The 130,872-nt window shown below is 33.2% G+C and overlaps 1 protein-coding gene across 1 annotated transcript; it reads left to right on the top strand.

Annotated features, from left to right (window-relative positions):
• The first annotated feature begins 15,265 nt into the window (after nucleotides 1-15,265).
• Nucleotides 15,266-70,039, top strand: LOC106707902 (nephrin). The gene is made up of 17 exons (XM_045681785.1): nucleotides 15,266-15,610; nucleotides 45,962-46,094; nucleotides 52,918-53,126; nucleotides 57,304-57,414; nucleotides 58,130-58,333; nucleotides 59,050-59,201; nucleotides 60,951-61,092; nucleotides 62,395-62,525; nucleotides 62,808-62,967; nucleotides 63,323-63,485; nucleotides 64,559-64,698; nucleotides 65,230-65,366; nucleotides 67,787-67,949; nucleotides 68,304-68,445; nucleotides 68,669-68,835; nucleotides 68,925-69,013; nucleotides 69,828-70,039. The coding sequence occupies exons 1-17, from the start codon at nucleotides 15,460-15,462 to the stop codon at nucleotides 69,945-69,947; spliced, it is 2,514 nt and encodes an 837-aa protein (XP_045537741.1). The 5' UTR covers nucleotides 15,266-15,459; the 3' UTR covers nucleotides 69,948-70,039.
• The last annotated feature ends 60,833 nt before the right edge of the window (nucleotides 70,040-130,872 follow it).

Genomic DNA, 130,872 nt, shown 5'->3' with positions numbered 1-130,872 from the left:
CAATTAGAGCAAATGTTTGTTGGAAGCTTTCGTTAAAGCATTGCTACGATAATGGCCACATCCGGACCGTAAACAGATCGTAATTGGTACTTGCACTAAATAGATTTGCGTCGGCAGTTGGCAATAATAATAATAATAAGTGCACTAACGTTTAGACAAAGGTGTAATTGTACATTTTTTAAAACCTTTTCACATTTATGATGATTTAAGCATTTACATAAAACTTAAATATGATTGTACAGCTGTTTTCTAGTTAAGAATTTCGTAACCAAACGAATTATTTACTTTTTAATTAATTTATATCGCATTTGAGTAGTATAGTTTTAGGAGTAGGGAGGAAAACATTTGTTTAATTGACGAGCAGTCTTTCTTTCTCCCATAGATTTAAAATTAATCAGAAAGGATCCGTATTATTTGATTACAGAAAGTAAGGTAAAATTGTTATGTTTGTTATGGTTAGCGTAAGTATGAAAGGTCCAGAATTGGTACGTGTCCGGAATGCCCGATGCTGCACATTATAACATAAAACTCGGCATTCCGAGAACGTTCCACTCAATCAGAATACTCTGAAATCACTCGTATTTACAATAAAAACAATACTGTTAAATCTTCAACATTTATGTATGTAATAACTTAAGCGAATATTTCACTGTATTTCATCGATGTGCAAATTTAAATTAAATTGTTAATTCTATACTGATAGAATTTTGTTACTATGTCTCCATATGTAATGTAAAATAATTAAAAACCAATATATAAAAACACAATTTATAGTCTAGTTTAGACGCAGTTTTTTAAAGGATGACATGCAATTTTTAGATTGTAGAAATTACTAAATATATTGATAAAATTATGCACTTTTAGATTTTGTCTAAAATCAGCGTATGTTACAAAAGTGGGTTCGTGGTCGATGGTGATTGTAGAAATTAATTTGAAATGTACCGGCTTTGATAAGGGTGTTTCATTAAGAGGGGCTCGGGGCGACGGCAGCGATGGCGGCGACCCCTATCACACATACCCGCGGACTGTGTGCACACTTCATTGTAACAAATCTCAAACATTTTAGATATTTTGTTTAATTAAAATAGCTCATGATTAGTTAGATACGTGTTTTTTAGTTTTATTTAAAAATATATTCCAGAAAGGAAATTAGAAATCATTTAAATGCTATAATCCCATGACCATTTTTTAAAGTGACAAGATCTATACAAGTTTTTTTTTTTCGTATTGTCTTTTTATATAACGGATTTACTCCTAGTTTCTTAATATGACAAGAGAGTGTTCACTAAATATCCAGTGAAGTGTTATTAATTTATCTATAATTTAAGTTCAATTTATAAAAACAATTTTACCTAATTTTAACTCCATTTATGAACTGCAAACACAAAGGTCTTTTCTGAAATAAATTATCTTTTTTTTTACGTGAAACTATTTTCTTTTCATCAAAGAACAATTTGAACACAAAGAAAAGCACCACTGAGCCGCGAAACTGTGACGTTTTTGTTGTATTGTTATCCTTCATATGTGTGTACATTCAAAGAATTAAATTCTCTTCCCACTCAGGATTGAATATTGTACTGTGAACAGTTAAAAGGGACCTTTCCAGTTCTGATAGGATTTTCTCTCAGTAGTTGACTAAACACTTTGATAAACTTTGCAACAACTTCTTGCTACTTTAAGAATCTCTTCTGGACTGTTTGTTTAGTCTCTAAACTTACCTGTAATCGCATTTAAACTACCACCCATTACGATGGCTCGATTTCCCGCCACGACCGAGTTGCGGTGGAATCGACAGCAACGACCAATATCGCGACGGTCAGAATCTAAACTATTATTTATGAAAAATAGGCCAATCCACCAATAATTATTATTAGTCAAGCCAGTGTCAAATTATATGTATATCAATATAAAGCTAACATTATAATATAGCACGTATGTATTTTGCTATTTTTTTTCGAACTGATCGCATTGATCATTAAGAGACATTTTACCGGGTAGGAAATAAATATCCTAAACTGTAAGAAGGTATATTATGTCATGTAGTGACACAATCAATCTTTATTGCTTCCAAAGTTTGTAAGTTTTACAAAGATCCGACTGTCCTGGCTACTGCTGCCTTTGTGAGTTGTATTTACTTTTGAAGCCAACAACAAAGTTTCCTTTAGGAATTCCAATTAGTTAACTTTAGGTTAGGCACTGGCTCTGGCTCTTTTATTTATAACATTTAAGATTAATTAAGATAATATATTAATATTAAAGAGTAAGTACAATAAAAAAACCAATTTTTTCTTGAAAAAGTTTTTATGTTTTTATTTTCCGCTTGCTCGTTTGCCACCTATAGCTAAAAGCGGCAAGCAGTCACCTGATTCGCCGAAATAGCGAAGCCACTGTTGCCTATAGACATCCGCAATTAAAGATGCGTTACCTACCTGTAATCGATGAACTAGAGGACGCACAGAAAGAAAATATTTCCCTTTCCTATGCGTCCTCCGTCAAATCCACTGCCTCCATTACCATCCTTTCCTTATAAGAAAAGGGTAGGAAGGGAAAGACGACAAAAATTAGGCCTCCTACGGCCTTACACATATCGGACAAAACGCAATTTTACTTCCACTTCACGCCTGTCTGTTGTATGGTCGTAATATTGCACCGGCCGAGCCGGCCTATTAGTGCCTATTAGTGCAACAAACAATTATGTTACAATTTAACAAAGAACTTGGAATTTATGAAATTGGATGTCGCAAATTGTCATATAAGTAGTTACCACAATCCTTTTCAACATCAATCTAATTAAAGCTACTTCAAATTTAAATTAAGAGGTCAAAAGTTAATTTACTGGAAAATACTCACCATTACTTTATTCTAAAGTAACATATGTTTAGTTGTTTAACAACGAAATTGTTATCAAACGGAGTTAAAGATTACAAACATATCAGTTAGCTACGAGTACATATAAGTACTTCGAAATGGAAAATTATTGAGATAAACAGTTATCTGTGGGCACAATGGGCGGGGTGGGAGGTAGGCTTCGCGTTTAATTATTTCCGTAGATGGAGATAATGGGATTCCCCGTTATGAAGCGTTCATTATTCACGAAAACGGGAATCGAGCTTTGTTTCACAAAATACAACTGCAATTGATGTATTGTTCATACTTGACAAGGGATATTTTGCACTAAAAAATGCGTACACACATATTAACAACCGAAATGAAATTCCGACACTTTTTGATAATGTAATTCCATGCAAATGTTTTATTAATCTATTTACGTAGATTATTAGATTTAAAGTAAAAGAGGAATGTGTCGTTGATTCAGTGCGTGAATTAATGTGATCTATTTATGTACATGCATGACTAATTATTTAGAATAATATAGGCCACAATAACACGATGCATACCTGCCATTACGATGTTTGCGATGGAATCGTGTCGGAATCTATCGACATTGATATCAGTTGCCGCCGCCTGTGATGATTTCACGCGTTCAAGCTTCGCACTGAATGACGGTTTCCATGTTTTGATGTACTGTAACGCAGGTTATTGCAATATTCAACCACTGTGAGATTAATGGACATCTGCAACTAACTCTTCAACAAAGATAACTGTCAACACAATAGGCTAATTGAATGTCAAATTATTAACGAAACAGCGAAAGGTGATGATGTTATTGAGTGAACTGGCATACCATTACTACAATAACAGCTCGAAGTGGCTGCAGCTGCGCCGTTGTCAAGCAAGCTCAGTATAAGTCTGTGTAAATGTGTATGCAAATAGCCAGCATTAAAGCGCGGTCTAGACGCTAACATTTTCTATCCTACAACCGCCGTCGCTTTTGTATATTAATTTATGAAAACAGTCCCGCAGTACACTGCTGTAGAATACTTGAACAGATAAATGTTTTATTCTAAGACCATCAGGCGGCTTGGTCATCTATAAAAAATGCAATTTGCAAGTTAACAAGGGTTGGTATTTATTCACACAAGCATGGGTTTAGCATATGCTATAAAGGCAAGATCAACCGAGCTTAAATCGTGCAGATGGAACCACTTTTCTCACAAACGTATTCTGTTAAAATGTGGAAAATTATGAATTAAATATGTAAGGATTCTAATTTAAAAATTAAACATTTTTTATTGTCTTGTTAACCAAATTGTATTTTCTTTCCTATGATAGTGAATAAAGCAGACAAAATATGGCTTTCAATATTTTCAGCGAGCGATAGATGGAGGATTCTCAAAGGGCGTAGAAAAAAAATTCTCGCTCCGACAGAGATCGAAAAACGAAAATACGAAGCGTATTTTACGAAATATGAGGGGCGAGGATCGTACGTCCACGTATTCACACGTGACTTTGATTGATAATGAACAAATGTCGCGTACGATTTGCGACACTCGGCTCTCGGTGAGACACTAGCGTCGCCATGGAGCACGTGCGCTAGGGCACCAATACAGCACGTGCCTCGGGCCCCAAATGGAACACGTGTCACGTCAACTACGTCAATGATCTGCTGCTAAAATTGATACAACGAACGTTACTTATCCATTGCTTTTAAGATTCATTGAACTTTATAATATGTAATATCTAATTTTATAAAATAATCACCTGATCAATTTAACATGTAGAAGATTGTAAAATGAAGAAAATATGAATAGACGACAAACCATAAAAAAACATCGACGTCGACAATAGTGGAAAAAAAAGTAATTCGAGTAAGAGTAGCCCACGCTTAGTTGCGTTGCTTGGCTGCAACACTGCCTGCGTACTTGTATAGTTGTATATGTAGTTCTAAGAGAATAAAGTCAACGCGAATAAGAAATGTTTTTTAGAATACGGACCATGCAGCAAAAATACATGTTGTATTTAATTACTTTTTTAAAAAAATGGTAAATAATGACGATAACGCGGAGTTACAGATGTCATTCAACGTAATGACGCTGGAGCTTGTACGACATGAGCTGCATGGGACTACTTTTAATTAATTTAATGTTGACTTTGGCTTGTGACCCGGTGCGCTGCGCTGACATGTCAAATATGTCACAAGTGCTGACATACTAAAGCTGTGCACTAATTAGGAGCTTAGCTAACATTAAGTATTAAAAAATTGTTACTTAAAAATGAATGCGTAAAAGTTGTGATATTAAATTGTTTATTTTTTATTAATATGACACTCTCATAGTTTTTGATATTGTTTCAATATAAACAGATTATTATATAGATTAAAAAAACTTGTGATCCGTCATGGGACGCCTGGCAGATGTGAAACATCGTGTGTGTACAAGTAATATGCATAAAATATTAAATATTATAATTAAATAAATAATAATAATAATGATAATGATGATAATAACGAAAATAATGATATAAATGATAATAATAAATATTATTAAAATAAAATATATAAATACATATATATGTATACCTCAGTATAGCGTGGCGACCCGTAGCCACGGCAAGCGTTGCCATGCCAACAATTCGGTTTACAAGTGATCCTATAGATGTTTCACATCAAAAAGCCTTTAGTATTGACAAACGTAAATCTTCGACTAAAGTCAACTGGTTACTGCATAATTTATCAACATATCAACATATAAAAAAATTGAAAGATGCGTAATGAGAGAATATTCTCGTTAATCGAGATCGAAAGCTTGAAACTTGTTGTGTGTAATTTATCGAGAGCACTCGAGCGCCGCTAGAGGGCGTACGTAGGGGAGGGTGGTCGGAGAGGGAATAAGCGATGGAGTTTCAAAAGGCATCGCGAATGCGTATCTAAAAGGAAACTGTAAATAAAATAAAGTGTATGCAATCAGACATCGAGTGCATGTTGCGTGTGACGAGAATGTTACATTTCTGACTTCACACACTTTGATCTTTTAATTATGTAGTTCCTTTTTAATGCCTTTAATTTAAATTGTTCTAATACTTAATCTATCTATATATATAAAAGAAAGTCGTGTTAGTTACACTATTTATAACTCAAGATCGGTCGAACTGATTTAGCTGAAAATTGGTGGGATAATTTCAAAACATTTGACAATGACATCGGAAATTATGTTAAAGAAAGTTCTACATATGTTTGTATATGTTTTTTTATACTCAAAAAATATTTACAAATTTATTTCTTCCTGACGCTTAGAATTGCAACTGAAGTGAACTGACTTGAGTACAGGTTACAAAATGTAAAGTATTATATCTTACTTCCTAATATTATATTTTAATACTATTAAACGATTGATTTGTTCATCGGTTGAACCGAAAAAATATGTTTAACAGCTCAGCATGGAGAGGGCTCTCAGCTCTGGGCACAGATTTATGTCTCTGCAGGAAGATATTTACAGCTCGCGCCGCGCCGGCTCGCTGCTTAGCTGATTAGTTATATTCGTTTTTTAAACTAGTTGTATTACAATTCGGAAAACTAGTTTTTATACGAGTACCACTATTTAGTATTTTAAGTTGTCGGCGCGTGGTTTATTTCAAACTGCAGTAAGACAGGGAGGTCAAAATCTTATATAAATCATGATAATCATTTAATAGATTCGCAAAGGTAAAGTAATAAGTAAAATGAATAATGTAGATAAAAACGAGGAAAAGCTCGTGTAAATAAAGCAAACACGTCGGTGACGCGTCTACAATATTAAGCACTCCCTTTCATAACGCCTAATCCGATTTGTGTAGCAGGGCCTTGAATAATAAATGGACTCGTGGAGAAGTGAGCGAATAAATTAAAAGTTAAATAAGACGCTACAAATACGTTTCTGTTATGAAGACGAGCCACGAGCACATTGCCGTTGTTATAAATAAAGGCATCCCACAATTTTTACGACAGGAAAATAAGTTTTGTTTTATGCAAACTGGACAAAAATAAACTGGCATACTAAAATTACAGATGACGCGAATTCGAATGACTATTTTTTCACTTATAAAAACAATTAAATCAACAGTTGTAGAACATTGTCCAAAAATTTACAATCGCTCTCTCCGAATTCATTTCCACAAAATGTATTTATTAATATTGACAACGGGTAATTTCTTTCTCTGTTTTAAAACGGGAAAGCTTTATTTTTATTTAATTAATACAGCAACCAAACGATACGGTTTCTCCACAGAAAGCTGCTTAAATTAATATACAAAAACTCCCGAAAAATACCTTTCGTTCGGACACTAGTCCCGCGGGAAACGGAAATCTAAATTACGCAGGAGCGGACTATTGCGAAATCCCTGAATTGTTTCAGTCGACGCGACGCGATGCGACGCGACGTGTATTCACATCTGACTTTGATTGATAACGAAGAAATATTTTCTGACGAGTTTTGACACTCGCTGAGACGAGAAAAACGTTCGAAACGTTTTATTGGACGCGACGGACGCTGAACCTTTAAATCAAACAAAAAAATGGTAATTTTATATTATCTCTGCGCAAACTAAATTGAAAAGTATGATCCCGATATTGATCCTTTCGTACTTTGTCAATCTGCGCCAGATGGTATTCGCCTTGCGGTGAAACCTTTTAGTTATTTATAAATTGTTGGAAAATATTTATACCAAAAAAATGCGATAACATGGATTAAATTGTAGATAAAAATTAAGCTTTCTCGATGTTTATATTGTTTTAAGATAATTTAATAAATGTAATATTTTACTTTCATATTTATTTTTCGCTAAGGACTTAACCTTTTATTAAAAGTAATCAATCCTTACTTTGTTTTATTTAGTCCATTTATTTAGTTTGGTATTATGTTTAAATTCCCAACCCTTAAATTAACAAAAGACCTAATCAATTGAAATAATACTTTTCTTTCCCCGGGTGTGGCGTGACGTGACGTGACGCGGCGTGACCCGCAGTGATAGAGCGTGACGCGGCAGAAAGCTTTGGGACCGTAATTGGGTCATAATTGAAACGTGTTGGGGGTCTCTTTACTTGGGCGGACATATTGAGTATTGACCGAATTAAATCAAACATTTGACTTATAAAAACGATTGCACTGACTACGATTCGTTACGCCTATGTAGTGCTTTCTGCTTTCTCTCACAAACTGCTGGCTACAGCAACCTGTCCTCGCATAGTGTCGATTACGATTACTTTATGTTAGGACTTTATGTTAAGTCAGGACTTAAGTTTATGTACTTCGAAACATTTGCTACGCAACATATCCAGCGTGCAATACAATATGGGCATTTTTCAATACAAATTGAAAATTAACAAGTCTTTTACTAACAGAACATTTAAAAACACCAATATCATTTGAAAATTTTCTTTTTTTAAAATTACAATATTACTTTTAATGTTTAACTTCCAGCTGTAGTATTTTTTTCTGGAACACAAAGGCTTGTATTCTCCAATCAATGAATGTAGCAGAACTGCACAACGTTTATGTGAGCTATGGCGAGTGGTTCGATGGTCCTCGGCCTGTTGCCGGCCATTTGTCGGATGTTTGTCGGCTGAAGAGCGATGAACGCTTTAACAAATGCGTATCGCAATGCTTTTGCCTTTTAATTCCAGCGCCTCTCTTGTTACAGGCGCTTTTTATTTAGGGAAACTTTCACAGAACTGATCGATGGCTATTAAAATGTTAAGTGGAAAAATTAGACTTTAGTACAATTTACGTGCAGTTTTGGATATGTTGTAATGTTAATAACATACACAACATATGTACGTTTTACACTTTTTTTAAAATTTAAAACGATGTCTTTGTGACGCCGATATTTGCAAATAATTACGTGTATAAAAATATTTTATAAAATTTTTGCCGAAAGTTCATAAATAAAATTATTCAACTAAAAACTAAAAAGTATTTATTTAGTTTTCAACATTATAAGTAAATTAAAGTTGCTAAACATTAATAAATAAACATAGTTTCCATATGAAAAGAAAGGATTAGAGAACGGTCGTATACAAATTCATCCGACATATTTGTTCATGTAAAAAGAGGGAGCCACAAAATGGTTTAAATTATTTATCTTCCTTATTTCTTTCAATATTCGTGCAGAATAACATTGTGACACGATTCGATGATTTTTCCAACTCACTTCTTCTTTATATCATCGTAACAAATACAATAAAACGGAAGGCTTATATACTAGGTGTAGTATTTGATAATGCAGAAACTGATAAATAAATATGTCATATATTTTACAACAATTTAATAAATAATTCGTTGCGAAAAATGATACTTTACAGTACATAGAGTATTAAATAACTTACAAACTGATATTCAATCTGTATTATATGACTACTTCATAATAGAAGACTATTAATAAATTAATTAAGAACGGCTTAACTCACGTATCATTGTCGGACCCGAAGATGGACCCCCGACGGGTCTGAAACTAGTCGGTGCCGTCAACGGACAATCATAAGTGAGTTAAGCCGTTCTTAATTAATTTATTATTATGTCTCACGAAAGTTTAAACCATTTAAAGACTATTAATGTTGCAATAATTTATTAACGTTCTGCCGTTTTTCCGTAAGTATCAATAAAATCTTAAACATGGTATTTAACTTACCTAACATATAACAGCTTTGTAAACAGTATGTTGTGTAGGGCAGCGAGCGATAGACTCGTTCAATCCATTTGATGAGTAAATATTAGCTAAGCTCTAGTACATACATACACGATTAACATCAGCTTTAGATCGCGCTAACTTGAGCAAGCACTGCGCGGAGGCGCGCCTTGTATGCTCAGTGTTACAACTAATTTTACTTCACTTAACTTGTTAACGTCGACTATCGATTGACGAGTAACTATATGTTACACATTGCTGAAATAAATAAATCTATATATATAAAAGAAAGTTGTGTTAGTTACACCATTTATAACTCAAGAACGGCTGAATCGATTTGACTGAAAATTGGTGGGCAGGTAGCTTAGAACCAGGAAAAGGACATAGGATATTTTTTATTCCGCGCGGACGGAGTCGCGGGTAAAAACTAGTGTTATATAAGTAACTATACTATGTAACTATTGTGAAAAATATCGGATTTAAAATATATAAATCGAAATTATACTCCATATTTACACTTAAACAAATAATACGTATGTAATGTACATAAAACTTATTATGTATATAAAACGTGTATACGTCATATAACTTTGCTTTCACTAATTACATAACCATGGACATCATCACCTGGTACGATTTTAATTGGCGGTTTATTCCGACTGACCATTTCCATCCGCAGTAATTTGTTTTTATGCGATGAAGCACCTACATAATTATTAAACTATGTAAGAGACTTAAAAACACAAACTATTATGATGTGTGACTTATCTTTAGAAAACTAAAGATAAGTTTTAACAAGAATTTTCTATCTATTGTCACTACATTTCTAAAAAACTTCCATCCTATTTACAACTAGAAAAATCTTTACTTAATAGACTCTAAACATTACATTAACTGAAACAGAGAAAAGAACAAGGAAGAATTTTAAATGCTATTCTTTCTGCCTTTAATAGTTTTCAGGGAATCACAGTTATGTAGTAATGTTTTCTCTTCTTTGTCGGTTTAGGACGGATAATAATTTACTTTCCGAAGCCTAGGCGCAGTTTATTTTGGGCGTACGGCGAGTACCATTCAGATTCCGCTTATTGTACAAAGCAATCGCTACTCGGAATGTAAATATTATCACAGCTAGCATTTGAAAACGTTTCCTTAACGTTATTTATGTGTCGTTTGTTTTTAGTTTGAGGATCTTTACTAACACTTCTTGTTAAATCATTTTAATTTACTCCTGTTAGTGTGTGTTTAAAGATAGTTTTGATCATAATTTAACTTATTTTTAGTAATAATATTAACAATATTTTACATAGAGGCTCAATTCATAGTGGTGATGGTGCCGGCGTGGCATCGCGGGAACGCTTAACGAATCACAAATTACAAATAGCAACAGTTTAGCTTATCTTTATGGCTCAGTAGACAGCGCTCGAGCTATCAAATACTAAGTTATATAGCTATGCTTTGTATCAGATCATTGCGCGATATAGTTAAACTTAATGATGAAGAAATACAAATTCGTGTTATGGATTTTTAAAGTTCTTTCTTAATATTTTGACACGTGCACTTAGTAGATGTGAAATGAACCATTTCCAATATTGATTTCGTTGTAATTTATGCTAGTAGCAGTTGAAGACAAACAAACACGTTATTATGTAATATGATAGACGCGAGCTACTTAAATGCTGCCTCCTTTGTTGGGAGTTATCCAAAAATCAGAATGCCTGGCGCGCGCCAAACTGTTCGTCATATGTAAATACTGATGTGACACAAAATGCGACGTTCATGTTCCGCTCAGTTGCCCACCGAGCTAGTTTTTTTATGGATTGTGTTTTGTTATCAACTTTACTGTGGTCTATATTCTTTTTCTTTTTTTTTCGTAGGAATCATCTATTCAACCAGTGGCCAACCACTACTGCATACTGGTCTCCCCTATTGATAGTCACAATTATCAGTCCTCCAGCGTTGATGAGCAATGTCGCCAGCCCATCGCCACTTAAGATCATTTATGAGAAAGTACAAAACAAAGCTTTGCTTGTTTTATTATTTATTTAAATCATAAAGGAAGACGGCGAGTGAAGCTGAAGTTATATAATTTTACAGCTTTGCCTCTAAATTACCGGCTGTTAAGATAATATTTTACTATTGCGAAATTAGCGCCGGAAATTTGTTGTCAGCGTCACTCGGATTTAATCGCCCTTTAAATTAATGTGACAAAAGTTTTTATTGCACACCTTTAAGGGATTAATACTAATAACAACAATTTACCTTATTTTATACACAAGCTAATACCCATCTTATAAAGTAAATTTTAGTAACTCGAGAGAGATACGACCACTACACTCAAAGGAGACTCTCTAAGGAATCTATCGCGATGATCTACGAAAATTGTAAAAATTTAAAGTAATATTATTTCAATTATTTATATGAAAAATCGAGTTTCATCGTAAGTTGCGATTGGAAGCCGTCGGTAGTCATTCAAAAACATTTGCTGATCTTCACTCTGGCGATGTTTTTTCAATTCCATTTGACGATTTTGTTCCTCTTCATTAAGTATACAAAGGCCAAAAGGAATATTTAATTATTTTTCTTAATTCGCAACATAAACAGGGTCAGCTGGATCTTAAGAGCTAAAATTGAATGTCAAACGAATTTCTTAAGGCTAAATTGGACGTTTTAAATTACTTAAATTGTAAGAGCCTTCATATTTTTTATTTCGATTTTGCTTTTACTTTTTATTCTCTATAATTTTATATATTTTTTTAAATAACATCTTTTTAATTCGTGAAATTATTTACATAGCTATTGTTATAAGTTAATAACTTAACGATATTTACTAAGGAAATCTTTCTAACGTAATAAGATATTTTAGCTGTTCTCTTGATTCCTACGAAGCCCATATCAAGACTCACTGTTTACTCAATTTTATAAGTAAATAAAGCCGAGATGAGTATTAAGTATATTATTTTATAAACAGAACACGTTTCATATCTCTCAAAATCATTACTCCAGCAGGGCTCGGGGATCTCAGCACACGAAAGTTGGACCTAATCTAGCCTAAGATAACATACAAAACTATTAGTAGATTTGTTCAGTTTGTATAGTACTTAAATTATAGTCATTCTTTAATATACATAATTAAAATTCGTTATTTAAAAAGAGATCTGTAAAGATTATTTTAAACTCAATAATCTAGAGAGCCACAAATCTAATTTAAAAAATCTTATTGCATTTGACAGGTCAATTATTAAGAAAGGCTATTTAACATCACGCTTCGATACTGAGGAGAGGAGGAGGAGAAAAGAAAATAACGGATAAGTGAGAATTTCGTAGCAACGTAGACGTAACCGTAGCACAGTTAGTGTTGAGTATATTTAGTTAATTTATCAGCGGCTGGTAGAAACAATAACACGTTCGCCACAACTATTGTGACAGCCGTACAAAGGGCTTTGGGGCCGTGAAATAATGTTGATACGACACCGGGTCAATGCGCTTTAGCCGACGCCTCAAAGCATTCACGATATTTGCATTTTTATTCTATTTTATTATGGTTTAAAATTGAAGTAATACAATTAAATTATTTAAAATTACGTTAAAGATCATTCTAAATTAAAACTAAAACAGCTAACACTAACGCAATTTACTCAGTGTCGGCACCGATTAGTTTCGAGCCGATTATTTATATCAGTGAAAGACGGGGCGAGCAATCGCGGTCCATCTCCCAAATAATATAAATAATACTAGTCCCAATCACCCTGAAGAATAGCCTTCAAATGGAACAAAACAAGTCGGTGCCGACACCAGATAAGTGGCATGAGTGTGGCATTTTTGACCTAATACGTTTATCATTAAACTCAGTGTAAGGCAGTTAGTATGAGAATTCATCACTAAAGGTTGTCGTTAATGAACAAATTCAAGTTCAATTATTTTACTTCAAACATTCACGGTATTGTACTGGAATGAGTAAATACAAGAAGTACGTGGCGTTTTCCGTTGGGCGGTTCGATGTTAGCTCTTTGTAGGATTCAACAAAGTTGTTGATCATTTGTATCAAGTGCAATTCATTGAAGTGTTGAGCTTAACGCGAAGTATCTTTACAAGCAATATGAAATTGATTCTACGAGAGCAATGAAGATCTGGTTTTGCTTGAAATTTTGAACGATAGATAAAACATTGAAAAATAAGGATGTAAAATGTAAGCAATCAGAAATTACTTTGATTATTATTTTTTGTAAAATAAACAAAAAATATGTAATATATTCTGTTTGTTGTCTTCAATTCGTACAAAATGCGGGATATAACAATAGCATTTCCTAAAGCTCTCTGCTATAGAATATCGTTGACTTGACCATTAAATTGGCGATATGCCAACAGAAGCTGTGGTGAAAATTGCGTTTAGATAATCCCAAATTACTAATATCACCAACTATCAGATTATATCTATGCAATTGCGGACAATTTATCTGCATATTTTTAGGCTTAAACTTAATCAAGACAATTTTCTTAATTGTGAGTTTCCACTGCTTTAACAACTGTTTCAAAACATTATTGCCTTCTCACTAATTCTCTTTGAAGTTAAAAAAGTTTTCTTATTTGCGTTACGTTATTTGAAATTCACGGAAATACTCAATTATTTTTTATATAAAAATAAACACGCTGAAATAGGTTCTGGGTATTCCTAGTTAAGGAGAATGTGGGAGGTCGACATTCGCCCATATCATCAACAGATAAGGCATATTTTTTTTATTAAACACTATTGATTCCTATGATAACGCCTATCGGATTAGGACCTATTCGTTCCATTTTAATCAAAATTCTTTCATCACCTTCAGTATTTTGATAACTGAATGAATTTCATCTCAACTGAGTTTTATTTTTGAACATTATTCGATATGCAAGCTTTCATTATACGAGTGGTACTTTGATATTTTAGTTATTAAGTAATCTTACTAATATTACATATGCGAATGTTTGGATTATCAGAACGACTCCATGGATGAGATTTGGCAGGTATGTGGAACATAGTTTGGAAGAACATATAGCCTAATTACTTTACTAGTTTTTTTTTAATTCATCTGGTTATCAGATTGGTGAAGGTTGATCTCCCACCGGCTCTTAGATTAACTTATCTATTTTAATAACTTCAGAGTATTGTATCAAGTTCATATTACATTGTCCAAAATAATTATAGGGTCCGTAGCGACAGATAATATGGTTACCTTTAATTAATACCAAACAATACATATTAAAAAAAATGTTTTTATCTTTACTTCGGTTTCCCTAATTTTATTAGGATATCTTTTAATAACCGGTCACTTATGAATTCTTTAGTAGATACCAGCAAAATAAAATCGTTAACTAATTCACAACAAAACCTAATGAAATAGTCAGGCAATGGTTTCAGAAAGTGTTAGGTTTATGATATTATTCGAGTTATGGACGATGAGATCCGAATAACCTACGTGAACAAGAAGAAATCACGATTTAAAATCATTACAAAATAGCTTATAACTGAATACTAACACCTAAATAGGTACAAACTTGAGAATGGGTTCGCGGAACCGTTACAAACATGACAATCATCGTCCGTCAGGTGCTCGTTCGTCAGGAATCACGTAACGTCCAGGGATGCTACAGTATTTCAAAATCTGCGACAGGTTCTCTTTTTCATGTATTGTTTGAGTTGGGGCTGAACGCTATCGGTTTCCGATCAGTGTGTGTCGCGCCGCCGCAACGGACGCACGTCTCCCGCTGATCCCATCTCGATTTGTTTATACACGAACACGTGTCCCGACTTCGGAATTATAAACATTCGCCGAGTGGAACATATACGTAAATGTGTTCGAACTTAAGTTGGTATAAAAATAAGTGTGTGAACAATGAGTCAAGTTATTTAAGCTAGAGATATTATGATTATTTTGCATTGATTTTAGTTAATGGTGTTATTTAGTGATCTTAATGGAGGATTAAATGAGAAATGAAATGGCGAAGTTGTTGTGTTTGTATGGATGTCGTGCGGAGTGCCGGCGCGTTGCTGTGCGGCTGGCTGTGGCTCTGCTGGTGCTGAGCACCGCACATGCTGTGGACATGGAGGAGTTTATCAGTGACTTGGATCTACCAGGTGACAATGACTTATCTCTTTAAAGAAATTAATAAACTTACGGTCTTATTCATAAAAAAAGCTTATGAAACGTTTATAACGTTCATTAGTTAAAATGCTCGATAGGCTTATATAACGTTCGATAAAATTGCTTATTCATAACAGTTTTATAAACCTTCTATAACTAACAATCGTCTATAAGCAAAAATGTTGCCATTACTACGAAGTTGGCAAACAAGTTTGACGAACATATTGAATCGACCATAGATAATATGTACAGATTGTTGCAATTACGTCTGTTCATAGACAATATGACGGCTTAAAACCATATTTTGCTGTCTACGCTAGGTACCTATACCTACGGAACGTCAATTCTGAAGTGTTTTCAAGTCGTATTTGTATGTATTTTTCGTAGTAAAATAGTTTTTTTACCTACTATAGCTACACATTCCATTAGTGAAGTGCCATCGAACGAGTATTTTAAATTAGTTAAGTACCCCTCGACCTTTTCCCGTGCAAACCATCTGAAACATTTTTTGTATCCACATTCCACACTCCTGCCCCGCCACAAGTTATAAAAATATGCTAAAGTATAAAAATATGTTACTGTTCGCAATAAATTATTCCATTAACGAGAGCAAGCGGAAACACACTCTGCACAACCCTGCGTTACCTATTAGAAAATGGCATTGAAATCGATCTCGGCTGTTAAAAGGCAGAGAAGTGAAAACTGGTTGGAGGAAGATAAAGTTAGTAGTGATACACCTAAAATTGGACAAAGGTAAGGAAACATTCTTAGACTTCCTAAACTAACGCATGCTTATCTAATTTTTATTTTTTATCATGATACATACCTATAGTAACAAATATTTATATGTGTTTTTGGTACTTCAAATAAAGTTTAGTGTAGAGAGAGATATGTAATCTCAACAATCAATTAGTAAAAAAGTACAATCTAATCAAAGTTAATTTATTATACTGATGTTGATGAAACTACTATCAATTGTTTATGATACACAAATTGTTATTTGGATGTAATTAAAACATAATAATATCTTATTTTCTATCTAGATCTACAATGGCAGTGCAGCACTGCAAATATCTGAAACAGAAATTGCTTGCAGAAAGGAACTCCACGAGATGCAGATGGCCAATGAAAGGCAAAAGTCAAAAAATTTATTTTACTTCTTAAAAGAAGTGTTAAAATGTAAACTGGATTATTGTAAAAAAAAAATTGATTGAATTGTACAGCGTTTTTTATTATGTATTTACTAAATAAATAAACTTCTTTATTGTCATCATAAGGAATACAATATTTCAGGCATTAATAACAGAAAAAAAAATGACAACAGTGGGCAGCAAGCTCAGCGTGTACCGCAAGGCATAGCCTAGTGGAGCTGGTTTTCAGCCTGTCCCGGTGGGCCATGCGCCCGTTCAGAGGTGCCCATCTGCTGGTTTACAAAGAATTTAATAATACAAACAAACAAAAATAAAATACAACTAGTAGTAGCCTATCTATATTGATAATTAAAAAAAAGAAAAGTTGGTTACTTTAAAATAAAAAAGAGCACATTAGCTTTATATTCAAAAAATAGATTAATTATAAGTTTATTTGTCTACACAATAATTTTTGCTTAAATTTTTTTTTTAAATAGCTGTACAGATACTACTACTCATTAAAATGTCTCATAATAAAAGTTTGTAAAACAGCATTAGCATTAATGCTACCCCTAGAAACTTCTCCAGACACTTCACTTTCACTGTTATTTTCCATGCTGCTCTCTACCTGCATATCTCCATGGTCAACTGCAATATTGTGAAGTACAGCTAAAGCAACTATTGTGGTCTTCACATTTGGTAAGTTGCAGGTCATGCCAAATAGAAGGCATTGAAAGCGTTGCTTCCATATTCCAAAGCAACGTTCTACAGTTATTTCTTGTAGCAATATGTGCTACATTATATTTTCGCTTACATTATATTACGCTTCCGAAAGTCTAAGTCGTCCAAAGAAAACGGATCACTCCTTGTTCTGTATACTTTTCTTCGACGCGTACTATTTTCTAGTTGTTCAATCACTTCAATGCTGTTTATAGCTTGCATTATTTTATAAAATCAGCAAAAATTATTTGATTACAAAATAACATTGACAAACAATTGGTGTGTCAATCAGCTGTTACGAGTTCGTCCATCTTGTATTTTATTCTTATAGTACTGTTATAGTAGGGTCCTGGCCTCCATAACTTTATGATAGGTTTATAGAACTCTTTGTCGTTATAATGCTGTTATGAATACAATTTTTTACCAATCTTCTTATAGCAAGCTTATAGAACACTTTAGGCGTTCTATAACTTTTTATGAATAAGACCGTTAGTGTTTAAAAATTATAGCTTTATAAAAATGCTTCATTTAATATTAATATATAAGCTTTATAATAATTGATAATTGCCAATGAATAGTTACTTGTTTGAGGACTTATAAATTGGTGATATTTTGAATTAATTTAATACATTATTTTGTTGCTGAAGAACTCTTTCAGGAACAATGATTTACTTTTAATATTTCATTATTTAGTTGAATACTTCGTTGTTCAATGCACTTACGAATAAGTAAATCTAAAGTTTGCGAACAATTTCAAATGCGCGTCAAAGAGGCGAGAGGAGATAAACGAAGTTGAACAACTGCACAAGTGGAAACACAAAACGACATTGACGTTAATACAATATTCTGGATCTTATTACGTAGCTCTCTCATTCACCGTGGATTACTTAGACCAAAATCTCCGTTTAAACATATTGTTATCTCTGTTTAGTCAAAGACAAATGACAGGGATGACGTGTTTTATGTCATTATGGTCTCAGAAACCAACGGTAATTAAAAGAGATTATACTATGATAGGAGTGGAAAGCTTTTTATATCACTTGATCCAAACTTGATCAGACTTGATTCAAATTTAAGCGATCTAATGATTATTGTAGCAATATTAAAATTTGATATTAATTTTCTTCGATTGGTCTATTTTCGTAGTCCATCTTATGCAAAGTAATCAAAATATTTTTAAGATCATTTTATCGATCGATCGAGTATTGTGTTGGACTGCAATCGGCAATCTAAGATACCTCTCTTATCTTCTACTAGTAGGTCTCTATCACTATATCCATCTCCTTTATACTGTAAGTTGATAACGCGGCGGCGACCTCTTTGATGTCGCGGTGTTAGCGACACTAACTACGTAAACTACGTAATATCTGACCTTCTCGTTTGCATAATTATGTTATGTCACACCAAATATTGCATTAACTTCTCGCTTTTCTTCACTATTACAATTTGCGTGTTCTATATAAATAGCATTTTATTATTGTATTTATTTGTTTAGTTAATTAAGTACATATATTAGGTGTGATTATAAATGTAAGTAGAAAATAACTTCCTTCAGGAAAAGTACAACAAAATCAGAAGAAGCAAAGTGTGAATCTCTTACTGAAATTGGGAAAAACAAGGTTCCCACCAAGGTTCAGACATCTAAAGGTTAAGGTATAAGTTGCGACTAGATCTAAATTGATTTTTGATTTGGTTGGATTTTCGTCAAATCGCCATTTAGTGGACTCTAAGTTGACGAAATGGCAATCAATGTTCAGTCACAGTTTAGTTTTCGCGAATATTCCTGCCTTGCGCGGCTGCGTTGTGGTACGGCGGACAACGGAAGCGGTCTGTCCTCGGCGGTATTTCCAAACCCATATGACTTACTGTCCTTCAAGAAGCGAGTTTACCATCTCCTTAAAGGCCGGCAACGCATCTACAATTTTTCTAATGTTCCAGCAGATGTCCATGGGTGTCGTTATCGTTATTACTGCGGTGTTCCCGCCGCTCGTCCTTCTTCGCTAGCTCTTCTTTTATAAAAAAAAGTCTTTTCATAAAGTAGGCATTGAAAAAGACTGCACTTTAAATGTTAAATATGTTCTCCAGCAAATGTTCTATAAATTATAGAATTTAATATATAAACAGAAGGTTAAAATATAAACATGTTAATAAACGTGTTCACGTTACAGTCTAACCACAGATAACGAATGTTACAAATAATTTTAATGAACATATTTCCAGTAGCTCTTTGTTCGTAATTACTTTAATCAGAGCGTGGGCGGGAAATTGTCTCGTTTATGTATGTTATGATTGTTTCTGTAATATAGAACCTGCGATCAACATTTCTCTCATTTAAACAGTTACTTTATTATATTTGTATATATTATGTGCCATGTAACATCAAAAAGTACCACTTTTTAATATGTATATATCACGTAAGCTTTTAATATATCTATAATATGTATACGTACGACGACGTAGACTTACCTAGACTTTACTACTTATAGCTTTAAAGTTGAATTATATTTTTTGAAGAAATGATCTTTTCCAAATTTACCTAAACAAGATTTCATGTACGTTATTGTCTCAGATTTTTATTTAGGAGCAAAATCTAAATCTATTCCATATTCAAATCAACAGAACGTATACTTGTAAATATGCGTAAGTCATTTATTTAATTTGAATTAGCAATTTGATATTGTATGGATTATTACCTTATCCACACTTACTGTGTTCAAATAATAATATCAATGTTGAATATAATCACAATAGTTAGCATTATTGGCTGTATTGTTTAATTAGAACGCTTTGTTAACTATTTGTTTGGTGGAAAGCACAATAAAGTAATTTAGTATATTATTGTACTGTTACTAGTTATTCAGTTTCCAACAGACCTGAAGTAAATACAATATTAGTTATTTACCTCATATACTAAATGTACCTATTTCAATGTAACACTTGACACATCTATTGAACGAAAGTGTTAAATGACAAGTATGATTAAAATCTTAATATATATAAATCTCGTGTCACAATGTTTGTCATCAATGGACTCCTAAACCACTTAACCGATTATAATAAAATTCGCACACCATGTGCAGTTCGATCCAACATGAGAGATAGGATAGTTTAAATCTCAAATTATAGTCGCAATTTTAATTTATTGCTAATTATTTGTCTGTTATTATTTGACAGTCACAATTATCTGTTAACTCCAAATGATTCTAACAGATGTCGATATCTTTCGACTGGGTTGAGTAAGTAATCAATAGATGGCGCTGCTATGGTAAATCTACGAACGTGTCATATAAGCTACATTTATTTTTATCTATTTTTTATACCCCAATTAAGTTTTTTTTAACTGCGCGCGGACGGAGTCGCGAGCGACAGCTAGTAATATTATATAATACAAGATTATATCCTTTATATATTTAAGTTAAGCTTGTATGAGTGTATGAAACATCTTACCGTTTGCTTTGATAGACATTGGATATATTGTTGTTTTATTATTCTCTGATGAAACTAGGATGAAAATGTTTTTGTATCTCTTAAGCCCTTCGTACACAAGGTAGAGTAAATCTTTGAAACCCGTCGAGTTCAATTGATAAGCGACTTATGTAATACAACTTCATAGAGGTTCGTACACGGCGGAGCAAATCTTTACATTCGACATATAGTTGCTATGCCTGTATTGACCGAATAGAAGACTTCGACGAACAGAAGTTTCGACGATTTACAATGTCTTATGTCCGAAGGGACTAACTGTGTTCGATGATGTACTTTATTTGTTAATTCCTATATAATATTTGAAAATGAATCTGAGTAAAATTAAACGAATACCGTTCTGTACGTTAGCGTAGATTAAAATAATTACACTAAAACAAATTTGACACATTGAACATAAAAGTTTGTGTCGGTCCGGTTCCCGCTGTCGGTCCGGTTTCGTTATAACAATCATCGTTTTATTCACAGAAGAGCCATTACGTCGCAATCGCTTCGAATTAAAAACTGTAACAGGGATATTCGCACGGCCAGTGAAATGTCCGCCGCCCGCCCCAACTCTCCACTATGTATATATCAGATAGCTTTTAAAGTTTGATGACATTTTAAATTTAGTATACGCTAACAAAGTTATATGAAGTTTAAATTTTTTTAGCTACATTCAATTAAATTTATTACTTTCACGGATATTTTTATATAGATTTGATTTATTTTAATAAGCCAATTATTTCGCAAAACAAATTTTCATTATATCAGATATTTTGGATGAGTTTATTTATAGCCAGAGAACGCTGAGCCGATTATTATCCAGTCTCTGTTAGCGCGTGTTTTTGTAAGCTACTTGTTTTTAACAAGCATGATTCTATGAAACTTGTATTAATTCCTCAATACTGTTATTAGTATTAAAATCAAATTATAGAATTTCGGTTATCTATGTATATATATTTTATAATTAACTTGGTATTTTACTGGCTCGTAAATAAATAATGCATTAATGTGGTCACTAATACCTAAGAGTTCAATATAAATACTGTGTGATGTAGTTAACGTATAGATAAGCAATCACAAATACACGTAATGTGTTTATTACACGTGTATAGTTTACACAATGTTCAGCGTAAATCTGTCTTCGATGGTATAAACACGCATGTACGTTTCCACTGAAGAAACATGTTTTCATCCCATAACATTCACTTTAAAAAAAGTATTGTTAGAATTATATTTTTGGACAGTTTTTGTTTCGTTACAAAGTGCATTTACAATCACACAAGTTACAATCATCACATTGTATTTGGTGTTAACATCTGATGTATCCACGCTACAAACAAGTTTGGTATAATTTTATTTATCTGAAGGCTTCTCACATCTTTAGATATAAAATTTCTATCATTTTTAAAAGATACTCAACGATAGTAAAAATCCGTTAATTAACCATACGCAAAATTTATTAATTTTCATTATGTTATTTAATAGCAAGAAATGTGACGTCGAGTTCCTAACATGGGCTTGTAACTTAAGATTTTAGCTAACAAAGAAGATCTCATATACGTTAATAACTTCATTACAGCACGTTAACCTAACGTTTCAAATTATTGACAGACCATATGTTTCTGAGGCTAAAATCTGTGTATAAAACATATCGTTTCCCTTGTCTTTATCTTAAAAAACAGAAATGACAAAATTTAGTTTTAAACTGATGTTTAGGTCTCAGATTCACGGATAGTTGATTAAATTTCCACCTGATTTAGTCATAAGTTGCTTGTAAGGCCAATGGGTACGGTTAGTGTATGGATTAGGAAAGAGGAAGGATAGAATATTTGAGACAATTAATATATATATAACGGCCGGGGTGGCTCGCTATCAGAATTATTCTTGATTGAGATCACTTGTGGGCGGCTGTGGGTAATATCGGATTCAAGGAATACACTGCTTATCACTTCTCAACTCGTTATAATTGATTCACAGGCTCGTGTACAACAAACAATTCGATGGGTAGTTGGAATAATGTCGCAATGGATATTGCGACAGTCTTCGGGTTAAGTCAGATTCGGTATCTACGGACCTAAATACACCTTATATATTTTTTTTACTTAATTCTGATGAAAAATGACAAAAATAGAAAAATCACTTTGTACATTAATTGTTTGTTCCTGGTAAACGTTTAGAAAAATATTACTGGAACAATACGGTTATGTTGAAAGTGAAATTTTTGTTTCAATTTTAGACCAGCAATTGTAATTACGGCTTTCTTCCAGGGAATAAAACATGTAAACATTAAACGCACTATACATTACTGTACCTACTTTGATGTTAACAGATTCGCACTAAACATTGCTGTACCTACTAAACTATCGTTGAGTCGTTACTCAATGGCAGCAAATATTAAATCACGCACAAGACTACCAAACTATAGTTATTTTATTTGTATTACTGAAGATAATAATCTACAATAATTATTTTACAATTTTATAGTCATCTGTTCATGATTCGAATTAATGTACCTGTGTCAAAATTTTTGTTTTCTGATATTTTACAAATGACATGTACTTAAATCATCATCATCATCAACCTGCCCTTATCCCTATGGAGGGTCGGCACAGTATGTACTACTCCTCCATACATCTCTATCAGACGTCATATCTGAATTTACCCCCTTCTTACGCATATCCTCTTTCACACAATCCATCCATACTTTCTTTGGTCTTCCTCTACCTTTATAGCCATCCACATTCAATCTCATTACTTTTTTGTTTATATGATTATCATCCCTCCGCATAACATGTCCAAACCACGCTAACCTTCTGCTCCTCAATTTCTCGATAACTGGCGCTACTTTCAAACTTCCTCTGATATGCACATTCTTAACTTTATCTTTTCTTGTCACACCACACATCCATCTTAGCATACGCATCTCAGCTACATGCAATCTTCTTTCATCCGAAACCTTGGTGGCCCAACATTCAGATCCGTACAATAAGACAGGTCTTACGATTGACTTGTAGATCTGTCCCTTAAGCTTGGGTGGCATTCTTGGATCACAAGTCACACCGGTGACCTGTCGCCATTTCATCCAACCTGCATTTATTCGGCTTTTCACATCCCGGTCAACACCACCATCGTATTGGACGAGTGAACCGAGGTACTTAAAATCGGAGCAGGTTGGTAGGTCAACACCATTTAAAGCGATTGGAGAAAAGCTGGTCGGACCACCAAAATCGCAGAACAAATGTTCAGTTTTGGTTCTGCTGATTTTAAGACCAGCTCTCTCCAATTTATCTCGCCATTTTTCCAACCTGCTCTGCACCTCGCATTCATCCTCCCCGACAAGCACGATGTCATCAGCATAAAGCATACACCAGGGTGCTTCCTCCTGTATGTCTGATGTTAGCGCATCCATTACCAGGAGGAAGAGATACGGACTTAAAGCCGAACCCTGGTGTAGGCCTACCAAGACACCAAACCTGTCACTATCGCCAACAGCGGACTGGATGTGTGTATTGGCTCGACAATACATAGCACGTATAAGTTGCAGGTATTTCCCAGGCACTCCTTTCACTTTCAAAGCCCACCACAAAACCTTCCTCGGAACCCTATCGTATGCTTTTTCGAGGTCTACAAACACCATGTGCAGGTTTTTATGCACACGCCTATATTTCTCGCAAAGTTGGCGAATAGCAAAAATGGCATCCGTAGTCCCCCGTCCTGGTGTAAACCCAAATTGGTTCCGAGTTACCTCACTCTCCTCTCTTATTCTTCCGTCCACCACTCTCTCCCAAGCTTTCATACTGTGTGACATGAGCTTTATTCCTGTATAGTTGTTACAGATTTGTACATCACCCTTGTTTTTAAAAATTGGCACCAGCGAACTCCTACACCACTCATCTGGAATCACCTCTTCCTGTAACAACTTGTTGAAGAATAGAGTCAGCCACACCAATCCGTCCGCCTTTAGGAGCTTCCATACCTCCACTGGTATTCCGTCTGGCCCAACTGCTTTTCCGTTCTTCATACCTTGCACCGCTTTCTTTACTTCATCCACGCTAATCTCTTTCACCATACCAATATTAACCGGCACTTTTTCCAACACTCCACTCCAAATATTCTCTTCGTTCATCAATTTTTCAAAATAATCCTTCCTACGCTTGTTTAATATCATTATCATCCGCCAATACATTTCCTTCATCGTCTTTAATACACTTGATGTGGTTTACATCTCTTGCATTCCTTTCTCTCTCTCTTGCTATACGGAACAGGCGTTTTTGTCCCGGCGGGCTGTTCAGGGATTCATATAATTTATCTTGTGCCTGTGCCTTAGCAGTTGCGATGGCTTTCTTAGTAAATGACATGTACTTAAATGTCGCAGATAATATATATTTATTAACGCCGAAATACGAGTAAAACATAATGGTGACATTTTAGAGAAATTTACACGTTTAGACGTTGTTTCTACGTATTCTACAGCTGAATCTGCAACTCTTCCTGAATTACAAGGAGCTTACAACGAACCGGTTCCTGTGTCGAAAGCTCTGTACTCTGATCTACTGAGTCTTTGTAACAGTCATGATATTCCACAATATTATCACGATTTCTATAAATCTTTGGCACGTGGAACCCACGAAGCTGCTGAGGTACAGGATCCGCTACAGGAGTCAAGTCTTTAGACGTGATTTTGCTTTAAATATTTTGGTACCCAATTTTTTTATTATGTTAAGATAATACGAATGTTGGTTTAGATGAGTTTATTTCCTACAGTTCCTAATAAACTAGTCTTAGTTTATTATAATTAGAGTAGGTACATTTTATAAAATAATTTAATTTAAATAGCACAAGTTTTAAAGTTAAGCATAAGTACCTTTTTTATTAGGAATTCTTAATTTTCATGGATAATATAAGTAAAAAAGTCTTATAAAGTCACGAATTTGTCATTTTAATTATGCTACTTTGATTCAATAAAAGATTGTTTAATAATAACATAATGCTCTTTTTTCTACCACTTTAAATGATCCATTCTTATATTTCTAGTAAAAAAATAATAATAATAAAAGCACTGTCAATAAAAATAAGATATTCACGCAAAGATAAAAGATTTAAAAAAAACATACAACGATGAATATACAGTAAAATATGAATACCGTTCACAAAACGCTCATCAAGTTCAAGGAATAAGAACACAAACTATGGTTACTGTATCCATCGTGTATCCTATAATACACTGAAAAAAGCTGTAACATATTATTACTGTATCAACATTCATTTTTTTTTTCGTGGAACAAAGCTGTAAGTGGCTATTATGGGAACAACCTTTCGACATAAATAGTAGCAATATGATCTTTACCGATTTTTTCCTATTTGAATAAAATATACAATCTTGTAACTGCAACAGTACTTTAGGCAAAAAATAACGAACAAGGTGACATATAATTTATTTTAAGATATTCAGTGGTTTTATAGTTATTCCATAATTTCATTAAATATTTTTTCCTGAACATTTTCATTTTTACGATTGCGGCTTTATTCCCGGTACCCATCGAATTCTTTAGCTACGATCCATATTTCCCGAATGACCAATGTCAGACGCGCATCGTACAAGAAGTCTCTTCGAACACAGCTCGTGTTCTAATTTCGATTTATTAAAGTTGATTTCTTCTTCTGATTGCGACATATATGTTTGTAAATTAATTCCAAAATAAGAAATAAAATCATAAATATTAAAAGATAAATTCTTCAAGCTTTTTGTCTGTAATAGTAAAATATCTTTCTTAGCTCTATTTCAAATAGGCAGCATTTCTTTTCTTGTAATTAAAATCCTTCTTCCCGCCTTTGAAATAGTCTGTAACTAGTGATGTAAAGTGCAAGTATTGTTTAAGATTTGCCATTTACTTTTTCTGTTGTTTCGATTCTCTGAGCGTTTATTACAAGTCCTACTTCTTTAACTGTTCTAAATACGAAATTTAATATTTGCATTGGGGTAAAAAAATAACGGCTAGATTATTAATTACAAATAATAAAGTTTTCCCTTCACTAATAATTGCTATAATCCTAGAATGTACTAAAGTCAAAACTTAAATGTTTACAAGTAGACCATTGGAGGTTATTTACTTTGAAACTTATCCTTTGAATAGTTTCATAAAGTAATATAATTAGTTACAAAAGGGAAAGCTTATCAGATTTGCGAGCGCTTACCATCAAAACATAAATGTACGAGGTGTAATCTTGGCTTCCCGTCAGTTTTGCATAAGTGTCGTTTCACAGCGCATAAGTTAAATCAACTGTGACGGCGGCGGGCGATTGTAGCGACGCGATGCGGACGGGACATAAAACAATTTGTATAAAAATTAAAGTTTGTCCTACGAGCGACTGACCGGCTGTATGTGCAGTCCCACTATACATCACATTAACAATTTAACTTTGTTTTATTGCAGTTATTTAAGTTTGTTATACATTATTTCATATTTTAATTTCGAATGGTGTACTTTTTGAATCTGGGTTTATAATCACAGCTTATTATAGTTGTTCACATTATCTTGAATGTGTAACCGTTAGTTTCTGAGACAAAAATCTCTGTATAAAATATATTGTAATCCCTGTCATTATCTTAGACAATACAGAGATAACAAATATGCTTTTAACGAAAATTTTGGTTTCAGAAATTTAGGGTAGGAAACTTACTAAGCTTTCTGTTAAATCAAATGTAATTCTATTACATTTTACATTTATATAACATCCAAAAAATAAGTAACATTTGATTAGACTACAGGCGAGAAAATCTTTACAAAGTGCCTCCTTATTTGCAGACTAAATCTAATTTGGCTATTTTGATGATCTTTTGCTAAAACGATATCATTATCTAAGCTCTCATTTAATAATGCAAATAACTTAAAACTACTATCTTTATAGCGGATTGAAAGTTACTTACTTTCGTAGAAAATACATTATTGCCAAAAATAAAAGCTAAGATTTATTTTTACATCAGTTATCACCCGCGACTCCGGAATTAAAATAAAAACTTAATAAGTAGCCTATGTGTTCTTCGAGACTATGTTCTACATCTGTGCCAAATGTCATCAAGATCCATTGAGCCGTTCCGAAGATACCTTCAAACAAACATCCATCCATCCATCTAAACATTCGCATTTATAATATTAGTAAGATAAATTTCAATGTTATGTCCTTCAATTCATTGCTGCCTAAATAATGTTTATGTAGTACCTAATTACTGTAAGATTTTGACATTTAACTTCAAACTCATAGGCTTTATAAGAATATACCACAAAATTTAATTAAAGAAAATAGAACCTGAGTAAATTAAATTAGTATTAAATATTCACTCATAAAGTATTGTTTCATAAAGTTGCTGGAGAGCTTGTAGTTTCGAAATGACGAAGGGAATACGTAGCGGCCTCGACAAGGCGAGTGTAATCACCCGGCCGCTGCGCTCCGGCTGCTGCGCCGTAGACATCCAGCCATCATATGTGAAGACCTAAACACTATATAAACAAAAGTTATTACAAATATAAAGCGTATCTACTTGTCTGGGATCATTAAAATTAGCTAAATGTATTTATAAATATTGAGTTGGAGATGTAAAAAATTTATAAATTTCATTTTATTAGTAACGATACATTTGATAATTTAAAATGAAATTGTACTGCAGTTAGTTTTGTATCCATCGATGTTATAACAGACTTCACAAACATTAGTGTTTGCCAATACTACGAGAATAACCGAGTTTTGTTTTTTATACGTCATAGAAATAGGATTGGGTCTTGTTTAAACAGTTATTTTTTTATTAATTCAACTTGGTTTTTTAGTTAGTACAGTTTGTTAAAAAATCAAAAAGATATTTCATTAAATTGATGGATAAAATAAATATAAACTACAACGCACATTATGAACTGCAGTATAACAAGCTGCTTTCATGCAACAAGTAACAATTTAAACCTTAAAATATACCGAATAAGTACTCTTTTGGTTCGGCGATTAAATACGTGGTCCTGTTTGCTTTAGATGATTAAAAAGTCAATTGTTTTTCTCTTTTTAAACGAAAATTGATAGCTAATGTATAATTTGAAGAAGATCGAAAAATGTTTTTGTAACAATGTTAAGATTTTCTTCGAACGAGTGATTTACCAAATATAGACATTTCCTTCATTCGTCCCCTCAAACATTCATTCACTCTCGTGAAGACTTACATCGCAGTCTAACAACTATGACGGAATCTCATCGCAAGTTCTTTTACTAGAACACAGAAAATGATATTTTCCCGCCTTAACGAAGAACAAATTCTAATCTGTGTTGTTACTTACAATGTTGTCTGCAATGTATAGATGGCCGTTTGCTCGGAAAATGCCAACACACAGCACCTGCAGTTCCTCTGTTGTTACTGATGTCCTTGGGTGTCGTTGATCACCTCGGTGTTCCCGCTGCTCGTTTGCCCCCTTCTCTTATAAAAAACAACGTTTTACAGTACTTATAAATTGCAAATAAATTTAATAAATCTGTTGTACTAAAATTTCATATGAAAATGTAATCTTTACTCTTTATTCTCTTAAAGTATGCAGTAGCAACTTATGACAATCTTTATAAACTTTGTTGCTTTTAGAATCCTAAGCTTTGCTTTTAACAATTTAAACATCAAAAATACAAAGCTCTTTGAAGAAACTTACATTTAAACATAGAAAATACACCAATATACACGAAATAATTATCATTGAAACCAAAAATATAGTTCAAAATATTTTTATTTCATACAGAGTAAATAATTCTCTTTTAACTTTTGCCCGTGTACAGCAGAAATGCTGTTTTTCCTACCAAAAATGTTAGTCAACAATAATTGGTCATATTTTGTGAAATTTAAAAAAATATTACTGTATGCGACCACAATTAAAACAAGAAAATAACGAAATAGCCAACGCACAATGGAAACATAAAACAAGCAGCGTGCATCTGTGATTACATGAGCCGTTCCTCTGCAACTCTACTATTATGACGTTCATTACCATTATAACAAAGAATTATAAGCAAAGTTAATAAATAAAAACATTCCGTTGATTTAAACCGTAGTACTGCAATAAAGCTGAATCTGTGGTAGGTATTCGTTTGCTCTGTGGCACGGTAAATGACGTACGATCCGCGACCCGGGCCCCGTGCCAGAAGAATAAGCATATTCCCACAGATAATATGTAAATGTGGAATGTTTTATTTCCTTATGTTGTTAAATCACGCACACAAATATTAGCTGATTTTTTGGAACATTTAGATTTATGGACGACTTTTTGTAACTTTAACGGGACCGAGTCTGATTCTGTTTTTTGCTTTATTTAAACTCAACAATTTTGTTTTATACAATGTTTACATTACTAAGTGCCGCTCGCAACTCCGTCTGCGCGGAATTAAAAAAAAGTTAAGTAGCCTATGTTCTTCCAGGCTATGTTCTGTGCAAATGTCATCCATCCATCCATCTAAACTTTCACATTCATAATATTAGTAGGATTATCTAAATATGTACACTTTTGAAAACCGATAAAACTTTGTATCGCGTTAAATGAATTCTTTTCATTTTATTACCGAACCTGCGATAAAAATGTCATGACAAAGTTCATACTTTTAGGGATCATAAAATTTAAATAGCTTAGGTTCAAAGGTTTATCTTTAGGTTCAAACGTCTAGACATAGACGACATTAAAATTACTCATAAGCGAGATGAAAGAAAAAACACAACCGACATTTTGATATTATTCAAGATTGGATTTACCCAAGTTATAAAGATACCACGGTGACTCGTTTTGTGAATAAATGATGGTTGTAAGGACTGCGCTACTTTCGGCTGGGGGCAGGAGGATAAAACTGCACAATTACTGTTCTAGTTGCCATTAATATTTGATCAGGTGCCGGATATCCGGGCGGGCAAGTCTAGAGAAGTGCAATTAGCGCGCCCTCTGCATTAATCATTGCTCATTATGCACGTGCCACACTCGAGCGAAATCCTTTTTCTAGATATTATTTAACAGGAGCAGCAAGTGACAACTACGCCTGTTGTAGATATAAATATTTTTAATTAGCTATCAATTTCACATACAGATATAACATCCAATAATAACATAACTAATTTCAACAAATTAATGTTATTTTCATCCAACTATTGATTTTTTTTCTAGCCATCAAAGAATTTCAATATTAATTCATTTTCATTTTCCACATTATTACGATTTTCTGTTTATAGTTTTACCTAATCTTAATAATATTATAAACTAGCTTTTACCCGCGACTCCGTCCGCGCGGAATAAAAAATAGAAAACGGGGTAAAAATTATCCTATGTCCGTTTCCTGGTTCTAAGCTACCTGCCCACCAATTTTCAGTCAAATCGATTCAGCCGTTCTTGAGTTATAAATGGTGTAACTAACACAACTTTCTTTTATATATATAGATGCGAATGTTAAGATGGTTCAATGCTTGTTTGCTTGAAGTTATCTCCAGAACGACCACGGATCTCGATGAAATTTTATATAGAGGTTGAGCATAGTCTGGAAGAACACATTGGCTACTAATTAAGTTATTTTCAATTCTGCGTGACGGAGTCGCGGGCGACAACTAGTAACATAATAATTGGAACACATGTTTGATAGACGAAGGCTCACGTTATTTAATTTAAACGTAAAGGACGTTTTACGTCATGGCCATTTTGGGAAAGTAGAGTGAGTAGCTTCCGGTAGAGTGGTTACTGCCATGTGTATATTAAAACAAATTCAATTAATGTTTTTATAAAGTTCATTTTCCTACTTATAACATAACTTTGGTCGAGTTAAATCTCAAAGTTGACTGGGATTTGTTTGAAATTTTCCAGGCTCATTAAAGTTTTATTGTGTGCGTCTTTTTTAATTATTTTAATCTTTTAAATTAAACACATCATTGCTGATATTATTATTGCTAAGTTTTGGTGTAATTACCAATCAGTACTTTTTTTATATCATAAGGTGGCAAACGAGCAAACGGTCACCTGGATTCGCCGAAATAGCGAGGCGACCGTTGCCCATAGACATCCGCAAATGCAGATGTGTTGCCTACCTTTAATTAACGGAGAAGGGGACGCACAGAAAGAGGATATTTCTCTTTCCTATGCGTCCCCTTTTCCGCCAAATCCAATTTCCCTTCCTATCCTTTCCTAATAAGAAAAGGGTGGGAAGGGAAAGAGGACTAAAATTAGGCCTCCGGTACCACACTCATCAGACGAAACGCGGAATTGCTTCCATTTGGTCGTGGTATTGCACCAGTCGACCCGGCCAATTCGTGCACCCAACAAATATTGTTGTTGCGGGATCAACCATTGTTACCACTTGTTTGTTACTTCTTTCCTATAAAAATATTACATACTAATTATAATTATGACACTCCGGGAAATGATATGAATCACATGACACCTCATTCATCAAAATCTGTTCAGTCTTTTAATTTACAAGTGGTCAAAATAGAAATTATATACAATTCCGCATACATAAAATATATATACGCGAAAAAATTACCCTCTTGATTCAGACGGATACAAATTCTGAGCGCTATTAACTTTGACTGTAATTGTAGGTCTTAAATTGTAAGCGTCAAGTAACAAATGAGAATTAAGTCCTCGACCCTGAGTGACGGCGCACAACAATACGATCGCTCTACTTATTAAGAGCCAAATTAAAACTTGAAGTTTATTACTAAATATAAAAACTGATTTATTTTTCATGTTATTTTACAATTAAGTTTGTAACCTTATTTATTATAATAATTTTGTGCTTAATAAAAAACCTAGGAGTGAAGAAATGCGATAAAATATATGTATATAAAAGTCAAGAGGGCATCCGTAGAATATTGAAAAATAATAGAAAGATATAGAAAATAATCCATCTAGAATATCCTAGGATTGTTGTTTGATTTATCGTAAATATACTTAGAACAAAGCTGGCTGTATGAAAATAGGGTGAACAATAGTTACAGAAGATGTATTGAGTATAAAGTATTAAATAAACATAACCATCGCCCGTATGTGGAGTGGGCGGATTACTATTCGGCGCAAAGCTACTCTCCCACTTTTGAGTGAAATGTTTGAAAATAACAAATATAGCAACAATATTTTAAAATAGAGAAATTAAGTAGTAAAGATAATATCAGTTGATTTTCGGAAAATATTATTAATAAATGAAATATCATGATATTGAAATTGAATACATCGAAAAGAGATAAAAAGTTTTGGTGAATAGAGCGAGTGTTACTTTGAACTAACTTAATTTGTGGAATAAAATAACGTGTTGATACAATGAATATGTGAAATATTGTTTATAAATATCTCAATAGACGCGGAATATATCAATATTCCAATTAATAAACATAATTATGTGTCTATTAAGATACATAAGAATACTTTAAGATATTATTATTATGAAAACAGTTGGTAATTAGTTTGCAAGAAGTTGATTTGTAAGTTTGTACAGATTTGTATCTTTTAGTAATTTCATTTTTTTTTAAATAAAATTAAGTATTAAGTAAAATTAAGAAATTCTAGGTAAGTAGTCAAAGATCAGCAAAATTGCAAGCCATTGTGCATTGACGGCAGTTCTCACCAGGGCAATATCGTTGTAACGACTTGCCTCCCAACTGCCTCCCCCTCATTGCCACTAGCTGTTTAACTATGTAGTAATAGTCTCAGAAGCTCACCTTGGTGTCAGCGGGAATCTTCGACTCAAACTTGTCGGTGAAGTTGAGTCTAATGTTCCAGCGGAAACTGGATAGTCGACTCAACGAATTTTTGTCGTAAACTTCTAAAGTCACTTTGTTAAAACTTTTAAAAACTATCACATTTTGTATGTTCGCTGTTCTTTTTTCTTGGGAATTCTTCAACGTCACGGTTGGAACACAGTTGTAAAATGTTCTATATCAAGCATATTTTTCATATTCTTGGAGAAAGTTTTAGTTTCATTATATTTTACAGTAGAGGCACTATTCGCAAATAAATGTCAAAAAGGTATTCATGTATCTTAAAAGTTAATGTTTGCTTTACAACGTAATAGGCCAGTGGCACCGAGCTCGCTGACAGTCGCGCTCCACACTCGCTCGGAAGCTCGCCAGCTCATTAAGTCCGCCTCGTCTAATCACGGCGTGAATTCTTCTGTTTGTTATAACTAAAGCGACTTTAACTGCTATGCACTGTATTCGCGTAAAACTCGTTAACGCACCACTATGACGTTTTTATCCGCCGCTTCCTTAATAAAACGTTTTGGGTTTTTGATGTTAATTACTGTCGCTGTTTTATATCAGCGTTTGAATGCACTGGAATACTGGGTACTAGTTTACGTATTTTTGTTTCTTATACGGCGACGTAATATGAATTGTCACATTTAATATTTTAATATGTGACATGACAGAGAAAATTAATTCTATTATAAATAATAATATTATGTTGTATTCATTTATATTAATTAATTAAAATGATAGTCACTTGTTTTATATAATTAACGTGCAATATTGAAGCGAGTATAAATATCTTATTGAAGTGTTGTTGAGTAGAAAAAGAATAAGTTATTCACTACCACGGCTCTATTAATTATTAACTTATAACTGTAATAACTTTTACCTCGATCAATTTAAATAAGTTAGAACTGAATTCAGATATCAGATGAATGTAAATTGTGACTTCGTAATTAAAACATATCGATTTTATTTTAGTTTCCAATCAGTGTCATTGAGCGAAGTGATTCAAAGGCTTCTACAACACAATAACCAACTCCATTGAAATTTGCCAATGAATTGTAATACGATATTTCGTATGAAAATTAATGCCGTCGAAACACGAACATTTTTTAATTAAAATTGTAACAATAACAACGATAATACATTTTTTATAATTGAATGGAGTACATTCTTTTCACTTCTTTACTAATTCTGCCAACACGTTAGTGTTAATTTTATTGAGCATTGTTATTATTCTTCTCCAACTATGAATGTCTGTACATAACGCTGTATTGTTATATAGTTCTATTACCAAGTGGCTACAAAATGTACGTACAATACGTTAAAATTTTGGAACGTTTATCTGTTATTTTTTTTTACTTTGTGATCCGATTCGGACAGGCTTTTTACAAAAATAAACATGGCTTTTTGTAGTGCAACGTATAGTTTTTATTTCCATTCGTTCAAATAGAAAACATTCGTATTCAGAAGTTTGATAAATTTATTAAATGGCCAAGCGAGGGAAAACACATTTCAGTGGTTTTCGAGTTGTGTTCATTGAAATAGTAAAAGTGCAACCAATTTATTTTATGATTAGCTGTCTCCCGTGACTCCGTTCGCGCGGAAAAAACTAAAGAGTAGCCCTTGTGTTCTTCCAGAGTATGTTCTACATCTAGCTCAAATTTCGTCAAAATCGTTGAGCCGTTTCGGAGATATCTTCTAACTAACCTCCATCCATCCACCCATCCATCAAAACATTCGCATTTATAGTATTAGTATTACTGTGAGAACGAACCTAATGTGTGTGTGTTCAGTGATTTTAATTAATTTGGAATGATTGAAACATAAAATAGATAAAGCTTTCAATATATATGAAGTTAGCTCAAGGGAATGTTATTTTTCCATCGGACCTAAGCTTTTATTCGCCGTCGTTTGTTTCACTCAATTTTGTCAGTACTGAATAATATATAAGTTATAATTTTGTCTACGAACCGTCGTCTTATCTCCGTCTATGCAACATTAATAATGAATATAAAGCGGTGGTACTCTCCCAGTAATTGTTATTAGCTAAAGTAGAATGACGTCACACCATAAACAGATGGACTCCGTAAATAATTCATTAGTGGAACGTTTATACGACATTGTGTACTACTCCACACTATTTGAATTGGTGTGAAAGATTTCGTTAAACCTCCTGATATGTTAATGAGTGAAACAAAATAGAGACAAACACTATAGTATGTATTCATATTTCATATATTTAATTGTAACTTTCTCTTACTTCTAGTATGTAATCTAATCCAATCTTAACAATAAAAAAAAAATATGAAAAGAATTAGGTCCTAGGTTCGAATCCCGCCATGTACTAATGTGTTTTTCGGTTTATATATCTAATTTAATCGAACCGCTGATTGTGCAATCGGGTTCCGTAAGTGTGAGGGCGGGGGTTTGTGTGAGGTTTTTGCATGCGAGCCGAGTGCGCTGCTTCCGGTCTTTAATTAGCAATCAGTCACTCCACCCGCGCGCCGTTTCTTCTCAATTCGGAAACTTCCCTCGTGCGATACCTCTAATGAATTTTAAACTGTTGTTTTCTTGTTCTTTTCTGAAACGTTAACGCCCCTCGTTGGTTACATTGTACATACGAGTTAACTTATTGTTTGTTGAATAGGTTACACAGTTTTAACTAGTTCGGGAGACAGAGCCCCACTAATTTTGTGAAAAATGGCTTATAGTTAAATAAAGAAATTTATTATTAGTTTTTAAAAATATACTTTACATATTAGATTTTATTATACAGCAGTCTATAAAGTAAATGTCAGCGGCCAATGATTCAATTACCGCTGGTTAATAATATTCTGAAATCAACATTTATAGATGCGTTTTGGTTTGAATTTGAAGCCACAATTTGAACAGCTTTTTGATATTATTTTGCGACAAAATTTATTAATGTGATGTAAAGCCTTTAAATTACTTCAATGGTTGATATCAACGCTAAATTAATTTCGTTGGTGCCGTTCATTTTGATGCAAATTACGATACCTGTGAAAATTTGTTTAGTCATAAATAAAATGGCAAAGTAATTTATGTTAAAGCCAATATCAACACTGAAATTGTCCATTCACAAGTCCGGTAATGTATTCCCGCGCGGTGGCCCGCGCTGTGCTGTGCTGCGCTGCCGCCCGCCGCCCGCCGCCCACCGACCGCACTGTAAACAGTTTATAAAACATTGCCTTAATTTAAGTACTTAAGCGGACAATCTATTAGAGCACTAGCTGTCGACCGCGACTCTGTCCGCGTGGAAATATAAAAAAACGTAATAAGTAGCCTATGTGTTCTTTCAGACTATGTTCTACATTTGTGCCTAATTTCATCGAGATCCGTTGAGCCGTTCTAGAGGTACCTTAAATCAAATATCCATCTAAGCATTCGCATTTATAACGTTAGTATGATAACATTGAGTAGATACTATGTAAACACCTCGTTTGTTCATTTTCATGAAATGAAAGAGATGACAAACGGTTGTATTCTGAGACCAAAAACCCTGTTTAAACAATATCGTCATCCCGGTCATTGTCAAAGACAAAACAAACATGACAATATGTTTTAAACAAGCATTTTGGTCTCAGAAATCCACCGTAAATCTGTCAATTAATTTCATCAATAATTTGATTCATAGGCAGTCGTCATTATCGAACTGTATGTTTAGGTGATGTTACAAATTTTATGACATGACTCTAGGAGCTTCCATTGTTAGAAAGCACATCCGATGCAGTTTAAGTTTTGGTTACAGAGAGGGGGCTGTAACAACACGCTTTTACTTGTACCCTACGGTTATTGCTGCTAAGATAAACAAAGTGTTTGAGGTGCATTTCTTCTAAGCACAGTTGGAGGCGATCGGTGCCACTATTTGTTTTGTGCCCGACGTCCCAAACATCCAGTGATCGAACGCAGCCGGACCGGGATTCGGTGGACAGGGGCGCGGGGGTTTTGCGGCGTGCGGGGTAGGGGAGGAGGCACTGAAATAGATCGCAGGATTGATTGCTCTCATTGAACTTGGAGGTTTCATTAAACACTTCGTTGGAAAGCGCCATTTGCTTTTAAACGGAACGAATTAACGGTTTCCGGAACCGAGCTGCATTTGATTTTCAACTGTGTACTCTGATCGTTTGAACTTCACGGTTTGATGTTGTTCAACTAGTTACTCATTTAAAAATAACCAGAATAACTTTATAAATACATAACTAAACTAGAAATAGAATTGTATAATTGTACCTATAATATTAAAGAAATAAAGGAGCTAGTTTATAAAACTTGCTAAGATCTATTAGGAGCTTGTTAAATCAAACTAGACTAGGCTAATCATTCTCAACCATTTGTTAGGTCTGAAAATTTTGTATATCTTGAAGTAAATGACGTCACAGTTTATCATTTACGTTCTACATAAAACATTTAGAAGTATTCGTGTAAAAGACAAAGTTGGTGAATATTTGTAAGCTAGAGCTGTGACATATTAAAATCAAGTCCCGCGGGAAAGTTTGCGCCTCGTAAATTTTAAGATAAACAGATGATGGCGCAGAGACGTTATTTATTATTCATGTTGGCTCTGTTAAAATAACAATGTTGAAAATCATGTTTCTGTTAATTTTGTTGATCAGTTAATGGTGATGAAGAAAAATGTTTTGAAAATAAAATTAGTTTTATAAAATATTTGTAATATTTAGAAATACATATTTACAGCACACGGATTGAGTCGAGATTGATTTATAATATGTTGTAAGAACTAGGAATTTTGTAGGCTAAGTAGTAATACAGGTAAGAAAGAAAAATTGCGGTTTGTTTTATTTTTAGCCGACTTCAAAAAGAAGGAGGTTATCAATTCGACTGTATTTTTTTTTTTTTTTATGTGTGTTACCGCGAAACTCCGCCCCTGGTGGTCCGATTTTGATGAAAAATATTTTAATCGAAAGGAAGTGCTTGCAGGTGGGTCCCATTTTTTTGTTTTTTTTTTAAATAACTAGAAGACTAGTAGATTTTGAATATAGCTTCAAAATTTGTTGCGAAAATTAGGGACATTTTTTCTTTCAGCGCTTACGTAGGCTAAACTATAGGACCTACATAAAAATGATGTATGGCGAATTGTAGCTCTTTAAATGTGCTAAATAAAAGTCAGCGATAGCATATATCTATCTTTTATAGTTTTCTCACAATAACCATTTTTTTTCTTCAGAAACATCAATTAAATTCATGCCCTATTTCCGACGCTATTATTCGAGTTCAGTATTAACCCTTATGTAAATAAACATGTTCATTATCAAGAGAATTTAATGTAGATTATATTTGCAATTGAAACTATATCATTCTGTCTAATAGTTTAGGAGATATCGTAAGAATAAAATTACGCGGAAACGAAAAATGCTACACGAAAAGCACAATTTTGCTTTCTGGGCTTACGTAGGTCAAACTATATGACTTACATAAAAATGATGTATGGAGTAATTATAGATCCTTAAATTTGCTAAATAACAGTCTTCGGTGGCATATATCTATCATCTATGGATGTCTCACAAAAACCATGTTATTGTGAACAAACTTCGATTAAAATGCACACGAAAAACAGCGTCGTAAGCTTACGGCGCTATTATATTATATTCGATATGAATCCTTATCCAAATTAATATGTTTGATGGCTAGAGTATTAAATGCAGATTACATTAGCCTTTAAACTATGTAATTCTGATCAATAGTTTGGGAGATATTAAATAATTAAAAACTACGCGCATTCGAAAAATGCTACTGCGGCGCGCGGCTGGACAAAATTATAGGCACGCTACGATGTATTAGTTCGTTAATTTTCAATTTGTATACCGATTTTGATAATTATTTCATTGTTTAAAGGATAAGTGGTTATCTGCTGCAATCTAAATTAGTTTTTGAATTGAATTACAAACATATCAAATAGGAAAGTCCTTTTCTTGATTTGTCTTATTTATGTCTTTATACGTATTAACGAAATTTGTAATTGAACTTTAAATTCACTAAAAATTTTGAAATAAAACAAAAATTTTAAGAAAAAAAAATAGCCGACTTCAAAAAAAAACAATCTCAAACAAAATGCACTCAAAAGTAACCTAAAAAAACGAATTTCAAACAAAATGCACTCAAAAGTAACCTAATAAAACCAATTTCAAACAAAATGCACTCAAAAGTAACATAAAAAAACAATTTTAAACAAAATGCATTCAAAAGTACCATAAAAAACAATCTCAAACAAAATGCACTAAAAAGAAACAAAATAATGACATGAAAACTTCTTTCTTTCTTTCTTCTCTCTTTCAAAAACCCTCTAAACTCTAAAGAAAGTTCTCTTCTTTCTTGTAACATGTCTATATTGTATAATTATTGTTATTTTGGAGTCGGTTTCGGCCTAAGTAGGGACATAAACGTAAGTATGTCTCATACATCTCAAATATAAAATGTCACCTATTTACTTCGGCCGACACCGACTGCGAAATAACAATAATTATACAATATAGACATGTTACAAGAAAGAAGAGAACTTTCTTTAGAGTTTAGAGGGTTTTTGAAAGAGAGAAGAAAGAAAGAAAGAAGTTTTCATGTCATTATTTTGTTTCTTTTTAGTGCATTTTGTTTTTTAACATCATCTTTTTAGCCGACTTCAAAAAGAAGGAGGTTATCAATTCGACTGTATTTTTTTTTTTTTTTATGTGTGTTACCGCGAAACTCCGCCCCTGGTGGTCCGATTTTGATGAAAAATATTTTAATCGAAAGGAAGTGCTTGCAGGTGGGTCCCATTTTTTTGTTTTTTTTTTTAAATAACTGGAAGACTAGTAGATTTTAAATATAGCTTCAAAATTTGTTGCCAAAATTAGGGACATTTTTGCTTTCAGCGCTTACGTAGGCTAAACTATAGGACCTACATAAAAATGATGTATGGCGAATTGTAGCTCTTTAAATGTGCTAAATAAAAGTCAGCGATAGCATATATCTATCTTTTATAGTTTTCTCACAATAACCATTTTTTTCTTCAGAAACATCAATTAAATTCATGCCCTATTTCCGACGCTATTATTCGAGTTCAGTATTAACCCTTATATAAATAAACATGTTCATTATCAAGAGAATTTAATGTAGATTATATTTGCAATTGAAACTATGTCATTCTGTCTAATAGTTTAGGAGATATCGTAAGAATTAAATTACGCGGAAACGAAAAATGCTACACGAAAAGCACAATTTTGCTTTCTGGACTTACGTAGGTCAAACTATATGACTTACATAAAAATGATGTATGGAGTAATTATAGATCCTTAAATTTGCTAAATAACAGTCTTCGGTGGCATATATGTATCATCTATGGATGTCTCACAAAAAACATGTTATTGTGAACAAACTTCGATTAAAATGCACACGAAAAACAGCGTCGTAAGCTTACGGCGCTATTATATTACATTCGATATGAATCCTTATCCAAATAAATATGTTTGATGGCTAGAGTATTAAATGCAGATTACATTAGCCTTTAAACTATTTAATTCTGATCAATAGTTTGGGAGATATTAAATAATTAAAAACTACGCGCATTCGAAAAATGCTAGTGCGGCGCGCGGCTGGACAAAATTAAAGGCACGCTACGATGTATTAGTTCGTTAATTTTCAATTTGTATACCGATTTTGTTAATTATTTCATTGTTTAAAGGATAAGTGGTTATCTGCTGCATTCTAAATTAGTTTTTGAATTGAAGTACACACATATCAAATAGGAAAGTCCTTTTCTTTATTTGTCTTATTTATGTCTTTATATGTATTAAGGAAATTTGTAATTGAACTTCAAATTCACTAAAAATTGTGAAATAAAACAAAAATTTTAAGGAAAAAAAATAGCCGACTTCAAAAAAAACCAATCTCAAACAAAATGCACTCAAAAGTAACCTAAAAAAACCAATTTCAAACAAAATGCACTCAAAAGGAACCTAAAAAAACCAATTTCAAACAAAATGCACTCAAAAGTTACATAAAAAAACAATTTTAAACAAAATGCATTCAAAAGTACCATAAAAAACAATCTCAAACAAAATGCACTAAAAAGAAACAAAATAATGACATGAAAACTTCATTCTTTCTTTCTTCTCTCTTTCAAAAACCCTCTAAACTCTAAAGAAAGTTCTCTTCTTTCTTGTAACATGTCTATATTGTATAATTATTGTTATTTTGGAGTCGGTTTCGGCCTAAGTAGGACATAAACGTAAGTATGTCTCGTACATCTCAAATATAAAATGTATAATATTATATTTACTTCGGCCGACACCGACTGCGAAATAACAATAATTATACAATATAGACATGTTACAAGAAAGAAGAGAACTTTCTTTAGAGTTTAGAGGGTTTTTACTCATTCATTATTGCCACAAAAGAAAAATTAATTAATTACTTAAACTTTAACACAGACAATTATAATATTAACACTAAAGTAAACAAAGCTTTCATAAGACTAAAACTTGGGATAAGATCCAAACGACTTTTAAAAGCTTTGCGTTTTAAATAAATAAATTGATGAATTTAAACAAAGCTTTTCGGTATTATTAATACAAACTAAATTCATTTGTTTCTCGACAACTGACAAAGTGAATTCAGGAGTATGAAAATCCTCACGACAAAGATGAACTTTTAAAAATAAAAAAATCCTAAATGGGCCTTATTTACAGACACGTCCTAAATTTTATAAAAGTCTTATTGATTCTTTTTGTTTCTCAATGCATCTTTGTTGAGTTTATCTTTGTTCTGTTAGAACCAAAACATATAAAAAGATGGCGGGATATATCGCACGAGGCTCGCGTAATCTCCGTTTCATTAAGGAAAGAGTAAATTACATTCTAGTCCCGGAGCGCGTTTTTTTACTAACACTAGTTCCGCTAAGTCAAGAATAACGAGCCTGTGTTTAAAGTAATTATAAAACTCACTGGTATAAATATTTTTCTCGAAACTATAATTTTACGACCTGAAATTTTGTATTAAATGTAGAAATATTTTAATTCAGTATTGACTTGTGAATTGTGATCGATTGTGATTGATTGAATTGTGTCAATGCAAAATCCGAATAAATTTTTTTGTGAGATAAGTTTTAATAATCTGTACAATAAACTATTGTGATATATTGACGTGTTCTGACAGGGAAGTAAAAGATATTGCCGTGTTCGGATCCCATCAGGACATGTTGTAATAAACAAAGGCATCAAGCACAGCGATCCGGTGATCGAACATCGCTTCCTCCGACAGTTAACGGACTGTTTGTTTATGCGAGCACACTGACATGACACGTCTGTCCGCGACTCAGTCTCGCGATCAAATGACCGATTAACTATCTGCACTATAAATATACACCAGAAAAATATTATTATATTGAAATTTACGAGTAACATAGATGATATCTGTTTACTGAAATTTGCTTTGATTTCAAATTTTATTACGTTATAATAAATTATTAAAAGATGATATGTTAATTTTTAAATCGCGTTTGCTCTTTTCGTTGATATTAAAAATTTATTAGAAACGACCTAGTTTACTTCTCTTTGTAAATGATTAAAAACATATGAATATATACGCCGGCATTCTGTTCACGGACTGCTCTTTCTGAAACAAGAAAAAACCGTAACGCCTTTTTGTGTTCGCTTTAGTTTTTAAACTGACTTCAAAAAGACAAGAAGATTTTTTTTATAACGATGGCCGTTTCGATTGCATATTTTATGTACAACTTCAATTTTACTTGACCTAGTTAGCTGTAGCACTATATTATATTTTTTGTTGAGCTTTTTGGCGCGTATTTTATTCAAGCTTTTGTTTAACATAAGGTGGCAAACGGGCGAGCCGCCACAAGAATTCGCAGAAATAGTGAAGTGACGGCCGCCCATACACATACGCAATTGCAGATGTGTTGTCTACCTCTAATCGACGGAGGAAGGGAAGCACAAAATGAAAATATTTCCCATACATATGTATCGCCTACTTCGATAAATCCATTTCCCCTTCCAATCCTATCCTTATAAGGGAAGGGTGAGAAGGAAAAAGAACTAAAATCGAGCTTCCGCACCACACTCACCAGACGTTCAACAATTGTTGTCTCGGCTTAAACCCAGTGAATGATATTAGTGTAGCTATTCCCTGACTCGACATTTTTGAATGTTTAGGAGTAATGTTGTATATACGTATTTGTAAGATAAACATATAAACGAAATACATTTGATACCCTTACCCGACGTCGATCTGTACAATTTACGTAAAAATGACGCACCCTTTGTAATTTGTATACGAGATACAACCGGATTATTCAGTTTGTGGTATATTTGTCCGGCAAAATTCATCAAAATTATTATTATAAATGAAATTCACAGCTGTTACGAAATACCGCAGCTTAGGCCATTGTTTAATAAAACTCTGAAGCTACGAAACACCTACCTTATAATTCGAATGAATGTCTAAATAATTCAAAAATACTAAGGAAAAATTTGTCTAAGTTTTGATGGTGTAAACATTAAAATCGTAAATCTATTTAAACATATCCCGTCCTCGTGGCAACAAAGTAAAATATCTTGAAGCTTCATCATATAACATTTTAAAAGAACATGAAATAAAAATTATTTAAGTGTTATGAAAACAGGTGCAAATTCCAATTAACCAAAAAAATAACGCGGAACAAAAGGAACGCGACCCAGCTTCCCATCAAACAAAATAAATCACCTCGAAACGCCATTCATCAATTTTCTGCGATTGAAGTAGCACAGAGCAGGTCAGCTTCCCGGACACATAATTATTCCAATTAGGAATTTTGTTAATTGAGGTCTAACATCGGTATTACTAACGTTCTCGTTAAATTCTTTGATTCGATCCGCCTCGCGTTCAATTAACGTAATTGTATTAATTCTTTGAGTTCGCAGCGTTATAAGGCAATTACCTCCCGCCTCGGATTACCTTGGACCCACAGGCGTCTTCAAATTGGTAGCGAGAAACTTTTATTCTGTTTTATAAAACTGTGAGGTTTCAGTTACGGCTATTATTCTCAGAAATAAAATAAAAATTTTCTCTACTCGATACGATTTATATTTCATCTTTATTTAGAAGTCACAGTCTAGACATAACAGACTGCGTGGATATGCGATTTGATATGAAATTTATACGTTTTTTCTAGACTGAATATCGCAGCTATTCAGTTTACATCAAGTATTTGATGGTTGGTACTAGCTGGAATTCTTAGAGTAATATAACACTTATTAACAAAGGTCATGAAACATTGGGGCTAAAAAATATGCGGCTCCTCGGATATCCATATAAGTCCACCAGAATTGATTGGCTCTATAATTTATCCACAGACTATTTCAAAAAGCATTTATTTACTTGGATTAAATGAAATGCGATAAAATGAAAACTTTTTTTTAATATTAAAGCATATATATATATAATAATATAAGTTGGTAGTAGGTAGGTAATAGTAGAGGCGGTTGGCGGAGCGCGACGACTCCGACACGACACACGACACCGTGCGAGCGGCACGCCTCGCTGCCCGACACGCTCCATCGCTTGAGTCTTCGACAGCTCAACATTTTCTTTTAATAATAGTTTTATTGACGAGCTTATAATTTTAGCAATTTTTCATAATTGTTTATAATAGACAATCTATTATAGTTGCAAAATTATTTAGGAACATAATGAAAAAACAAAGTTACTTTATAAAATATAGTGTGGTACATAATTAATTTTTGTTTAAATTTAATGCAAAAATCTTTTCATTAACATTAATGACATTTTATAATTAGCTCCAGTCTGATAAAATTTCACTGAATTATAATGAAGGGGCGCGATGAGAGAGTATTTAATTACTTTTCAACAATTACATGATCCGAATACAATCACAAGCTTTCCACTCCGGTGCGATACGAACTATATTACTGTGATAATTAGTAATACAACTTCTGGTGCTGCTAGCACAGGGTGTACTTAAATTAGTAAATTCAAACTCAAAAACATCTATTTGCAACTGAGTGTATACAAGGTGTTACAAATTTTCATATATAACACAAGACTTTGGCCTTTTTCAGGCGTTTTAAATATACTCATTATATATTTTTATATATTACATTTTTAAAAATGTAGTAGTAATTATGTTGTTATAAATATAAATATTATGTAGTACATAATATAATCTTAAATGGAACTAGAAAAATTGCATATAAATAACTGTATTATACTGAATCTATTCATAGTTTTAGATGATGACTTACATTGTGGTTTGTCCGCAGTGCCCACTGTGCACGTACAGGGCGTAGTGGGCAAGAAAGCTTCCCTACCGTGCGATACGCAGCCACTCTCCTCGGAAGACCAGGTCGCCATGGTGCTATGGTTCAAGGAATCTGATGGGGAACCACTCTACAGGTAAATAAACTACTTATGTCAAGAAAAACTCCAATTCATTGCACAGTGAACACTTTTATTCCATTTTCAACATTACTAACGGTCAATTCTACTAGACGACTGTCTTTCCACTAGACGACTTATCACATCGACGGATATCCAACGACTGCCCGAGCTCCTGACTCAATAATCAAACGCTGTTTCAACCCCACCACTCTCAATCCATTCGCCGGAAGTTGTCACAAAAGAGTGGCGGGGTCGAACAGTGCTGCCATCTAAGAATACTAAAACTACCTTTTATAAAATTATTACATTCGGCCATCCTACGAAATGTGTAGCCTCCTGGCACACTAAAACATCAGGAACTCTGCCAATTAATTACTTACTAACTTAAGTTACTTATTATAATTTTAAAACCAATATAATAAAATCTTAATTTAATTTAAGAATATAACTATAATACAATATTATAAAACGGTATAAAAGTATCTATTTTCCTCATAAAAGTATTCAACCTACGTAATAATTATTAGAGACTCAAGTAGAAGCTCTTATGAAAGATTTAAAATCGCAAGTCGATCAATCTAACCAAGAGCTTGATAAAAGTCTAGACTTCCTAACGGACCAATTAAAAAACATTGAAGGTAAGTTATCTACGTTAGCTGAGGAGGCGATCTGGAAAAACGGACATCGCTACTTGAAGAGCGATTAGATACTTTGGAACGTTTTCCTCTAAAAACAGCCGTTGAAATAAGAAACGTCCCTGGTAAACAAGCAGAATCCAAATCCAATCTCCTACAAACTTTTGAGCGCCTAACTAATACTTTGGATGTTCAAATTGAGAAGAATGAGCCGACTCCACAACGTCTATAGTCGTTGTCGAATTTACCAATACTTGGACTGAAATGGATGTGCTAGCGTCTGTCAAAAGCACAGAAAAAACAGAACTGACGAACTAAACTCCAAGCAACTTCCTTTCGTCGGAGAAGTCATTCCAGTTTACATGTTATATAGATTAAAAGAGATTAACAAAAATTAGAAGAGTACATTTTCTCGCCAGAGAATTAGCAAAGGCAGAAAAATACGCTCACAGCTGGGTTAAAAATGGTAAAATACTTTTACGAAAAACAGAAGGGGCATTGTCATTAAAAACGAAGATCAACTACATTCATTACGGACACAAAATAAAATATTCTACGTAGTACAATATTTAAACACATTTGTATAACATATACCGTCCATAATGTTATCTTGCTTGTTCATTTTATAAATGTAATATGTAGACACGTTTTACTAAAACATAAAAATCAACACTCCCAAAATAATACAATTAACTGCCAACAATCAACTTACTCTTATCACATATACTACCACCGCATCATAGAAGTGTACAATGCCAGACATACTTATAAAATTCACCTTAGTTCCCCAATTTGTTTATCATACAAGTATGCTAACCTTGAAATTAATGTTCCATATTACGGTTGCTTAATTTGTAAATACTGGTACTGTGTAAACATCAACACACTGTACGGCCTATTACTACTACCATTCGAGAACATTATATATTACTCATGTACACTAAATTTATGAAAAGTTACAATAAAAGTTGCAATATACGTGTCATATTACTAATCTACAATATCTTATATATACAATGATATAAATATCAATTTCACACTATCAACTAACATTATTAAAACTCATGACAATAAAAATACAACATCATTCCTCCAATAGTGTCAACTTCATGAAAACTGTTATTGTTACTTAATAACGAAGCACGAATTTTGTTTACAAAATCAAAACATACGTTTTATCAATTTAAACCTCTATTAATATGTCGTATTATGTATACACATACTAAGGCACTCTGATGTTTTACAAAACAAACAGCCCTAAACGTAGTACTTATATCCATTCATTTTTTTGGTAGGAGTACTAATGTACCCTTAATTATATCCGACATACAAATAATGTACCACACAATCTCAATAATTAATGATAACATCGACAACATTGTACCATCTAAGTCACAAACCTGCACATCTGAAGAATTCAACTCGTTAATAAAATCACCAACACATAAACTAAAGATTCTAACACAGAATATAAACAGTATATTATGCAATTTTAACGGTTTCCTATTACTTCTTTCTAGAATAGCAATAAGTCCTGGCACCATTATTTTATTAGAATGCTGGCTTAACAATTCTTTATGTATCCCTTAAATAAAGGGGTACAATACTAGTAGTCTAGAATTTTAAAAAAAACCAAAACGATGGCATAATGATATACACTAAAAACTATTTACACTGTGATTCCTTTGAACATAAACTTTCAGATGCTACCTGTATTATAACAAATAAAAAAATGGTATTATCCTAAAGTCCATTAACAGATCGCAATCATTTCATAATGTAATACCATTCCTTAAATCATTAGAAGAACTAATAATCTCATGTAAGAATTATAAAAAAAAACATCGTAATAACAGGTGATATGAACATAATGTTCAAAATGCTCTCACCGACCACGATACCATATTCCTTCCTAGTCATGGATACTAACCAAACAAAACCCTTTTTCACTATCACTGTTACCAAGACTAATTACAAAGAAGTTTCTGAAACAATCAAAGCATCAGACCTCTCAAAAATATTTATTACTGCTGATTGTAACTTGGCCACAAACTATCTTTTAGATAATATATCTAAACCAATTACCAGACACTAAAAAAAACTCTGGATCTTGACAGGACTATTAAGGTGCATGAAAAATAGAGATCGAATGCATATGAAATTACGAAATCAACCTGTTAATGTTATTTTTATTGAGACATATAAACGTTATAGAAATCACTGTAAAACCCTTCTTAGAAATGCAAAAGCCAATTATGAAATAGAACGTCTGAGGAAAGCTAGTAAAGCGAAAAATATGAAAATAACGTGGCGAATCATAAACGAAATTACACATTTTAAAATAATTCCCAAGGTATCACAAGATCTTCTAGAAAATAACCAACTATAAAAAAAAAGCAGTCAACGATGTGAATAGTTATTTTGTTAATATAGGTAAAGCTCTCGCAGAAAATATTGCTCCCGACACTGATATAAGTAATAGTCTACAGCCAACTAATACAACACTAAATTCCGTAATCCTAACAGATGCCGATATACCTGAAATTCTGAACACCATTAAAGCGTTAAAAATCGATAGCTCCATGGGCTGGGACAATATTCCCTCCGCTGTATTACGCCAAAATAGTTACTTACTTGCACCAGTCATAACACACATTGTTAATCTTTCCCTACAGTCAAGAGTCTTTCCTAAATCTCTTAAACATGGCAAAAATACATATGCACAAAAGTGATGATAAAATGATTGTTGGTAACTACAGGCCCAATTCCATATTAACATATTTATCGAAGGTTTTTGAAAAGATAATTAACAATAGATTGGTCAGTTATCTAGAACACAACAACATGTTATCTAAAAATCCATTTGGCTTCCGAAGAAATAGGTCGACTTCAAATGCTGTACTAACATTAACAGAATATGTCGCCAAAAACTATCAAAAAGAAGAGTATTGTTCTATTTCTAAATCTTGCAAAGGCCTCTGACACTGTGCCAATACCACTACTTTCAAACAAGTTAGAAGGTCTTAAAAACAAGGAATCAAAAATGTTCAACTTAACCTTTTCAAAGACTACCTCTCGGATAGAACACAGAGCATAAAGATACCTCATATAAGTGACCCCTTAACTGTTAGCTTTCCGCAGGACAGTATACTAGGGCCTACCCTCTTTCTAGATGCACACACCTCATCTACCTGCCAAAACAGGTTCCCGAATATCATGTGTAAATGCCAGACCATACAAAAAGTTACCTCAATTAGATATCTTAGCGTAATCAATTAACTCAGCGAATCAGAAAATTAACTGCAGTTTTCAAAACATCAGGGTTTGTGCATATAAAAGACATCATTAAAATGTTATATTACTCCCTATGTCAGTCTGTGCTAAGTTATTGTATTTCGTCTTGGGGAGGTTCAAATAAAATAAATCTTTTTCCACTCGAGAGAGCCCAACGCGGTATACTAAAATGCATCACAAACCGCCCATACAGATATCCAACAGCCAACCTGTACAGGGAATGTAAAGTTCTTACAGTAAGGCAACTATATATACCGGCTCTTATTCTTCATCATCACTCATCAATTACATACAATCACGAGCTAATCTTCATTCAACGCTCCGCACATAATATATGTGAAGTGCCAAGAGTTCATACTACGTTTTCCGGAAAATTTTCATACTTCTTAAGCCCAATCTTACCTCTTTCAAATGCAAAAGATATTATTTCATATTATACTCATTGATTTAATTGTATAGAATCTTTTAATCCTTGATACAAACATAGAACTTTACTTTTATAAACGTACATAAACAAATCAATCAATACACATTCATCCTAACAAGCGTCCTTACATACACACATTTACTTTTATTCTCACTTGACGACGTTGAAGTAGATGACGTCGAAGGAGATCTTTTCCTCTTTACTTTCCTCCGTTTTGCGTACTTACGCTTCCTTGGTGAAGTTGTAGGTAGCGTACCTCCAACATAGTCATCGTCTGACGTCATATCTAAATGTATTAAATCCCTGGAATCATGTCTCAATCTCTCTTATTTACATCAAAGTTCAGTCTCAGTCAAATTTAAAGTCATTCGTTTCCTACGGTCCAGCGAGCATCATTGCTCACTCAATCATTAAGTTCAGTCGTTTCTTACAGTCCAGCGAGCATCATTGCTCACTCAATCATTAAGTTCAGTCGTTTCTTATAGTCCAGCGAGCATCATTGTTCACTCAGTCATTAAGTTCAGTCGATTCTTACAGTCCAGCGAGCATCATTGCCCGCTCAGTATCCAGCGTACATCATTGTTCGCTCAATCATTATCCAGCGAACATTCATTGTTCGCTCAATCATTATCCAGCGTACATCATTGTTCGCTCAATCATTATCCAGCGAACATTCATTGTTCGCTCAATCGGTATCCCAAAAACATGATATTTCTCCACTGTTTAATCGTTCGAAGCGAGTAATTTCAATAGACATAAATACAAAAAAAATAAAAAGTAAGTAAATGATTCACACACAAATAAAGTTTCATACATAATAAAATAGAAACCTCTACTATTTATTTCCCTGTTGGGGGGTCTCGCTTGTATAACTATGAAATCATTACCCATATTCAATTTCCAAATATCCCGTAAAACGTTTAAAATTCTAAAGAATTCAAAATAGGTAGCATAAATATAAATAAAGAAAAGTGAAAATACGAGTTAAAATCACATTCATTACTTATAAATCAATAAGTCATTAAATAAATATTTTTAATAATGACGTAAATAATGATCTCAATAAAAAGTCTTTGTAACACTAGCTTTTATCCGCGACTCCGTCCGCGCGGAATAAAAAATAGAAAACGGGGTAAAAATTATCCTATGTCCTTTTCCTGGTTCTAAGCTACCTGCCCACCAATTTTCAGTCAAATCGATTCAGCCGTTCTTGAGTTATAAATGGTGTAACTAACACAACTTTTTTTTTATATATATAGACTAGCTTTTACCCGCGACCCCGTCCGCGCGGAATAAAAAATAGAAAACGGGGTAAAAATTATCCTATGTCCTTTTCCTGGTTCTAAGCTACCTGCCCACCATTTTCGTCAGATTCAGTCAAATCGATTCAGCCGTTCTTGAGTTATAAATAGTGTAACTAACACGACTTTCTTTTATATATATAGATATAGAAGATATGCATAATTTGTATTTTTGGAAAATAGCCGTGATCAAATGCAGTATGACAGTGTCATATTTGTGCAGTATCGAAAGTAAAATAAAAAAATAAAAATAAAAAAAATTAACAAGCGTTATAGCTACTTTGTACTTTAAAGTAATTTTTTTTTTTTTAAATTAGTATTTAAAATTCTGAGGGCGTTCATACCTGGATTTTTATATCCCGCTTCTGAAATGTCAAGAAAAACTCCAATTCATTGCACAGTGAACACTTTTATTCCATTTTCAACATTACTAACGGTCAATTCTACTAGACGACTGTCTTTCCACTAGACGACTTATCACATCGACGGATATCCAACGACTGCCCGAGCTCCTGACTCAATAATCAAACGCTGTTTCAACCCCACCACTCTCAATCCATTCGCCGGAAGTTGTCACAAAAGAGTGGCGGGGTCGAACAGTGCTGCCATCTAAGAATACTAAAACTACCTTTTATAAAATTATTACACTTACTATAAAAGCAGATTTTTTTATTTCTTCTGCTCATTTTAGGAAAATAATAAGTAATTTCTAAAGGAAAACTTCAATTTAATTTCGTTTAGTCAAACAACAACGTTAACTTCATAAAGTTTTTAATATTGTTTCGCAGAATGTAGCTCGAGTGGTATAGTTTTGATGAACAAGTTCGTATCTCTTACACAATTGAAATTTTACTGTATAATGTATTATGTAATGTATTGAATGTAATAAGCTTCGTCGAGGATATTTTGTACAGAAGTAACAACAGTAGCAATTAAAGTAAGATTTAATAAAAATGTTATTCCGTTTAGAATTCTTTCTATCGCTAGATATTAGAAAATCAGTTCTTTATAAATTATGCTTTTAACGAGCCATTTAGTGTATACAAACGTCACGTAAAACATCGACCCCACCATGTAACCTCCTTGAATGATTAGGTGCAATATATTTTATATCTTTCCCGCAGTGCAACTCTACGGTTAATGGTAAAACAAAGCAAGCTCCAGTAGTATTATTTGTCCAGCTACGACGTGCGAGGACGGGCACTTACGCAGCCCAAGCTGTGGTCGTCGCCGTCCGGCTTCGGGGCGCGCGCCTTCTTCCGTGCGGCCGCTGTCCCTGCAACACTGCTGCTGGATAACGTGTTCACCAGCGACGCCGGCGTCTACCGCTGCAGGGTGGACTTTACGAATTCGCCCACTAGAAACTTAAGGCTTAATTTTACTGTTATCAGTAAGTTACTCTAATTTCTATGGCAAATTCAATAATAGAGTTGTTGGAAATATAATTTGGAAGTTCCGTTCACTCTTCGCTTCAAACCTCTGACCAAAATTATATTGGAAAACCATATCGAGTTAGTTTTAAGAAAAATAATCATCTGTGTTATTTTTCTTTGATATTGAAACAGTGACGTATTTTCATCGCTAACATGAATTTTATTAAAAATATGAGCCGTTCCAATAAACGACAGTATAAAAACTAACAGAAAATTACTGGCAATATTCGATAATATTCGATGTGAAAATTAAGTTATTAACAGCATATTGTAGCAATAATTGAAGCGTGTTGGAGAGTCTATTATGTTGTAAATATACAAGGGTGTTCAGTTTCTCAACAGTCATTCGGTAACAATTAATAACAGAAATTGAAAAGCGCGATGATATAGCTCATCTAATTTATGTACAACAATTTATTAGTACATAAAGGAAAAGTAACGCAAGTATAAAGTATACGTTTTTTAAAAGATATTTTTATAAAAAGATAATTCCAAATTAATTGTAGATTTTTTTTAAAACAAATAAACGTTATCCGAGAATTATTGTAAATTATATAACGACCGTTAAAATGATTGCTACAAAACTTTATCAGAATATAAAAATCATTGAAAAGAGAACAGAGAGCAAGTCACAAACTAGGTTAATTAAATAATGATAAAATATATTTTATTATTTGAATTGCTGCATTTTGTAACATTTTAAATTCACATTGACTGTGTTTCTTGAATTAGGTTTCAACAGACTGTAAGGAAATTAAAATTAAATTTAACAAACTACCGAAATATAGATCTTAGGATTAGATTGTTATAAACAAGTCGGAGCCGACACCAGACAAATGCGTGAATGTGATCCATTTAAACTTTAAATATTAGTTTATAATAAGGTTTCAAGGAAGTATAAATAAGTTTAATTAAGTTATAGAATTTAAAAGTAACTAAATATTTTCAAATTAAAATAAATTATCATGTGAGTTTTTTTATTATTGATATTGAGTTGTATTAATTAATATTCATTTAAGTTAATTATAAATAAAACTATACCAAACTTAATAAGAAAACAAACAAAGAGTATAATCAATGTGATAAAGCTTTTGATATCAGACAGCGAAATGAAATAATCGCCGGCGATGCAATGAACATTACAAACGCTCGTTTCCAATAATATTCCAAGGAAATTACTTTCCCAAGTGTTTCTTCGGCCAATAGGAACGTCCAAGAAAAGGGAATGATAAAAAAAATAGCCGACTTCAAAACAAAAAAAAAACTATCTCAAACAAAATGCGCTCAAAAGTAACTTAAAAAAAACAATTTCAAACAAAATGCACTCAAAAGTAACGTAAAAAAACAATTTCAAACAAAATGCACTCAAAAGTAACCTAAAAAAACAATTTCAAACAAAATTCACTCAAAAGTAACATAAAAAAACAATTTCAAACAAAATGCATTCAAAAGTACCATAAAAAACAATCTCAAACAAAATACACTAAAAAGAAACAAAATAATGTCATGAAAACTTCTTTCTTTCTTTCTTCTCTCTTTCAAAAACCCTCTAAACTCTAAAGAAAGTTCTCTTCTTTCTTGTAACATGTCTATATTGTATAATTATTGTTATTTCGCAGTCGGTGTCGGCCGAAGTAAATAGATGAAATTTTATATTTGAGATGTATTAGACATACTTACGTTTATGTCCCTACTTAGGCCGAAACCGACTCCAAAATAACAATAATTATACAATATAGACATGTTACAAGAAAGAAGAGAACTTTCTTTAGAGTTTAGAGGGTTTTTGAAAGAGAGAAGAAAGAAAGAAAGAAGTTTTCATGACATTATTTTGTTTCTTTTTAGTGTATTTTGTTTGAGATTGTTTTTTATGGTACTTTTGAATGCATTTTGTTTGAAATTGTTTTTTTATGTTACTTTTGAGTGAATTTTGTTTGAAATTGTTTTTTTAGGTTACTTTTGAGTGCATTTTGTTTGAAATTGTTTTTTTACGTTACTTTTGAGTGCATTTTGTTTGAAATTGTTTTTTTTAAGTTACTTTTGAGCGCATTTTGTTTGAGATAGTTTTTTTTTTGTTTTGAAGTCGGCTATTTTTTTTTCTTAAAATGTTTGTTTTATTTCTCAATTTTTAGTGAATTTGAAGTTTAATTACAAATTTCCTTAATACGTATAAGGACATAAATAAGACAAATAAAGAAAAGGACTTTCCTATTTAATATGTGTGTACTTCAATTCAAAAACTAATTTAGAATACACCAGATAACCACTTATCCTTTAAACAATGAAATAATTATCAAAATCGGTATACAAATTGAAAATTAACGAACTAATACATCGTAGCGTGCGTTTAATTTTGTCCAGCCGCGCGCCGCAGTAGCATTTTTCGAATGCGCGTAGTTTTTAATAATTTAATATCTTCCAAACTATTGATCAGAATTACATAGTTTAAAGGCTAATGTAATCTGCATTTAATACTCTAGCCATCAAACATATTTATTTGGATAAGGATTCATATCGAATATAATATAATAGCGCCGTAAGCTTACGACGCTGTTTTTCGTGTGCAATTTAATCGAAGTTTGTTCATAATAACATGGTTTTTGTGAGACATCCATAGATGATAGATATATGCCACCTGAGACTTTTATTTAGCAAATTTAACGATCTATAATTACTCGATACATCATTTTAATGTAGGTCATATAGTTTGACCTACGTAAGCCCAGAAAGCAAATTTGTGCTATTCATTGTAACGCGATGTAGCATTTTTCGTTTCCGCGTAATTTTATTCTTACGATATCTCCTAAACTATTAGACAGAATGATATAGTTTCAATTGCAAATATAATCTACATTAAATTCTCTTGATAATGAACATATTTATTTACATAAGGGTTAATACTGAACTTGAATAATAGCGTCGGAAATAGGGCATGAATTTAATTAATGTTTCTAAAGAAAAAAATGGTTATTGTGAGAAAACTATAAAAGATAGATATATGCTATCGCGGACTTTTATTTAGCACATTTAAAGAGCTACAATTCGCCATACATCATTTTTATGTAGGTCCTATAGTTTAGCCTACGTAAGCGCTGAAAGCAAAAATGTCCCTAATTTCCGCAACAAATTTTGAAGCTATATTCAAAATCTACTAGTCTTCTAGTTATTTAAAAAAAAAAAACAAAAAAATGGGACCCACCTGCAAGCACTTCCTTTCGATTAAAATAATTTTTATCAAAATCGGACCACCAGGGGCCGAGTTTCGCGGTAACACACATAAAAAAAAAAAAAAAAAAAAATACAGTCGAATTGATAACCTCCTTCTTTTTGAAGTCGGCTAATAAATGTAAAGTCTCCGACAATGCCAGTTCACTTTTATTATCTTTGTTAATTTGTGGTTGTTTTGAATGCGGATTGCTTTTGATTACATCATATTTTATACAGTCTCAAATAATTTATACTTTCTTAGTTCAATTTATGTTATGTTGAATATTTGTTACATTAATATTTTTAATTATTATTTTATTTACATTTTATTATTACTTATTATTAATAATGAAACATTCTAAATATTTCATTATTAATTCTTTTTTTCAAATTAATTCTTCGTGATAGCAAATGAACTTAACAAAAACGATGTTTTAAAATACGCAACGTTAACTGTATGTTGATTTAATAGCAAAGATTTTGTGTGAAAGTTTGGGACAGCTGAAGTTAGTGTGGGAACTTCAACAATATTGGGGACCTCCGGTCGCTGACAAAGCAAATAGCAAAAGCCCCCTTTTCCTCGACTCGGAAGGCATTGTCGTCTTACAAAATAAATTAACCATTTCTCTGGTCAGTATTCTTTTATAAATCTACGTGTAACTGTTACTCAGCAAAGTGTAGTTAATCTTTAAAATTGTACTTATAGCAATATTAACAAAAGAAAGTATATTTATTATAGGCTTAATAAAGCCGATTAAGAGCGCGATAATCGAGAATATTTTGTAAAAATTTACCGATATATGGAAGATTTATAAGAATTACTTAGCTAAAATTCAACATGATCATCCATTTTTTATTAATGTAAGAAAATGGAAGAGTGTAATACACAACGCGAGATCTTAGTTTAACAATTGTGAGTGTTCTCAGCACCGCCGGAACGCCCGGTCATCATCGACGCTAAGACCAGAGACCAGACGCGTCTCCTGGAGCCCTACGACGAGGGGGACACGCTGGAGCTAATCTGTGAAGTGCGCGGAGGTAAGGACATGCTAGACAAATATCGAATAATGATATGGTAAATCCATTACACTTCTAGCATGTTTAGCAACCCATAAACATAAAACCTGAAAAGTATTTTGTAGAAAAAGGCTAAATAGGTCTCGTGTGAAAATATATTTTTGTACCATATGTAAACTTTTAAAATATATTTTTATAAACTTATTTAGTCATAGTACCAAAAGAAAGGCACAACTTTAGCGAACAGCTTTTCGGAGCGGACGAAGCTTAATATTATATAAGGACAAAATAATTTTTACGAAGTTTGAAATTTTTTCGTATCTTGTTTGAAATATCGGCCCGCGTAATGAGATAAGGAGCCTCACTTTTATAAAGTTTGTTAAATCTTTATTCATTGCTTTACAAAAGGCATGAAGCTGAATGTTTAAAGTCTCTCTCTCCTGCGCATTGCGTACATTTTTTAATGTGTCACAGCTAATTAATATCATTTCGAGGGACAGTTTGCTACTTTTCATGGAATAAAATCTACTCAAATTCAAAAATTAATTAACTTTACTTACCATGATTAGTTAAAAAATTATTATTATTTTTAATAATACCCATTTCTCAATCTCTGCTTTTGTTTACGTCCGTCTTCTGTGAGGTTCTGGTATTACACCTGTCATGTCAACTGATAAAAAAACCATTAATATTATAAATTGCGATGTCTACATTTAACTATAAAATCTGCTGACAGGTGATCCGAAGCCACGTTTGACTTGGTACTTGGAGAACACAGTGATCGACGACTCGTACGAGCTTCAGAGAGACGGCGTGACTATGAACACGCTGACCTTTCCCAGCATCGGCCGACAGCACCTGAACGCGCGGCTCATCTGTCAGGCCTCCAACACCAATCTAGCTCCGCCGCAGACAAAGCTGCTCATCTTGGAGATCAATTGTAAGTTATTACTAAACAATGGAAAAGGCTAGTTCGTATTGGGAAACATTTTATCAAATCAGAATATGGGTATGACGTAGTGTGCATAGTAGTATTTATTATTTGTTTGTGAATTACCTCAATACAAAAAACAATAAGAAAAATTCAGTACTTTAAAAATCTGCGTCTCCTGGGTCGATATGACGAGCGATTTTGGCTTAGCGGATAATCGAGTTATACGGTGGTGTACACAAAGAAATTTAGCAAGACGTAATAAGAATTACTTACGTTGGTGCGGGCACATTTCCCAATTACACTCCCTAATTGCTCATAGTTCTCAGAAACATATAGATTTGAGTACCTCCGTTTGGGATCGCGCCCGAGGCATGGCCTGTGGACTATTTGTTTCTCAGTCTGTAATTACTGCGTAGAAACATGATTACTGTGGACGCGAGCTCAACATTAATTACTCTGATCGATCAAGTTTCATATCTAGTTTCAAGTAAATGTCCTTTACGTAATTATGTTCAATACAGATTAATATCACATACTATGTTTTTGTTATAAGTATATATATCGGCTAATACTAAAATACTAAGAAAAAATCGTCCAAGACTAATATGTTGTCTATAATTTCATGTTAAAAAATCGATTAACAACTCAGACATCTTAAATATTTACTTCCTTTGTACATGTGTTTTATTTTGTATGAAGTAGTACCTATTATGTTGTATCAGTAAGGCCTTTGACGGTGCAAATCCTGAACAAGAGCCAACAGCTATCAGCGGACAGGAGCTACGAGGTGGAGTGCAAGGCGACCGGCTCGCGGCCCGCAGCCCAAGTCACCTGGTGGAAAGGAACGCGCCAGCTCAGGAGAAAGTCTAAAACGGTTTGGATTTATATTAAATTATTGTACACTGTAGATTTCATTTATAAAGTATGGTAGTTTTTCATACGCTGTTTAAGTACATTTTATTAATTAAATAATAACGTAACGTCCAATATGTACGAAAGGGGTTTTCTGGTCATAAGGTTTCTCAAGCGTTAAATTACTTAAAGGCTAAAAACAAGGCTTAAATTGACTCATGATGATACTATCTTTTATAATCCCGTTCATGCAATCCTTTGAGTTTTTTTTAAATGAATTACGGATAAAGTTAAAAGAAAATAACGAGCTATTTTAAGCGAGTGATTAAAATAAAACGGTGGGGCTTAATAAATATCAATATCGTGTATTAAAGTGCATTGTTATGTTTAAATGACATTTCCCTCGAAGCCTTCATTAATTTCCATTTCTGATGATAAAATAAAAAAGGATAGCGTAGCATCGCTGTATGAAAGGCAATTAAGATTTCAATGGGGACGTGTATAAAAAACATCGGCGGTATAAAAAAGCAATTGTGGATTTACCTGTTAAAAGTAAACCCCAGTTGTTACGTTATTAAAATAAAAAAAGAAGTTTAGTTTCCATTTTTATTTTCATAACCAGCAGTAGTTTTCACAAGGTAAAAAATTCCATGTATTGAAAAAATCTTATATAAATTTAATTATGTAAAAGTACGTCAATTAAGATGCGGAAATGCACATTGTCTTTTAACCTTAACGTTATTTGTTTCAGTAAAAATTGATTAAATGTTTTTATCAGATACATTTCTACACGTAATTTGGTCTTGTTATTTCGAACGTCAATTCAATATCAGTGTCGCCGAAAAACTGTTCAATTTAACATGAAATTTGATGGTTACTTTTAATTTTACCCTAAAGGTTAACGAATATGTGGTTAACCTTTTTACTAATGAATATTGAAATAACTTTACGTAGTATATCAAAGATTTAATTTTAATTTCATCAAATGAATAACTATGCCGTCTTGAAAATTTAATAGAAATCATAATGATTACTTTATCGTGTGCATATTATGCATATTAATTGAAATTATGTATTCATCAAAGTTATCTTGTTCGTTATTATGAAATGGAATAACCTTACATCGATGCGGGCACTTAAATTTGGTAATTATTAACATCGTTGACACGTCGCTCTGCAGGCGCGCGCTCGCCGCATATCAATCGTCCTGGGAACTGGGAACTGCGAACTCGGAACTGGGAAGTGGGAACTCTCTCTACTGACGCTCGTCTTTCGCGTTCGCTCAATGTGGATTTAATTTTACATTCTTTGAACTAAAATTATTCATTTTACTGTACATATAAAAACGAATTTGTCATAGTAAAAAAAAGACTCTTTTAATAGACTATTGATTTCTATGACGTCGTTAATCAGAATATTAATTTAACTTAGATTAGTATTACTTTATAAATGCAGTTAATATAAAAGAAAAAAAAGAAAGATATTAATAAAAAATATAACTTAACACAAAAACTACTCAATTAAGCAATCATAGTAATATTATAAGTGTGAATGTTTGGATGGATGGATGTATCGATGGATGTTACTACAAGGTATGTCCAGAACGGCTTAACGGATGGTTAAAATTTGGAATTGATAAAGAACATAGTCTGGAATAAAACGTAGGCTACTAATTAAGTTTTAATTCCGCGCGGACGGAGTCGCGGGCGACAGCTAGTAATGTATAATGCATTGTATTGAAGTATTAACAAGATGTGTTTTGTTGTGTTAGTTCTCCGACACGAACGCGACGTTGAGCGTGCTGACTTTTACCCCGGAGGCGGAGGACCACGAGCGCAGCCTGGTCTGCCGCGCTGAGAACCCGCGCCTCTCCGCCGCACTGCTCGAAGACTCTTGGAAGCTTAATGTTCATTGTAAGTCGTACTTTCAATGATTCACTATGATATCTGAGATACATCAAAATTGTAATTATAAGAAAATTTATTTTACTTGTATAAAGTGCGTTTTTTTTAATTATTCTCGATACTTTATTTTAGAGTTTTAATGATAACGTATTTTAATAGCCGCACGCTAATGTGAAGGCAATATAAAATGATTATCACATTTTTTTTGTCCCCAATAAAATAAGCAAAGTTTCCTCAAAAAACTGCTTTCCTCGTATGGCAAAACAGAGAGATATCTGTTGTTAAATCCTTAACTGTTTGAGACATCTTGAGTATTGTATTTAAATTAATTGAACAATAAATTATCTAACTAATATTATTGTAATGGAAACGAATAAAATAAACATAATCATTTGCGTTGGCTGATAAATTGTTGAAGCACAATTATGTTAATGTGAGGCAATACTGTTAAGTGGCTGTAATGTTGGGCGTTTGTCAATGTGTTGGCGGAGAGCGTCATCTAGCGCCTTGCGATAATTCTGCAGATTCCAGTTCCCGATATAATCGCCGTCGTTAATTTATGAAACGACGCCGACCAATGGATCTTTTCTGCAGTAATAGATACCAATTTTATTGCGTACCATTGATTTAGTTATGACTCGAATCAAAGGTTAAAATAGTTCCTCTATATCAGTGATGTAAGTGTGGGAATAATAGAAGAAATCAAGGAATTTACTAATTGAAAAATAATGTTGCTGTGATTTTCATTTCATACATGAAAATTATTAAACTTTTTCTGTTTTTTTAGTCGACTACTGATTAGGATTTTATATTTATCGCAGCTGTAGAATAATATAAGAAAACATCCAATTTACCTCTTGATAATTGGTTCCGCAACTAGCTTCACCCCGAACACCGCGGGGATTACCGGCGCTTCAATGCTCCCTCCGCCCTCGTTTTGTAACCCCAACTCGGGAATTTTATCGAATGCACAATAGCTGAAATAAATGTAAAAGAATTTTCACGCTTTTACACATCGACCATTTCTTTGTGTTATATGTTACATAGTTATTTAACTCGTTTCAACGATCATATATATTAGGACGTGAATTATATTACTTGTATGGAGAATTTCAGAATTGCACACGAATACAGTTATTGTTAAAAAAGTAAATTAGTAAATAACTTCAGTAAACATTTATAAAAAATTTAACGTAAACGTTGAAGCACTAATCAGTTGTTTATTATTTTACCGTTGTTATGTAAGCAATAGATAAACATTTATACGAGTAACCGTAAGTATAGCAGTATAAATAAATATATTTTTTCCAGATGTACCGATAGTGACATTGAAAATGGGTTCGACTCTAAATCCTGGCCACATTAAGGAGGGTGAAGATGTTTATTTTGAATGCAACATAAAGGCAAATCCTAAAGCGACAAGACTATCGTGGTTCAAGGGGGTAATTACCGCTATTTAGTTCATATTTTATGTTAGCTTATATATCTCAAATATTGTCTATCGTTTTATTTTTATCCTATCTTAAAGAGTGTAAATTTATTTCAGTACCAAAATAGCTCTTCCCAAGTTAAATACACAAGTCAATTGATAAACAATTTGAGGATTTTATCGAAATCATTCACAGGCTTTGACCAAACTCATTTATAATCTCAGAAAGAAGTACAATCTATAACTGAAATTATTATAAAGCATAACGTAATATTAAACAGCGTTCTGTTTGTAGGCGCGCGAGATCGTGCAGAATGCGAGTACCGGGGTTATCTTTAGCGACCAGAGCCTCGTGCTGCAGCGCGTCGATCGCTCGTCCAGTGGCGAGTACAGCTGCCTCGCGCACAACGCTGAGGGCAGCGCCACCAGCAACTCTGTCACGCTGCAAGTCAGATGTTAGTACTGATTGTTTGTCATTTTTACTAAATATTTCAGTTGTCAGGCCAATCGTTTCAGACGAAAATATCAGGGACAGGGCATAGAAGACTAATAAAGCGAGAGGTAGTTGAGGTTGATTCTAATTCACTCTTTTTAAAATGAGACAGTGCTTAACTCTTACAAAGTCGACTGCAATAAATATCGCCTCCACACTCTTTGAGACTGGATATAAATTTCAAGAACCCGTACAAAGAGAGGAGTCATCTGTTAAGTCGCTTCATCACATCCTCATGTGGTCTATCCAACGGTCGTACTGGACTCGCTTATTTGTAATGCCCACCACGACGTCACACAGTATAGATATGGTTGTAGACGCGCCACTATGCAAGCAACAGCAGCAGCCGCAGAGCGGAGTGTGGGGCGCGCTGCGGCAGGAGACTGTGGAGCTGACGTGCGCGGTGGACGCCAGCCCGCAGCCCACTGCCTTCGTCTGGACAGTCGACAGTTCCGGCGGACATACTGAACTGCAGCCCAGGTCAGTGTGATGATGGATCTCAACGTTCGAGACATATCAAATCGGGTGGTCGTGAGTTCGAATCACGTAAATTATTTTTTTTGTGACATTTTAAATTCGTCTATATTACTACAAGCTAAAATTTTTATTTAAGTTTTAGGTATGTAATGTTCACTGTTAGAATCATCAGTGAAACGTTTTTTTTTTGTGGGTACAAAAAATGAGTTTTCTCTAGTACTAGTGATTCATAAAACATACATTCAATATGTTAATGTAATTTAATATTTGAACGTTTCCAATAAATTTTCAAAGAAATATTTAACAGAAATGCATTTATATAATGCCAAGCCTATAATTTAAAATAAGCGCACATGTATTTCAACAGCGCGCAGTTGCCGCACTAAAGCAACGATTAAGTGTCCGAGAAGAGAAATAAATGAGAGTTAATCTCTATTTTACGGCTCTCATGAGACCTATCAAGATGCTAAAATTTTTACTTTAAAATAAAAACTACCGCGCTAACCGCATTTACATTTAGATAGTGTCAAAATATACGAATGTTTGCTTATTTTCCATATAAAACTATTTCTGTTTGCCTGTCTTAATATCTACTAATTTGAAATGTGTTGGAGCGCGATGTGTACTTAAATTATACCATATTTTAGTGCACAAAGAGTATTAAAATATTTAAATGAACATCCAGTAAATGAATTTAATAAATTGTACGTTTTATCTTCGATATTCGGGTAAATAGCAAGCACGAATTCAATTTTTTTTTCGAAAAAAGGTAAATCATATTCTGCTCTCAGAATTATAGGTGTCTGTAAACATTTAATATATTTCGTTATTCATATAACTGATTCCCAGAATTCGACAGAGCACAGAATGTTGTAAAATAAATTTGTATTTGAACATATTTTTAATGTTTGATTTGTCTGTTTATTTTGATGTAAATATAAAAAATAAATATTCAAATTCGTTGAATATTCCTCACTTTTTTTTTCAGCGATTAAATGAAAGCCATTGCAATAGAGAACGATAGCAAGTCACCAAAGCCTCTAAATTACTTAAAGTGTACCTACTATTGTTTTTAGCCTGTACACTATGTACAACTACACGTCCGTACTGCGGTATACACCGCTGTCGAACATGGATTACGGAACTATTTCATGCTTCGCGGTGAATGCGGCCGGCCGGCAGGAGACGCCTTGTGTCTACAAGATTGTTCCCGCAGGTAAACATTGTCTATTGTTACCTGATGATACCAAAGGTAACAATTAGAGTGCTAAATGTAATACTAAGATATTTTGTATTTGTATGTTCTCTATATAAGATCTTGTAACAGTTAAAAAGTAAATAGGAAGTAGATTTAAAAGTGATAGATGCCAGCAAAAACAACATCCGTTGCGCGAATGAGTCGCCTTGCCCGGTGTAATGTGTGTATTGTACATATCTTGGATTCTGGTGTTGTAATAGTATAAATAATAGGAACGTTTGCTCTGTTATATCATTATGTTTGATTGTACACATTGCGAGGTAATGTCAACGTCATGTCAAGTGCGTTTATAATTAACATTTGCTAATTAGTTTTGTAATAACTTTAATGTTATTCACATGTTTGACTTTTACAGACAATTAATAGATTGATTTTAAACACCGCTAGTTAAATTCAAATTATTTGATGTTTTTGATATTTAAGATATTATTTAAACTTTGAAATAAAAAAGCAAATTCTGTAACAAAAATATATACCCGCTTTGTCCAGATCGTCCGTCCACGCTGCAGAACTGTTCTATTGTGAACCAGAGCTCAGAAAGTCTGTCTGTCGAATGCACGGAGGGCTTTGACGGAGGATTGCCGCAGACATTCTACATGGAAGTGCTAGAGTTACCTTCACTTATGGTAAATACACTTAACATATTACGTTATCACTTAACTAATTTAACATGGTCATATATAATGTGTGTGCAAAATGCGCGCTAATCTTGGACTTAGGATGCTATAGCCCTCAACCATCTCATCATCTTCACCCTGTCCTCATTTCACTCACGTAGGGTCGGAAAACCTTTCCAACTACTACAATGTGTATTTCATTTAAAATGTTAGTTGGCATTCTTATTTATAACTTAAATTAACTATATTGTTTTCTTTCTCCATGTTCTCGGACAGAAGGCGTCGGGTTTATTTATTTATTTTTACACTTTGCCAATTACCAGAGGACGGCTTTGTGTCGTTAGATGCCATATTTTCTATCAGTAATTGGATCTGTCGCTCCGCTCTTCCTATCTTCTATATTCTATGGCGCGATCTATTCATTTTTCTGCCTCGCTATTTGCTATTATACAACAATATACTGTTAGAGACAAAAATCAACACTGTGCCGGTGTATCGGCGCAGCACTAGACATATCAAATATCTAACAGACTGTTGAGGGTAGTCTCACAAAAGGTTTTATAAGGAAGCGTGCGCTGCTGCTCGAGGCAGTCTCTCTCCATCCGTCATTGCGGAACGTCTGACATTCTTGTTACATTTTTGTTTACTTACGTTCGGTTTGAATTTATACTATTGCGAGGATTATTTAGAAGTAGAGTTGAATTCACTATTTCGCTGTTAGTTTATTTCTTTTAAAATACTTTTGCATCAAATATCTAACATCAGAAGTGGGATAGGATCCGCGTGATTCTATCCACTTTGCTCACTCTGTGGTTGTGTTTGTATTTTCGTGAAAATAAAGGCTAAGAGACAAATGTCAGAACGTTACCGTGATAATCGTTGTAGTCGCAGTAAGTTGAGTCGACATCAGAATCATACCAGTGTTCGCGAATCAAGGGTGCGCGGAATGCCAGACACATGATCGATAAAAGAAAATCAAAGATTGCCTATGGGGCGTATGATTGGTAATAATAATAAAACTTTTATTTCAGACACATGATCGATAAAAGAAAATCAAAGATTGCCTATGGGGCGTATGTTTAGCCTCAGGGCGTATATGTTGCCTCCGGGCGTATGTTTTGCCTATGGGGCGTATGATTAATAAAACTTTTATTTCAGACACATGATTGATAAAAGAAAATCAAAGATTGCCTATGGGGCGTATGTTTAGCCTCCGGGCGTATATGTTGCCTCCGGGCGTATGTTTTGCCTATGGGGCGTATGATTAATAAAACTTTTATTTCAGACACATGATTGATAAAAGAAAATCAAAGATTGCCTATGGGGCGTATGTTTAGCCTCCGGGCGTATGTTTAATAACAATTATTATTAGTTTTATTTCAGATACATGGTTGATACAAAATGTGCTATATGTTTTGCCTACGGGGCTAAATTGTGCCTACGGGGCTAAGTTGTGCCTACGGGGCTAAGTTGTGCCTACGGGGCTATATGTTTGCCTACGGGGCTATATGTTTGCCTCCGGGCTGTGTTTTGCCTACGGGGCTATATGTTTTGCCCACGGGGCTAAGTTGTGCCTACGGGGCTAAGTTGTGCCTACGGGGCTATATGTTTTGCCTACGGGGCTATATGTTTTGCCTACGGGGCTAAGTTGTGCCTACGGGGCTATATGTTTGCCTACGGGGCTATATGTTTTGCCTACGGGGCTGTATGTTTGCCTACGGGGCTATATGTTTGCCTACGGGGCTATATTTTCTGCCTACGGGGCTGATTTGCTTTTAGGTCCTTTTTCTTGGAGGTGTTCTGGCTCTTCATGGCGCTTGGGACAGCGTGTAAAACGATGCAGCAAGGATCAATACTCCTTCGAGGACGAAGGAAATGCAGGATGGCCGAACTGTTAGAGACAAAAATCAACACTGTGCCGGTGTATCGGCGCAGCACTAGACATATCAAATATCTAACAGACTGTTGAGGGTAGTCTCACAAAAGGTTTTATAAGGAAGCGTGCGCTGCTGCTCGAGGCAGTCTCTCTCCATCCGTCATTGCGGAACGTCTGACATTCTTGTTACATTTTTGTTTACTTACGTTCGGTTTGAATTTATACTATTGCGAGGATTATTTAGAAGTAGAGTTGAATTCACTATTTCGCTGTTAGTTTATTTCTTTTAAAATACTTTTGCATCAAATATCTAACAATACGTAAACAAGTCTTAGGACGGCTCATTACTCTTTAAGCGAAGTACTAACGTAGACAGTAACATCAAGTATTATTTTGCCAGATTTCACCAATATTTTTAACTACACAGGAAACTATTTTTTAAAAGAACTTTATAAACTTGAGCGTTTGAAGACCTATTACTGTTCCATTAATTAAATTTCTTCTTCTTTTCATTCTTTTCGAAGGTTGGGTCTTTATAATAATATCGGTTCAGGTCCGCGCTAACGTGACGTCAAACTTCACGCCGAGTTTCGAAGTGCTGGGGGTAGACAGTAGAGTGAGCTACATACTGAACTTGTACTCTGCTAACGCCAAGGGGAGGAGCGAAATAGTCACTTTGTACACGATCGCGTTACGATCTCCGGATAAGTACACTGGTAAGTGTTACTGTTAACATCGTTAAAGTAGGATTACCTAAATCCTGTAGTGGTATTGGAAACCGTTCAATGTATATTTTTCCCTTAAAAAAAACATAATTTAGTGTCATATCATTTTTGTTAAAAGAGATCTCTTTGTTTAGTTATTTTCTAGTGCAACCACTTTCGCATGTGCATTCCCTGGCAATTACAGCTGTCCCAAAATGTTATAATTGACGTAAAGGATGTTTAAATCCTAGTTGTATATATATATATATATATATATATATATATATATATATATATATATATATATATATATATATATATATATATATATATATATATATATATGTGTGTGTGTGTGTGGCGCAGGCGGCAGTGGCGGGCTGTCGCTCTCGCCGCTGCTGGTGGCGCTGCTGGCGGCGGCGGCGCTGCTGAGTGCGGCGGTGTGCGCTGTCATCGCCGCGTTGTACCGCCGGCACGCCGCACGACACCGCAAGCATCCACCGTCCACGTTAGTACTATTGCTATGGGCAAACATATCACGACTGTATACTTTCTTATTCTATTCTATGAAATATCCAATTAACAGATAAGTTGACTAAATAATTTACAGCTTTAAAAGCAAGTTTCCAAAAACAAATAAATATTTTGAGTATATTGTCGGTGATTTTATGTTATAATAACTTTATACGACTCGAATCGCTCTACACTTGCTTTTTTTTACATTTTAACAGCAATGCTTTATATTCGGAAGACAGCGTGGACTCGTTCCCGCGACGAGATAAGAGCGATGACGTCACGTATTCAGCGTCGCCCAAGATCGACTACAGCAGCCAGTACGAGCTGAAGATGGAGGGCGACGTCGAAGAGACCGACCCCGATATCATACCATTTCACTATGGTATGGATAATTAGTTGAACAAGCACATTAGTTGTACACAATTTTATGTTACCTATAAATTTTAAATTGTGCTTTTTTTTTTGTTTTAGATAAAAAACCTACGGAAGTGTACAGTAAATCATCATTTCAAGAAAATGAACCGAGAAGAATATACAGCGAGCAATCGTTATTTAGTACTGTAAGTATAGAAAAAGCAACCTAACATCTGCTACTCTTTAACTCTCATCCATTCCTCTTGGGAGACAAACATCGGAGTTTATCATGTAAACATTTTTAATTAAACTAAGAAGCATATTAAATTATGTTGTCCTAGATTTTATATGAAATTCTACAACCGTTAAAATGTCTGAATTCGTTCAAATAAAATTTTCATTTAACATTAAAAGCTCTAAGTAGATAGCTTTGACTCCTGTGGGCAAAAATTCGTCTCTTTAATTAATTAAAAAAGCTACTCCGTAAAACATGCTCACATGAAAACTCGTGTCTGATATCATGTTATAGATATTTTTTGTTGTACTTCATAAAGTTGGTTCTTTCATCAAAATGGTTCTAATTTAAATTGTTTAAACTATCGTGAGACATTATAATAAATTAAATAAGAACGGATTAACTCGGCACCGACTAGTTTAGTTTAGTCCATCTTTAGGGCGAGAGTTTATTTTGTTTTGAGTTATTGATTGATTGATTGATTGATTCTGGATCTGGTTCATTGATTTTGGTTCTAGTTTATTTAGATCGCAGTAGCCTCTATTTCGCCTAGTAATCGGAAGAAGAGAAGTGACTGTAGTTTTAATATTATGTTCAAACGTAGATGCTTCAAATATATATGTATGTAGATAAACTGAATGCATTAAGTACAATTGCTGAATTAAGCTCTGACTTGAGGAAAAGACGAAAGGAAAGGAAAATACTACGAAAGTAAACTTTTAACATTTAAATAGTTAACACTAAATAATATTGATAGTGTTTATAATAATGTTGGTGACTTGCAGAATATAGCGCTGGTGAACCGCGGTGTGACGGCGCGCAGCGCGGACATCGCCGCGGCGGCGGCGCGGTTGCGACCTGAGGTCGTCACGTCGTCGCGCAGGGTGAAGGAGAGTTGCATCTAACTGTTATGTATCTGTTGTTGTTAAAAGATATTCATTTCAGCGAAACCAAAGGAAATTAAATTTAAATAAGACTGATTGTAGATTTATTTGGTACCAACATACGTATATAATGTTCCGACATCTGAATTTCAAATCAATAGCTGAATGTTTTATATAAGTATTTTCGTTCTTTATTCGCTTCTAATCTATCTACAAAACAAACAAGATTTCCAAGAATCCTTTGAACGATAAATTAACGAAAAACCAACACGAATAATTGTACAATATTCAATTTCACAGGCGAATAACGAAAAATTGTTTTTTATATATACCTGTAGTTGAAACCCAAAAACAAAACTTATAAAAACTGAACGTTTCATGGAAAAGCTGTTTAACCTATGAATTAAATTTTCCGTGAGATATTGTTATATAAACGACCTCTTTCTAGTTTTACAGTGCAGACTATATTTATAGCAATTTATGTAAGGATAATCAAAACGATTCAATAAAGAAGCTTTGACATCGGTCACATGTTACTTGTACAAAAATCTACATATTACTGTATTATATTATTATTATACACTTATTATTATATATAAGGCCTCCAAATACATTAAACAAATGTACATATTATGTCTATAGCCAGTTGGAATACATTTTATTAAACGTTAACAATTTCATGTATACTATTTTGTTAATTCATTCGATTAGGTAAAAGATGTACAAATATAGAATTCGTTTACGATGAAAAATATGCGAGTCAGAAAATTCAATTGAAAAAAAAATATTTTGTTAAGTCCGTCCAATTTAGTTAACAAATTCCAGGATTTGTTTCTTTCAAATTTACCATTTTTTTAAACGTCTTTATTTTTGGCTGTCTTGAATTTATTTTTAATAATAGAACATTATTCAGTAATATTGTACAAAAATAGCTACTGTCAAATTCACTATTCTTGAACCAAAATAACCTTTAATACACATATATTTTTTTTATATTACAAGGTGGCAAACTAGCAAGCGGCCACATGAATTCGCTGAAATGGCGAAGCTACCGCTGCCCATAGACATTCGCAATTGCAGATGCGTTGCCTACCCTCAATCGATGAAGGAGGAGACACACAAAAAGAGAATATTTAACCTGTCTATGCATCTCCTCCTCCATCAAATCCACCTCCCCTTCCTATCCTTTCCTTATATGAATAGGGTGGCGAGGGAAATAGGACTAAAAGTAGGCCTCCGGCACCACACTCATTAGACTGTACGCGGAATTACTTCCACTTGACGCCTGTCTTCTGTGTGGTCGTGGTATTTCACCGGGCGAGCCGGGCAACAGTTGTTGCTGGCGTCTACCACTGTTAAACAGTATGACAGTATTATAACAATTTTGGTTCAAGAATTCTATCGTGGTAAAGGTTACAGATTATTTTGAATTTGTTATGAAGTTGTATTAAATAATAAAAGTCTAGATACCAATTTCTGTTTTATCAACTAAATGGCACATACTTGTCGTTTCGAAAACGAGCTCATTTAAATTACAAATTGTAAATGTAAATTAGTTAGGTTTAAATATAGATAGTAAAGTAGTTAATACATTGTCTACGAATTGTAAAGAAGCAATCTTTTAGTTAAATCAAGTCACTGGAATAATACAAAAGAAGATATGATTCTTCATAAAAATATCCAATGAAATTAAAAGTTTCAATAAAGATCAAACTACTTGTATTTGACTAAATGATTGGTTGTATGAACAATTGAAAACTTTGTGTGTCGTACAATTGTTCAATCTTTTCTTCTCTATATTTTATGGCTTTGTTTGGATTCTGACTGATGTTAGTGATATTGAAACGATGATTGTGAATGTTTATGTGTAATTAAAATTTAATTTTATTCCTATAATTATTCATCCTCAGACATCGACGATCAATAAAGTTATTTGTTTATTTATAGACCTAAAAGATTTCACGACAACATTTACCTTTGGAAAAACCTATGCCAATCGAGCTTCTAAAGTATAAAGATGGAATAGCCCAAAGGATTTGAATATAAAATCCAATATGTTTAATGTAAAATATTGAAAATTTAGAGTAACATTCTTAGATTTATGCTTATAGTATCTAAAAATCTTATAAAAAAAACTCAGAGCGAGAAGTACCATTATTACATTTTTCACCATATTTTTTAGTCCATAACTTAAATCTAATGTAAGACGAACCAACAACACAATCACGCACATAACCCATAGGTGTAGGCAGAGATAATTCCAAATGGCGCGGACCTGACCAACTTTTTTGGACCTAAAACTTCATAAAAAAAAACTAATAACCAGTATAACTTTATTATTCACAAGTAACAAATATTCTAAGAAATGGCCACATACAACGCTTACATAAAGAACTTAGTTGATTGAGTTCAATCAGCTATCGACGTAAGTAATACTTTTTCAATTTCTTTGATCTTATTTCCAAGTCGAAATGATTAACCTTTTTGTACCGTTATCACCAGATATTACGTACATTGTGGAGGTTCGTTAATGGTAATGCAGACCTTCTTTTATAATTGTGCTAAACGTCTATTTACTGCATAAAAATAATCGGAAAACTACTGCTGCATATCTGATTAATTGATCAAAAAGTTTGCTTAACTATACTACATAAATGTCATAAAATAGGTAGCCAAATTAGTTAATTATGAAAATAATTGCTAAAAGGTTTTTGACATAGCAATTAACGATTTAATGACACTTTAGTTAATTGAATTTTCCCTCTATTTTAATGGTAGTTAAGTTCATGTTGATTGTCATTTGTTTAAATCGTTGTCGGCGAGCGCTTTGGCTTTTGGCGCTCACATTTTGACAGTTAATTGGTTGGAGTCAACAGTTATTTCCCGTTTGAAATAAAATCGCAATAGACTTGCGGTGAACAATTTTCCATTGCCTGTAGGTACCGCCTTGCCTTCGGCTGTCTGATGTCAAGAAAAACTTGAAAAGTTTCGAGGAAAATTCACAATATTGCTTTGTTTATTTATTTATAATGGTATTTTGTTACATCGCGTAAAGGTTTGATAGTTGATTTATTTGAAAATATTAATAATCCCGTTGCAATACAAATTATATACCAATGTCGTTAAAAAGCTGCTATTTTTATAGAATGTCTCAAAGACAATATTTCCTGGAATACCATCACATATGACAATTCACAACTTGATTGCTTAAAAAAATTGAAATTACGGGACATTAGTGATATATTTCGTCGCAGGCACGTGTCTATTAAAAATAAGTCAAGTGTCTCCAGAGAATACAGCGTACATGTGCGGCTCCATGTTTGAAAAGAAAAAAGAAATATATTTTAAAATTGGAACATCTAGCTATACAGATGTTCACTTATTCTCATCACACACGAGTCTCGTCAAAATTAATGCACACACAATTTTAGGAACGAGACATTAACACAGATTTAAAATTAACTTATAGTAACATATTCTTAAATGGTAAGTCGACATAAAATTACTATTAATGCAAGAACAATTTCATTCATAACACATACCTTCTGTGACGTTAAATTAAAATAGCAGATGATTTCAAAAGCAAAATAACAAAATCCGAAGGTAAATTAATTTTTGCTTATATATATAGCAAAATGATGAATGGATGGATGGATGTTTGTTAGAAGGTATCTCCAAAACGAGTCAACAGATCTTGATGAAATTTGGCATACATATAGAACATAGTCTGGAAGAATATATAGGCTAGACTTAGTATTTTTTTTAAGTCCCGGGCGACTGCTAGTGATTAAGTAAATTGAGGCCATATTAATAATAAGAGGTTAAATTAAAAGGCACTTGTTTAAATCGCAGTCAGGATGTAATTGCAACTGAATGAATGACGAAAACAAAGGTTCGCCATAAAAGACTCGCTTTTTAAAATGCAGTAATAGCCTTAATGTATTTTGTTTGTATAGTGTGGACTAACCTTAAGATTTAGTACTACGGTCTTTTATTATTTAGACAGTGTTATAGTAAAAACAAAATGCACTCAAAAGTAACCTTAAAAAACCAATTTCAAACAAAATGCACTCAAAAGTAACATAAAAAAACAATTTCAAATAAAATGCACTAAAAAGAAACAAAAAATGTCATGAAAACTCTCTAAACTCTAGTAGTTAGTAGTAGGGGCTCAGTTTTCCGCAACTCCACGACAAGCGCGTATTTTGCGTGTCTCTAAACTCTAAAGAAAGTTATCTTCTTTCTTGTAACATGTCTATATTATATAATTATTGTTATTTCGCAGTCGGTGTCGTATCTACGTCTACATCATTTTTATGTAGGTCCTATAGTTTAGCCTACGTAAGCGCTGAAAGAAAAATTGTCCCTAATTTTCGCAACAAATTTTGAAGCTAAATTCAAAATCTACTAGTCTTCTAGTTATTTAAAAAAAAATGGGACCCATCTGCAAGCACTTCCTTTCGATTAAAATATTTTTCATCAAAATCGGACCACCAGGGGCGGAGTTTCGCGGTAACACACAAAAAAAATCCAGTCGAATTGATAACCTCCTTCTTTTTAAGTCGGCTAAAAAGGGAAACATTTTATTTTGTGTTTATAGTTATTGTATAATATTCCTTGAATAATTATTTTTGTAAGGATAAAAAAATTGCTGATAATCTTTTAGAATTTCTAGAAATAATCTGAAGAATATCTCTCAGTTGTTAAGTAGACTAATAAAATAAAAAGTCACAAAAGGTGAGCATAATGTGATTTCACAAAAAATAAAAACTATAAAGCTAAAAAAATAAAACGACATCAAGATTTTGATAATATAATGGCCATGTCCACCCTATTCTGTTACAATCTTTTCGCGCGGAGCAATCACCGGGTTAATTTGACGTGGTCTGTCACCTCGGGGCGCCTTCCCGCCGTTATTGAGGGGAAGGGATCCTTGGCCTCATAATGACTCATTTCCTTCTTGAAAAAAGCTATTTTAAATGGAGAATTGTTTCGGTCAAACGGTTACCGTCTTGAAATGAGAAAAGTTAATGTCGTCATTTGTCGTGAACTACATTTCTCTGTATGCCGTAGTCACGAATTGTCTCTTCTGAATATACGTACCTACACACGCATGTGCACACGTATCTGAATCGAAGTACCTACGTACTTCGTCGATCTAACTCTAAATCGGGCTGCACCCGTCACTGAATCGAGATACCTACGTATCCCGTCGATATTTACTCTAAATCGGAATGCATCCATCACTGAATCGAGATACCTGCGTATCTCGTCGACAATAACTCTAAATCGTAATGCATCCATCACTTCATCGAGATACCTACGCATCTCGTCGATCTCTATGTAAGATGAACATTCTCAAGCAGGGGTTTAAAACCCCGCCAATCTCTGTCTAAAATGAACATCCTAAAGCAAGGGTTTTGCAACCCCCCAATGGCCTCCACCACCCCTTACAGCCATCCCTGTCCACACGGTCTGAATTTCTCTGTTTAATATGAACAAACAACTCACCGCAGTGATAGTGATACGACACAATAACATCGCATATAAACTGTACGTCTGATATTAAATCGCTTACCAACTGGTTCTCTGAATCATTGCTTACCAACTGTAATTCTAACATCACGAATACAAAATGACAAAAAGGCAGAAATGACTCAGTAATCAGTACTTATCTAACAAGCAGGCAACCGGCAGCGTGGTTGGTTCTGAGTTCATAAGTTAAGTAAACTGAAGTTGAAGTTATGTTGACCTTCCGACGACAGAATAAAAACTGAAACTTGCGGTGTCAGTGCAACGGCTTATATAGGGTAGATTCACGGGATGTGACATCGTTGGCATTAAAGATTGATCAGCGACGACTTCCGTTTTGCTGGCGAGTTGTCGGATGTAGATGGCGTTGTAGCTCCGCTCTGCTACGTGCAGGCTCAGCAGGCGGATGTAGATGGCGTAACAACAATGTTGCTAGTTCAAATACTTAGTTTTTTAACGAACTAATTCGCGTCCGTTCGCGACACTCCCGCCCCTAGGCAAGGGACAACAACATGAATTAATGTTAAAGCGTAATAAAACAATGTTTACAATCACATGAGTTTCTTACTGACTTTCTAATTGACTATTAACTTTGTTCATCAAGAACCAATTCTATTAAAATGCTTACACAACAGCTCACCCTCATGGCTGTTGTGAAATTAATTCCACTAAAAATGTCCATACAACAGCACACTATGTCTTGAATTAACCAACACTTGTCAAGATTTGACCTTTGAACTTTGAATTCTTGTCTAACATTTTTGAACATACAACTATTCAACATTATTGTTCTGACATCTTAATGGATTTACTAGATTTTACATTTGTGCTAAATCTACTGGCCTGGTAAACATGCTTTTCAATATCAACATAAAGTAGCAAATGATAAAGAAACAAAATTCTAGAAATAAACATACTTCTTGAAATCATCTCTATAGTCATAATAATGGCAAGGTTATCCCTGAAACCCTTTTATCAAGCAACCAATATTATGGGTACTGGCAACAAGTGTAACAACATAAATAATTATGTAAATCTTGATATTCTCCAGTGCAAGGTGTGCAAATGCACATTAAATGTAATATAAACTACATTCTATAACCACACAGTTGACTTAACAACAGATTGATATAAAGCAGTACAAATTACCAAAGAATGTAATTTTGTCTGATGATAATTTCAATGTACCTGAAAAGCTTTCATTACTTATAGGAGCTGATGTATATTTTACCATACTTTTGAATGGTAATATTAAATTGTATAAGGCCCTGTCTTACAAAATGCACTCTTGGATATGTGGTGGGAGACACTATCTCTAATAACTCATCAAGTAAAATGAAGTTTAGTGTCAAATTTTGCTATTTGTAATCCTGAAAAACTAGAAAACATTACAATTACAATTTTATTGTTAATATATAAATTACATGTCATACAAGTAAAAGCTATAATATCTATTATACAACAGTTTTGGTGGAATGAAAAAGTGCCAGAGGTATCAATGTGTAATCTGGAATAAATACCAGCAAAAGATATTTCTTTTAAACACAAACTAAAACATCATCATTAGGTGACTATACTCATTACACATGTACATTAAACTGTGACCTGTATCTTTACAAATTGGTTAAAGATATTCATTTGTACTTTAAGGCTATGATATCCTAATAAGTAGTTATAGGTATAAAATGGATTGAGCTCACCATGTTTCCTATGTTATAGTCATCGTCTGATAGTCATCAACATGATTTCTGGTTTCCTGCTTATTCATGAGACTTACATGACAGGAGCATCGTTTCAAGTTCAGTTGCTATTTACTCACAATTCTTCAACCAAAGGTATTTCCTTGGAGTCGCTCAACATCTTTAAACATGTCTCTCATGTTTAGGGGTAACTAAAACCTGTACAACTGAGTTGAATATTACAACAATGACAATCTTAAGGAAACAACTATATTAGATTGAGATAGAACCCACAAGGTCCTCCCCATTTCTGATTTACAATGAAATTCCAGAAGTATTCAAAAAATACAATCTGACAGCGGAACATCTTTAACAACTTCACAAAATTTTACACAAAAGCACATCTTCATGGCTTATTAAACTAATTCTAAAATTGTCATATAGTAGCACATCTACATGATTGTTGGAAGGTCTGTTCCTTGGTCCTGTTTGGTCTGTCTGTTCTGAAATTGTTCATATGAAAGGTCACCTATATGACTGTTAACTGTCTATACAATGGCACACCTACATGGCTGTTAACTGTCTGTCTAACAGCACATCTACATGGCTGATAACTGTCCATCCAACAGTACACTTACATGGCTGTTGTGACATTAAATTAAAACAATATCAAGGATAACCAACTCTGTTAATGATTATTTCAAACTGATTGAATTGATATCTGTAAATTAAAACAATATAATAGATAGCTAACTCTGTAAATGATTATATCAAACTGATTTAATTGACATCTGTTCCTGGGTTCCATCTGAAAGATATCCCAGCACCTCCACCATGTCGTGAACTACATTTCTCTGTATGCCGTAGTCACGAATTGTCTCTTCTGAATATACGTACCTACACACGCATGTGCACACGTATCTGAATCGAAGTACCTACGTACTTCGTCGATCTAACTCTAAATCGGGCTGCACCCGTCACTGAATCGAGATACCTACGTATCCCGTCGATATTTACTCTAAATCGGAATGCATCCATCACTGAATCGAGATACCTGCGTATCTCGTCGACAATAACTCTAAATCGTAATGCATCCATCACTTCATCGAGATACCTACGCATCTCGTCGATCTCTATGTAAGATGAACATTCTCAAGCAGGGGTTTAAAACCCCGCCAATCTCTGTCTAAAATGAACATCCTAAAGCAAGGGTTTTGCAACCCCCCAATGGCCTCCACCACCCCTTACAGCCATCCCTGTCCACACGGTCTGAATTTCTCTGTTTAATATGAACAAACAACTCACCGCAGTGATAGTGATACGACACAATAACATCGCATATAAACTGTACGTCTGATATTAAATCGCTTACCAACTGGTTCTCTGAATCATTGCTTACCAACTGTAATTCTAACATCACGAATACAAAATGACAAAAAGGCAGAAATGACTCAGTAATCAGTACTTATCTAACAAGCAGGCAACCGGCAGCGTGGTTGGTTCTGAGTTCATAAGTTAAGTAAACTGAAGTTGAAGTTATGTTGACCTTCCGACGACAGAATAAAAACTGAAACTTGCGGTGTCAGTGCAACGGCTTATATAGGGTAGATTCACGGGATGTGACATCGTTGGCATTAAAGATTGATCAGCGACGACTTCCGTTTTGCTGGCGAGTTGTCGGATGTAGATGGCGTTGTAGCTCCGCTCTGCTACGTGCAGGCTCAGCAGGCGGATGTAGATGGCGTAACAACAATGTTGCTAGTTCAAATACTTAGTTTTTTAACGAACTAATTCGCGTCCGTTCGCGACATCATTACGCACCTTGTTAATTGAGCCTAGCGGGTAATGTATGTAGACGGTAGAAGTACAGTATCACTAATTACGGGTAAACAAGTATTTCTTTTGTCCAACGATTTCTACTTCTTGTTAACTTATATCTCTATGTATAAAGACAACATACTCATGGCCGGTCTAGCTTTAATAATTTTATTAGAACAACGTCCGTTCAGTTTCACTTTTCCCAAATTCCCACTATGTTTGAGATGATAAACAAACTCGTTGGAGAATTTGCTACAGTTTCTTGTCCATGATATGAATATTATTTTAAGTTGTCGACAATTTTAGTTATTTAAAATATAGCCGCGCATCTCTCGTGGGAAATCTACTTTAGTATCTCTCTGTTAGTATAACGTGTATGTACATTCTATAGTTGGGAGAAATGTCGTCTCACATGGCTGTGGCAATGGCGTATTGTTCTCAATAAAGACAGCGTTATCAACCTTTCTTAAAATAATTACTTTTATAATATTACCAAGAAAAACGTTAGATATTTAAGTGCGATTTAAATTTTCTACACTGAATGATAAAATATATGTAAATGGATTTTTTTATTAATTTGTCTCATTTAAACAATATTTTGTTACTACTATGTGCTTTCTACTAAGAGGTGGGTTTTAAAACTTGCTAGATTAGAAAGTGGAAGTAGCGTTTATTAGCAATTTCCCTTTCTGCTTTCTTTATGTATTCTATTTGTTATAGATATAAGTTAAAGATGCTTTATTTATCAATTTATAAAGATGTATTCAATTTCAATCCTAATATTATTAGGTAACATTAGAATACGAAGCAGAAGGTAAAAGAGAAACAGTTTTGACTCAGTTAAAGTTTTATTATAACTATTGCAATAATTCCTGAACTGTAATTTCGTTTCTCTCACAAAGTGCAGCTCAAGTCGACACGAACAGAAATAATATTTAAGCTTTAATTTATGTCTTCCGAAATACAATTAGAAAATTATTTATAATACTCTTTATATTTAAATACGCTTATTTATTTCACAAGCGTTTTATTTAACTATATATTACATTCGTAACTATGTTTGGTAACTTAGAAAAATTCACAACGTGTAATAGGACCTTTAGATGCCGAATTCAACGGAAAAGCAAAAACCCATTAAGAGTGCATTACAGGATTATTCGATGGGGGCGTCGAATTGATCTGATACAATTCACAGACGCGGTGCTAACAGCCTTACGAAATCCAACAGCCTGCCCGGATATACCTTTCTCCCTAATACTAAGAACAAAATTGTATCATAAAATTTAAACTTCCGTGTTAATATAAATAAATGAAATCAATTAAGTCTAATTTAAAAGACACATAACTCACACCTCTAACCGAGACGGGTCGGCAAAGATTAAAGAATTCCCTTTGACCTCTTCCTTTATACATGTTCTTCAAATGTTAGTAAATGTTGTATGTATATAATAGAAAATACTATGTCTATATTTAAGTTAATGTTACAAACATTTATCTCACTTCCAATAGCCTTATTTTTTTTATAATTTCGTAAACGCTTCCCATGGACGGTAGCCAAGGCGGGCCGTGGTTTGCTTAAATTTATACGTTTAGATTACACATAATAGAACTCCGCGAGCCACTTTACACAAACTTAATGGTTTAAATACTGCAAGTGCTTCAGAATAACGCCAAGGATTTATTGTAAGTGTTCATTTATAAACTTTGCCCCGACGTCGAGAAATATTACTCTATTAAATTAAAATAAGATGAAAATTCAAAGTTAAATTGCTATGTCTAAAGTTGACCCTCTTTTTCTTATTATTTTAGAGGATAGTTTTATTTAAGTGTGGAGGAAAAAATATGTATCAAAGTCTTACTAACGCGCCAGATTACGTAGTATGATATATGAACTACGCCTGCTATAACAAAAGGCCTTTAACTTTTTGTAACTTGCGTTGATATCTTTCACATTTTCATCAAAGGAAATAAACATTCAAAAATAAAATCAAAAGTGCAAAAAAAATTCTTAAAACAAAATAATGGGGCGATGTGTAAAACAAAGAACGAATGAACGGAACGACGTCTGGCCGGACAAAGAGCCCCGCCAACAATAGACCGATGTGTTGAGGAGCAAAAAGTTTATCACGTTCACAATTAGTGTGGGACAAACAAAGAGATGTGCGGCGCATGCGATGACCACTCTATATATTTTACTATCATATTTATGATGTATAATTGCTTCAGTATGCTTCTATATAAGTATTTTAATAAAAGCAGATACTCGCATTTTAGAAGACAATATTCATTCAAATAGAAATCAGCAATACAGTTTATATTTGTCTGTAAGAAAAGACGTTATTAGCTGAAGTTATATTTTAAATCAGGATTGTGTTGACCAAAACAATTTACCTCTCTAAGTCAAAGCGCTCTTCTGTGTGCACTTCCTGCATCTTCACTACTTTTCTCAACTTTAATATTTTCTCAGCTTAACTTTTTAATATTTATTTATTAAACGCTTATTCTTCTTCAAATACGTTTTATTTTCCTTCCAATTTAGGAAATAAAACTAATATATTCTAAACAAATCGTAGTTTTCTTCGAGTTAACAAATGGTTGCTTGCTTTTGCAAAATTTCAATGTTTCATAACGTAGGCGACGTATATCTAAAAATAAAATGTTCTCATCATCATATCTTTGTTAAAGTAATTTTGTATTGTTTAGTCGTATAGTTAGATTAAATTATGAGTTTTAAGTTTAGTAGGAAACGGCTAATATTTGAGTCACTGTTCTCCGTTCGATTATTGGCCAACAAATTTGACTATACATATATCTGGTTCAGCATTAATCAAATCGACCTGTTAGTTTCATACGTGAAAATCGTTGTGGCATTAAATGTGTTAATAACTTTATTCAACCATATGTTTCATTGGACACTTGAGTACATTTTATGTTGTTAATTCATACCTGCAAGATGATTAATAAGTAATTAACACTGATATCCACAACCCGCAGAGGCACGCCCAAATCTACAGAGAAGATAGATCCATTGACGTAGCGAGGTTTCTCAGTTTTCACACACAGCAACAGTCGCTTCGTAGTTCTCTGAAGAGATGTCTTTTCTAAAAATAATTTCGTATTACGAAAAAAATTAATAAACATCAGAACCATAAAGAAAATTAGAATCAAAATTAATTATTAATAAATTTTAATCTAAGTTGGTGAAAATTGCGTGTAAAAAAAAAGAAATACATGTCATATATAAAGAAGAGAGAAAATATGAAAAATGCAATGTTACCTGGACTCCTAAAATCAAACATCATTGACTGAGAGAAGTAACCAATTATTTCGCAACAGGCTAATTTCGTTTGAGTTGCTGCGGAGCACAACAACCAAAGTGAATATAAAGATTTCAATTCGCGCCATATTAAGAACACACCGATATTTGATCTCTGAAATTAAAACAAAAACAAGTTGCTAAAAAATATTTGCAAGCTTCACATCATACACGTTTCTTTTTTTTATGCTCATGTGTTAACAATATAAACATTCCTTACCGCTTCTGTGTCTGCAAGAAAGATAACCAAAGAATATACGACAGTCGTAATGAAAGTAATACCCAGCATTATGAGAATCTGTGAAATGACTAAGTTTAAATTTTTATTATCACAATTATGGTTTTTGCGAATATGTAAATATAAAAAAAATCTCACCGATAGATTAAATTCTTTTTCAAAATGTGACGCAATCAGTAACACGTGTCGGTAGATTTTGGAGCCACTATTTACATTTGCACCCATAACACTGAATAGCCTTAAGTTTATTCCTGATATTAATACGTAATAAAAACCTATTTCAGTATCATGCACAGCAAAAGAAATAGTCAATAATACAATAGTGCTTGCTGGTAAATCCAGTTTCCACATTCCAACGGCATCAAGTATCACGGATACTGCACTTATTATTGTGATAGTTAAAGAGTTTGCTTCAATTTTAGATGCGTAATCGTCAGAAAATAAACATTTTTCATCTAATATTTTGATAGAGTCAAATGTCTTCGTTTGTAACACAGCTGCGATCAGAATATATATCATTTCTAATGAAAGGACCACTTCAAAAATCATTATATAATAGTTGGGTGACATATTTACATAGAAAATATCAAAAATGATTGATCCGATAAAGATGCTTGGAGCGAAAACAAGAATAATGTTACAGAATAAAATCGTAGTCGGATTATCTAAAAGATAAGTTCGTTTGATTCCCACAATATGTTGTAAGACGATCACAGCTCGCATGTTGTGAAAACTTTCGTTGTTATACATATTTTTATTAGTTACATACTTTATTTATAATTATATTATGTAATTTCAGTTTGAATTGCAAGTTTTTTTTATGGTTTTGATAGCTTTAGTTCCAGGTAAAAATATTAAAAAATATACACTTTATTTTTCTTTTTAAAAACACAATTCATGCGTAACGAGTAATCGTTCACCAACTATTCCTAGTAATTCCAATTCAATTGTATTTAAATATACTTATTTTTGAATTCAATTTCATATACACTACGATATTCATTTTAAATTTTGAATAAATGATTTTTTGGACATGTTTCCTTGTGTTAACTGAATCCTTTTTGTTGAATTACCAAAAAGAATATAAAATTCAAATGATCTCTACACTCACTATCTCTATAATGACTTTAAATGTTATTTGATTGTAACATTTCATTTCCCAAATGACTGCGATACACTCGACGTCCACTCGAATGTGAGATTTGTAGCGCTGATAACGTTTCAGCTGATGATTATCTACACAAAACAAATTCATGAAATACAATTTAATTAATATGTAAAACTACTAATTGTGACCCGGTTCTCATACTATTTTTGTTGTTCATGAAATCAATAAGAGGAGCTATATAAATATCTAAATGCGAGTTATATTCCCGAGCTCCGGTTTGTAGGACGTAGTGTTCAAAACTAGGAAATGCACTTTATAAATCCAGAAAATTTTACTTAATTATTACGTAATTTGTATTGGAAGTCATGGAATTGAAATGGAAATACGATGACATCCGAGCATTTCTTTGTTATAAATGTTGATTTATAACTAGCTGTACCCGCGACTTCGTCCGTGTGAAGTGCTGTCTTCTGATAGCATTTTTAATAATTCAGGCTAATTATTTTACTTAAAGTAGTAAAACATTTCAACAAAACACATTAAACTTACAAAACATTCAAATAAACCTTACAAATTCCCATACAAACTTTCAATTTTAATCTTATATCTGTAAATATGACGATAGTTTCATACAACTTTTTATCCCTCTTTCGTTCCCTTATAACCTTTTTTTTCGCATTAAAAAGCCTATGTCCTTTCTCAGGCTCTAGACTATCTGTGTACCAAATTTTATTGAAATCGATTCAATAGATACGGAACGAAAGAGAGATTGACAGACTTTCGCATTTATTTATTAGTAAGGACTAGTGAGGATTATAAAAGATAAATTTTTATATAGTTGCACTTCCTTTGAAACTGGGCTTTTAATCATATTATAATGTGAATTTCTAGGCAATGTGTGCATTCTTGGAAATGTTAGTATGGCTGTGGATTAGGCTCGAGTGCATAGCGCTAGTGAGGGCGGGGGAGAGGTGGCTCGCAGATCTGTATCGCGCTCAGGCTGGCAATATAAATTCAAGCAAATCTGCAGCTTACTTGGCTTACGTCCACATACAGTTAAAAGGATTAGAAGGCAATTAAAAAGTTTAAAGACAATTTTGATTGTTTAAGTCAATTTTAATGTAATCTATGATTATCGCTAAATGCAGCAGTCAGTGAGATTAAGTGGCTGCCAATTGTACAGATTTAGTATGACAAATCTACAGTAAGTCTTCCTTAGGGACCAATTAACGGATCTGAGTCTAGCAGTTGAAAATATTCTTAATCCTATGGTCATAATGATATTCAGAAATAATTTAAGGCGGTAGAGACGTGAACAATTATAAATAGTTGTCAGCTTCACGAGGTAAACATCGCATAGGGCATTTTTTTGAACTGTTGAGGAAAATATACAATATGATTGCGTATACAACAATTGGATGAATATTCAAATGACGTCGTCGTCTTTTCAGCGTTTGCTGCAGCGCTTGTTATATGTAACAAATATGATTTGCATGGCAAAGCGTGTTTGTCCGCAAGCAAGATACCACGACGACTTTACAAGACATAAAAAGATTATCTTCTTAGAGTAAATAAGTCACATTCTGATAAATTACTTTTGTTACTACGCGTTTTATTTGTAAATACAGCTTCAAAGAGAAATAAATGAATAATAAGTATTAATTTCAAAGCTGACAATGATGGATTTATGGAGAGTATAATTGTAGAAATTAATCGAAGAAGCGAAATGACGTAGCGAGAAACTTTATCACAACTTGGAATTGAAATTTTCCTCTCATTTAGTCGCAACTCTGTACACTTGTATAGTCTATGCTAGTTTAATTAAATATTAGAGAATGTAGCGGCAAATTTAGTTTATTACCCATGAGTTTAAATTCGCAATGATTTTCAATATTGTAAGGTAATTAAAATATTCGTTAAGTACATGGCTTGCGGAGCTAAATTGTTGATTTTGTTAACAAAATGTTGGTTTTGTTTGTTAAAGCAACAAACATTAATTGTTACAAAGTATAAAATGTGAAAGGACAGTTTATGTATATTGTATACTCTGTAAAGAATTACACTGTTATTTATCTGTAAAAAATTATTAATTCTCACAGATTCAATTTCAGCTACTTGTTATTTGAACTTTCACTTTGTTGTAATTCCAAGCTCTGTTACTAGATGGCGCTGAATTGTATTTTTAGGAGACCACCTTTTTTAACCGGCCTTGGAAATTTTAAAAGTTCCATCCTTTTAAATTTTCTTTCCTTTCTAATTCTTAATATCAATATAATGATCGTCAATTACAATATGAAAACAATGACAGTGTTGTTTTTACATTTCTTCATATCAATTATATTAATAATGAAATTGAAAAGAACACACGAGGTAATTAAGTTTAGATTATCAATAATATAGTTGTTAATTAACTGATGGATTAACTTTGTAATTGGGAGTTTGGGTTAATTAAACTATGTCATAATGTTGGCAATTTGAGGACAACTTTGATATGTATTCTGCGAATTCTGATGCTCACTGTACACACTAGCGTAATAATTTTCATTAATTATATTAACAACATAATTTACACATTAAGTACTTAACCAAAAAAAATTGAGAGGTGTCAAGGGACACCCGGATGGAACGAAGTTCCTTTCCATGAATTAGTGAAGGAACCAATGTTTATTCTATGAATAAAAAACTTAAGTCTTCACAAGAAGTACATTTTATTTCTATGAATTTTCGTTATATATTGTCACGTCGTTGCCATGGTGAAGTAGCGCTCATTCGTCGTTAACATACTTACTATAGTAAAAAGTGTCAACTTTTCGTAAGAATTTTTTCCGTTTCAACGCGCGATAAGAAACTTCGTTCCAATAAAAAAATGGTACGTGTATCATAAACTAAGGCAAAACGAAAAAAGAATAATATGGTAAATTTTGGGGAAACTTTTGATCCGTATGTGTTCCAACGTTATCTGCGGTATACCGCTTCATTGAACAATTGAGTTGACAGCGGTATGTCTCACGTCATATGACGATTCCCACCGTTACATGTTAAATCAACTAAGCAACTAGCTTTGAGCGAAGCTATTCGGATTATGTACTACATAATATAATACCTATACATATCACATTTGGGACTGCAATCTTACTGACATTATAAATGCGAATTTTTAGATGGATGGATGTTTGTTTGAAGGTATCTCCAAAACGGCTCAACGGATCTTGATGAAATTTGGCACATAGTCTAGAAGAACACATCTCCCAAGAACAATCTCTGTCTAACCCCCTGTGTCACGAGCGTAAGTTTTCTCTTATATTTTTAGTTTGACTTTGTAATTCTAAAATGTTATCTTCGTTTAACCTTCAAGTTACAATGTTTGGAAGCCGCAAGATTACAGCACGTAAAAATATTATTAAGAGGAAAGCAAAAGTAATTTCAAAGTCAATTCCATTACAAGGACCCGGCAGATAATGAAGGTGTCGATTGAGCTGTTAACCATTTATTTACGTGTTTTGTTCAATGCAAAAGAATTCCCTGTTTAACAAGTCGTTTAAATTCAGGAGGTGGCCGTCGAATGTTTTCTGAAAAGAACAACGAAATAAAAAGGGAAGAAGTATAATACGATATTCGCCGTCGATTGTCTTAAATTTGGAAACTCTAAAAAATTCTACTACGCTTTTGGTGTTTTATATACTTATATTACTTATGTACCAATGAGTCAAGTCTAGACAAAAGCTTATGTTTTTGATAACCTGTTTCTCAAAAGGTAATTCTGATTTATAATCAATAAAATGTACAACAGTTGAACTTCTAGAATCTTTCTTTACATAATTACTTTGGTGAGAACTAATTATTTTTGACGGCTGACGACGTGACGAGCTCAGTGTCGTTATGTCGTATATTGAACCCCATAAATATCTAAATATATCTGAGAATAAGCTATTTACCTTGACCAACCCGTTATACATCAAGATAACCGGCCAATTTCTTGGGCGAGAAATTTATAAAGGTCGGTTACGCCTTCCAATATATTTTAGCAATGTATTCGTCTCTTGTGATTCTTGGTCCTTTAATAGCGAAGATAACATACCATTGATTCATTTTAATACTTCAACACAGTATTGAAGTAAACTATAGATACTTTTTCTTCTTTAATTCTCGTATCACCGAATATTACAAAGATTCAACTCCGATCTTCTAATTTAAATTTGACTTTAGTTTTCAAAAATTTTCGATTAGTCTTAAAGTTGAAACTTTAACATAACTAACAGCAACATATTTGACAATTCTCCAAACAACCTTCTAACAGATTTTTCCTTAATCATATAAGAAAACATTCCAGAGTAAGGCTGCAAAGAGCGCCGGCAATTTGTCTCTGTTAGCTCGACACAACCTGCCCATAATTTCAAAGGGCAGAAATTGGCAATTTTTCTCACAGCAATTTGCCGGAGATATCTCCACCCTTTACATAATTCTTAGATGAATAATAATTTATATCAATTTATATATGAAATTGTCTTGTAAAAAATATTGTGTCAAGATCAGATTTGATAGGCTGAATAACTTTCTTCCTTTCTATTTCCTACTGGGACCGTTTGAGGAGGTACATATGTACACGCATAAATTGGGAGTCCACATAATGGTTGGACATGAACTATTGCGTTATATTAAAAAGGATGTAGATAACATCACTCACAAGGAGACTGATTACACAAAAGCGTGATCTAGGTTATATAAATTTTGTTATAGCGCCATCTCTTAGTATAAAGTGTAAAATTATATAACATTCAATATATCCTAATAAAGAAGCGTAAACACATTTATAACACAGGATCATAACAATCACGGCATATTTTTGAATTACCCTTTTTAAATTAAGATGCCCTATCCCTATACTTACGACATGCTTTAGGCTATATATTCGTATTTTCACGCCATTAAATTTAGGGAATGAGTAAATGGAAAAAAATGTGACAAACAGACAAAAATTTCAAGCCTACAGCAGCAAAATGAATGGTTGTCATGGTATCGTTAATTCTCAGCCAATGTCGAAGGCCTTCGTTATCATTAGAGCATTTGAATTTGGACATTTTGCAATTGAAAGTTTTACGCAACGGAAACAATGTAAGCAATAAAACAAAGTTTTTCTGTGTAACAAAAAATTTCATGCGGATGAAGCCGCACGGGCACAGCTAGTTAGTAAAGTTAATAAATAGGGCAAAGATCATTTATAGAAAACTCATTAAGGCATCATGACATGGTTACGAGTTATTTGTTTTGCGATAGATAGAATAAGTTCATAGAAACATTAAGTAACAATATAGTATTTATTTTCCTCATTCGATTATTGTTTGTGTAGAAACAGAGACGATGTTTGTCCCGATCTGTCTCATTCAATCACGTTCCACTACTTAGACCTTTCTCTTTGTAAGTTTTATTTCTTCGATGTATAAATAAAAATTCCAATGAGTTGATGAAATTTATTTGCGATATTAAACGTCTTCATTGTCAAAGGAATTGTCAATTCATTCATTGTCAATTAAACAGTCTCTTATAAAAGAAGCCAAAAAATTTAATACAAACTGAGCAGGTTTCATATACTCATTGAAAGGAACATTCTTTGTGTTCTGTTATCTAATATATAAAATTCTCGTGTCACAGTTTTCGTCACCGTACTCCTCCGAAACGGCTTGACCGATTCTCATGAAATTTTGAGAGCATATTCAGTAGGTCTGAGAATCGGCCAACATATATTTTTGATAACCCCCCCCATTTTTTTTTTAACTGCGCGCGGACGGAGTCGCCGGCGGCAGCTAGTTAAAATATAAGTTAGTCTAACAGCTCTTGTCTAACAACCTTCACCCATCTGATTACCAGATAAAACATATTTTTATCAAATACTAGCTGTCGCCCGCCACTACCCGAATTAAAAACTTAACAAGTAGCCTATGTGTTCTTCCAGACTATGCTCTATATGTGCCAAATTTCAACAAGTTCCGTTCAGCCTTTCCGGCGATACCTTCAAATATTAATCCATCCATCTAAACTTTCGTTTTTATAATATTAGTAAGATTTATATGAATATCTTTGTAGGAAATTGTTACGCTTCACTAACTACATAATGTCAATTTATTTTACTCAACAAATACTTCGCCGCTTCCCAAGAATTATTCTCTTTTGAAAGACATGATGTAGCTTCTTATTATAAATTATTCCACGAAAGAAGCAAGTAGCGTTTTATTCAAAACATTTATTTCATTGTGAGATATTCAAATTGTATGACAATATTTTTGTGAAAGCCGACGTTTTTAATGAAAGTGAACACTGTCTCGACAGTTGTATGTATTTTTTTGTATACAAATACATGTATTGTTCAAGTCGATAACCGAAAATATAGTGTGTTTAAAATCTTGTAAAGTTTACTGGATTAGTTACGACTATTAATTATACTAAGTCAGTGTAAGGTAGGGGTGCCTTAATTGGGGTTGTCCAATATTTGCATAAATGATGGACATTGATAGCTGTTAGGAATCGTTTCTGATGGTAGTTTTAGTAATTTGATTTTAATTACAACAGTTTTGTTAAAGTTATTTAACTACTCTACTTCAAGGTCGCCTAATGTATTAATTAGGCGACATTGAAGTCATCTCGATAAGAGATTTTTTTGTACTATGTTTGGCTTTTGTCGAATGCGAGAGCATCGGTGGGTCAGAGGTTAAGCACCTCACTTGTAATCTGCAGGTCCTGGACTCGAATCTCGCCGTGTACCAATGTGTTTTTCGATTTTCAGCGTGGTTGACTATGGTCTAGTCACCCCTAACTGGGTGTAGGCTCCGAGGACCTCAGTGGGGACGAACACTGAGCTGATGATATTATATATACATATGTATTGTCGAATATTATGTGTTACAATAAATAAAACGTTTTTTAAAAATGATTGATTTATTTTATAAAAATTTTAAATTAAGAAAATGTTTAATTTAATATATTTCGAAAACTTGTTTTTGAAACGAAGTTATTAAAGTAAACGCATTAACTTCTTATATTATGTGAATTTAATAAAAATATAAATTTTAGGAATCTTTCAGAAATATTCCTCGGCGTTAAAGTCTTTGAGTCTGATTAGATTTACTTATTTAAGAAGGTCGTCAAGTAAGGCGGACTTTGACTTACAAAGTGAACTGTGAAGCTAACGCTGTATTCCGTTAATGTTTGCTCTAATGGTAACATTAATAATTCAACAGTACTTTTTTTAAGTCAGTCGAAGTCTGATAAAGAAAACTTTTAAATGAAAGTATAATAAAAGACATGACATTATACTTTCCTATTTGGAGTAGCCATTGGAGACTTGTTGCCATTGATTTTAAAAAGCTTTATTTAGCTATTGAAATAACTTAAATTGCCCTAATCCTCTTTCCCTTCCCGCCCCTTTTCTTATAAGGAAAGGATGGGAAGGGGAGGTGGGTTTGATGGAGGAGATGCATAGGAAGGTTAAATATTCTCTTTTTGTGCGTCTCCTCCTTCGTCGATTGAAGGTAGGCAACGCATCTGGAATTGAGAATGTCTATGGGCTGCGATCGCTTCGCCATTTCGGCGAATTCATGTGGTCGCTTGCTCATTTCCCACCTTTTAATTTAAAAAAAATGATAATTTAAGAAATATTGTATTAATTATTTTATTTCGGTGTTTATAACATTTTCTTTTGTATAATAAGAATCATATATCTTTTTAATACTGTTTTTATTCAACCAATTGATAAGTATAAAGAACAATAAAATATTTCTGTAAGAGAAAACCTCGTTTCAGTTGATGATAAACGATATTGTATCGGAGTTATTGCCGGCTGTCTGTCTGTCTGTACGTTGTGAGCCGAGAACTGCTAGCTAAGAGGTGTAATTGATCAGCTCAGTTATTGAAAGCCGATTCAATTTCAACGCTGTACGCTTTGAAAACGGTCGCGGTGTGGTAAGTAAGCTTCTAATAAGTATATTTTGTAATTTAATTAAAAACTATTTTTCATCTAAATGAATAAAAACTAATGTAAAAATGTGATGGTGCTCATTAATATCATCTTTTTAATTTATTTTGTATTCAAATGTGAATAAAATCATGCAAGTTATAAATAATAATTTTATACACAGATTACCTTTATTAAAGAAAAAGAGAAAAGAGAAAGTTAAGAATTATTTTCTTAAATCCAAACAGCTACTTACCATCGTGTAAATATCAGGAACGTTGAGTTGGTATCGAAAGTTTAATTAAAGTGTAAGGAATGAGATCTAATATATCATTCGCCATCGCCATTTTTCCAACAAGAATTACAGTAAAATTATTAGAGCTTTAAAAAGAAAGAGTAATGCAGAGTACAGAATACAGAGAGAGTCTTAAAGATATATTACTATAATATTAAGTAGAGTCATATTAAAAAATCTGTAAATAATAACGTAGAGATGTATGTGTTTACGTTTCAAAATATTTAAGAAACTCGTTACTTCCGCTAATTCATTTTTCGTCTGAATTCTATTACGTATAAATTTTATTATGTTTTCATAAACAATAATATTAGCTTAAATTTAATTAAATTCACTTATGCATATGAAGCAAGTTTCGAAACTTCCTTGTAATTACTTAATGCGGAAGTGTACAACTAAGTTAATCTTGTTAGGGGTGTGCCACAAGTGACAAGCTTGTATTTCAAGCACCTCAAAATACAAGTTACTAACAAATAACTAACATTCTTCCTGATATTACTTATATCATGTTATATAGCTCCTAAAACTAATGAGGGTTAGTGTCTCGCTGAGATCACCTATTGAACGACCTATCGGTTTCGACCCTAGATGAACCTATACGGCTTTTGTTAATGTTATACCTTCTGAGTTTTGTTAGCCGAATAACACACCATAGATCTTGTTCACTTGTGTATATTTTATAGTCCTGCCTATTCCTTATTTCTTATAAAAGGACAACGTGAACGAACGACAGCCGCTGCCGTGAACTGAACTTATGCTTTATTTTAAACATTAGGCCACATAAATTGCTACATATTTTTTTAATTTGGAACATAATAAAGTGTTCTTCTCAAAGGACCAAGGAAAACGGAAGAGGAATTTGTTTGTTAGTCGCAGTCTGTCAATAGCTTGCACTGCAAAGAATTTGAGCCGTTCCAGAATTCCTGCCTCTATTTGCATCCAAATTGTCTTTATATCCTTCTCATGCAAGTAACCCTTACCCGATATTGTTCGATTTTATGTTATTTATCTATGTTTACTGAAACCCTAGACTCCATCGAATCAGTATAAACGTAGTATGTTTACGAGCACTTTTTGTAGGTTAATCAGAATAAAAGGCATCCACTACGTTCTTTTAGTTCGGTCTTTTAACAACATTATTTTTTTTAATTTATTTTATTTAATAATCATATTATTGAATTATTTTATTAAGAATTTAAATCAGTTTGCATGTTCTTATCAAACAGTTTGGAGTTACCAAAATTCGAAATTTCAGAAAGTCCAAATTTTGGTTTATACAAGTAGAATGTAAGTTAATGGTCAGGAATTTTGTTTTTATCATTTTGATTCTAGATAGTATTTTGCCTATAAACACTTAAAATATAAGTAAAAATTATAATTAAATTTTGTTGATTCATTTACTAGTACGTTTTAAATTAATTAAAGTTAATGTGATATGTTAAACGCATGCGATACACATTAATCCCGGCAGACATCACACCTACCTCTTAATAATTCATTTCACTGGGACATATAAAAGGGTCCTTTTAATTATGAAAAGCCCTTAATTTGCGGAATAATTTGTAGAGGTACAATTAATTAGCGTGTTTTATTATTCTATCTGCTACAGCGTCAGGGGTTTTGGTTTTCATATTAGGACATATCCAATAATAAATTTGACATGAACACTTGTTTCAGTGTCATTCTTATCAGCCAGAGCAAGTTTTTTTGTGAAGGCATGACCTTAGGATGGATAACAAGATACTTGTACTGTACATGGTCTTTGACTATCAAACCTGTAAACCTTAGTTTTTATTCCTACAAGTTATGCGGTTTTGATTTTCTTTTCTTAGAAACTTCTTATGACAACCTTTCAATGACTACAGGTTATCTTTTTGGTTGAACTGCGCTGTGATATATCTACATTATTTGTTCCATTACTAGACTGTAGGTGAAAATGAAGATGACGTTTCATTAATAGCTGTATTCGCGTCTGCAAAGAGGATCTCTGGTCTAGGAGAGATTACGACGTCATCTTAAGTGCTCATTGGAGCGGTACACGTTTGATAACGTAACGAAGAACATACGGCAAGACATTCGGACTCCTATACGATTGAAAGCGATTTCAAAACATTTTAATGCACTGCTCAGTTCTATTTCGCTTAAAAAACTAAAATCGCGTTCGATTTTTGAAAAACAAAAAATACATTGTAAATAAAATTAAAAAGTTAAAGATATTTTTTCTTATGAAATAATAACTACCTACATATTTGACTAAATCTAAGAACGCAATTTTGTTGCATATTTGAATATTTGATATAAAGATGAGTCAAATTATTTATGTAAGAATTTTTATCCGTATGTTTCGGTTCAACATCAAAAGCGTGATGTCTGGATGACATAAGTGTATGTCATTAGTTCGCCACTCGTGGATAATACCATTGATGTGTGAAATAACTTACATATAGATACATTTATATAATATCCTCCGTAGATATAAAAACTTATATACCATTCAAGTTGACTGACAAACAAAAAAAAACTTGAGAGGTTTCAAGGGACACCCGGATGGAACGAAGTTCCTTTCAATTAATTAGTGAAGGAACCAATGTTTATTCTATGCATAAAAAACTTAAGTCTTCACAAGAACTACATTTTATTTCTATGAATTTTAGTTATATATTGTCACGTCGTTGACATGGTGATATAGCAAAAAGTGTCGTGACAATTTTGCGTAAGAATTTTTTCCGTCTAGCCCCCTTTCACAACGCGCGATAAGGAACTTCGTTCCAAAAAATAATCATGTTACAAAACTATGGCCACTTTTCATTTCTAAGGAACTTTTAGGTCTGCGAAGTAAGTATTGAATATACAAGTAAAAGTAAAATTACAGGCACAACTTTTCTTAGCTATTTGACGCAAGTTCATTTGTAATTTAAACTTTCTAACTTCAACTTTCCACGAATTAATGAAATAACAATAAGAGGCAGAGGTCTTTTATAATGACAGTCGTTGAAATGGTTTTCGAACTTTGTTGTACAATAATTCATAGTCAATGATTTAAAAGTGCTAAAGTATGTAATAAAGTGAGCGTCATTCATTTAAGTAGAGGAGCTCTGTAACTGTAAACACTTCTTAATTTGAGATCACTTGTACGACACCGCGGAGGTCGCGAATCACACCGAATCTCTCAATTTGAACGCTTATTATAACTTATTGCAGAAGGCAATAAAAATTTAAACATAACACAGTACAGCAACTGTTCAATTTACAGATAATGATGAGAAAATAATATTTATTTATGTTAAATCTCTATTATATTACAAATATTTTACGTTAAACTTTTGATTACTTAATAACTCTTCTTACCCAAACCTGTCTCGACGCAATGAATAATTTGATAGTGGTCTGAAAATGGAGGTTGTATAGAGGGGTGTACCGGAAGAGGTAGGCCTATGAATGTGAAACGATCAAGAAGGGAGTGAGGACTGAGATGACAGAAGACAGATCGATATGGAAGACGAAAAACTGGTACACCGACCCTACGTGAGTGGAAAAGGTCATTTGAAGAGTGGTGTGAAAATGAAGATTTCGTTGCAAAGTTCTTATTTTATCTACAAAACGGTTTAGAGGAACATTTATGAAATAAAATTTTGCTTCAACTCCTCGCCGAGGTAACGAATTTGAACAGAGCTTGATTCGAGAGTCATTCAAGTGAATGTCGAGGAAATAAACACATTCCAGTATTTCGTATTCTTCTTGAAACTCCTGCATAAACCTGAAAGGTATTTTTGTGCGAAAATTTAAAATATATTTCGCGTGTTAACACTTCGTAAATGAAAGCACCTCGCTTCGTTACGTCACTTCTGTATATGTAATTACTCGTTCAGAGTTCCGCAGAGTTTCGTCTGCAAAGATTTTAATGTAAAATTATTAAGACGAGCGCAAGTGTCTGTAGTGTTTTATATTAAAAATATTATTTGTGAAGCTTCTCTTACGAAATATTAATTACTTTCAAACTAACATTTGTTTTTTACTTTTTACGGATTAAAATATCAAATATCACACGCAAACAACTTACGAAATACATAATATTTCCGTAAGACCTCGACTAATAGAATAGCAAGAGCCAGTAGTAAAAACGACAAAGGCTCTGTGACGGCATAACTGTCTAATCAATGCCACAATGCTCACTGGATTCAATCCGCGTCACTAGACTGCGGTCCAGTCAGACGATAGCCAATAATGTACTAACACCCTAATGTATAATAACACCGTATTTTTTACTGTACAGTACTGAATACACTTCCTTAAAGTTCATCCTCTAATAATTTAATACAATTTTTAATAGTACATTTGGGACACTTTTTATGAATTCATCTTTCTCTTCTTATTCATTACCTATGTTTAATTAAGTATCTAATTACTTATAAACAATAGAAATACCTTATTATAGACTTTTAGTAACATCTCAAAAGGCTACTTAGTACCAGCAATACCGGCGACGGCTCTAATAATAAGTGTTCCTGCAATTGATGTACTTCATACGAAGTCTCCAAACAACGGGTCGTTGATAAAGCTTTAACGTGCACACGTAATTTCCCCGGGGAAACAGGGTAAAAGACAATATAACATAACAACTCGTGTAAGTCAAAATTTGAGGTTAAATTGAGAAAGGTAAATAAAGAAAAGAAGCCGAGACACGAGCATGGAAACGGAAAATAATATTTTGCAAGAATTTTTGTCAAATAAATATTAAAATTAACGAAGGAACGTTTGAATGCGACATAAAAAATAGCTTATTAAAAATAATGTTGTAAAAACAAACGAGGCAATTAACTGCAAACAGAGAAAATGATTATTAAATAAAATATTATTTTACGAAATTGAAGGAAAAATATTTAATATTTAATGAAATTATAAATCTAAGGTTTAACTTACATTTAGAAAAAAAAACATTTTTAGTACAACATTATAGTGAAGGCGAAACCAAATCGTTAGCAATGTAGTGCAGCGATAACAAGTTGGTAACGACGGAATGGTGAACGCCAGCGGAAGTCGACAGTTGTCGGCTGTTGCTAAACTTGTAACACAAACTTACTTCTCACTTTTACCAATAGTTTATACGGAAATTGTTCCACAGTTTATAATAACTTCAATCTTTTCCTAGGCACGTTAAAAAAATCTCCGTAGTTTTTAAAAATTAAATGTGGTATTGTTTGAAGTAAATTTTCTTCGTTAGTAACATATTTTATAGAATAAAATTTCAACGCATAATCAATTTCAAGTCGTCTCATTTTTCATACGTCCAACGTCCGACGTTATTTTGATGGTAATAGAAGTCAATACTAAATATTACAGCAGATCAATTCGATAAAATGTCAACAACCGAACATAAAACCGCAATTGGCACTGATCAAATAAAAGGCGGAAGTCTGTCGCTGACAAGTCACTGATAGGTCTTCAGATCTTCGTTGCCTTCATTTACATTTATATTGGGACATAATACTGAAGAATTTCATTGTTTGTCTGGAATATGACAGGAAACATTCAATACTTATGAAGAATAAACTTCTGGAATGAAGATAAGACATTTTAGTATTGTTGTTAAATTAAGGCTAAGTTTCCTTCTGCAGCTTCAATATGTGCACCACTCTCTCTCGGCTCTCTTATTGCCAAAGCTTAACGATAAAGCACAAATTTTAACAAAGAATAGTTAATATTTCTAGTTTACAGAACTAACAAGCGACATGATAGTCTAGTTTAGATGTTTCTAGTTTAGAAGCTTGCTAATGTTGACATCTAGTTCGTAACTGTTGTAGTAAAGAAAATCTTGAAAGACGTCAGTTTGAAATAAACAAAAGATAAAGTTTGGGTTATTTGTTAATTCAAATGTTTGAGATTATTCACCTCTCAGATATCAACTGAGGTAAAGTCACCGGTAGGTAGAAGATGTCGCCCCAATAAATCAGAAGACGCTAGCGGATGGTTATAAATTTCACGGTCGAGGAATTGCCCGGTTTGACAAAGCACATAGGTAATTTCTTAACAACTTCAATGATAAATTACATACGATTACCATTTATTACAAAGTTTCTTAACCTAGAAATAGTCAAAAAGAGATGTTGTGAAAGTAAATTCTTGACGTTACCTACAGTAAAAAAAATCAACTTATTTTCTGGTGTGTTCAATTTGGATAGAAAGTTCAGTTAGGAATCTAGTTCCAACGAAGTTTAACGACTATTCAGGGGATGTGAAAGATCAATATGGGGGGGGGGGGATTTGTAGTTTTTACTCGCTTTGTGAATTGCACTTTACTGCGCTCGTATACATCACATGTTATTCTAAATCAGTTTTTAATTTTCGAAAATTACAGGACATTAAGAAGGTATAAGGTTACAAGATTTTAAATTGCATTGGTGAATGATATATCACTTGTTCCATGAGTAAGTCTTCTGATAATTCCGGTTTTAACTAAAGATTTGTATCTTTTTTTTAAAGTACAATTAATGAAGAAGGAATAGTTGGAAGTATCTTCGACGAGTAGTAAATTGTGTAAATTTCAAATGGATCCAATTTACTTTCTGCGAGTGTTTGAGACGTGGTGCAATTAAATCTGGCAGCAAGACCAATTGACTTTTAAATTATTTCGCCCACAATACTACACATAGCTTAGCCAAATATTTCTAAAAGCATTTTTTTTGTATTTTAGTCAAATCAAAATAAACATGATTTGAGTTCCCCTCGTTTCTTTCAGTATCCCTCGATATTGTATTTTTTAATCCAAAGGAAACATGATCTCACTTTCTAGAAAGGAAAAGTGGAAATAATCTAGTAAGAGATAACTAAACTTATAATACGATATGTCACCAGTCTCTAACACACAATATTTACTTTAGATAATAAAGGTATATTCTGCGAGTAGTAAACAGAGAGCGACACAGCTCCTAGCTTGTGTAGTGATCCTGAAAGTAACATTAAAATCCCCATTATCATGCAAATACACGGCCCCGAGCTCAGGTAACGATCTTCCTTACAATGTTATTAAATTCTCGTTAAGTAGAATCGATGGTTGAATCGGTATTAGTTAACGGCTAATCTCCTTAAGACTCTAAGAGGTTAAATGGACGTTAGACAAGCTTCGTATAATGTAATCCATGTTCATACGATGCAAACTTCTATATTACATTTCAATTACTTAGTTCATCGATATCGCAGCGGAAATCTACTATTTCGAGTTTGTATATATACATGAATGTTAACTCCATTTATTTTTAATCTTTAAATGTAAAATATTTACGATATGAACGCTAATAACCTTTTAGATAGTAATATGAATATGATGTTCTAAAATCCTTCACAAAACAATATTTAAGCAAACTAGTTATGCAGCTATACAAAATTCTCCTATTTTACCTTAACGAAAAATTTAGAGACGAATTAAAAAAAAGTAATGACTCCTTTGAGCAGGCCAAAGTAAAACAGATGTCCCGACTCACCGCGTGTAAAGCGCCTCTGGAATATTGTCACGAGCATGGCGCAAGAAAACTTATTTCCAGTGAGGGCCCTTGAAGATGAGGGAGCAATTGCTGAGGATGATAACATTGCGATTCGAATAAAGGGACGATATTTTGCGGGCCCTCGTAAAGCACACGCGTCTGTGAGCCGACTCAGCGAATTGGTGGGACAGTTACAACGTCCGTGACGGATACGATACGACCTAATTAATTTGTGATATTTATATAGTTTCTTATTATTCGTTGCATAACGATTTTTTTTGTTATTGCCATGAAATTGCAAGAAACGAAAGCAGTGCAAGGAGCTTTATTTAACACCTTTTTTCTGTGAAAAATTCGTGTTGAGCTCGACCCATTTGTTACAGCTGATGCTTTTAGAACTTATATTGTCATTGTAATACGAAATAGATTCTATTTCTCAATGTAACAGCATATTAGAGGCATGTATTTTCGTACTAAATATGAGAACAGAATAGGACAATTTTTTACTCAAACGATTATCGTAAGGTGTAAACGCCGCGCATAATATGAAAAACGAATCATGTGTGAGCATACGTCTCATAAAAACGTGATTCTGACCACGTTTACAGTGAATAAATTGTTTTGCTATTTTTTCTACGTTTCACAATAAAAACATATGCAATAGGGCAATTTTTGCCGTGTAACGGACCGAAATGGATTTTTGTTGGCAGTAATACAAAACGCTTTTATAAAAAATCTTAGGGTAAAAATTATTTATTACTTTAAGTGCTGTTTCATTTAACGTGTCGTTGTTTGAATATGAGCGAGTTTGTTCTTTGACAGACCGACGAATACTCAAAAGCTTTGAAGAAGTCGTCAGGAAACAGGTAAATTTTAAATTAGTTTTCCTTTGACATATAAGTCAATATAATTTTGTACATCTGTAGTCAATTTTCTATCTTTTCTTTGTATTGAAATTGGATTGGATTGTTTTATTGAGTGTCAGAGGCGACGAGGCGCTGCTGTATAAATCACACTCCAATTTACATAAACGTAAAACAAAGAAACAAAGATAAAAGAGTGGCAAAGACATTGTCAATAAAATGGAATAATTTCACGCTTCAACTGAACATTTCTAATCTTATAATTAAACTTAAACATAATAAACATATGAACTCTTTCGAATAACTACATGTATAACAACTTGTAGCATATGTGCAGTGTAATCACACGGTTAGTTAGGCAAAAACAAATGAAATAAGAGTATACGAGTGATATATTGTAATATATACGTATAATAAATAACATGAGGTAATTTCTTCTCGAATGTTCGATATTCAAATTCTGTTTAAAGTTAAACAAGTAACGTAACTCGAATACGAAAATTCAGCAAAGAATATCACTTTAAGCAACTGCAACGGTAGCTTATAATTCACTTAATTTTCGTCACTCTAAAACTTATTCTTTAACTCTTTGCGGGAGAAATTAAACGAAGTCGACTGCTTACCTATTTAATACAAGACTTTGAAGTTCTCCGCCTCGATTTTATTAAACAATTCTACATTAATTAAAAATTAATATTATGTGTTCGTTGACATTGGTAGAAGGAAATAGTCGGACAGTTTTGTGGCTTGTTGTTGGTATCGAAAATCAATGATTAAACTTACAATTACAATAAAATGGATTCTGTATAACATTGTAACCAGCGCTGAAAGGAGGAAATCGCTCTGTACTGCAGATTAATGTCCAGAGTGAGTTCTATAAGTCGTTCTCTCCGATGATATCATAAAAGCGAATCGCGCAGTCCGTTCAACTCGCTAACGGAGTTACAAAGTTGAAGCCGAAGAGCGTCTAACATGTGCTCGAGATAGTATAACGTCTCCCGTGGTTACCAACTTTGACATAATTCACTTTGCCGGCTCCGATGTTTGCGAGCGCGTTGAAAAATAGGTTTACGTCCCCATCGGCGGGGATTCGAGCGGCGAAATGTTGCATAAAACAGATCCTTTCAGATGCGGTAACTTCTTCGAACTAGTTGCGATTTGGGTCAGATAAAATTAGGTTTCTAAAAATGCTTTTTATAGTCTTTTATCATGCATGTTTTCTTAAATGGATAAGTATTTTCATAAACACAATAAAACAAGCTTTAATATTTTTTTTTTTAACTGAAAAGATAAGCCTGGATATTTATTACAGGTTAATTCCGTAAAATAGCGATCTCTGAAAAGTCTAATTCATTTTAATGTAAAAACTTGTTACGTGCCTTCTAATTAATACTGTATTTATGTTACGTGTTATAACAACAATTTAATCATCAAGGACACGCTGCAACAGATTCCAACTCTAAAACTTTAGTCATCGAGTTAGCAGTCAAACTCGGTGTCCGACTAGATTGCAGCGACCACGACGAAGTTCTGTCGACGGTGGCGCCCCTTGCAAAGTGGACAGTGCGGTTTTATGTTATACATGTCACTTAACAAAATATAAGAAAAGATAAAGATATTGGAATACGAGTAATATTGCCATCAAGTCAATTTCCCAGTCATTACGAAAATTAGGCATTAAAGCATTTTGTCTTTTGTCTTTATTTTAAGACATAAATAAAATAACTCAAGTTAGCATTCTCTGAGACGGAGTAATTAAATTAAATTCTAGCAATTAGCAAGAAGTCGCCGTTTCTGGACTTTCTCCTGTTAAATTGAGTTAAATAGGTAAGCAGACCGAGACTTGCTCGAAAGTTCTTTAACGAATTAACCAATACATTTTGGAAGGAAGCGAGTTGAGATAATATTATATAACATATATTAAATTTTGTACATACTGTAAGATTTTTTTTGATAGAATTTTAATACTTTTACAACATGCAACTCGTTCAACATTGAGAACAGAAACTTTCTTTTTATTTCATTGTTGTTTCTCACTTCGACAACAGATGGCGCTGTAATATAATTTAAATTTTTAGCATGTTTTACGGCAAGATTTTAACGCATTGACATTAAAAATAACACTTTTATGTTCTGAGGACTATTACAAATGCGGTTTATTCAGTATTACTACTTGAAAGACATTTTGTACTTTCCCTTGCTATATGAAAGAAATAAGATGTAAAAATAGTCTCTTTTGTAGATGTGGTCCCACATACACTTGTTCCTGCAAAAGGGATCTTTCGTTTTTCTTTTCACACCGACGAGTAAAGTATCCGACAACTTAAAGCCTCGTTTAATTCATCTCCTTCAGTTTCATACTCAACAATCGTTGAAGTAACTCTGACACAAAGTAAAATGCCAAAGTAAACGCCATGGGCATATTTTTCTTTTTTTACCATTTCTGAAGTAGTATGCAAACATGTAAGTAAAATGTTTGGATTATCTGTAATAATGATATAAAGTTTAATACGCTTTTAAAAGACAACATTCACCCGAATAATATCGCTTTAAATTGTGTTTTAGATCTACGACGTATAAATACATCTGAGTGGTGCGGCGAGCCGCCGACCACTGCGACCCTGTCAATGGACTTTCGTTATTTATTTCAGTGACTATTTAGTCAATGAACGTTAACTTAGTAAAAAAAAATTCTCATCCTGAATTTACCACAACATTAACTGTAATATCTTTATATGTGTAAAGTCAATTTTAATTAACGTCTCTTTTAACTTACTTTTCTTACCACAGCCGTTATAGGCAGTTTTGATTATCAACAAAACTAGTTTATTCACTGTACTATTTGTGTTTTATAAACGGAAGTTAATTAAAAAATTATAACATCAAATAATTCAAATAATATTAATTGTTGAGGTTTACATTCATAAATGCTAACCGCGAGCTTCATTTCTGGGAAGCAGATTTATTTCAAACGTTTGTAGTGCTAATTTCAATTTGAATTAATAATTTAAATTAGCTCTCAAACATATGAACCTACAAAATGATTTAAGTAAAAGAATAAGAAATACTACATATCGTAGTTGTTAGGAGAGATCTCTTAAATACACTAACAATTTAATTACGGTAATAAATTACTCTGATAGTAATTACCATCCGGTAATATATTGTCCTAGCGTTGTTAACAAGCTGCGGTAATATGTGATTCGGATACTTACAATTTGTCTATTCCTAGGCTATGTCACTGTAGTTTTGTTTTACATAAATAGAAATCTGCTGTTATATTACGTATATATTTCTATAAACCAACTAATCCGGTCAAATACTTTATCCGAAATGATGTAAACAGTGAAATTTTAAACGGTGTAAAAGGAATGTTATCTCAATGAAGGCATTATTTTTTAAACTCGTGGCACGTAACTCTCTGTGGCTGTTGTAATGCGGCGGGCGCGTGTCCGAAAAACATAGAGCAGAATCAAGTGAAGAAGATTATATAATAAATAATAATAATTATGAATATAAAAATCTATACATAGAATAATTAAAGTGTATGTATGTACTACCAAAAACAAAAACATTTTTCGTACACATTATGTATTTACGTTGATGATAAGGAGTTAATGTGGAAGGTTATGTTGTCAGTGCGCTCTTTGGGTTTAAGGAACTTTTAGCAAATGCGCTTCAGAATTAAAGAAAAACAAGGAATCACCTACTTTGTAGTAAAGATCCATAAAATATAAATGCACTACAATATAAGTATTGATCTACTTATGCCGAGAAAACAGTGGTAAACTAAAACTTCTCTGCTTCATAGTAAAATAATGTTTTACTGTTTTTGTCTCTGGCGGTGGTCTGCACTACTCAGTCACCTCAAATGTACACATGAACTTGGCAATATTGTAAGACGTTTCTATTTTGACGTGCGCAATATGTATGCTCGAATTTAATTAAATCACTGATTTAAAAAAATCCCTTAACTGTTTATTACCAAAAATTTTAATTAGGCTACATCTTATTATAATGGCAGCGCCATCTATGAACCAGAAAATACAATAGACGATTTAACGTAGTTGTACATTTTGAAATTGTTTTTGTATTTTAATTGATGATTGATGACATCAACATCTTTTATTTATCTGAAAAATCTGTATTTCGACAATATAATAAACGATTGCAGACTTTTTATCAATAATTGTCAAAATACAGAAACTTGTTAGGCCTGTTTATTGAGTACCCAGCTTGGGTTTTTAGCTTAAAATACTCGAGCGTTATAACTGGATAAGTGGAAATCATAACCATTAACCTGCTTTACAATAGCTTCACTCAGCTAAAAATGAAACCATTACGTTTTACGGGCGCCGTCAACGCGAGCTATATTCCTGAAATTGAAATACGAAGTCAAATCGAGGTGGATCTAAGTTTTCTATTAAAAAATATCGCTTCGTTAAAACTACAGTCTGATGAAGTACGGAGATATTACATAAGAATTAATAATAAATCTTCCGTAATTTGATTAAAACGGTATTTTTAATCTTTATCTCTTCCTTTTGGCTTATGTGCAAAACTCCCCTCATCATAATATCGATGGCTCCTACGTTTCTCCTTCGGCTTCCTACGAGATTTACCCCTGTTTAATGTTTTTTAAATTAAGTTGATAAATTCTGATTTCTGTGTAAATTTGAAAGTTTAACCGTATTATTTTAAATAATTAAAAAAATCAAAGTTTGACTTGCAATATTTGCGTTTCAAACCAGAGCCATGGATGGATTACCATTAGCATTAGGATGGATACGCATGTAGTAGCCATGGATGTGATTAGTTCATAAAATCAAGAGCCTCGGAGACCAATCAAGGAAAAGGCTAAGTTTTTGTCAACCTCACTGACTTAATGCGGATTAGTTGGCTAGACATATATCTTTGAATATCTTCGCGGAACTATATAACATCTATTTATTTCTATTAAAACCTGCTGTAAAAAGAGCGTAAAAGTATTTCATTGCCAACAACAACGCAGTTTTAACATCATTGTTTATGTACCAGGCCTGAGAAATAAAGGATAAAACTGTGTCCTCAGTTAGACGGTTTTACTGCCAATATCACTGTCATTTGTCTGCGGGACCAACGCGCTACTTTTTTACTTTCGTCGGCTGAAGCGTATGCGCCGTGTTGCAACGACATAAAGAAGCTATTGCCAATTTTGTTTGGGCAAAGTGTTTTGTTGCAATAACCGGCCCCCGCAGTGATGCATACGTTCCGGACGCTCCTCTATTTTGTCCTAAACTGTGTCACTGGCTTCAATATTCTTTTTTTATTTTTAAATTGTAGATACAAGGTTTACTGTTAAAATAGAAATGATAACAATATTGTATTAAGGTAAAGAAAACAAAAACTGTTCTTTTGTTTCTAATTGTGGTTTATAAATTTTTTAAGGTAATTCTCATGATTAAAAAATGATCTCCACTACAAACGTATCTTCAAAGTTTCATTTGATTAGTGTTCAAAAATCTTGTTTCTCATCAAAGTTTACACAAGTTCTCAGTAAAAATGTATGCACCCACGTTACCTTTTTACTAGCACATTTAGATTGGAAGAATATTTTTGGTAAAAGCAAATATATACCTAAAGACAATGAACCAAAATATTTTAAAAAGGAAATCATGTAAATTAAGACATGACAACATACGTGGGCTGTCTATGATCACAAGATGTAGCAAAACTATCATGTTTTTGAATGATTCGACAAATGTATGTATACCACTTTTTAAGGTCTATTCGGTTAAACCGAGGCGGAGAGCAGAGCAGATTTTTTATTACAAATAACATACGATTCACAAACTGCTCTCTGCTCTGAGAACCGGTCTGTGTAAACGGACCCTAACCTTAACATGGCAACGATAGCAATGTTTCGACCAATTTCCGATATCTTGAAAATGATAGCGATAGCAATTCTTCAGTAAAGTTTCATATAAATTTCGAGAAGCAAGTCTTTCTATCGTCGCTCGAGTTTCTCCAAAGAAAGGGAAACCCGACACATGTTCCCAGAGTTTTAGGCAATACATTTCCTGGTACTTACTGAGGAAACTTTGAAATTTAAAAGGCTTAAAAACTTACGAGAATTTTTGTTATGTAATTATTCTTAACTGTATCCATGGAAACCTGTCAAAGTAGCCGAATATTTAAAGTTGAGATTCTTAACTGTTCTGTAGGATTAAGCATGTAACTTTATAAAGTAATTAATTCGAAAGAAAACATCGAAACACAATAAAAAGTTTGCAATGTTTTGTTTAGCTTAGCTTTTAATTTAGCTTTATTAAAGGGAACAGGGAGTTAATTGGTATTAGACATCGCAGCGTTGACTGCGGCGTTTACAGCAATACTTTATGCATCCGCTACGAACTAAACATTAACATTGCGGTCAATAATTTATGCTTTAGTTAATATTTGTTTTCTTATTTGAGATTAGAAATAGCCTCCATTACACAAATTCATCAGACGAAGCGCAGAAATACTCCTGTCTTCTGTGCGATCGTGGTCGGCACTTTCGAGTTTACCAATAGTATAGCTCCTTATGCTGCTACGAACTCTACCACTTATATATTTAATACCTAGTTCAGAAGTAAATATTTTATAAGCTTAAATTAGTATTTTAATGTTGTTTAGAAAAATATAATTTATTTGCGTAGAGCGGGAGTTAACATGGGCTATGAATCATAAGCGGTTTGGCTCGGCGACAAATAACGGCATAAATCAAGCGGCTGCAGCGAGCGCTTTATAATGCTGCAGCGCTGCAACGCAAGAATTATACCCTGTTTAGCATCATTACAGATTTATTTCAGATTTTATTATTTATTTCCCAGAAAAGTATAACAGTTGTAACAGAGAAATTTTAGAGCAGACATTTTTTGAATTGAATCATTTCTAAAGATGTATCAAAAATGGTATAATTTGCTACTTAATTTACAAAATTTTGTGGTATTACAAATTGTATACTTATATTTATAACGAATGTTGTGAACTAAATTAAAGAAAATTTGATGCGCTGTTCGGTATTACAAGTATTGAACTTGCCCGTAGTGAATCTATGATGCGCATTGGGCAGTAAAATGCTGCTCTAATTAAGCTAAACATGGAATTAAATAAATAATGAAAGCGGTCGTGTAATGCCGTACGCCGTATGCCGTATGCCGCACAGGATGTGTTCGCTGCGACCACTAATTTACGACATTATTTGTCCTCGGTACAAACCGCATTTGATTCAGTACACAGCGAATATCTTATTTATGATCACAAGTAATAAAATATTTTTATCCGATAATAACTTCGTAATTCCATAAAGTTGACCTTGCAAGAAAATGAATGTTTAGCCAGCTACGAACAGTTATGTAGTAAATCATTCAACTATCTAACTACCTAATAGTTGCTAAGTTGAAGTTCGTAGCAAGTCAAAGTCAAGTAGCCAGACACTTCTGTAATAAAGCTTAGAGCGGACCAAGTTTGAGTTGTGCCAATTAGATCTCGGCTTCAGTCGTTATATAATTGCCGTTACCAATGAGTGTAGTATTAAGACCGTTTAACATATGATACGATTAATTGAATATGATATTCCTAAAGCTTTCATAAGCTGTGTGTAACTGTATGCTGCTCTTTATTTATTGGTGTAATTTTCGACATTATTATGACCACTAAACTTCACCATATTAAAGTTTTCGTTCAGTAATTGCTTGTAGATTTATTTATCATTTCATTATTATTGTCAAATGAATAAATTATTTTAGCTTCTTTTTAAATATTGCAAATCCCTTGTCTTTCTGAACAAAAAAAAAGTATTTGTGTTTCTTACAAATGCCTAGACTGGTATGGCAGTCTTTATAGTTTGTGCGAGGTTTATCTGCTAATGCGAACGTCTGATAACATCTCAGTCCGTACATCAAAGCTCGCACCGCACGTCTGTCTGTAATAACAAAAGTTTGCGCCAAGGTCTTACGTGTTTGCGTACAAATTATGTATTAGCAACCCTCCCTTACAATGTATTCCCTTAAAAAGCTTTTGTGTTAAACTAAAATTTACATAGAAAAATCAGAAATTTTATGCTAATCTAAATTGTATACTAGAGAATGGAACTTTTCGGTCTTCGTGAAATGTACAATATATAAGTAAGAATAATTTCTTTAAAAAGGAAAGCAGAATAGAGATAGCGAAATAGAGATAGAGACGCTGAAACAATGTACATTAAAGCAAAACTTTTTTCTTTCTGCTTTAGATGCCTATACAATTTACCCAAGTCTAATCAGTTAGCATAGTTAAGTGTAACATATTCCCCACTTCAATAGTAGAATTCACATTGTAATAAAAACTCCCCGAGTGGCTGGACTCAATGACAAATGAAAATAGCCCACCAACTGACGTAGTGTCGTAGTACCCGTTATATTTGGACTAGCGTTTAAAATGATGAATTCTTAATAAGCTATCGACCGCGACTCCATTCGACCGGAATTAAAAAAAAAAACTTTATTAGTAGCGTATGTGTTCTTTCAAACAGTGCTCTACATTAATGTTAAATTTCATCAAGATCCGCTAATCCGTTCCAGAGATACCTCCATACAAACAACCATCCATCCAATTATTTTCGTTTATAATATCAGTAATATTTTATATCTTTAAAAATGAATAACATAATTTGATTGATAGACCAGGGATAATAAATCGATTCGTAAAATATTGTTCAGCACAATATTCGTCCACTTTTTTGTTTTTTAAAACTTATTTATACGAGTAATTGACAATATATAGGTCAATATAGGTGAACGTAGTTTCGACAAATTTTGTTTCTCACGTCAATCAAAATTATGTATTCATAACCTAACAATAGTCAAAAAATGAAAAATGTTTTGTTTCATTAAATTGTCAACAATTTTTAAATGAAAAATAAACACGTTCCGTCCACAAGCCACAACGTAGTGACAAAAATGTGATTTAAAGCTTTTAAAAATGTGCTTTAAAAAAGCTGTTATTGTTTAAATCAGTTTTATCTTAGCCTTTTAAAACTTTGTTGGAAAATAAACGCAATGTTTCAAAGCGGGCTAAAGTTTTCCAGCGCATCTATTCAAGGATGTAAATTCAAATCGAGCGTGAAACATGGCTCGTGGCTTCTAATGAAAAATTTTAAAATGTGCATAAAAAGACTATTCTAAAATGAAATGATTTAAATAAAAAAATACTGCAAGTTAAACGAGTGCTATATCAACATGATTGGTATAGTAAAATAGTACAAAAACACTTATCTAAACAAAGTCGTCTTCACGGTTTTATTTTAGTTTATAAATTACTAGCTGTCGCCCGCGATTCCGTCCGTGCGGAATTAAAATATTGTTTCTAGCAAAGATCCATCTAAACTTTTACATTTATTATAGTAAGATTTTTGTAGATTAATGTATGGTTTATTAATTATCCAGGCAACTTTAATTAAAAAAAAAATTCTACTTTGAAATAACCAGTCACAGAACAAAATGTAACACAATAAAGTTAAAAATGGACAATTTTAACTGTAACTAATAACTAAAAAAAAGCATTTAAAACGAATCGTTACAGAGCATAGTTTTGATGACGAAGTATAGAAAAACGGTCTTTATGTGGTCGTGATATGGTTACTACGCAATCACTGACGTCGAATCCCAGCTCAGCTTAGAGACTAACTAGTCGTATATTGCCTTAACTACGAATACTAACTGCTCTGTGTACAATTTTTTTAATTTCACGCCCATGCTTGTTACACACTAGGCATGGTTTAGGAAAATCGAACTAAGCTACGTGACTTTTCGCTTCTATAGCAGCTTGTATCAAAATAACTTGTCTATATCCTGAACTTTGAATATGCGCAAGGAACTTTCACTTTGGTTTATAGTTATATTTATGCCTTAAATATCTTGCATATTAAAAGATTTTTTAGATATAATAAGAGTATATTCATCATATAAATGTACCAATAAAACACCATTAAATCCAGCTGTTCGCAACAGTTAATCATTTTGCCAAATCGACAAATGCGTGTCAGCTTGTGCCGAGTGAGGAGCGGCGAGCAAGGACTGCTCAATTTCCATTAGCAGATTATGCTCAGCTGTTTGCAGCTGCTTAAAATATAAACGGCTTAAATTCATCGAGTTCAATTAACTGTCGTGTTAACGAGTGTTGAGTTCCACAGACGAAATTCTGGAAAAATAACATGAGAGATATCGCGAAATCATCTGAGAGTTAAAAATGTATAACTACTGAGAATGAAGTAGTACTTCTTTAAATGAAAACAAGTCATAGGTCTTTCAAACCTAAGACGCACAAACTATTTTGTTGCACTTTTTTCAACGCAGCGTACAATGTAAGATTTTTTTTATCAAATTAAGCAAATTACATTTATTATGAAATGAATATTTGAATATTTCTTGTTTTTATAACGATTTGTGATAATAATTTAAAAAAATAATTGGCACAAACTTAGTCCGCGCTAAGTTTTATTCCAACACTGTCTCGCTGTTTGACTTTACTTGACATCAACTCTAACTTAACACGCTTTAAACATAGTTGTATAATTTAATAACAGACTTAAGCTGGTAGATTCTATATTAGCAAGCTGTCATCTTCGCCAAGCTAACTTTAATACAAGCAGATAAATGATTTAGCTTGTAGATGTAACTAGTTAGTGATTTACTTCTAAATATATAGTGTTCAGCTTTTAGTATACGTATATATTTTACTTTAACTTACCATGGGTTTCTGAGATTAAACTCTCAGTTAAAACATATTGTAAATTTTGGTCTGTCAAAGATAACAGGGATGAGGATTTGTTTTATCCAGAGCTTTTTGTCTCAGAAACCCACGGTAAGTGTATGATGGATGTACTGCAAAGAGATAAACGATATATTTTAAAAACATAACGGTTTTTAATTTTTATGTTGCAAAAAAGGCGCGCCTGATATAGTAAAGATTTTGTTTACTAAACATTACAAAACTTGCCCGCAGAGAATCTATAATGCACATTGGGCAGTAAAATGCTGCTCTAATTAAGCTAGACGTGGGGATTAAATAAATAATGAGGGCGGTCATGTAATGCCGTACGCCGCATGCCGTATGCCGTAATGCCGCACAGGCTGTGTTCGCTGCGTCCACTGATTTACGATATTATTTGTCCTCAGTACAAACCGCATTTGATTTAGTATTATGTCCGATTTGATAAAAAAAAGTACAATTAGGATGTCCCGGTGTTTATGTCGTGTTCCTTTTTATTTCGTAACAACAACACAACTATAAACGAAAGCTTGACGATTATTATGTACAATGTATGAACAGTCAGACACCCCATTTTTACAGTCTGCATGTGTTGATAGTTGTGCAAAGTTCCCGCCGGGGGAGTATTTTACACTCGATTTGAATTTATTTCCCTGAAAGAGTGCTGGGAAATTGTATACTTTTATATTTTTATTGCAAAATTTTTGTAGACTGCACTAGCGTAGATCATTTTATTAGTTTTCTTTGAAATTAATTAAATTTTTTAGCTAATTTTGGATAGGATTAATATGTGTAAATAAATTAAAGTTAAGTAAATAATGTAAAGTTTTATCTAAATTGTATATAATTTAAAGACTACTAGACTATTGTTTGAAGTAAAACTTTTTTAAAGGTTTTAAATGATATCTACTTGACATTTCCTATGTTTGACAAACAAAACAAGAATTAAACGGAATGTATCTAATAGTGCCTTCAAATGTCAATATTTTATGAATTCTATAATAGTTAGCAGTAAGTTTGTTCGTCTGCAACGCATGTAGTTGTAAGTTATGATATTTAACATTACAAAATGCAGCGCGCAGCATTTTGCACACGATTTGAATAAATTTTGCTAAAAGGACAAACTTGCCCTAGAAACTGTTCTGAAACACTCAATGGTTCTTTCGAATTCCAAACTTATTTCAGTTACGGATTCTTATATATGTTACATGGCGTTATATCTCTTGGTTTATTTAGCAAACATTAGCAGTTACTAGTAGATAACTGCTTAGGGAGAAATTGACTTTAGTTTTTAGATTATCCACAATATTTTTCTTTTACTTCGATACTTCTTCTCACAAAAATAAGGTAATTTAACAATTTTATTTTATTGCAAAAATATCATATCCCTTTGACTAAACCACTATTTAAACTTGAAGTGATTCCAATTCAAGATAATTTAAATACCCATTATTTCGATAGTCGTATCTGTGATTGAAGTTATAGGCAAGAGCTTTGACCATCATCTTAAGAAGCTCTTGATAAACAGTTGGATTAAGTGCCAATTAAAAAAAGGAGTTATTTTGCAAACCGCGCGCATTTTGAGGAGGTTTTTTATCTGCATAGCTGACAACTGGTTGCTGGTGTACTATTTTTATATAATATATTTTCCACTTTTATTTGTTTTTGTATGTTATTTATAAATAAGTTAAATAAAGGAATAAGTAAGACTTAAATAATAAGATTATTGTGGTGGTGTTACTGAGGACAACGTGTAGCCTTACATTTAAGTCTTGATGCAAACACAAATCAATTACATTGGCCAGCTACGTTTGGTGCGGTTACTGAAAGCAGGTGCGTTGCGTTGACAGCAGCCGGTTTCCAGGATATTAATGACTGTAAGCCTTTGAATAGTTACGTTCTCTGAAATTGAGATATAGCCAGTTTAAATTCAGTTTTTTTTACACTAGTTAGCTTTACGGAGTTGGTGATAAATACAATAAGTCTGAGATACTTAAATGCCTCACCTAGAGTTGTTAAGTGGTCACTAAGGGACTCCCAATTAACATTTATCATATAAATATACCATAAGCGACTGTTTTATGAACGTTATCCAAAAATACTATCGGTAAAGAAAAATGTACACGTATAACAATGATTTTAGATAAATTTGTTATGATAAGAAACATTTTTCGATGCAAACAGCGCCATCTACATTCGTTTTGACCAACCAAAATATTTCTTATCTTTCTTTACAAAGCCAGAATTTTGGTAATTAGGTAAGTAATTGTCACAGACTTATGCAGCTATGTTTTTGTAGTACAAAGTTAGGAGCGATGTTATAATGTAATCTAAGTTGTTAAGTGTCCGCTACTCATTAAATTAACTAACTGTTCCCGAAGCAAAACGGATTAAACTTGGAGTCTAAAGGAGGAGGAGGTGGGGGGGGGGGCAGCTGACACTTGTATAATAAAGTGAAGTATAGATGAAGTTTGCTTTGTTGTAATTATATCTCGTGGTTTACTCTCCAAGTTGCTTCAACTTAGCACGTGGCAACTTGTACCGTTTAAAACTTTATTTGGATAACGTATGACAATCTAAACGTTAAGGTTTAATGGTTATGATGCTTCCTATAATTACTGATAAATGGTAACAACTTTACGACTACTACTATTTTACATTTGCAAAAATAAAAAATTAAGAAAAAAAAAAGAAATAAATTTCACAAATTCATCGCGAATTAAATAATATACTATGTATAAAATTCACGATTATTTTATTGCAATAGACAAATATAATCGTAGTCGTTTCGTGACCATCGCGTCGGCTCTAAATAACGTTCTATTTAAGATACAGAACGAATTGTGTACATGTCGTTAGCCGCAATCGTGTGATTAATAACAGTGAAATTAAACACGTCTACACACTACTACACAAATTTACTCTATGTCTAAATAACTCTACACAGGTCTACAACCGTCTACACACCTCTACAGACTTCTACACCTCTCTAAATAACTCTTCAGACTTCTACACGTATCTACGCACTTCTACAAATCTAAGCGTCGCGCGATTGCTCTGAAGCAGGTCGTCAGTTTATTTCTTTAAAAGTCTCAAATTACCCTCAAAAACTCCATTATCACCTGAAATTGGATATATTTAATTAAATTTCAATACGTTTTGAAATGACTACTGTTTACGCGAGCTTATTTGTTTAATTTAATTATAATACACGTAAACTAGAAGTAGCGTTTGTTAGCAGAAAGCAGCTGCAGTTAACTCGTCGCATTGGGACCGCGAGTAATTACCTGGGGCCAAAGTTAGTCCGTACTTCACTTTATTGCACGAGTACATTGCATCTTTACTTGTTTCTGGTTTTTTCTTCTCTGCAATAGACTTGAAATGTAATAATATATTTACACCATCTAAATATAAGGTTTATGTTCAATCCATCGTGGATGATTTTATTGACTGCATGGAAATGAAATCCAATGAAGTATCATCTTTATAACACATAGTGATTATTCAATTAGTTATTCAATTTTCTGAGTCTTTACAATATTACTAGGCAAGTAAAAAATTTGCCGCTGACATTTCTACTCTCTATATATTTTTGACGTAGTTACTCTATCTAAATTAAACGTTGTTCATACCGTTTTCATCTTCATATTGCATTCTTTTGTATACGAGAAAATATTTAAATAATAAATTTGAACGGAGGTGCTTTATCCGCTTTGCAAGTAACGTACGCCATAATTTATAGTTGAAATCAGCTATCTAATGTAACGAACAACGCGCAGGTGCTATTAATCACAAAGCTAATCTTCCGCGAAGCAAGGCAGGTGGACTCGTGCGAAATGTATGAATCGTTGTATAACAACAGTTATTTCCGAACGTTAAAGATTAATGGGTTTTTTCTATCGCTTAGGAATGCCACGGCAACTCTGAGTATGATAATCGTATCGTAAATAATAATAATTATCATTGATGCATTTGAAATTTATGAACGCATTAAATGTTCTGCTACTTCGTAATTTTAAAGTGAAGCTACGTAACGATTCAGTTATCGAGGTAATACAAAATTGTCAAAGATTTATATAACTCATATAAAGGAGATGCACCTTTATATAATCACATTTAAAATGTATTTATTTATTTCATATTTAAAAATAAATATATATGTTACAAATTAGAGGCAACACTTTTTAAAAATTCGTATAATAAATTTAGAAACGCGTTCAAACTTGAGTTTCAAAGCGAAATAACAAAACAGTATCGAATGAACTTTGAAAATAAGAAAGCCACAAAGACGTTTATTATACGTTATTCCCGGCATAAAATAAAAGCCAGGCGGGGGTGCGGGGGTGCGGGGGGCGTGGCCGAGCTCCCGAGCTTTTAGTGTACACTTTATCGCATCTATTAAAGTTCTCGGTTCAAATCTTCTAGGAACTGCAAACGTATAAACCTAAGTAATAACGTTACAGTAATCACGAGTACCTAAACTAATTCACTGACTTTGCAAAGAGAAAAGACACAAATAAATTTAAATGAACTTTAAAATAAAATGTATACGCGACGAGAAAAGTCCTTACAAAAAATTTATATTTTTTTATATCATAGGGTGGCAAACGAACCAGCGATTACCTTAATTCGCCGAAATAGTGAAGAGACCGTTGCCCATAGACGTCCGCAATTCCAGACGAGTTGCCTACCTCTAATTGACGGAGGAAGCACAGAAAGAAAATATTTTCCATTTCTATGCATTCCCTTCTCCGTTATATCCACGTCCCCTTTCCATCCTCTTTTTACAAGAAAAGGGTGGGAGGGGAAAGAGGACTAAACTTATATACCATATTTACAGCAAATACACAATTCAAATTGTATCTAGATTGGACCCGAGATGCGCCTATTTCTCAAAACATCAGTAAAATAAGAAACAAATAATGTTACTTCACTTTTACTTATGCTTTAATTTTTATCGAGATCTTTCATTTATACTGCTATACTGGTTTTGCACCTACTGTTGCTGACCTATTACTCCTACCACAATTGTTATGTTCAATAAGTTAGTAAACCAAGCGTTATATAAAGCGAGTATAAATCTTTGTTTTCCTGTAATCTATTGTACGTATATATAAATTTAAATGTCCAGTGTGCCAGTTTATCAGATACCACAGCATCTGTGGTGTGACTCGGCACTCGGTATGCCGGCCGCGATGGCGCGCTCCCGGCGGAGGCCACGCGCCGTGTAATCCCACCATTTATCTGGATCGCGCTCACATCGAAGTACCTTAATCGTTCAATTGTAATTTATTTATATGTTTCACGGACATCAAATAAATTAGGGTCGATCGTCGGCCGATTTCTTCGCTCATGATTTTAGTTGCGAAAAAGAAAAGTTATTTTTCTCTGAATAGGACCTAATAGTTCGAACAGAATGTATACACGTGTTAATAATATTTGAATCATTATTTATATAACGTGTCTACAGTAATATGTACAGTCAGATTTAGTCAGCAGCGGCCCCTTTAGAGAAATTATACTCCGCTTTGGTAAAGCGCGATGCTATCACACTATGAATAGCTTCAGCTTCGAGCTCAAAGCGTCGATTACGTGTTATAAAGGCGCAAATGTGTGAAGTTGAGATACAAGGTGACGAGATAATGCTGGTTTCTAGTTTATCAGATAGAAAAACCGGCGTTAAATGACCTCTATAAACAAATAGAACATAAGCCACCCAACAGAATATAATTTTATTAACAAATTTTAACGATAGTTTCAAACAATTATTATTGAAATATGGCTTCGCATATTTGGTCCCGTATAAAGAGTCATAAAAATTTAAATTTTAATCTGGCTAGCTTTTACCTCTGTCGATGACATGTTATGTTAAAATACCCAACATATTGTCATCGAAACGATTTAAATTGGGACCGGCGAAAATATTTTGTAATTGGAATTTGATATGGTAATACATTACAACAATTTAAATAATTATTTTTTGTGAGACTCTTCCTTTATTTAAATAAATTTCGTAATGTTTTAGTTTAATTTATTGACGGTTATAAATCACTTTATTCTATTTGTAGAAATTCTTACCTTCGGGTATTACATAATTACAGTGTTAACAAGGATCGAAAATACTTGAATCTACTAAACTTCATAAAACTATCAACCAGAGAGCTTTAATGGTACAAACGAAATAAAATTAAAGTACAGTGTACATTAAGGAGCGTTGGTACAAAAACCGATAATTCTTTTTTTTTTTTTGTGGCAAAGTATAAAAATATGACCACATTCATAGTTCACAACCAAATGGCATCATCAACCGATCACATTTTGACATATTTTTTTTAAATATTTTTACACTTTTCCACAAAAAACAACAATGTGATTTATAGGTTTTTGTTCTGACGCTCCACAATTATTTTAATAGTAGTTGTAGCGCATTTGTTTCAGTTTATCTTCCTCGTCGATAGATGTCGATAACAGTTCTTACTGTTGTTGAATAAAATTTTCTGAACTGACGTGACGGGAGTGTTTTATTATCATAATAGAAAAAAATAAGTTAAATAAATAATAGACGTTTTACGTTAAAAGTTGATAAAATAACTTTAGATTCAGATGAATATTTTGTTTTCACTGCGGTGTTCAACATTTTGACACAGAAAAGTAAGTTTATCAAAAACACATTTTTTGAGTCTTACCTGTGTAATTATTACACGACTAAAGTTACACGGACTAAAATTATTCTCTAAGGTGACCCGGAGCACAACAGCCGTGGAAACCGTGCCAACTGCCTCACAATAAGCTAGGAGAGCTCTCAGCGCAGTAATCGCTACTCTTTTGGACTCAGACTTCGCTGTTATGTTTTTATACGACGGTAGAAAAATGAGGTAGAGCAGTAGAATAGTGCAGTACTACTAACCCTTGAACTTATTCTAATCTAAAAATTCTACTGCCGTGTCTCTTGTGTTAGCATAGCATAGCTCTGTACTGTAAAATAAGATGAAATAAATAGCAATATGTTGGTATACAAGTGTATCTACTGTTAGAGACAAAAATCAACACTGTGCCGGTGTATCGGCGCAGCACTAGACATGTCAAATATCAACGCTTACGTCGCCTCACTACAGCTATCTGACACTTGGTTTTTGGTAACTTTAGCGCGCAATTCGCTCGAGATGATCTTGACTAATAATTCTCTAAAACTACAGTGGAAACACACAGTTACTGCGAAAAAAGTAGTGGTGGGTACATTCATGAGTGGCAGTACATTTATCTTCTACTCCTATCTCATTGTTCTGTCCTCGTGTGAAATTACATTTCTACTGTTACTATACAGCTCTTTGATATTTATGCAGCACTAAGTTTGTATATAATTATGTACAACAAAGCACTTGTACCAGTTTCACTACTCTTCAATTTTAATTTCCTTTGTTATATTTAAGTCGAATGAAATTTAGTTTGGTATTTCAAATAAATAAAAGTTTATTTATTAATTAATAATTTGTGTATATCTTATAACAAACCAAAATAAAAATTTCGATTGTTTTAAAAATATGGACAAGCCAATGATATGCAAAATAAATAATAAATGATCAACCGCCTTTTAATACGTATCTTGCAACAAATTTAATTTCCTTCAAAATAAGCGCTTGTCGTTGAGCTACTGAAACTTAGGCCTGCTATTACTGAAGATTTCACTTACAGATATTAAAATAAATACAGATACTTTGAAAAATATCACTCACAACAATAAAGCAGTCGGGGTAACGACTTCCATCGCATAAACACAAAAGAGGTAAAGATTTAAGAAATGCTACAATATCATAGCTAAACAACACAGTGTAGTGTGGCTGTAAGCGGGTAAGCTGTGGCGCCCGGGACAATGCGTAAGGGCTCTTGCAGTAAAGCGACGCAATGTAGGGCTCCATGGAGCGCTGTAGAGTCCACTCCGCGACCAACTCTACTCACGTTTTTACAGTCCCGAAATTCTGCACTATGACCTTATAAGTATTAATAAACATATAACAATATTTGATCAGAAATTGAAGAAAATCTAACTGAATCTTTACCTTCTACTGTACTTGTTTTGGTTGAAATCGGTACTCAAGGATATAGTTTTTAGTTTCTATAGTGTAGAAATAATACAAATGAAGATATTCTGTCCAAAAAATAATAAACACTGCTTTAAACAATGTTTTTATTTCAAGGGGGAAAAGTTGATAATAAAAAAAAAAAATTCAGTCGAATTGATAACCTCCTTCTTTTTGAAGTCGGCTAAAAACGAGTTTATAATAAAGCGAAATGCAATGAAAACCAGAAACAAATGGATATAAATTCAAGTATGGTAGGCGCCGGCGTCGGCAAGTTGTGAGATTGTTTTCTCTGTACAACTGAACTCTTAACGATGTTACAAGTTCGTCTCAACAACCTCCAATTAAAAGTCCGCTCTCACTTCGAAGAGTTCACTTAAAGATAAATTAAAACGCGATCCGTCCAAAACATACTTAGAACTCTTTTACACTAACAATTCTTATAGTTTTAATAAAGCTTAGTACAGAAGATCAGAGCACAGGTTGATCTATACTTGATTCACCAATTAATTCTAAAACGTAATTGAATTTCCAATAATTAATTAGTTTAAAAACAACAATATACTCTTTTCGTATCGATTTGTGAATTTAGAAGAAGCGAGAGACGTGTGTCCGAACCACGCTAAATGGAAGTCCGTGGTCTCTGCCTACGCCTTTGGGTTACTGGTGTGATATACTTGTGTTGTTGTTGATGTTTGGAATAATCAAAATAAAAATAAATTAACGAAACAGGGTATAAAAAAGGGAACTTCCTTGTTCTGTACATCTTGTATGTGTTTCTTTGCCTCTTTCTGGCATTAAAATAACATCAAAAGACTGCAGAAATTACATAAATTGAAACATTCTGATGATGAATATATATTTTGCTGAATAAAACTGTAACGAGCCGTCGTTTGCGCTAATCTTTTTATTACGTGCCTTAGAATAGTTTATGTAATTTCTGCATTGAAACGTTCCATTTGTTTATAATGACTTACTTTTTTCTAGTAACTTCCATAATAGTTGGGTAAATTTAAAGAAAATTATAGATTTTGGAGAAAAAATATTTCTTTATTATCTTGTTTTATAATTTTTTCTTCAATATTTTATTTTTGTAAACTTATTACAATCTTTTTAAATATTGGCTTCAATTGGTTAAGATTTGTAATAATTTTATTATTTTATGAATAAATATTTTTTTCTTTATGGGCATAAAATGTTGCGAATACGAATTTCGAGTAGCATTTGTTTTCAAACAGTACGAACACAATTTCGTATATTACATTGTTTAAGAGAATCCTTCCAACATTTACTTTTCCCCTTTGTCATTTGTCCTTGCTGATGATAATGGAATCGAAACAAATTTTTAATATTAGCTGACGCCCGCGACTTCGTCCGCGTGGAAGAAAAACAAAATTAACTAATAACCCATGTGTTCTCGCAGTCTGTGATCTGTATCTATACCAAACTTCATTAAGACCCGTTGAACCGTTCTGGAAATACCTTCTTACAAACATTCATTCACACATACAAACATTCACATTTATAATATTAACATGATTTGCGGTACAAATGTCACATATTCTCTGAAATAGAATGTGGATAAAGTGTTGTTTCGACTTTTTTTATTTTTCGCGTTCATAAACATTACCAACATAAAGACAAAAATGTAATATTTCTATTTACATAATTAGAGCCGCTCTTTTGATGTTTTTTTAAGTATAAAAGGGACACCTGATGACTAACTTTTGGCTCTGAAACATTAGCCTGAAAACTTTATTCATAAATCAAAATAAATTTGCTTAGGAGTAATTTTAAGACTTTTTTCCATTTTTACAGTCGCGTCGTCGCGAAAAAAATGTGATCTTGTTGCCGAGTTTACTTTTTGTTTTTTGATTTACTTACAACAAAATTTTTAATTAAAAGTTTATATTTACAAAACATTTAGAATTTGTAGAATAAATAAATAAATAAATCTATCATCTTTACCAATTTGTGGGCAAAAGATATGGACCAATGTAATACAAAGAATACTCCTATATTGACTCTTTCTAAGAGAATGAGGGAGAAAACGATATGTTTTTATCAATGTTTCGGCAGTGGAAACCAACGGTAAAGTACGCCTACTTACTCTATCTTTTATAAATCATCATAGTATAACACTAGTACTTGCTCGCGTATTGGTCCGCGACGAAGTTAAATAAATCTACTAATAAATGTAGCTTCGAAACAGTGAAAGAATTTTTCAAATTGGTTCCGTAGTTCTTGAGACTATTCAATGCAAACAAACAATCAAATCCTTTTATAATATTAATATAGCTGAAATTAATTGTTTAAATTTTAACATAATTACTTTACAAATGGACTACTTCTCTAAATATTATGAAATCGAATTAAATCAACGTCTTTACTGCTTAAGGCTGCCATGCAAATTAGATTGGAATAGCTTTAATTCGAGAATATTACAGAAAGAAGACAACGTTATAAGACGCTGGCTTTTATTTATAATAATTTTCCTTCGGGATTTTATGACTATTATGTCTGCCTTGCTTTTTTTTAAACATAAGATAACAACGGGTACTTTTTCTTTCTTACATTTTAACCTTTTACTGAGATATGAAGGTGATCCATAATCACTCAGCGATCTCTTGTAATTACTAAATCTTTCAACGCATATTTACTAAATTAGCATCAGTTAAATACTGGTTTTAGATTTACTGCTCTCTCGGTTATTCTTCTTGAACTTCACCAAAATCATCGATCCCAATAATTCCAAACAAGATTAGATACAGATTAAGCCAATTACTAAACAAACGAATTTTAGTATTATAAAGGTAATATCGAGATTCGTTTGTTTGGAATGTAGATCCTAGTTGCAGTTGTAAGTTATTGACAATAGTACACGCGATTTTCAATTCTAGTAGCAAATGAAAAGAACTCAGTGCTGACTGAGCTCTGGCTTCAGAACTTGTTAACGTCAGCTGATAACGATACGGATAAGAATTCTCCCTTATTGCTTCAATTTTGAACTTCAACTCTGTAAACTTAGTTACTCTAAGTTAACTTGCTTGGTCATACAACTAAGTTTTTAAAACAGGACCCAATCTATACATACTAATAAAATTGTAGTGACTGTGTGTAATTTCCGTAGCTGATAACGAGAAATTAATTTTAACATTGTTATTTCGGGTATTTCCGGAATGAATGGACCGATTTTGGCGGGACTTTGATGTGAAGGTAGCTGATGTTCGCGGAAATATTATAGGCTACTTTTTTCTGCGTTGATGAAGTCGCGGGCAACCGCTAGTCTAATCTAATGCTTTTAAAGACCAAAGATTTGATTGTTTGTTTGTATTGAATAGGCTCCGGCATTACGTAACCGACTTGAAAACTTCTTTCACTGTTAGGAAGGTATAATAACCCTGTGTGACATTGGCTATATTTGTTACTATTATTTTATTACTATTTTTTTTTAAAATTCCGAGCGCAAAACTGCTTTTCACTGTTATTAATCTAAAAATTAAGTAATAGCTATGGTTCACTTGTACAATATATTAATAACACCGAAGCCGTTGGAATACGAAGTCTGTGTTAGTGTGGCAAAAAACAGTGTTCCAGTTTTATAAAGAAAACCGATGCGAGCGCAAAGAACTAAGGGTTATTTGGTGTTTTAGTCGTGCGTTCTATTGAAGATATCCATACGAGGCTAAGTGGAGTAAAATCAGGTCTCCTTTTTCTTTCGAGCGCTTTTCATGCTGCTTTGAAAGCGTTGTCAATATTTTGAGCGCTTTGAATGGGCTTCTGTAGTAGACGTCAATGGTGCCGTAAGTGGAGACGGTCGTTGTACATATGCGTCGGACAACTTGTCAGGGTTTTTTTTAAAGTCAAGAAGTATATTGTATGAAGGTGAATAAAGTTTGAAGCAATTTCAATAAATCACGAGCCTCATATAATTATCTTTCTTTAAGGGTTTCATAAACTGATTGTTTGTTTTTTTTATTTATTTGTTACAAAACACATAACAAGTTTATTTCTAAAACGGCTTAGACCCACAAGGTTCAAGTAACGAAACAATACTTATTTGTACAAAATAAGATGTCTTAAAATATATCTACCTAAAAAAATTTCAGCTTGTGTCGGAGGTAATGGAAATATCTTTATTTAACTTAGATTCCTTTAAAGATAGCTCAAAGCAAATTAGATGTGAAGGGTTACGATAGCGAAGCCACAGAATTAATGAAAGGCTTTCATTGAAGGCAAAAAAATCCGGTGGGAAAAAATTGAATGCCGGATTTGAGATTAGATTTGGTTCAGCGACACGTCTCTTGTACCGGAAAGTTGGATTTCAGTTTAATGTTTAATTAAAATTCAAAAAATTCTTTACAAAAATCTTTTTCGCTATGTCTAAATTAGATAATTACAATTTTTACATTAGTTTTCAATTCATTCGGAAAATTTAATTAATAAAAAAGAAAATAAAACCTTTTTACAGTTAACTAAAAGAAAAATATTTACTATCAAATCAAAATGTACAATATCTAAAAAGCATTTGACAACATAATTCACTATTAAAAACAGTGGCCGAAGACAATTTCATTTTGCCTGTCAGGCACGTACGAGCGCCGAATGGTGGAGGCATCGACCGGTCCGAACTGGATAAAGTCAGATTGTATTGGATTGAACTGATAAATTCAAATAAAGAAAACAAATGAACCTATTCCGTTGGAATGTTTATTTCAGGTCTTTTAAACGTTATGAATGAAGGCAAAAATGTTACGTTTATTTTAATATTTATTATTAAAATGTTATGTGTCTCATTTACTAAGCAATTTCTACACAATAACCTTTTATTCAATGTTTATGTTTTCTAATACAACTTTGATTTTGTTGCAAGCATTTCATGTCACGTCAACGTTAATCCAGTGAGGACCATTCATAAAGCGCGCCGACTGTATCAGCGAGGGATCTCTTGTTAACGCGATAACCTAACCGCTTCCGTCAGACACCAGCTTTAAAAACGCTCACTCACAATGCTTCTGTTTCTTTTTTTTTTTTACAAAATATCGTCTCGCCTTTTTAATAAATACAAAACTCTCTTTAAGGACAAGATTTTAGTTAACGTAATAAGACTCTAAAAGTTTATTTTTTGGAAATTATTGGCTCATTCACTAAAACGTCTGTGTCTCTTTTCTGTCTTAATTAATATTCTCACTTGAAGTAAAAGTAGATATAGTCTGGAATAACACATAGGCTATTTATTTTATTTTTTTAATTCCGGAAGGACGGAGTCGCGGGCGACAGCTAGTTTTCTATAATTTAAATCAAGTGCCTTGTCAAATTTCCGGATAAGTTCCATTAAGTGCCAAAATTTCTTCTATCTTCGTACCTTGAAGGCGTAGTGACTTTAGCAATAAATCAAAAGAAACTTGTTTATAAAGTTAACCTGAGAAGGAATCGTCTTCAACACCGGAATATATTATAATGATGTTTATTGGAATGGAACATTTTAATAAAACTCAATTTTATTTCATTAAAACTATTAGTATTTTTACAAGGATTTAGGCAAAGGGGGCGCCTAAAAGTTAAGGGTTACCAGTTAATAAAAATTTACCAACTTCTTTCGAAAAGTCGTTCATATTATTTTGGTTACATTGATTTGCAACTTATGATCTGAGTTCTAATAGTAATTCCTTCCTGCTTAAATTGATACATCCAAACACATTAGGAAATTAACCTACATATCAGATTTTCATCATATTAGATCATTAGATTATTATCATGCATATAGATATTTTGTGGAATTTCGAAATTATGAAAATGGCAACATTGAAATGTGCAGCTGCCGCTTCCTTTTTGGTCAAAATACGACGCTGTCAAGGTGACAATTTTAGTTACAATTCCGATTGCGACAAGATTCTTATCTAATTATTCAACATAAAACGTTATTACTGGTTCATTATTATGTGATGAATAATTATCTTCAATGTTTCGAAAGATTAATTTACTTCTTAAAACTTTAACTAAAGTTTCATAGTATTTAAGTTATTAATTAGATCACAGATAAGTATGACATATATGCTCTGGTAAAAACTAAACTATTTAAACAGCTATATACTTAAGATTCTGCTATCTTAACAAGAGATTAAAACAATACAATGGGAACGTACCTCGCGACAGCTGGCACTTGAGTTGACTGTGCGCTGACGCCGGCTCGTTAGGCCGCTGTTAATGTTGCACATGTCACTATAATGATGGACTTGACTTATCTAGGACCTAGCTCATTAGGCCTGAGCATAACGCCATTCAATCCGCCGACACAAGAGTATAGGGTTCATATAAATATAAAACATTTCTAAATGTCGTATAAAAAATGTTTTGTCAGTACCAACTTGAGCTCGCCAACTCACGAATATAAATTAAGAGTGAATATAAAATATTCTTATTGCAAACAAAACTAAACGTCGAAAAGTGTACGCTGTTAAAATAAATAATAAAAAAAAATCTTTATTTTATGTTGAACAAATATCACTTTAAAAATTTTACTTTTTCCAATATTATTTTCATCAAATTGGAAAATTTTGGAATTCTCTTGCATACTTATAGTATTAAAATAAAAGAGATATTGTACTTTAAAACTATTTAAAGAGAATAACACCTTGAAAATGCTAAACTGCGAAAGCTCGGCGGAATATTACGTGGGACGTAAGCTTAAAGCACTTCCAAAACTTCTTACCTAGTTTGTGCAATACACTCTATACATTTATAGAACAAAGTAAGATTATTTTAATTTAATATTTTAGAACTTTATTAATGCTGCAAAAATATTACCTTTAAAATTATCAATAGGTACTTAAGCGAGTATAGACTTTCAAAATTAATAAACTTGATTCAAATATTTACGTAAACGTTATAACTTCAAGTATAAAAATGGTCGAGCCCGCAACAGTATCTAGTGCCCGAATTGATCGGCTCGCCTGGTACAATACCACACACAGAAGATAAGTTAAGTGGAAGTAATTCCACATTTCGTCTGATGAGTGTGTCTATCCTTTTCTTATAAGGTGCATGAATGGGAAGCGGAAGTAGATTTGACGGAGGAGTAGACGCATAAGAAGGGGAAATATCCTTATTCTGTACGTCCTCTCTCCTGTCAATTAAAGGCAGGCAACGCATCTGCAATTGAGGATGTCTATGGGTAGCGGTCGCTTCGCTACTTCGGAGTATTCAGGTGGCCGCTTGCTCCTTTGCCACCTTTTGTTTTATAAAAAAAGTAACTTACTTTTTTTTATATTCTGCGTTAATGAAGTCGCAAGCAACCGATAGTGTTTTATAAACGTATTTATCATAATAAAACATTTAACTGATGTACTATCACATAATAATTTGTTGTTGGAGCGCGTGTCGGCTTTAGTTTGGACAAATAACGCAGTCACGTGCGCGCAATATTTCTCCACGTGCCAACGGAACGTCTCGTCGCAGACATTAATGGCTAAATAAAAAATGGACTACGTAGATAATGTCTACAATTTTCGTGTTTAACAAATGCTAGAAAATATATAAGAATTACAAGTTACAAGAAAATATAGAAAATGTTTTTAAAACTTGAAAATAACTAAAACATCCTCTAATCAGAAGATATGTTTTTATGAAAAGCATGATATTTAGTAAAAGAATATATATGACAAACATTTATCTAAAAATGTTTAGAAAAATAACAGTTTTTTTATTATCTAATGTTAAAACAATCCTAATAAATAAAATATAGAAGAGCACTTAAAGTATTCACTAATAAACTTTTTTTTCTCTTTTACAATTTTGCTTACGTTCCATATTTCATCTGGAGGAAAAACATTAAGGGTGTAGCTGTAGGAAATATGGCGGAGATATGATAACTTAATCTGTACGGATGTAACTGACTTCGCAGAGAAACGTGTAAATAATTTTTATATTTCACTTAAGCAACTCTCTTTGCTTAACTTACTTAGATTTGTATTCTCACAGCGACTCCTTTTATTGCACATTACGATAAAGTAACTCGTAACAAATTTGTTTCACGGTGATATTTGTAAACGTTGCTGCTTATAATCGTATTTGAGAAGTAAACAATAACTCAGGAATATTTATTTTATTTAACGAAATTGAATTAATCTTTTTATAAGAACCAACAGGACTCTACATGTTACAGAATAAAAGCAATTTATGAGGTTGCCGTATTTTAACTTAGAATTAAACAACTAACTGTCTCAGTTGCTTCTAGACATCTATCTATATATATAAAAGAAAGTCGTGTTAGTTACACTATTTATAACTCAAGAACGGCTGAATCGATTTGACTGAAAATTGGTGGTCAGGTAGCTTAGAACCAGGAAACGGACATAGGATAATTTTTACCCCGTTTTCTATATTTTTTTTCGCGCACGGAGTCGCGGGTGAAAGCTAGTTTAATATAATTTTTTGTTGATTTTGACTTGCAGTCGTAAAAAATTTGTTAAGAATTTTGAAGGTTATATTACATTTTCCTTACCAATCGACATGAACAAATATTTTACAGCAGTACAGAGTCTATTTCTTTCTAGATACACTTAAAGTTCAGCGCGCTAATGATCTAGGAAGTTTCTAGATGACCGGTGAGTTGGTCATTACGGTAAATGGCGGAAACGTAAACATGCACTGCAACTAATGAGCGCTCAGTTCATGCAGGCTGTCGGCCTGAGCTCGGAGCTGGCTAACGACACGAGCGCACTTCAGCCAAATATCACGTGATACTTCTAGTTTTCGTGTAATATACCAAAGATTACTACGTCTTTATAATTAAAAAATAGTTCGCCTTTACGTTGTATAAAATTCGCATATTCATTTTTTATCTAACAAATGAAATATAACAAAGTAAACCAAGAAATATGGAGGAAACACCTAGCTTGAATATGTTGAATAGAATATTCAAGAAAATGAAAACAGAATTTCGGTATATTGAAAACGATATTTTCGTTTGTTGTATACAAAGCAAGGGCATGTGAGAGCTACTAGATTTCCCCTCTGAACCATTTTTATAGCCAATTGTTGCTTTGAATTTTTCTATACTATACGATAGTTGACAACATATGTTTTATTTATTTTGAAAATACAATCACTGACTCAATCATACTATAATATTTGTAGGTACATTATAACTAAGAAAGTCACGCAGCCGTTTTTATCTACATTTAATCTTATATTCTTTACTCAAAGCTCTTAATTGTATTTGACGCCTACACTAAGCTGCCATGATCCAAATAAGTCACCAACAAGAAACTCTATCTTTTGGGCAGGTGGCGGACAACAAAAATACCAAAGCTCCAATACCAATACTCTAGAGGCGATGATCGTCAAGTTATGAGAGATGAGCTACCACTCGTATATATTAAAATCTATAAGTTAATACTTACCACGCTATTAGGTACAGATAAGCAAGTGCTTCACGTTTATCACGCTCCTCGTTTTTTGTTTTGCAGACATCGAGAACAAAACAATAGTATTTGATAAAAGCACATTGCAATTTTTACATACGACAGTGAAAAGTATTTGTTTAATAACTACTTTAAAGAAAAATATATCTATGCATACTAATTATATTAGAGTGTCTGTATGTAATATCGACACAAAAAATGATATTTCGTATACGTGATGTATATATTTGTGTTGCTGTTAAAAAAATTAATAGTGATGACGACGGCTTCCCCTAGTGTCTTTATTAATACTAGAAACGCGCACGATTTTTCATTAAAAATATGATCTTCTTACAAATACATCGAAACTTTATTGTATTTTCAACTAGTGTAAGTAAAATCGCTCAACGCCCATACATTGTACAGTACACAGATACTTGACAAATTGAATCTTTCTCCGCTGGAGGCAAGACAAAAGGTCGATTCGCATTTTATTCGCCACCTGACTCTGCAGCCCGGGGGCCGCCTCATCGCCTCATTCTCATCACCAGTAATGCCATTTCAATTACTAGGTCAGTGGGCGTGACAACGTGCTTCACATCTGAATTCATATAACAAAGAGGCTTACATTTATGTATGATGGATATAATAATATTGTGTGAAGTAGAGTAATTTATAATTGTAAAAGTATGTTATATAATCTTGAAAGATTTGATCGTTTGTTTGCATTAAATAAGCTCAGAAACTACTGAACCGATTTGAAAAATTATTTCACTGTTGGGAAGCTGCATTATCTCCAGGTGACATAAGCTATATTTTTTACTAGTTTTTTTGTTTAATTCCGTGCGGAAGAAGAAGAAATGCTGGTTTGAAAATAATTCTGAAAATAAAATTTCATAGTAAAAGAAAATTAAAATAATTTACTCAGTGTGCGAAATTAAAGAGGACGTATAAAGGCAATAGTAGAATATTAATTTGTTTTGAGGCAACGTTTTGCCTAAATACGTTGTCCCAACATAAATTGCCGGCCGCAAACACCGCCTGCTTCCCGCGACTTTAAATGAAACTTAGCGAATGTACCGAATTTTACCAAATGTCCCTAACTACAATTATTAATTATATGTACTTTACCACAGAGGATGGAAAACGATTTTTAATAAGAGATTTACCGCTTGCCTCTACAAGTACATATTTATTTGTTTTGTATGTGGAACATGGGCTTTTAAACTGTGCGTTGTAGATTTTGTCGACAAATGTGTACCTAATTTAATGTATCAAAAATGCTCTTTCCGCACAGCCCTTCCTCAATCCATTTAAGGTTGTCGACTTATCAGCAACTTCTAACCTTTTGTAAGTTGTGATTAAATAAATAAAAAAATGACTAAAATAGATTTTTAATGACTAATCTTATATACGTTATAAATATTTGGAGCGTATAAATTGTTGTACAAAGATCACGTAGCTCGTAAGACAACTCTCGTTCCTAACTCATAACATGCAAATTCAAGTGCTTTAAGTAAAAAAATGCTCCTTAATGAAATATTCAGGAGGCTGCGACCGAGCGGGTTTATATCAAAACTTTTGTGAGCAACGACAAAGAGCTAAGAAATTCGAACTGGATTCATTGTTTTAAAATAAAAAAAATATTCAATCTTATTAAAAAAATATGTTGTACAAGGATTATGAAAATTAATTTAATTTCTAAAAGTAGAACTAGCAAGGGTTCAACTAACAACATACACATGTGATGTATTTCTATAAGGTCGCGACGTTTTAATGAAAAAAATCAAATTAATAAATTGCACTCTAAATAGTAAATTTACTGTCTGATTCATGCCAATTTTTACTACCTATTAGTAATGAATTTAAAATTATAACTGTCTTTAAATTTCGTACATCTTAGTTCTATGTGAAAACTTGGTCTTTAACTAGGGCCATTCCTCAGAGGTGTCGCAAACTCGGGGCCCGCTGTTATCAGTTGTCATACAGTCGGACGGAGTTTAACTAAGTTTTTCTAGTAGTTCATTCTGAAAACTTCTGTAACGTCCTCTTTTAGTAATGGAGTGCCATCATAGCTTACGACTCTCTTCCAGGCCCCCATCCTCTAAGCTCAGGCTTACATTCGCCGAGATTATTACCCACCGAAAGGCTTATTACACTTTTTATTCTAGTAATTTGTTCACAAAGTATTTTGAATTATGTTAAGATTTCACGAATAAAAAATGTCGTGTCTGATGTAAAAATGTAGTTGCAACCAGCATAAAATGTTTGTTTCTAGAAATAGCCACGACATTTAAGAACAGTAATACGTATGTAACAATTTCGTATACGTTATTTATCTAAGATTCTTTCTTCTACTCACTAAATTGATAACATCTTGGAAAAAAGTAACAAGAAAATTTATGACCGTACCATAGAC

This window comes from Papilio machaon, chromosome 17, assembly GCF_912999745.1.
Source record: "Papilio machaon chromosome 17, ilPapMach1.1, whole genome shotgun sequence".
Classification (NCBI taxonomy): domain Eukaryota; kingdom Metazoa; phylum Arthropoda; class Insecta; order Lepidoptera; family Papilionidae; genus Papilio; species Papilio machaon.
Note: the sequence above shows the minus strand (reverse complement) of the source record. Positions and strands in the feature narration are given on the sequence as shown.

What these genes read in the sequence shown, in the direction of transcription:
- LOC106707902 (XM_045681785.1), top strand. Translation starts at nt 15,460, where the DNA reads ATGAGAAATGAAATGGCGAAGTTGTTGTGTTTGTATGGATGTCGTGCG. An exon ending in GACTATCGTGGTTCAAGGGG is followed by an intron (nt 62,526 to 62,807) that starts GTAATTACCGCT and finishes TTCTGTTTGTAG; the next exon opens with GCGCGCGAGATCGTGCAGAA. An exon ending in CGCAAGCATCCACCGTCCAC is followed by an intron (nt 68,446 to 68,668) that starts GTTAGTACTATT and finishes ACATTTTAACAG; the next exon opens with CAATGCTTTATATTCGGAAG.